This window comes from Lepidochelys kempii, chromosome 7 (assembly GCF_965140265.1).
Source record: "Lepidochelys kempii isolate rLepKem1 chromosome 7, rLepKem1.hap2, whole genome shotgun sequence".
Classification (NCBI taxonomy): Eukaryota; Metazoa; Chordata; order Testudines; family Cheloniidae; genus Lepidochelys; species Lepidochelys kempii.
In genome coordinates, this window is record NC_133262.1 from 100,055,665 (window position 1) to 100,199,843 (window position 144,179).

Here is a 144,179-nt window from a genome sequence, read left to right on the forward strand (position 1 = left end):
TTAAATAAGACTGGCCCCAAATCAGTCCCTGAGGAACTCCAGTAGTAATTCCCTGCAGCCTGACAGCTCACCTTTCAGTATGACCCATTGCAGTCTCCCCTTCAACCAGTTCCTTATCCACCTTTTAATTTTCATATTAATCCCCATTTTCTCTAATTCGACTAATAATTTCCCATGGGGAACTGTATCAAATATCTTCCTGAAATCCTTTGTCTAAAAAAATCAGTCATCTTCTCAATGATGGAGATCAGGTTGGTCTGGCACGATCTACCTTTTGTAAAACCATGTTGCATTTTATCTTAATTGCCACTTAGCTCTATGTCTTTAACCACTGTCTATTGTAAAATTTGTTCCAAGACCTTTCATAAAATTGAGGTCAAACTAACAGGCCTGTCATTTCCTGGATCACTTTTTTCCCTTTCTCAAAAATAGGAACTATATTAGTAATTTTCCAGTCATAGGGTATGACCTCTGAGTTCATATATTCATTGAAAATCCTTGCTATTGGATTTATAATTTCATATGCCAGTTTCTGTAATATTCTTGGATGGAGATTATCCTGCCCCCTGATTTAGTTCCACTATGATGTCTGAGTTTTACTTCCACCTCAGAGGTGATAATTTCAACCTCCATATCCTTGTTGCCATTAGCCACCCTGCCAATACCCCTAAGATTATCATTATCTTATTAAAAACTGAGACAAAGTATTTGTTTAGATGATAAGACATGCCTAGATTATCTTTAATCTACACCCCATCCTCCATGCTTAGTGATCCCACTTCTTCTTTCCTTGTTTTCTTTTTATTTATATGGTTGTAGAACCTTTTACTATTGATTTTAATTTTCTTTGCAAGGTCCAACGCTGCTTGGCTTTTGGCAGTTTTCACAATATCCCTACATTTTCTGACCTCCCAGAGGTACCTTTCCTTGCTGATCCATCCCATCTTCCATTCCTTGTAGGGTTTCTGCTTTCTCTTAATCACCTGTTTGAGGTGTTTGCTCATACAGCTTGGTCTGCAACCCTTCTCTACAATTTTTTTCCCTTGCTTGGGGTGCATCTTCCCCAGCCTAGCACAGCCTCCCTAGATACGTTCCAGCAAGAATCTGGCAGTATCATTTGCTCCTACATGAAGGAGAATCAGTGGTTTCGTTCCTGCTTCCATTAGAATCCTTCAGCTTCAGGTCCACATCTCATATCTTAGCTCCTGGCAAACAGCACACATTTTTGTTCTCTGGATCAGCTCTAGTGACAAGCCTGTCTGTTCTTAGTAGAGAATCATCAAACACTTACCGCTGCCTCTTCCTGGTGTTAGTGTGATTCTCCAGCCTTCCTCCTATTCTTTCTGGCTGCAGTCTTTCTTTCTTTTGTTCTCCCTTACAATGTTCTGTGAGTAATTCTGTATCCTTCTAGCATTCTAAATTTTGGGTATCTCCACTGACTCTTCCCCTCTTCTTATAAGACTAGTTGTTCTTCTCTTCTTCCTTGTCCTCCCACATTCAGTTACTGACAGTTGCACCCCTTTCTCATTTTCCAGCTCAGAAAACTGTTCCTGAACTCTGTTTCTCACTCACTAGCCAGTCTTTTCCTCTGTCTGGTTCTCACGGTCACATGATTCCGTGGGCCACTTTCCTCACCCATCAGTCTCCCCTCAGAGTTCTTCAGTCCAGCTTGCATCTGCGAGTATTGACTTTTCCCTTCAGCTTCCTCTTGCCTTCCCTCCATGGTAGTTTCCACCTGCATCTCCAAAACTTGGATCTTCTCTTCCATCAGCTCTATTAGGTGGCACTTCATACAAATGAATCTTTTTTCAGGTACCCACTCCAGGATAATGTACATCCTGAGTCTTCCATATCCATTGTCTCTACCATCTCCGACTCCCAAACTCACCCAGCACACACACAAACTCCCCTTACAAACTACCACTCACACACGCCTGTTTTCAACTCTGTGTGCTGGTTCCTGTGCCCCTGGCTGGCTGCTTAGCTGCCTTTTGTAGGCCCCCTAATCAGGGCTCTGCTTCTCTCACAGCATACTGCCCCCTACCAGCCTCTGCAAACTGAAAAAAAAAAAAAAACAAAACCACCTAAAAAGAAACACAAAAACCAGACAAACTTCACACTTCCCCTAAGGGGCTTGCCTCCTCCCTTCTCCTCAATAAAACTCCCACTCAAACGTCTCTATTTTCAGGTCTGTTTGCAGGCTCCTGTGCCACTGTGTCTGAATTGGGGATGATCAGAGCTCACAGAGTTCAAGGGTTTGCAAGCCTCTCAAGCTATATTTTAACATAACCCCAAACAGGATTGAGTTGACAAATTTTCCCCTCTACATTTTTTTCCGTCTTTGGAGAAGCCTATGCTCTTTCGTGAAAACTAGGTGGGCACAAGAGGTTGCCCTCTATATGGCGTATTTACAGTATGAATTATTTTTAGGAGTTTTCCGTCCTCATCTCTGCTTATTTTACACAGACTTTCTATATTTATCACACAACTTCATTTTTAGTTGACTTTTATTGACCATTTTTCCTCTGCTCCTTTTTTAAAAACAGTTTCTCATAAGTAGAAACTTTTAGGCAAAATATGCAGATTCAACAACACTGAAACATTTTGTGAATGCGTGTGGTTTCATTGACTTGTTTTTGTAAAAAACAAACAAACAAAACCAAAACAGACAAAAAATATAGATGTTTTGTTTCAACATTTTCTTTAACTAAATGCTTCATGTTTTCACTTTGAAATGACTTTGTTTAGAAGTTTCTTTCAGATTTTTTATCTTTTTTCAAATTTTTTTAAAATATGCTCAAAATTTAAATGAAACATTTCTTAGGTCCCAAAGCAATTTTTTTTTACTTTAATATTTGCCCAATTTTTTGAAAAAAATGATTTCAGTAGAACCCAAAGTATTTTTTTTTTAGAATTGCAAACAAACTAAAAAAATCTGTTACTTGTACAGCTCTGCTCCGAAGTATAACACCAAACTGTCTGCATTTGAATTGAATTTTTGAATCCAGAATTTTTGAGTGGGTTCATGATTAAGGAAAGCTTGTTAGCCTATCCTTAGCTATAACTGTGTTCTTGCTGTAGCTCCTGGGGGAAGCTGCAATGGTACCCTACACTGTATATTTGTATGGTGAAAAGTACGTGTCTGCTGCTGAAGCTGGCTCCATAGTCCAATCCTACTTCAGATTTACTCCCCTAAAAGTTAGTACTACAGATGGTGACTACAGATGCTTTTTCTGCCCACACAATTTGCCCTGCAAGGGAAAGACAGTCTAAAAGCTACTCTCCCACCCCCAAAGATGAGGACACTATAGTGAATCAGGGTAGGGACATGGAGGAGGGAAAAAATCACAGAATAAAAAATTGATCCAGTCTTCAAAATTCAGATCTAGATTTTGAACCTCCTCCCCACAATCTTTAAGTGTTTTATTTTAGCCCATTGTAGAGATGGGACCAGCTGCAAAGTTCAGCTCATGGTTTGAACCCTTCAGAGTTTGGTGGTGTGGGAGAAGATGTTAAATATGGTATGTTCATTCAGGCCCATCTTTACCCAATGTATTGAAACCCCAGTTTAGCAACGCCTGTGTTAACTTAATTACTATGAATAGTCCCACTGAAGGCCCAATGGAACAATTCATGTGCTTAAAGCCAGATATGTGCTTAAGTACCTGGCTAAATAGAACCCTAATAGAATGAAAACACGTTCTCCAGAAGCAATAGCCGTACATTAAAAAATGCCCTGAGGTAAATATAGTACTTCCAGCTGGGCCTGTTAGTTTGTCTTTGATCCAGGGAACATACAAGTACCACAATTTCAAGAACTGTTTTCCTCCCTCTGGTGAAATTTTGTTTCTGTTAGCCATCCCAGCCAATCTGTATTTCTATAGTTATCAGTCAGACTTACTAAAATCATTTTCTTTTCACTGATATTTGAAGTGTAACCACCTAAAAATATAGAAATTTGAGAACATTTTAAGATATATTTCTGGAAGCACAGGCCAATGGTGTTTGTTTTGTATAAACTGCTTGATTATTTTTCTGCTCATGAAGATTAAGGGCTAGAAGTCTTAGGGAACTTATGTCCTGTGTTTATCCACAGGGCAGATATCATACACATTCATCACATCACTCCATTTAACCCTGACTTGGAGGTAATTCACTGTGCATAATGACCAAGTCCTGGGGTCTACTGAGCAGATACTAAGTTTGCTCCATTGTGACAAACTATGTACAATAGTTTTCTGACAGACTACTACTGTGTCTTCTAGAGACTGAACAGGGCTGATTAAACTTGGTGAACTTAGCACATCTGAATGAACTCAGTGTGGTTTCTGTGATGCAATCATTTATATACTGTCATGCACCCCTTTTAAAACATTTTGTTAAAACTGATTTTGCTCACAGCTATATTGATTGAGTAAATTTGTTCAATCCTTACTGAGGCAGAGCTAAGTTAATCGGAGGATTAGACAATTGGATAATAAAAACATTCACAGTTATATCAGAGAGCAAAAAATACAGACATATAAGCCCTAATGCATTAGAGCAATAGACAACCACTAACTGATGGAGTTAAGAAGAAACTTCCCATATCAACAAACTGTAGCACTTTCCACTTGTCTGACCAGTAAGGCATTTCCTCTGTCCCTAAATGTTTTGAATTACCTAAAATGAAAATGCAGAACAATCATCATTAACTAGCTACCAGAAGGAGTGTAGCATTTGAAGGGAGGCCTAAGGTAGAAAGAAAAATAGAATAAAGCCATAAATAATGTTTTTTTCCTAAATTCTTTTTAAGAGAAGCTTGGCATTTGAAAAGGTGCAGAAAAACCTTTCAATAGCAAACTGCTTTTAACCTCAAGAACATTTCACTATATCAAGAGTTTCACTATTGCAGGGTTCAGCAATTGTCACAGAAATTTATATCCTAACTAGAAAGATGCAAGATGGAACAAAGAACAGATACATAAATTTAGCTTACATACATCTGACTGATTGCTGATAAAATTGCAAAACACACTCCTTTGAAATAAAAGTAGTCAGGGAAGAAGAGGGTGGGCAACATTAATCCTAAATGATGAATGCAGTGATATCACCTTTATAATAAAGTTACATTTTATTTCACTTTAAGAGACTTTGTATTGTCTGCCAATGGGCAAAATGAGAATTTAGGGGAAACTGCTGCTTTATGAAGAATGCTATGATTAATCTGCAACCAAATGTCAGGCTGTCTTGATGTGACATCCTAGCATTCCCAATCCCACATCCTTGCACAATTTCCCTTAGGATAAAGTCAGAAACACATTTATGTCATTCTCTTGTTTTCCCCCCCAGCTATTGAGGAACAAACAGCTCTGCCCATAATGGATTAACATTCGTTATATGTCTTCAGGAATGACAGTGAGTGAACTCCAGTAAACAATGAAGTCATAGAGATTTCTATATATAATACTAATTTGAATTGTGTATATGAAAATATAACACAGGAAGATGGAAATAGGTTATATAGAAAATGCATTTCTGAAAACTAGCTAAATGGTTTATGTAATGGGTCAGAAAATGTAGTTATAAGTGGAATAACTAAAAATACTAATAGTAAAAGTCCCATTTGTTTCAGATCTGCTTTTGGGGACTCAGGAGGTCCCCATAATCTCAGGGGAGAGAGTCTTGGACATGGATTAGGAGGATGGGATTGAGAAGGGAAGGGGGATAAAGACAGAGAGGGAATGAGGGGATAGAGTAAGTGAAAAGGAATGAGAGTGGGACAGACAACACTCAGATTTTAAACAAGCTCAGGCAGTCATTTGAACATATTAAAAAAAATATATAGAGAAGAAATACTGATATGGAGTCCAGTGGGGCTGGATTCCTGTATATCCATATAGCAACAGAACATGTAAGAGTATGCTGGAAAGCAGGCCCCAGCAGAAATGCATTTTTGCTATTACCACTCAAGGCTGTTTTGATGCATGATCCTGCAGTATTGCTGGGTGATGTGTTTTTTTGCTCCTACCTGTGTCTTCACAGTGAAGTAGGCACATTTAATGCATGCTCCTATATGGAACCTGTAAGTACTGAATTCTGATTAACTGTTTGTTTCTATATACATTTTGTAACAGTAGGACTTAGATAAATGTGTTCACGTATACATTTTTGCTTTGCTGGACATTTGGTGACTGGATAGAGACGTGTGTTTGATAGTGCTGGGGCTGAGGTTTACTGCATATTCCCATGTATTCTGTACATTAGCAAAGTTGAGCCCTGGGGATCATATCATTTTAATTTTATTTTCCTCTTACTTCTAGGAGAAGGGCAAGAATTGTTCAAACAGGTAACAAAAATTATTTGGACTTGAGTCAGTCAGTCAATTGAGAAGGGAAAACTTGAAACTCGAAAACATTTAATGGGTTTTGTTTTGTTTTTTTTTTTGTATTTTTATCCTTGCAAAATCTAAACATGACCATAAAGGTCTTTGCAAAACCAAAACACAGTTATATCAGACCATCTGGTTTCCTCCTCTTTCTACTTTTCCTTCATTACTCAGTCCTCCATGAGCATGCACATGATGTGCACACATCTATAAGAATTGCACATGCCTATTAGAATTTTAGCTGTGTGCTTTCAGCATATATTTAAAAATGGTTATTTCCCCACGTTGTGTTGTAATGTAAATATTTACATTTAGGCTAGTAGAAATGAAAGAGAAAACTTGAAGAGGGAAGGGAAAAAACCGAGAGAAGTTGCTAAGGCAACTTCAGAAAGACTGCCTTCAGAGCCAGCGCACATTGGAAAGAAACTGCAGGTGTTGTGAAAGATGCTACAGGCTAAGTAGAAGATAGGAGCATGCTACTGTACCTTTGTAAGATCCAGGATCCTGTAATTTATTCAAAATAATTTTTAAATTAAAAAAAGATTCTGTAGGAAACAAACAAATGTTTTCTTTCCTGCAGCTAGACTCTGTTCTTCTTTTATTAACTGTATTTTTTCTGATGGAAGCCTATTGAAAAAGTGACCTTTTCTTTCATTTGTATCTTTGCTGTATAATGCATCCAGTTACTGCTAACATGGATGAAAATAATGGTTTAAATTTAGTTTTCAGGAGCTATATGCAAAACCTCAATTTCTTGGGCCATGAGAATGCAGATCACTTACATATAAATTTATTTCTAATAATGGCCAACCAGATGAAGAAATATAGATCAAAAGGTTGAATCTTAAATATTTAAATTAATGAAGTTAATATGCAGCAGGGTGTAAATTACACCAGAGATTAAAATCCTTGCTAAAGCATCACATCACACAGAAAACTGATTTTTTAATTAACTATTTTTTTGGCTATAAAATATGCTAATTTAGGAGATTAATTCATTATCCAGAAGAAAATCATGCCAGATGTGAGTTTTCCCTGAATCACTTGCTACTGAAACCAAAAACTTAAGCCAGGCATGTGAGCAAAAGTGCAAATTACTTCCATTACACTTTGTTTAATATGAAATCTTGTAAAGGCTCATCATCCCTCTGTCAATAAAGGAGTAGATAATGATGTACTTTGCTGCTAGTTTGGCCATGCAAATATTGCAAATTCAGTAGTGAAGTAACTGCAGCCAGAGGTTATGGGTCTATTTCTGGAGAGGGTAGGTGGGGTTCTGTAGCCTGCAATGTGCAGGTGGTCATATTAAATGATCATGGTGGTGTCTTCTGACTTTAAAGTCTATGAGGATACATCGGGGCAGAATGAGTTCTAGGTGCTGATAGAATTTTGCAAAGGTCACCGTTGAAAGCCTTTGTGAAAGAAGCTGTGTATTAAGGAGGCATTTGAAGCCAATGTTTTCATCAGTAATAACTGGAAATCTCTCTACTCTGGTCATGTATCTTAACAAGAAAAAGTGTTTCCTTTCCTTTCACGTTCTAAACTAACATTCTAGAGGGGAGAGAAAATGAGAGAGAAAATAAATCAATAAGACCAGAACAATTATCCACCTTCAACTATATGATCACTCATTTTCCTGCTACACCTTTTAGGTGAGCTTGCCATCTTCACCAGTGAAGATGATTCTATTATCTGGTAGATGGCCATTCATAATAATATGGCCAATCAGCTCTATAATCCCTCTAAACAATCAGTGTGGGGTCCCTATGCAGATGTTAGTCTTTCTCACATGTAGTGGACTTCAAGCTCCATTCTCTTGGGGTCTCTCTCTGTTCCTGAGGACTGAGTGATCATTAAGGATTTTATTTCAGCACAGAAGAAACCAGGTGGTGTGTAATATGAAGAATCTGAGAACTAGTGTGTAACTGCAGCACTGGAATTAGCATCTTCTTAATTCCCCAAAGTCAGTAGGGTATGTATACTTAACAGACCACGAGGTGCTAGTAATTTCATCTAAACTTTAATTAACATCATTCCATTCTCATGCAAACATTAATATGATAATTCCTAGCCTATAAGCAGCTGGCAACTTTCCCCCAACTACTAGGATTCCCTAACTTTTCCCTAGCTAATAAAACTGGCAATACACAGCGAATGCTGAACTAAACCACGGGTAACACACACAAGTTTAATTTCCCCTTAGCCAGTCCATCATGTTGTCTACCTTCCTCTGGAAACTGTTTTATTTTAAAGATTTGTGCTGGGACCTTCTTTAAAAGTTACATATGAGCCAATCTTTCTCCCTAGATACAAATCGAGGAATTATTCCTTGCCTGGTTTATCAAACTGTGCTTATGCTGCTGTTGCTTACATCTCACCTGGGTCTACCTCTCTGCATTTTGGAACTTCAAAGAGTTACCACATTCCTTCAGTAATTTGTGATGGATTTGTAACTTGTCTGGAGTAATATCTTCAGCTCCTCCAACCCAGTCTTTTCCCATTCATGGCCAGTTCCCTCTCATACACTATTTTTTTTAAACAAAACTTTCCACATGCTTCTCATGTGTTCCAAGTTTAATTAACAAGGAAGGGAAGGGCTGTTGTCCTAGCACTCAACCAATTGGAATAGCCCTTCTTCAAGCACGCTGATGTCATGTGGGACTGTAAGCAAATTTTAGACACAGAGCGTTACAATTGCTATTGAAATAATCTCTTGGGATTTGACTTACTACAAGCAAATAGTTGCCTTTCTTCATACCATAGCTCATGTGCAGTTTACAGTAGTTATCAGTTGCCATACTGCTGAAGTAGATTCACAAGTGACCATTCATTCGCTAACAAGTGTAGGCCCTCCAGTACAAATTGCCAGAAGAGTAGTCACTTGACATTTCGAACGAGGAGTACTTGTGGCACCTTAGAGACGAACAAATTTATTTGGGCATAAGCTTTCGTGGGCTAAAACCCATTTCATCGGATGCATGCAGTGGAAAATACAGTAGGAAGATTATATATACACAGAGAACATGAAAAAACAGGTGTTGCCATACCAGCTATAAAGAGACTAATCAATTAAGGTGGGCTATTATCAGCAGGAGAAAAAAAACTTTGTCGTGATAATCTGGATGGCCCATTTCCAACAGTTGACAAGAAGGTGTGAGAACACTTCAACCTCCCTGGTCACTCAATTACAGACCTAAAAGTCACAATACTCCAACAAAAAATCTTCAAACACAGACTTCAATGAGAAACTGCAGAATTGGAATTAATTTGCAAACTGGACACCATTAAATCAGGCTTGAATAAAGACTGAGAGTGGATGGGTCATTACATAAAGTAAAAACTATTTCCCCCTGGCAGGTTTCAGAGTAGCAGCAAAAAGAAAAGGAGGACTTGTGGCACCTTAGAGACTAACAAATTTATCTGAGTAGCTCACGAAAGCTTATGCTCAAATAAATTTGTTAGTCTCTAAGGTGCCACAAGTTCTCATTCTTTTTGCTGATAAACACTAACACGGCTACCACTCTGACACTTGGTATTTGTACATCTACATGAGAAGCTTGGCAGTGGTTAACTGCAAACCATGCACGACCAGTATTGGAAGGCAAAGCAAAAATCGTGAGTTTTAAGAAAATGGAAGAGGAAGAAGTTGCTCGGCACATAGGATTTGAAAGGCTATCCTAAACATAGGATCTGGTCATGTAATCTGATCCATGTGAGTGGACCACCGAGCTCTTGTAGAACTCTGTGATTTCAGTGGGATTCTGCAGGTGTTGGGATTCACCCATGCAGATCAGATTGCAAATTCAGGCAGTGGCATGAAAAAGTTGAGCCTGGAAGGAGACACTAGAAAGAAAGGATTGGGCAGGATGGTAGTAGATATGGAGGGAAAAAAAAGGTAAGGTATGAACAACTCACCTGAAAATGAAAAGCTCAGTCTCCTTTGCAACAATCCAGTGTTCCTACATGGACACTGTATTTAAAAAAACCTAGCCTTATACTAAGTAAATGAAGGTATTATGCTTCCATTTAAATCAATTACTAGTAATTACATAAAACAAAATTTATAACCTTATTTTAATTACAGTATAGTTACAGTGTAGTTAATGTACTTGTATGATGAAGTGCATTCAAAATATAAATAGATTTGAAGTATGCCTGATATATTTGAAAATTACATTGTCAATTTCATCCTCATCTTCATTAGAGTTACACAAAAGATTAATTTAGTCCAATTATTATTAAAAAGGAGACATACTTCTACAAACAGTGCAAATAGAATATATTGGGTACAAATATAGTATATATTCACAGAACTGTGCATCCTACAAATGATTTGAAAGAATTACACCAAAATTAAATACATCAGAATCATTGCCTCAGATTTCATATCGAGGCACCGAGGATGACAGCTGGATTATTAGTAGCAAATCACGTAAACATGCCCAAATTATTTTAACTGCAATAGTTCACCATGTTGGGCTCTTTCTCTGAGCTCTTTTCCACTCCGTTCTCAAGAAATTAGCCTGAATCCAGACTCATACGGGGTGAGGGGAACATTATTGGTTTACAGCAATACTACACTGAGGTAATCAAGCTCAAACACAGTGGGGTGGGTTATAGGGGTTTACCACAGCTCCAAAGCATATAATAAATATTCTACAACAGACTAACACATGCATTACAGTTTACATTGTGTCATGCTTTGTAATTGGCTTGCATATTTTTGCAACATCGCTGTGCAGATCATGAACATCCACAGAGTATGCTAGTAAGCAAAACTGCATTTACAAGCTTCTCACACATTACTGTTCTTACTGTTGCTTTATCCACTAACCACGTATTATTTACAACTTGTGAATTTAGGATTGTTAACCTCTGTTTCCTTAGTTCTGTTTTCTTTCATTGTTCATGCAACAGTATATATCTTGAAATTGTTTTATAGGATTATGAAGAAAATTCTCTAAGAATTGTCAAAGTTTGACTCAGACTCACAATTTATCAGACCACTCTGTTTTATTAGCAAAGCTGCTCTGCTAATACATTTAGAAGTGAGCCCTTGAGTGGGGCTTGTGTCTTTTAATTTATACAGTTTTTTGGAGAACAAGTTACAGAGAAGTTACAGACAAAAGAAGAAAAAGATTTTAGTCACCACCCTTCGAGATCCCTGAGACCAGTCACATATCTTCAATTACCTGCCACCCTTAACAATCTCCTTTAACAGCTGCTAGTTAACTAATTGTCCTTCACACCTTCCATTCTTATGCTTGCTTTTTAGACGTGCTGGCTCTGTCTTAATTGCTTCTCCATTCAAAAGCTAACTGTCCCTACGTGTGCTCCCTCAGATACTTTGTAACATGTTTTCGCATGCCCTCTCATATACAATGTCTCCAGCATGTCCCCTTATACAATGTTATACTTCCACAGAAGTAATGTACAAACAAGCTAGATAAATGTCTGTATGAACACTGCACACAATAAATATGTAAAAAGAACATTATTATGGTTGCAAAGTCAAGCACACAAAAGTTAGGATATGCCAGAATTAAGGTTCCTTGTACAACCTTAATTTGTCCCCCTTTTTCATATACATTTCCTTTCCACAGGACCCCTGCCTCATTCAGTGTATGGATTGGATAGTGCTCACTTAATAAGCAAGTACTGAATATTTGGTATTGTTCAATGTGTGGCCCCAGGCCTTATTTACTGCAGACTATTCAAACCCTGCTGTAAAGACAATTATTAATTTCCTCATTGGTTTTTCTATAGTGCTCATCACAATAGTATCTGAGTGCTTCACAATCATTAAACAATTAATCTTCACAAACCCCTGTGAGATAAGGGGGTTTTGTATTATTATTTCTATTACAAATGGGTAACTGTAGCAAAGAGAGATTAAGTTCAAAAGTATCCACTAATTTTGGGAGCCTAATGGGAGATGCCTGATTTTTCAGCAGTGATTTTTCAACCTGGTATTATTCAGCACTTTACATATTGAAGCCCAGATCCCAGTAATACCAGTTGCAGGTTTGAGTGCTCAGCACTTCTGCAAATCAAGCCCCAGGATACCATGGCCAGCACCTAGTAAATGAGGAACACACAATTAGTGACCACCAGTGTGAAGTTTGGTTTAAATGATCTGACCACAAATTCTGTGGCAGAGGCAGGGATAGAATTCAACTGCTCCACATGAAGAACATTCAGCTGCTTTAGTCATGGGACCATCTTTTCTTTTCCTACAAACCCCTGCCTCATTCACTACACACCTTCCAAATGACCCCAGGCGGAGTTCCACTGCATGGTATCCACTGACTCCTTAGACACCTTTGAGGAGTGGTGGGCACTGTCAGGGGTTCTCTGCTTGGGGTCCCCTTTTGGATACCTGATTTTTAACCTTTGACCTTCCCTCCCATTCCTGTTTTCTTATTCCTTGTCCCAAGAAATCATTTGTTACCTGAGCTTAGTGGTTTCTCCCCATGGTGGAGGGGGCAGGCCTTTTGCTTTGGGCAGGCCTACACGTGCCATTTCCCAGCTACCACAATAGGTGCATACCTTCCAACTTCTGCAATAAATGAGGCAGGAATCCTAGAGACAATAGTCCTCTTTACTACACAACCCTGATTCATTGCCAGAGTAGCACATCTTGTACACTGTATCAGGCAGTGGTCCTGTGGAAACAACAGTATGTGATCATGTAATTAAAGACTGTAGCATAATAGATAAGCACAAGGGGTCTGAATTAAGGTTGCATCGACCATCTTAAATCTGGCATTTCCTAACTTTTAGCATGCTTACCTTTGAAACCTTAATAATGTTGCTTTAATGTAGCAATAGTGTGTAATTTCCTTGCTTTAAAAAAAAAAACCCTGAAAACTGAAATTCCATCATATTTATGACTGAGAGACCCCTTGATTCCAACTGGCGGAGGGCACAGTGGGTTATACATTGAACTCCTGGGTCATATATCAGTATAATAGTTCAAAGGATGGCACTTGAGATCTCTACCAAGAGCCAGTAGTGCACTGGTCATCATAATCATTGGGAAATGTATGTACAGATAGTGTTTAAGGATTTATATATTATACTGAAAATTATGCTCTTAAATGGAATTAAGGCAGGTCACCGGGAAGTGACATTTCTCAGAAATGTTCCCTTTTGGCAGGAGATAACTGACACCAGTCTCCCTCTCTGGCCCTATATGTATTGGGCCTCAGACTTTATGTCTATTTGCATGAGAGGAAATCTACAGGAAGATACAAACAGCAATTGTATGTCCTGTTTGTGAACAAAGACACCAGGATTGGACTGGTATATCTTGCAGCGCAAAGAAACACACTGTAATCCTTTACCTAGGAAGCAAACTGACATCATGCGCGTCTCTTGAAAGAAAGGTCACAGCTTCTGGGCTGTAAAGCGCTGTAGGGATTTTGGGTGAGCAATACTTCATTAGACATGAGAACACCTTGTTAATCAAGACTAGGTTCTAGAATGCATATATACATACCCATTTGTTTCCAACACTTCTGCACGCTATTACTTGAGTCTATGCTCAGGGGCAGAGGACGACTCGGAGACCAGAGATGCATGCAGCCAGGAGCTCTTTTCTACCCTGGAGGAGCCTAGCCAGCCACGGCAGTTGGATTTTGGTGAAGCACAAACAGGAGAGGAGGCCTCTGGTAAGTGGATCTGATCTGGGGAATTGCTGAAGCAAGTTGTTGGGGGCAGGAGGGTTGCAGAAAGCAGGCTTGACTCCCACCGCATGCCTAGTCTGAGTGGCGGAACAGGCTGTTGATTGACTCCCTCACTTCACAGGAATCTCCCTCAGAGATCTCCAGGAAACTCCTGTGGAGATACTAGGCAATCCACTGCTGCAGGTTCTTCGGCAGAGCTGCTTTGTTTCTTGCCCCATTAACGGTAACTTTCCCGTGCCACTGTGCCATCACGGGAGAGAAAGGAGGACCATTGCTGCACACAGGTGAGCTGCATAGTGGCCAGGGCGGAAGCCGCAGTCTTGGAGAAGATCCTCCCTTGCTCACCCTCAGCAGCGAGATATCTTCCATTCTGATCACATCCTGTGGAAAGTGTGGGGACAGGAATGATTATCAGCCCCCGACTACAATGCTGGCTCTCCCCAAGAGCCATGTGCCCAGTGGACAGCAGGGTCCAGGAAGAGTGATTTACCCTGCCCCTGTGACTATTCACCATTTTGGGGGTCTTGTGGCTCATGTGTGCTTGCCTGGGGTCAGCCAGTAAGTGACAGGTCTGTAAGTACTGGCTGTGTTTTAAAGCACTGAATCAGTGTTGTCTGTGTTGCAAACGATACCACTTCTGTAAAAAGTTGCATTTAAACTTCAGAGATGACCTTGGGACCCCAGCCTCCCTCTTTATTATTGGTAGCAGAATGGCTGCCCAGAATTAGAAAGCGGACAAGAAGAACTAAGGAGGACTTTCTGCAGGAAGTTATGATGCATTCCGCCGCCAAGAAACAGAAATTGAAGGAGTGGTGGGACAGCAGAAGAGGGACCAAAGGAGAAAGCATCACACCAGAAAGAAGCCACAGAGCAGCTTTTAAACATTATGGAGTACCAAGTGGACATGCTCCAGGCGATACTAGCTCTTCAAACCGAGCAGCTCCATGCCCACCCACCCCTGCAGCCGCTGGGGAAAAACTCTCTCATGCATCCCACAGACACTGCCGATACACTCTTATCAACCTCCTGACTCCAGTCTCTACCCACAGCATTTCACTCCTCCCTCCTCACCACTCAGCACTGTAGACTCCCACTACCCACTGCACTCAACACCCGTCCCTCTGCAGTTTACCCCTGCTGAAGTACGGTACCTGCTGCACTGTACTCCAGAGGAGAAGGTTGGATATGATCCCTGGAAATACACAAATCTGTAGCAGTCCCAGGAACGCTCCTCCTGGGACCTTCCCTTCCTCCATCCCCCTCCCTGCTGATGTATTTTTGTCGTTTGACTCTCTCCTCCGGTTGTTGTCTTTTAATAAAACAATTGTGTTGGTTTGAAAGCAATCTTTATTCTATTAAATGAAAGCAAAAAGAGCCCTGCAGAGCAACATACAATTATGTTAAACCCCCTTATTGCATCATGTGCACCATCACCTCTTAGCATTACAAGCACTGAAGTCCGAGCAACAAATATTAGTGACTTTCAGCTTCAAATTGCTGCCTCAATGATCAGGGATGCCTTATGGCCCTGTGCAGTGCCCCTCTAATAGCCCTGGTCTCTGGCTGTTCAAACTCAGCCTCCAGGCACTGAGCCTCTGCGGTCCAGCCCTGAGTGAAGCTTTCACCCTTCCCTCCACAAATATTATGGGGCATACAGCACACGGCTATAAGCATAGGAATATTGTCATTGGCCATGTCCAGCTTCCCATACAGGCATCACCAGCGGGCTTTTAAATGGCCAAAAGTACACTCAACAGTCATTCTGAACTTGCTCAGCCTGTTGTTGAACCGCTCCTTGCTGCTGTCAAGTTGCCCCATGTATGGCTTCATAAGCCATGGCATTAAGGGGTACGTGGGGTGTCTCAGGATCACAGTGGGCATTTTGACTTCCCCTACGGTGACCTTCTGGTCCAGGAAGAAAGTTTCTGCTTGCAGCTTCTTGAACAGGCCACTGTTCTGAAAGATGCTTGCGTCATGCACCTTTCCGAACCAGCCTGTGCTAATGTCTGTGAAACACCCATGGTGATCCACAAGTGCCTGGAGAACCATTGAGACATACCCATTGCTATTAGGGGCTAGGTGGTCTGGTGCCAGAACTGGAATGTGCATGCCATCTATTGCCCCTCCGCAGTTAGGGAAGTCCATTTGTGCAAAGCCATCTACAATGTCACGCACGTTGTCCAGAGTCACGGTCTTTCGGAGCAGGATGCGATTAATGGCCCTGCACACTTTCATCAACACGAGTCCAATGGTCAACTTTCCCACTCCGAACTGGTTAGCGACTGATTGGTAGCAGTATGGAGTAGCCAGCTTCCACAGTGCAATTGCCAAGCGAGTCTCCAATGACAGGCAGCTCTCATTCTCGTGTCCTTGTGCTGCAGGCCTGGGGTGACCTCATTACACAGTCCCATGAATGTGGCTTCCCTCATCCGAAAGTTCTGCAGCCACTGCTTGTCATTCCAGACGTGCATGACAATGTGATCCCACCACTCTGTGCTTGTTTCCTGAGCCCAAAAGAGGCATTCTGCTGTGGTCAGCACCTCCATGAATGCCACAAGCAATCTTGTGTCATAGCTAGTATGCGTGGCGAGATCAATGTCACACTCCTCTTGCCTTTGTAGTTTAAGGAACAACTCCACTGCTACTTGAGCAGCATACTCGTCAACAGTTCGGGATCCATTCCTGCAGTCCGAAGAGGCAGGGCACACAATGTACAAAACGTTGAAAGATGGTGCCAAATGCGGATGGAAGCATAGGGATTTCTGGGATGCAAAGCAATGCATCATGGGGCATTGGGACAGGACCCAGGATGCCACACAACCCCATCCGCCTTCCCACAAGTCTTAGCGGCAGAAGAGAAAGAGGTGCTCTGTGGGATAGCTGCCCAGAGTGTACCACTCCGAATACCACTGCTAGTGCCCCAAGTGTGAACACGCTATTGCGCAGGCAGCTGACAGTGTGAACACACAACAGCAGTTTCCCTTCAGAGCTCTCTGAGTGGTGCTGTAACTTTGTCTGTGTAGACGTGTCCTTAGTAATAGAAAGCAGGAGCAGGTTGTCTTCTCCATGTGGAGCAGCACTAGAGGGTAATGGGACACTCTACCAGTGGATTTCACAGATATTTACTGACAGCAGAGGAATCCTGAGACTCAGGACTCTTGGGTTCCATTGCAGATTCCAGAGGAGAGTATTCTCTGGTTTCACAGAATCTTTGGCCCATTCGCCACAAGCTTGACCCCTTCTGCTCTGTCCCCTCCAACCTGTCTCTGTCTCAGTTAGGGTGGCCAGATAGAAAGTGTAAAAAATCGGGAGGGGGGTGAGGGGTACTAGGTGTCTACATAAGAAAAAGCCCCAAATATCAGGACTGTCCCTATAAAATTGGAACATCTGGTCACCTTAGTCCGAGTCCAGTCTCTAACCAGCCTCTGGCTCCTCCTCCCAGTCCCATTCTCCTTGCCTACTAACTTCCAGTCTCTCATTCTCATGCTTCTCATCCTAATCCCCATCTCCTTGTCCAGTCAGTCCTAGTCTTCCTCTCCAGACTTGCTGTACAGGTGTCAATCTTTCCCCTGACCCCCAGTCTCAACTCCTCACACACAGTCCCACTTCCCAGTTCCTTGTGGGATCTGCCTCTCCCTCTCCCTCTACTGCCTCCCTAGCTGCTTGCCCCAGTGTCTTTTGGTCACCCACTCCCAGTTCTGACCCCACACTCCAGCTTCTTGTCAGAGCTGTCTCTCCTCTCCCACTGCCCCCAATCCCTGCTCTCTGTTACTAATTCCAGTCCCTTGCCAGCTCCTCGTCCAGTCTCAGCGTCCCCCATCCAGCTAGTTGGCTCCCAGCCACACCTCCCACATATGTTCTCTGCTCCCAAGCCCCAGTCTCCCCATTCATCCAGCCCCAACTATAATATATAACAAAATATATGTACTAGATAGCTGTAAAACTAAATGAACTTAAGATAGGACATACAGACAAGTAGTATTCAAGGAAATTCTTACCTTGCAGTAATGTAAGAATGTGAAATCACAATCAGATACAGGAAAATGTACCATCTCATTGCTAACAGAAAACTGATTAGATTCCGATCCAGGGATTTTTACACAGAGCATAAATCAATACATAGTCTATTCATTTTAAATTAACTGACACTAATCATTTGGCTCTACACCTGTCAAATCTAACCATCAGAAATTCAAACAAGCCACAATTGAGAGAATAAAAGAGAAAAGAGGGATATCTAGCCACAAACTGAACAATGGTGCATAAATCACCTGCCACCACCCTATCACCAAGCTATATTCAGTGAGAGTTTAATCTGCTGGTTTGTGTTATGCCTAGTTCTATGTCCACCTACGGAGTCTGCTGCAGACCAGCAATATATATTAACTACAAGGACACACCACTCATTTTTAGACCAACAGCAAGATGGACCACTCTCTATCTAAGCCAGTTCACGCTGCATCAGCAAGGATAATTTTAGTACTGTAGGCTGCATGGCCATCCCTCCCTGTCACTCTCCGAGTGAAGTCATGCCTCCTAGCTGATGCATACCTGCATAGGTGAGCTCAAAGGGGGAAAGTAGCTGCACCTAGTTCCCCGGCCCTGTGGCCTGGCAGAACAGTCCAACAGTCTCTGAGCCCCAAGCCCTCAGTCAGGGCAGAGCAGCACACAGTAGGTTCTGACCTGCAATCAGGACAGCGCAGTTACATAGTCTATGAGTGTCAGGCCCTCAGTCAGGGCAGGCAGCAAACAACTAGTAGGCACTGGCCTGTAATTAGGGTAGAACGGTTAAGCAGTCTTTAAGCCTCAGGTAATGGGGAACACCAGCAACGTTGAGAGGCACAGGTAAGGGGGAGCACCAGCAATGTCTAGGGGCTCAGATAATTGGGAGGGGGGTGCTTCCACCCCAGGGTATGGTGGCCAGGGGTAGGAGCACATGAGCCCACCTGACTCCACTGTGTCCCAACCCAGGGCCCTAACAGTGGTGAAGTGGTCCGCCACTGGGTCAGCGGGAATCCCCCTGCAACACACTGACCTCGTATCAGGCCAATGCTCAACCAGATGATTGTCTAGTTCCCCTGGGGTGCTTCCTACTTCCTCAGGGTTTGGTACCTCTATTCCATGGGGCTTGCCAGTCATCTCGGGGAACTGTAGCCAGTCCTCTGGCAGCATTCTCAGCAGCTCCTCGGGGTCTCGGTCAGCTGGCTGCCCTGGGAGTTCTGGCCAGTCCTCGGGAGGCAGCCCTGGCAGCTCCTCTGCAGGCTCCAGCAGCAGGTGGGATGTGTCTATCTCCCATGGCAGCTCCAGCTCAACTGAGCTGCAGGGCTCACCTTTTGTATTTCCACTTCCTGTTCCGTCCTTCCCCTTCTGGCGGGGCAGATGTGGCTTTCCTAGTTCTTCCCACCAGAGGGCGGGTTGTGATCCCTTCCTGTTGCTCTCTGAGGGAGGCCATGCCTCCTCGCTACAAGTGCCCAATATGCATATGTATTTGGCACTGTTCCTTTTTTACCTTGAGTGGCTTCCTAACATAACAGCATGTCTGCTCCCTCCCCTCCCTATGTTTCCTTAAGAAGAAATTAAGAGATTTGCATTCCTGATAGCAAAGTGTCATACTTCATTAATAACAATCAAGACCACTAATGCAAAATACCTCTCATTTGATTAGTCTTACCAGTTTCCGGAAGAAGTTCACAAAATGCACATGGGAACGTAAAGATCTGTAAAGTGTATGGGTCTGTCCACAGCAAGCATATGTGCTATTAAATAGAGAAGCTAAATGAGAAGGAAAGGAAAATTATGCACATATTTATGTTTTGGAAAGATTTTTAGTTCTCATATTTAACATAACAAGTGTTTATCAGTTTGCCATTCAAGCTTTATATCTGAGTTTGTCAATTACTGAAATATCACATGTTCACCCTCAAGAACAAACAAACACTTGATTCAAATCAACTTCTGATTTCTCCAGTCATTCTTCATAAGATGTCACCGAGTTTTTGATGTCACAGTCATGTCATGATGTCACAGTTTGTAAATGTAGGTATAATTTACAATAAATTACTGTACAGGTATAATGTACAATAAACTAATACAACAATATTCAGGTTATTCCCAGTCGCAAAGGACCAATCACTTACTCCAAGTCAATTACACTTTAGATCTTACACAAAAGACACTTGTAGCCAATCTTAGAATAAACTAACTAAAGATTTATTAACTATGAAAAAGAAATAAAAGTTGTTTATAAGGTTAAACCAGGTAAACATACACATGCAAATGAGTTATTGTATTTGGTTCCAAAAGGTGATAGAAGCTGCGGTAATATGCAACCTCTATATGTACTTTAGGGCTAAACGAAGCCTGGAAAAACCTTCTCCCCCTCCCCACCAGAGTCCAAGCAGCATAGAGGAAATCAGTTCCTTTTTAGGGGGTTTATTCCACTCCTGCCATGTGCTTTGAGCTGCAAGCTCAGCTGATGGGAGGAGTTCACTTGCATGACTTACCTTCATAGGCAGGAGGGCAGAACAGCAAAAGTCTTTTGTCCTGTTTTTGATGTTACACAGGGAAATTCCAGTTGCAACATCCCGCAATAGTCTATCTAGTATTAATGGACTTTCCTTTCCTTTTGGGAAGGGCATAACAACTTCTGTTGAAGATTAACCCCTCACAAATATTACTGGCTCTGTCCTGTCTGGTGATTTACACAGTCACAGAGTCCCACAATACAACTGCTCAAATATTACCTTACAATATGAGATGTTATAAGTGAGACTAATGCATGCAGCAACTCAAAGCTTTCAATAAAGTTTAAACACTAAACATATTCTTACATGGTAATATTTTAACAATACTAACACATAGGTGAGCCAGACCAATTCCAGCTATGCATTTGTCAGTGTTCAGCTGAGACATGGGGACCTTGTCATGAGCTGGCACCTGGTCTACCAGAGTCAACTTACTCACTGTTTCATTTTTGGATCTTGAAGTTGATGCTTCACAAGATGGAGATTTAAAGATTGTTTTAAAAGGAGGAAAAAAAGAATCATATGGAAAAATAAAAACCTCTGTTGAGAGCAAAACACATCAGCTGGGTTTCTACAGGAAGCATGAGTTTCATAAACTGATGAAGGCTGTGATGAAATATCTGCCAAAAGGCCAGCCACCTTTTGTTTTTAAATGTTGTTACTTAGAAAAGAAACAAAAATGAACAGAAGCTATGCATCACAATTTGAAATGGTGCTTCGGTGCATTTAACAGCAATTTATCTAACAAAGAAACTGGTCATAGGTATTTATCAGATAATTTGTTCAGTAGGTGAAGTTGATGTTTCATTGATCACTGTTGATGCTGTGATTTAATCACTATTCTAAAACGTGGTGTGTAAGGCTGAGTAGTTTTGTGTTTCCCTCTCACTACTGGCACAGTCAGTTTTATGTACATTATCTTTATCTTAGTTGCAGATTGAGCTGGTCACAATTTTTCTTTTTTAAAAAATGGAAAATTGATTTTGACGAAACAAAACTTTTATATAAAGTATCTGCACTGCTGTCAGGGTTCCCGCCTCACTCTGAACTCTAGGGTACAGATGTGGGTACCCACATGAAGACCCCCTAAGCTTATTTCTACCAGTTTAGGATAAAATCTTCCCCAAGGCACAAATCTCTATTTGTCCTTGGACTGAGGTATGCTGCCATCACCAAGTGATTTAACAAAGAACCAGGGGAAAGGACCATCTGGAGTTCCTCTTCCCCCAGCAATCACCCCAAGCCCTTATACCCCCTTTCCTGGGGAGGCTTGAGAATAATATCCTAACCAATTCATTACAAAATGATCAAAGACCCAACCCCTGGGTCTTGGAACAATGGAAAAATCAGTCAGGTTCTTAAAAGAAAGATTTTATTAAAAAAAAAAAAGAAAGGTAAAATCATTTCTGTAAAATCAGGATGGAAAATACTTTACAGGGTATTCAGGTTCAAAACACAGAGGATTCCCCTCTGGGCAAAACCTTAAAGTTACAGAAAACAGGAATAAACCTCCCTCTTAGCACAGGGAAAATTCAAGTTACAGAAAACAGGAATAAACCTCCCTCTTAGCACAGGGAAAATTCAAGTTACAGAAAACAGGAATAAACCTCCCTCTTAGAACAGGGAAAATTCACAAGCAAAACAAAAGATAAACTAATCTGCCTTGCCTGGCTTACCTATACTGGTTGCAATATTGGAGACTTGGATTAGAATGGGTTGGAGAAGATGGATTTCTGTCTGGCCCCTCTCAGTCCCAAGAGAGAATGGCCACAGAAACAAAGAACCCAAAACAAACACTCTCTTTCCCCCACCCCCTCCCCCTCGAGATTTGAAAGCATCTTTTGTCCCCATTGGTTCCTTTGGTCAGGTGCAACCAGGTTATTTGAGCTTCTTAACCCCTTACAGGTAAGGAAGAATTTTAGGCTACCCTTATGGTTATGACAACTGCATATGAAACTTTAAAGAAAGTTGCAGCAGAAACCTTTTAAATAAACAGTTTCCTATGAAAGTTGGGCAATACAAAAGACTTGTAAAGGGACAAATTATGCCTGAATATTTTTATCTATTGTGTAGTTCAGCATTTGATTTATATTATCTGTTCTAATAGCAAGAGAATAAATAGAGAATCCTGGTAGCTGGGGAAAGGTTGTCAGCTGCTTAAAGGCTAGGAATTATGGTATTAATATTTGTATGAGAATGCAATTATGTTAATTAAAATTTAGATGCAATTACTGGCACCTTGTGCTCTGTAAGTGTTCACACTCTACCAACTTAGTGTAATTTAGAAGATACTAAGTACCAAATGCTGCAGCTACAAACTGCTTCTCAAATTCTTCATAGGTCTTCTGCTGCTAAGTTCTGTCTGATGAGTATCTCCAGCCTGCCAACAACCCATACCCACTACGTCTTGAACCATATTTAGTGCTCAGTGGAGGCTGAGGGAGCATTTCAGGGGTCTGGTGAATCCAGAAAAAAGTGGATTCATAACATTCCTACCAGAACCATTAGTTAGCCTGGCCTGTAAGATCAGTCGTGAAAGTATTGCCTTCAGGTCTAGCTTTGTCTAGCTTTGGGGGGATATTCTTGCTAATCAGCAGGTAAATGAGTCCCAATAATGCCTATATTCAGGAGCAATAACTTTCCAGCACATCTGTAAAAGAAACCACCTCCTAGTAACTTTTTTTCATGTATGGTATCATACTTAAAGTAATTTCCATTCTCACAACTTCGACATTTAAGACTCAATGTAGCTTGGCATTTTCTTGCTTCAGTAAGCGACACGACCTGATTGTCTGTAGTATAATATGATTCCATGCAGACTCATCACCACATTGACTTTATCTCAACCTCACTACTAAAGAAATTGTTCACTTTTGCATATAAAACAAATCCAAAGGAGCATGCATAAATAACAATGTTTCCAGGATAAAGGAAGGAAAAGTCTATCCTAAAATAAAGCAAGCAGGCACTACTCATTTAAAGCACCTCACCATTGCAATTGAAAAGCAGGCTTAATAATGTGAATTACTGATAGTTTGTTAACCATCATTTTGTTAACCATCTCCTATATTGTTTCATAGTCTTATCATTTTTACGGGATTTCTTTACTTTGTTTTTTTTTAAAGCCTGTCCTGAAGCTATTCTATAACATGAATTATTTGTCTAACACATACACATGCCATTAAAATTCCTGTTTAAAATGTTAATGTAAATCTAGCTATGTTATTTGCTCAATATATAGCATTGGACCTCCATGGTATTACTGTACACATATGTATATAGCCAAATATTTTCATAAAAACTTCACCTGAAATGATTTGAATAGCACGGATGTGTAGTAATTTTCAGCAATGTGGTTTTATTTGGGATTATAAAAATGGCCCTTAGGTGGTATCAGAAACAGGACGGTCTTTAAAATAAGAATACATAGAAATGTTTATAGCCTGGTATATAAAATTATTAATTTTGGCTCCAGTTCACCATTTGCTTAAACATAAACATGTTTGAACACTCATTCAGGAAAGTACTGTAACATGCTTAAATTCAACTGACTTCAAAGGCACAACACTGAAAAAAAAAAAGGGGGGGGGGGAAGTAGAAAAAATTAAATGTCCCTCAATACAATCATATACTTTCCAAGGTTTGATTAAAGAGATTTTCTTGTATACAAGTATTTTATGCAGGGATTAATAGATAAATAATTCAGGCATTTTCTTACATACATGCTATAATTGCAGAATCCATTTTCCTCCTTCCTTTCCTCCTCCTACACTTCGGCAAGTGCTGACATGTCTCCATGTTGTATTATTATTATTACATGGCAAATCCTTATAATCTGACATGTTGGAATTGTGACGGGACCGATGCTGTATGCCATGGATAGTTCAGCAGATTACTGAATATAGTTCACCCTTGAGAACTATAGCCATCTGCCAAGTGTATCTGAATGACATTTGAGCAAATGAGATATGGAAATCACAGAGAAGATTATATATAAACCTTATAAAGATCTGATTTTGACAAACTATCTTTGTTTAGTATGGACATATTGCAGAAATATGTGCCAGAGATGTAATTTGTGTGACATCTGTCCCCGTACGAACATTCAGGAAATATAAGTGTCATTTTGACAAGTAGTTCCCTATAAAAAGGTGATATTTCTCCAATACGGAAAGGTACAGAAGAAATTTCAGAAACAGGATAAAGCAAAACATGGCCACCATTAATTTTCATGCTTGTTCACACTACTTTTTAAATCCCACCCTTCTCACAAACGAACAAGAGTAGCTAGTGGATAGATTATAATATTATAAAATAGCTAGATAGAATCTAGCATCTATTTATATCTGACTATTAATCTATTAGTTTTAATTCTTTAGTGAGATCCTTACCCCTGTTCCAGCCCCTTTACACCAAGTAGAAGGACTAGGGCAGCATGAAATGGCTCTAAAAGCCCTGCTCCAAGCTAGAGGAGGATTCCCCTGGCACAGGCACTGCAGAAAGCAGCCTCAGATTTACATTCTAGGTTGACTGCGGCAAGCCCTAGTGTGTGGGAGGTGGTGCGTTCAGGGCTGGGCAGGAGGGATATATCAGAGCAGGACTACATGATACAGTTCTGAAGACATTTTGAGTAGCAGGTGGGGCCATCGGGCAGTCCAAAGAGGCTGCCATAACTTAAACATATCCTCAGGGCTACCTAAATTACATCTGGAGCCTCTCCAGCCCCTGAAGCAACCAAGATAGAGCATGAAAAGGTGGCTTAACGACACCATACCATGTTTCCGTCTGGGCTGTGAGTTCTCCTTTGTCTCTTTGCTCATCTATCCTATAATTACAGGGTCTGATTGCAGCTCGTGTAGACATACCCAAGCTAGCTTTAATCTAGTTAGCTCAAGTACCAAGGCAATGAGACAGTGGCAGCATGTGCTTCTGCGTGGGCTGTAAAAGCCCACCTGAAACCCTGCACAGGCCAGCCTGCACTAACGCACGTGCTCCTGCAGATTCACTACTCCAATACCCCAGATGGCTACATTAAAACTAGGTTGATACTGCAGCATGTTGCAAAGTTCCTGGAGTGGAGACTGAAGAAGTGATCTCTTTTTTTTATTTAATCCCACATTAAAATTGGCCCACAATATAGTAGTCTTCAGAAGAAAGGTACAAACTGGATGAATCACAAGCCCTTGATGAGAAGTATCCCTTTATCAATATCAAGGTTTAATGGATTTTTTTTTTCAAGTTTGCCAGGGGTAGTGGGGAATAAATTGACCTAAAGCCTGGAATTCATGTTCATGCAGTGTACCTTGTCAGTTAAGACTTCCCATACTGCTATAGAAAGTATCAAGCTGGAATGGTAAATTGTATTGTCAGTTCTTCATGGGATAGAAGGAAAAAGACTGCATATACACTACACTGAAAGAGGAATGCTCAGTCAAGAAGGAAGCAGATGGCTAAAGCAATTTCTGAGTAAGTCAGATAGATCAAATGCCTGCCTGTGGATGTGAGATCAGATGGGATTCTTCTGCATACAGTACCAGTTCAATAAGTACTAGATTTTTCTATCCAATGGGGCTGAAGAAATATTTGCTTTCTACAGGAAAACCTAACCTAATCCAACAACCATCACGTTTTAAACATAATACGTAATTTATAGCACATCAGTTGACTTTACAAAGGGGTGCGTGGGTGGAGCAGTGTATAATATCACATCAAGTTATGTCAGACGTTAATATGACTTCTCCAGAATTAGAGATGCAGTGAATGTGAGGTGTCAGAAGACACTTTGTCAGCTGAAAATGTTCAACAAATTGTTATCCTTTGTTTGATTTCTCTCCCTGTTTTTCACAGAATAATGTATAACTTTATCATTTTAATTGTGTTTTTAAAGCAATCAACCATATAAAATAAATACATTGTCTAGTGAATGAATTACAGGATTGGAGTACAGTTTTAGTCCTGACTCTGACCAAAACTGACTGACTGACCATGGGGATGTCACTTATTCTCTGTTTTTTTCAGTTTCTGCAATAAGGGTATGGCTACCCCTGTGATCACATAATGTGATTGTATGTCATGTAGCCATACCTGAGCTAGCTTTATTCTATCTAGCGTGGCTACTGGTAGCAATGAAGTAGCACTGGCTCAAGCATGGACTACCTACCCAAGCAATTACTCAGGGTTCCAGGCAGGCTTGCACAGCTCGCACTGAAGCCCATCAATAATACCTCACAATTGTGTTGTAGACATACCCTACAAAAAGGACAGCAAATACTGTACTTAGCTACACAGCACAAATGCAGTGAAGAATGGATTAATTAGTTAATGTCTGTACACTGCTTTGAAGATGTGAAGTTCTATATCAGTGCAAAGCTTCTTATTACTATACATACATTTTGTTGACATTTTAATAGCTCCACAGTCTTATTAAAATTGTAGACAAATAATGCTGTAGATAACAACCCAGAACTAGTAAAGTTATTTTGGATGAGAGATTTTTATTATTTGTCCTTCTCTTAGCTGCTCTCAAGCACCAGTGGATAATGTATTTTTTGACTATCTATAGCTTTACTAGAGTGGTAAATGCAGAACTACTATCTATTCGATATGTTTCTATAGGTTTTTGTACTACGCTTATCACAGTAGTATCTGAGCACCTTCCAACAGTGGATTAAGTAACATGACTAACAGCTGTCACGTTTGTTCTCTCATCCTCTCCCCAGAGGAAGAAGTGTGTGTAGTAGAATGTTTTTATTGCTATGTTTATGTTAAAGAAGGCAAGACGTGGGATCTGGGTGACGTTTGTGATAGTATTTAGTTCCTGGGGGAGTTCATTCCACAGTCTTAGGCTGTCCCGCAAGAAAGCCATCTCCTGTACAGCAATATGCATATTAATCTACAACAATACATAGTAGATTTCAGGGTCAATTGACTCAAGAAGACTTCAGTATATAATTTAATTTTCCTTGGGAAGTACTAATTATTCAGAGTTCCAGGGAATTTAAAATAGAAGGTCAGTCTCAACGTGTTTATGAACAAAGAGTAGTTATTGTAAAAAAAATCCCTCTGGTATATTTTTATCTAAAAGACCTATGTCAGAGCTCTTTGGCTACCCATAAAATGTATAACTTTGACTGTCCCTTGCTTATGAGCCAGGAAGGTTTGAGTGTCACATGTCCACAGTGCCCCATGGCAAGATTTTTTCCTTACTGTCATCAGTCTGAGAAGCAGACTCCTACTCCACCAAAGCCTTGCTATTTTTAACAGAATAACAGCTTATTTAAATGTTGCTTACAACTCCTAAATATTGTCATGACATAAAATGCATACTGTAATTACTGAGATAACCAATTCTAACGGAATCTGAAAAGCATTCCTGTAGCTTTGTCAGGTCCAGAGCCAATCACCCAAGGTGCTGAACACCTCCTGTGAGGCAGGGAGCTATCTCAGCTCCAAAACTTGCTATGATTCATCCTGATTTTTGGCAAATTTCCCTTAAAAATGCCCTTCTTTTGCTAAGAGTATGATAGCTTGAAACAAGAGCAAGGATATGCAGTCCAATACATGGCCCAGCAAACAGCAGCTTTTGATTATCAGTCTCCCCCTTACTGTCTGACAAACACAACTAGTGAAAATGAGCGAAATCAAACTAAAAAAAAATATTTGGGGTTTTTTTTTTTTGCCTTTTACCACCCCATTTCCTGGCTGACTAGCACAGCAACAGTTTCACCCAGCATAGATAATTAATTCCCAATGAGTTGATGGCACTCATTATCTCACAAGAAGTGCTCAGCACTTTTCATGGTGCACTTACTACCATGTCTTCCCATATGATAAAGACAAACTTTCTCATCAAATTATTGGTAGTACACCTAGCAGAGGTGATCAGCTGGGACACTTCTTTGGTGCCTATAAGATCTCAAAAATATAAACATCTGAAAAATTGAAGGAAACCCAGACAATGTTCTGTACATTTTACAAACTTTTACTCCAGTGTTTTCTTATCCATATCTGTAATTATGCCTGAGCATAGCCTTAAATACTTGTCAAGTGCTCTATATTCTTGAATATAATCTGTATTCTGTAGTCATAGAGCAGATAAATGATACTGAAGAAAGTAAAATATTTTTTAAAAATACATTTAAATACATAAAACTTGCTTAGAAAAAGCCCAATAACCTTTCATATTTGAGTATCTAAATTGATTATTTTGGAGTTCTAGGCTGCTTATAGTTTGAGACAATTTGCTGGAATTTTTAAATGAATTTGTTTCAGGCATGTCCTATTTGTTTTTCCTTTAAATGCATATTTGAATCCTCATGCAAGGGGAATTTTAAGAGAGAGAGAGAGAGAGTGAAAAGTGCTTGTATACTCCTCCTAACAGAGTACAGAAATAACACCATCTAACTAACCACAGCTAACTAACCGCAGCTCAAAGAGTGAATTGGTACAGATAACTGTTTGAAATCAGTCCATAGTTTTAAAAAAGTGTTGAATAATTGCAAACAAAATAAATTTGAGGAAATTGCAAGACTGTTCACATTGCAACCAGAAAGAACACTAAATTAATCAGCTACTTTATTCTGCAAATTAACAACTCAGCTCTAGTAGTAGGACTGCAAACATTAATGTATCTAACATTATTTATTTAAAGTATTAGTAGCCCTGTTTTGTGAACAATTTATTCATTAAGCATTTACATCTGTATAATTAAGTAGGTAGTTATGAGTAAGTACCATATTTTAAAATGTTAATTATATTAACTTTATAATAATTACAACACATTCCTTCTGGTAACAGAAAAAAAACCCAGAAGATTAACTCTTATTCAAGAGTATCTGAATTAAAAGTATATCTTGGTATTCTTCACACAGATACTATGTACAAAAGCAGTTAATAGTCAGTGGTACAGTATATGAAATAGTACAGTAGTTTATTCTCATGAGATATACATTGATGCAATAATTTATTATAGAAATAAGCCCATTAAAGTACATACAGGGGAAAAGAGCCTACCTCAGACTTTCGTGTATAGTACTTCATCTGTGGCACCTAACCATGGATAAAAACGATCTTGAACTATTTTCTTATTCTGGTTGTGAATTATTCTGTAATTTCCTATTAGCCAGTTATGATGGGATGTGTTACTTACTGATATGTAGATTTTTATAAATGAACCCTTGGAATTTTCCCAGGCACATGTACATGAGATAATAAACGACACAGTTTTATGTTATTCAATATCAACTAAACTAGAAAATTGTCACTTTCAGAATCAGCAGTAAAATCCAAATATAATCGATTCTTGTGTTCTCCATACCATTTTCTCAACCCTTGTGTATCATCCTTTAGTGTAGAGAGACAAGGTGGGTGTGGCAATATCTTTTATTGAACCAACTTCTGTTGGTGAGAGAAACACGTTTTCTGCACACATCCTCTGCTGTACTAAGTGTAATTTAGATTACATGATCCATGGGACAATCCTCTGATTTTTAGTGGTTTCTAAATTATAGTATACAGGTAATATGCTGTATTAATTATATAAATAAACAAAAATCTGAAATATCATAAAAATTTGAGTAGGCTTTAACATCGGCCTTACAGACCAACAAAGTTGAACTATGTTGGTTTAACATATAAAATTTGGAAGAAGCTACTTCTAACATTGTAAGCATTTCACTGAAAACTCACTGCCCCAGTATAGAGACTGGGAGACCTTCACATTGTCAATGAAAGCTCATCCACTTATCTCCAATGCTATGAGTGGACATAGGGAGAAAGGTGGACTGTAAGATAGCTGGGATCGAAACGTGTATCATCACCTTCAATGGCCTTAGGAACAAGAAATCATTGGAGTATTTAGAGCATTCATATAATATGATCTTGAAGGTATGGTTAGAGCATTCTGTATCAACTGCAGCTTCTGAATAGTCTTCAAGTACAGTCTTGTGACGGAGCGGCGACTCATCAGTGCGGCGCCTCCTGCTGGGTGTCCAGGGAATTAGTTCTTTCCAGCCCCGTAGCATCCTCTGCCAGCTGATGTCTCGCGTGCCACTGGCCCCCCGTGTCCCTCCTGGACCCCAGTGCCCTTTACCCAGGGGTTCTGCCCACTGCAGCAACCCACAATCTGGGTCTCCCCACTCAGGGAACCCCCAACCCTTTATCCCCACCTTACCTCAGTGGCTACTGCCAGTCATCATCTAGCTCCCGCTCCCTGGGGCAGACTGCAGTTTGTAAATCACTCATCATGGGTTGGACCAGCTGCCTCTGCCCTTCTAGCCCCAGTACTCCTTTGCAGCCCCAGTACTCTTTTGCAGGCCTTTGACAAGGCCTGCAGCCTGGGGCTTTGCTAGGCTGGAGCTCCCGAACTCCCGCAGCCCTTCCCCAGCACTGCTTTACCCTAACAAGGCCTGCAGCCTGGGGCTTTGCTAGGCTGGAGCTCCCGAACTCCCGCGGCCCTTCCCCAGCACTGCTTTACCCTAACAAGGCCTACAGCCTGGGGTTTTGCTAGGCTGAACTTCCCAGCTCCCTCTGCCCTTCCCCAGCACTGCTTCACCCTAGGTACCTTCCTCAGCTTCCCAGGCAGCCTGGTCCTTCCCTCTCTAGAACCAGAGAGAGAGCAAAAAGAAAAGGAGTACTTGTGGCACCTTAGAGACTAACCAATTTATCTGAGCATAAGATGCCACAATATCACACATTTTTCTTTTTGCAAATACAGACTAACACGGCTGTTAGAGAGAGAGTGTGTCTCCTTCTGGCACACCATCCTCTTATAAGGGCCAGCTGGACCCTGACTGCACTGGCTACAGCTGTGGCTGCTTTCCCAATCAGCCCAGCTTTTCCCAGTCACAGCCCTCTCCTGGGCTGCTTTAACCCCTTCAGGGCCAGAGTGGGGTAGTCACCCTGCTACAAGTCTCCTGTAGAGTCAATTGTAGTAATCTACTCTAGAGCTGACAAGGGTGTGGTTAAATCAGAAGTCACATTGGTGTGGAATAATCATAATGTTCACACTAAGCCAGAGGTCTCCAAAATCTGTGGTGCACCCCCAAGTGGAGGAATGTTCAGGGGGGCATGGCTGGGGCCCGGGCCAGCCCCACAGCCGGGGCAGGGAAGGAGTGCCACCCAGCTCTGCTCCTAGTCCTGACCCCAACTGCTTACCATGGCTGTCGGCCCCGTGCCCGGGGATCCGCTCCCACCCCCAGTTATGGCCCCAGCCTAGGCCCCCTTACTCCTGTCCGCATCCCCCGCAGACAAGTGTAAGGGGTGCAGACAAGTATAAGGGGGGAGCACGAGATAAAAAGTTTGGGGACCATTGCACTAACCACAGATTTTAAAGTCTTCTGGACAGCACAAGTACCTGGGACAGCAGGAGCATCTGGGGATTCAGAAGTACCTAAAGACCAGATTCGTTACTGAAAAAATGTAGGCAAACTACTGCAGTCATTGGGGAAAATGTCAGCCTAGCCATACTTTTAAATGCTTCCTCCAGTGGATCAGATTCACCTTTATCTTTCCTGGATTGAGCTTTGTTCAACTTCTTCTCAACACAGTCCCAATCTTATTAGTCATTAGGGAAGTAAAGACACTACATTGCCTGGGTTTGCTTAAAAAAAAAAGATACCACATGCATGATGCTACTGCAGCCCCAAAATACCTCTTTAGCTCCCCCCAGCAGCTTCACAATGTATACATGAACATTAGGGATAACTGAGTCAAGCTTTACAGAACTCTGCACAAAAGTAACTTCATTCCAGATGTGCATTCAACCAAACATAGATTTAATTTTACTTTGAGATCCATCATTGTCAACAAAGCCTCACTGCCAACGGTATCAAAAGACTGCCAATAGTTCCTAAAAAATCAGTATAGATCTTTGTTCAGCACTAGACTTGTTGGAGCACGGTTATGTCCCTATTTTATCCAGGCTGAAAATCCAACTGGAAGAGATTAAGAAAATCTGAGGCCTCCAGATGTCGGAGTTGTCACACTATCACTTTCTCGATATTCTCTCTCAAAAAAGGGAAAATGAGAGATAACACAATGGTTAGCAACTATGTCATTGTCAAGAGATGGTTTCTTGACAAAGGGACTAATGATAATTTAAGAGTTATATTGGCATTCTGCCACTTTAGGGATAGCAAAAATGGACAAAAGGCCACCCTAGTTTAGCCCTTCCACCCTGACAGGAACTAAGGTGAGTTCTGACTTCAAAGTGAAGGAAAGCAGGAAAAGGCTGGACAGCGAATCATTTTGAAATACTTATGACTTTATTTTCAAATCTTTCATACATGTCAAAAATATCTGCTCTCTCCTTGTAAGAACCAAGAAAGATACCACATGGACAGTAGCAATTCTACTATTGGGGGATTACTCCACTCAAAGTGGAAAAAGAAATCAAAGGAAAATAAATTTACATCCATCCCAGTGTTTCCAGTTGTTCAGATGAAAAATGCATGCAGGGATATTTGAGTCCTTTCCCCAAAGCTATTCTAATAGGGACCGAAAAGCAGTACCAACGTCTAGGAAAGGGACCAGCACTTTTATGGAACCGTCCAGCAGCCACATGGGGAAAATTTCAAAAATGTTTAGATTTAATGAGTGTATGTCCCGTGATAAAAAGTTATGCCTGACGTGATGCAATCCCTGAAAATAAGGAAATGTACCTGAACTCAGATAAGAAGACTTTTTAAACCAACTATAAATACTCATATAGATGTCATTTCCAATCTGAATATTAGAGTGGGGTACTTGCGGTCAAAGGTATAAATCAACTGTATTGTCTCTAACAATGAAAATAGAAAACAGCTTGGTAGGTACCTGGGAGGCAAAGCTGAAATCTCTTAGGTTCTGTCAGATTCAATCTCACAATCCTCTGCGTATTACTGACAATGCTGCAGAATTATAGGGAGAGGTGGTGCTAGCCCACTGAGGGCCCTAAGAAGGAATATATCCCCTGCTCTCCCCGCAACACATACTAATAATTAATAAGGGGCCCCTGTGAGTTGCTTGGGGTCTAAGAAATTGCCTAGTCTGCTTATGCATATCACCAGCTCTGATTATAGGAGCCACTTTGAATTTATCTGGAAAAATAGATAGGTGCTTGTGTTCATGAACTTCCAATAAGCTTAATTGGTTGAATCCTAATTATCCACAATGACTTCAGCTCATATCTAATTAAGATACTGTAGCAGCATGAGTAATTATCACATTATTGCCAGGATATCTTTCAAAAGCTCAAATTAACAATTAGCACATTAGGGTTGGGATAATGAAAAATAATTATTTCAAATTTAAAATATAGCTGTCAGAAAGACTCACTCATTTAATGCCCAATAGTATTTTTCTTAAAAGAAAGGGACAACAAGTAATACTTCCACTACCTTTGACTTCTGTTCTCTGGATCCTAAGCAGAATATTCCTGCAAACAATGGGTCACTGTTCCTCAAGATCTTAATAAGAAATAGAGATAGGAGTCTGTTATCTGGCCACTGTTCTTGTTTGTTGTAGAGAATTTATAAGATTGTATCAATCTAGACCCCAGGAAAATGTGGCTCAGTTTAGGGACCCTGCATCTAAAACTTCTATGCTTCTTCTCTTTGTGTTGACAAGGTATCAAAGCAGTTGTGTGCAGACAAATGCTCTGCTCTGGAAGACTGCACATGCAGCATAAATGTTCAATAAAAATAGAAACCCAAAGATATGGTACAATGGGGAGTAATGTGAACTTTTAATATATTGAAAACAACCATGGTTTCCGTTTGCTTTATAAAAAATATGGGAAAATGCTATTACATTTGTGTCTCTATGAAGTGTTATTAACAGGCAGCCTATTCATACAATTTATTACCAAGTAAGCACAATTTTTAGAAGCCCTTCTGCAAAAAAATCTCCTTTCTCTAGAGCTGAGAAAGGAATCAGAGCCACTAACAAATGTGTCTTGCTACAGACATTTTGCATGTAGAAACATTTGTTTACATTAATTAGGAATCAAATAAAAAATAAGGAGTATATTTTTTTTATGGAAAGAGAGGCTGTTGACATAGTATTCGATAGAGCTATGCCTACTTATGTCAGCTAAGAATCTGGTTGAAAGATGTTACTGTACTATTCCATATACAGGGATAAAACCCAATACAGAATTATAAAACACTGCCTTAATGGTAACATTTCTATTGATTTGTATTCCTGTTCTGTTCTGATATATCCCAGTACAGTTCCTCTTATTTACTATAGCTATGCTCTGTGCTAATGGTTTCAAAGAAATTTTACACTATAGTCTCTAAATCCCTTTTCTTGTCAGTATACAACATGATGCTTCTATTCAATACTCCAGTCTGGTTCATTGCTTCCACACTTTTTATTTTACAGTTCTCTGCATAAAACTGCATTTCCATTTACTAACAGCATCACCTACATGATAGAACTAACTCTTTATCTTGGCCAATAATCTTTGGAGTAGAATCTTAGCAAATGGTTTTTGCTTTAAAAAAAATTCCTCAGTCCAGATAGTTCCATATTAGTGAAAAAGATCATCCTTTCACAAACTCACATTCCTTTCTTTAATCCAAATAAGCTGCTTTTGGAGTACACAAAGGTGATTTTAAACTAACCCCTGTATAAACATTTTACTATACTTTGTAGTTATTTTAATAGTGGTGTTATAGTGGCTACTTTCCCAATCTTCAGGAATCTGAGACTATCTTCAATTAAACTGGTAGCTGAGCATTCTTCTCATTTCCATAAGCAAATATGTTATTCAGATTTTAAGTTTTGTCTTTAAAGGTTATAGTATTTTTCATGATCTTTTTATCTTCATATGCTTGTTTAACACAGGTACACTATTAAACTCCCTGGTTTATGCAATATCTCTTCCTCTTCATGGAAAGAAAGAAATTATCTCAATACTTAGGCATATTTCTCTTTTTACATTTGAAAGTGTTCAGCAATTTGAAAGTAATTTTGTCACATCTTTAATGATCTTGAACTAATATATGGAAAAGATCACAGCTTGTTAGCAGGTTTATTTCACTGACCTGTTTCAAGCTTCGGTTGTGTAAATCAGAATTTTTGCAATACCGTCAGGAAAGACCTATGTTAGTCACTACATACTATAGAGACTGTAAACTCACAATTATATTACAAGAAACTAGATTCAAACCTTCTATCCTCTAGAGGGAAAACTTTTCCTCAACAACAGAGACATTCTCATCTGAAAGTAAGTAAATACATTCCACAAAATATAAACTGCAGCCAGAAATGCCTGCAATTTGAACACTAGATCTATGTTCAACAGGTATTTTTATAAAGTTAATAATCAATAAAAGTGTATATTGAAATAAAAACACCTTTGCAGATGATACTGTGACCAAATACTTGCTTCCCAATGAGTATTCTTCTCCTCTTCCCATCCCCTTTATTTCACAAGTTTTCACATTGAAGTCAAACACAGTATGGGCCAAATTTGTCTGTTTCTACAGTGGAGGTATACTAGGGATGCATTTGGTTCAGTATCACTAAGCACATTACTAACAAAGGAGTTACTTAATTATATAAATTCAAAGAATCAAGCAAGGCTCTGGTACATCATGATAATTTTGTTTATAATGAAACATAACAGTGCTCAAATTCAGGAACTTAAAATTGCCATTGAAGGAGGAAATTCTACAGTATAACAAAATCCAGCAAAATCCACAAAAAAGGAGTGAGGAAAATAACGTATTCTGATAATCAAAACTGACGGAACGAACATGTAAATTATTCAGTTGCCATTGCTATCATCCTAAAGGGCATTTTATACCATCTTAATGCCAAACCTTCCCATTTCGTTGTCTGCCTATCACTCTTTATTGATACTGAGCTCCACTATCTGGTTACATTTGATGGAAGAAGATTAATTGACATAATTGATCTTGTCATTCTACCAAATGCATATTCAGCTTTTGTCTTTGATATATAAACTGCATTCCTCCTCCGCTCAGCTCTCAGACACCTTCTTCATTACATTGAATATATCATGTAAAATAAGGTGACAAATGCATTTGCACCTAACATCTGTCTGGCATTTTCATCTTAACCTTTCATGTCCTCTCTTCTAAACCTCATTTCAGCCATCATTAGTCCTTACTGCTATCCTGAATTGCTTTTGTACTGCTTCCAAACTATCTATTTCTGCTCAGTTGAGTCCACCCTCTTTTTACTGTACAAACCCCGATTCTTCTACTAAAGGAAAAGGAACTTACCTTACAGTAGATTTATCCCAAAGTTTGGATTTTCTAACAAAATTATGGGTCCGATTCATCCTTGGTGTCAATGCTGAAGTCAATGGAGTTACATCACAGATGAATTTGGACTTTTACTTTTAGTCCATTCCCTTGAAGATTACGGAGGTTGAATAATAATATAATGAAACTTTTGTATTTCTGTAACACTTTGCATAGCTGGGTCTTAAAACACACTACAAAATTTGTCCTCACAATACTCATGAGTGTTAGGGAAATATTATATCCATTTCAGTCTACAGCCATGAATCTTTGTACAGTGAACTCATTACATCTTTCACTAAAACAGCAGCAGGGTAGCCAGCAATTAGACAGAAGGCTTATATGGAACCTCAAGGTCATGTAGGAAATGGTGGGGATGATAGAGTAGATTCCATCCTCGGCTCAGTTCTACCAATGCCCCAGAAGTGTACCTTTGGTGTTTGCTCTTGAATAGTTATTATACTTTAGTTCATTGGCAAGTCAAGCAACTTCTGAGTACCCTAACAGTGCGATCAGATCCTTTGGGATGGAAGATGATATATTACATATAAAATCCTTATTTTACAAATCAGGTGAGTGATTTTTGATACTCCTTACACTGAGTCAGTGACAGAGTTGGGACTAGACACCAGGAGAGCTGACTACACCCCACTTCTATCCACTAGATTAGGCAAAACTTCCTCTCAGAAGACACTTTGATTTCAGCCAGTTGTATGATAGAAAAAGATATAACAATAAATGTATAAATTTTTATCTGTAAGTATGGTTTGTTATAAAGTCTTAATAAACTTTTTTGCATTTTGAATCATTCAAGTTGTTCACTTAATTAAATAAGTTACTACAGTCGCTTCAGAAAATTTCCTTCTAATAGTCTGAAGTCATATCTGTTCCAAAATTAATTAAACAAACTGAAGTGTCATGGAATGGAGAAACTGGCATCCTAATTAATGGCATATTGAGTTTAAAATATATTATGTAATTTCCCACTTGGAAATCTATATCAAAATAATTTCAGTGTGTACAATATAATTTGCTGATATATTTGTCTATTTTTTCCTTTGTGTGCTGTATGTATATATTGTTTCTGTTGGTTCTTTTTGGACATATACAAAATAAAAAGTCAGGTACACAACAGTTGTCAGCTAACTGTACATTATAAAGAATGAAAAATATACAAAAAATAAAATCCTTATGAACTTTGATGATAAATTATTCAACTTCCATGCTGTCCCAGATACATCCACAAAAGTATAGCTGGCCAATGCCATTTGCATGCAGTGTGGCCATCTCAAACTTGTGGTGATAAAACAACTAAACCAAAGCCCATTGAAGACAGAACACAGTTGTGTTCACACTTTACAGTTTTGAATGGGGTGACTTGGAACCTTTGCTTCCTCAAAGCAATTTTCATCACAATGAAAATAAAAGCAGTGTATATTTCAGAATGGAACGCTATTAGTGTCAACAAAGGTTTATTCAATTATATGTATCTGCCATACCTGTCTATGAGCAAATATGCTGCAAGGTACAGCATAAAAGGATTAAGTCCAGCTTCATAGGAAACAATGGGCCAGATTCTTTCTGCTCCAGAGCTTTGCTCAGCACAGGGGAGTGTGGGGTGAGCATCTGGATCCCACATTCTAAAGGCCAGTCTAATGCAGTTTAGAGCTTCTGTTGTGCAGTTCTAATTTACGCCACTGGCATAGGGCCCTTAGTTGTTCTTCTCCATTCCCTCTTCTGCGAAGACGGATTTGCAAGTGCAATGCACCATACAAGCCCACTTTTGCACCAGCAGAAAGCTCCACTAAGAGGGAAATTTACTGCTGACAGTTTGCCACTACTTTCCGCCTCCTGATATACAATGCATATGAATCACTCACTGCAGCTCTGCCTACTGGAGAAAGTTCCTACATTTAAACACATTTTGGTCCTGCATACTCATAACTCATTTGCATTTTCATAATGGATTATATTACAAATATACCACATCCTTTGGTTAAGAAACTGGAGGAGTGAGCCTGTACAGAATATTCACATTATTTCAATGTATAATAATCACAACTGTGGTTTTGTCATGTTGAATTTAGGAGAAGGGCATGGGCCAGATTGACCCGTACATGAGAAAAATATATTGGGAAGAGGGCATTCCAGAAATTCTCCTGGCATTATCCCATTAAGGTTTACACAAGGATCTTCCCTCTGTGAGAAAAGGTCCATCCCTTAAATTTATGGATCTCCCAAGAGTGGCAGAACTCACAGCTCCCTGCACGTAGGCCCTCTATCTACTGGATATTTCTCAGCCCTTCTAGCTCTCCCCAGCCTTCAAAGTATCATGGCTACTGCAGAAGCCATGATATCACAAGCTCCCCAACCAGTAATCCAGATGCCCCCTGGAGGTGGTCAAAGGGACAAATAGTTCCTTCCCTGTAGGTTTCTGTCTTCACAAAGACAGCATCACTTGGATTGACTCTTCCCCACGTACTGATCCTGATCCTGTTTCCATGGATGGGCTTCTAAGCAGTCAGGGATGGATGGATGAACATTGGGAGGAGGTAGTTGTAGTCCCTCCTTCCCTCCCCCCGAGTCCTTTAGACCTGAGTCATGGAATCAGAAGAAATTATCTGGCCCCATGCTAGAAAAGGCACAAGTCAAGAAATTATGGCAAAAATCATGAAAATTCACAGATGTGAATTCACAGCTTCCTTATCAGAATCAGGCCCCTAAATTTAACCTTTTTTCTATACTGTTTGGGGTGGACTTCATGTTCTTTAAGGTATTTAACTACATCCCTATGCTCTCCATTTTTCCTTGTAGGATGAAACTTTTCATTTTATTTCTGTAAATGTTTTAAAGATGCTAATACTTTGCCTTCACCTGGTCCTGTATCATCCCAAATGGCAACAGTCATGGGCAGTTATCATTCTAATGGCAGCATAACAATATGTAGTTTGATACAAGAATGTACAGTATATGTGAAGACAATTCAAAATAGTGGTATCAGAACAGTCATAAGAGTAAGGGGACAAGGGTCATAAAATGGAGTTTTCCTACTGATGGCTAGAGAGACAATACCAGCCATTAGCTGGTAATGACCTGTTTGGATACAATATCTGACAGCATTAGAAGAACAGTTCCAAGAATAACACAATGAATTGTTTTACCACAGCATAATTTTCATTGTAACACACCATTCAAAGGCAGGTTATTTTTTAAACAGGTTTGCAAGTTGCAAACATGAATATATTTGATGCTTGCTACCAAAGGAGATCCACAGTATGTATCTGTAGAATAGGTTAGAAATGCAGGTCATGATTAAAATATATTATCAGATTAGATTCATGAGAGTCTCTGTTAAATATAAAAAGAAAAGGAGTACTTGTGGCACCTTAGCGACTAACCAATTTATTAGAGCATAAGCTTTCGTGAGCTACAGCTCACTTCATTGCAGCACAATAAAGTTATAGCTTCCTTTTTCCAAATAAATCATACGGAGTACCAGTCAGTGTGTATGAAAGTACATGTGAGCAAAACACTATAATGTTGAGTTAGTATAGACTAATATAAGTGCTTTAATTAAACAACAAGAATGCAGAGGAGAAACTACAAGGCAATAAACTTCTGTCACCCATGACCTCGGTTTTTTTATTGGTCTAGAGAAACCAGTAATAGTATATATTGTAGTGCTCTCTATATTTATTGATATAATGGGAGAAATCACTCATTTTAATCTAATTTAAATAAGAAATGTACTAGTTTTTCCACTCTTTCCCCTGCATAACAGAAGTCAATGCTGTTCTGAGATACTGCAGATTGATGAGGTTCAGCCAGTACAGATTTTTCATCTTGATAGTGTTTATTTGTCAGTTGCAGGGGAAAGTTGCATGAACTCTTAACCAGACAGTTGCTAATATAGCATTCTGTTTATGGCTGAAGAGGTTCACTTGTAGTACAAACAGGCAATATTATCCTTTTTCTGCTAGGAGCTCATAAATTCAAGACAAATATGAAGAATTGCAAAGTTGATGTTCTGCTTCTGAACAGTAGGGGGGCATTGCTATTTTCCTGTACAAAAGGACATTATTAAAAGTTGGTATGGACATTCGGTTGCGTAGGTATCAAAGATGTTCATTGTCCTCAATATTAATTCTGTCATTGATCTGTACCATTTAAACTTATTACCACTGTATTCATACCATATATTGTTCTGTTCTTGAAAATTATCTTTTTAACTAAATATTAAAATCTGATACAAAATTATTTGTTGCACCTTCGGTTTCAGATGCATACCTACTATTTCTCTTAAGAGACTATTCCACAAACTAAGCTCACGTTCAGAAAGTTTTCCCAAGTACTTTCCATAAATTTTCCCTTTCTTCATCCCATTAGAGTTATACCAATTCCACTCTCAGTTATTTCCTCTCATTTCATTGCCATCTTTACTCTATGAATATTTGTATACTTGTTGTAACACCACCTTCCCATAAGCAAACTAGGGAAACCTATCCTATGCAAACCTACTGTAAGGAACGAGTTGGAAAACCATAATCAGAGAATAGTTATCAATGGAGAAGGATATCAAGTGGGGTCCTGCAGGGATCTCTCCTGTGTCCTGTTCTAGTTAGTATCTTCATAAATGATTAGGATAATGGCACAGAGTGTAAATTTATAAAGTTTTTGGATGATTCCAAGATGGGAGGAGTTGCAAGCACATTGGAGGACAGTATTAGATATGAATATCTTAAAATGGAGAAGTGGTCTGAAATAAACAGGATGAAATTCAATAAGGAAAATGCAAAGTATTATAGTTAGAAAGCAATAATTAATTGCAGTAATACAAAATGGGAAATGACTGCATAGGAAAGAGTATTGCAGAAAAGTACCTGGGGGCTTTAGTGGATCCCCAACTAAATATGAGTCAACATTTTAATATGGCTGCAAAAAAAGCAAACATCATTCTGGGATTTATTAGCAGGAGTGTCGTAAGCAAGTCATTCTTCCACGCTACTCAGTGCTGATAAGGTCTCAACTGTAGTACTGGTAACACAGTTTCAGAAAGGCCTCAACTGGAGAAAGTCCAGAGGAGAGCAACAAAAATTATTAAAGATCTAGCAAACGTGACCTACAAGGACAGACTGAAAAAATGGGTTTGTTTAGTCTGGAGAAGAGAAGACTGTGGGGGAACGATTACAGTCTTCAAGTACGTAAAAAGTTGTTATAAAGTGGACAGCGATACAGTCTTCTCCTGATCCACCAAAGACAGGACAAGGTGTAATGGGCTTATATTGCAGAATGGGACGTTTTAAGTTGGATATTTGGAAAAACTGCCTAACTGTAAGGATAGTGAGCACCGGAATAAATTACCTAGGGAGATTGTGGAGATTTTTAAGAACATTTAGACAAATACCTTTCAGAAATGGTCTAGAATAGATAATACATAGTCCTGACTCAGTGCAGAGAACCTGCTGAGGTCACTTTCAGTCCATCGATTCAGTGATTCCATATAGCCCACCATGGTATCATTACGGATACTCCAGTTCCTATATAGCTGTATTCTAAAAGTATGGCTAAATTATCATGCCCTAAGCCCCTTTCAGTTACTACTTAGACATTTTTAATGTTTCCTCATAAATCACTTTCTCCAGTCCAATGATCTTTTTTGTTTCATTCCTCTGAACTTCCTCCAGTTTCTCAATATCTTTTTGATAATAGGATGCCTAGCACTGAACTCAATATTCCAGGAGCAGTTTCATCCGAGCATGCCTACACCATGATGTGATGTCTGTGCATATGCTTCCCAAAACTCCATTGACCTTTTCTGCAGCCATTTCACACTGCAAACTCATGGCTAATTTGCTGTCAACTATCGTGTCTCCTATATGTCTTTTTTGGCATATAGTTTTATGTTTTTATTGTCCAAGTTTTATCTCTCCCATTAAGTATCTGTGTTCTCTATTACTTTTTCCCCAGATCTATTATCTTGATTTTTCCCAAGTTTATGATAATTCTCTTATTTTCTTGCCCATGTTTCTAAATGTTCTTTCCTTTTATGTTATTTCTCTGTCCTCACTTGCTTTTGTAACTACTTCTGATTTAGTGTCATTTCATAATTTGCTAATTTAGTACTTGTGCTTTTTACTTGCTCTTCTGTATCATGAATAATAGAAGTTAAAAAAGACTAGGCTATACAAAAAAAGCTCCAGTATTTTCCTCCCAGCTTGATACGCACTGTAGTTTATCATTAATACCTGTTTACAGTCTCAGACAGTTTTCTATCCAACTGTTTTTTATCCAAGCAAATTAGAATTAATTGTTCAAGAAAGACTTCGTGAGACAGTATCAAAATCCAAGTACTGAGTACTACATCACCAGTGTTCCCTGTGTCAACTAATCCCTATGTCAACAAAAGCGATCAAGTTTGCCTTGCAAGGGTAGAAGTGGACAATTGGTACTCAACAGAAGAACAATGCTTGTCCCAGATAACATTCCATTTTATGTAACAGTCACAGCTCTCTAAGGAAAAGGAAGAATGTGCTACACCTGTTCGTGATATACTAAATTATTATATTATCAATTAATGTAGTTATCAACTGCTGAAATGCAGATCACAAATTATGATACCACATAACATTTAAATGAAAATTCCGGAAGGGTGGATGACTTGAGAGAGTTGTAGTTGAACTTAATATGGAAAATCAGGCTCTCAGAATTGTGAAGTACTGTACTATGAGGAAATTCTGTGGTTAGATTGTCTGATGAACATTCTAAGCAGTAATATCCCATAAGAACAGACAACTACTGATAAGGAAGTTCCAGACCAATGACCACTATGTTTAGAACCAGAGTACCTTGGAAGGACTTCTTGTATTTCAAGTAATCCAAAAGAATATTAAAAACTGGATTGGACAGGTGGAGGAATGGCCAGACAGTAGCAATCATCTCTTGGCTCCACACCATTCTAATTTTTAAATCAGTGATTAAATGCTGGTTCTCTAAAATAAACACACCAGAAAGGGAGATACGGAAGGAAAGAGGGCAAACCATCAAATTTGATCCAAATTAGACCATCAAAGATTTCTTCCTAGGGAAAGACACTTGTGCATTTACAAGCTTCCCAGGACTCAGAGGAGAACATGATTTAAATTCTATTCTGGAATGATGGAGCCACAAAATTCCATGGTAGCCTTGCTACTCAGAGATTAAGAGCTGCTGGAGTATAGCAGCTGAAATAGGGCACTTGAAGGAAGCAAGGTCTCCGATGAATTCCAAGATGAACAGGGACAGGCAAATTAACAGAACCAAACAAACGTTACTGACAGTGAAAAAGCATATCAGAAAAAACAAGATAACAGAATTTAATGAATGAGGCCCAAGTAGTCAGCATGCTTAGATTAGGGTAAAAAGTATTTCCAAGGACCAAGCCAGGGATGGCCTTAAAAACACATTCAACTGATGCCAAATTTAAGAAAGAAAGCCGTATCAATTATTTGATAAGAAAAAAGAAATGCTAGGTTAAAATTTGACAATCTAACACTATGGATATCAATTCACCAGTCAATAGACAGAAGTCTACCAGCATTGCTGTCAAGTCGGCAGGGCTCCACAACTGCGACACATTTCAAATCTCATAAAGGCCTTTTTTTTTTAACTTTACTTTGCAGGATCAATCCATTATAGAAGGCAAGCAGAGGAATACACTCATAGTACCTTGACACATATACAAAGAACATTCCTTAAATGAGTTGTCAAAAAAAAATTTTTAAAGGCTTTCTCCTCTATAATCTTGGCACATCATGATGACTATACAAACTGCAGTTTCTTAGCTGGAAACACAGTACTACCATTTAAGCAACAGACGAAAACATAAATCACATTCTATTGGATTATTAATGAGAACTATATATTTGAGAGCCAGGGTGTATAAAAGTGTGAGTTGATGGTCAAATGAGGAATCAATAAATTTGGCCCAGACTTACCCTTCCAATAATTGCCAGGTGAAGACAATGTTGATCAACTTCAGGTTTCAGTTGCTGATAAAACTCAAACAACAAACAACGTCTATTCATCTGTCAAAGATATGAAAGTACAAGCAATGACTCTTCACTATTAAGTAGTTTATTGTGTTTCACTTGTTTAGCACTAAGTAGTGTTGCAAAAAATGCTACTATGGAAATCAAAACTGACATTTTTCCTTCAGAGCAATAAATAAATAAATAAATCCATTTCCCCCTTATGTAGTTTTGTCTGATTTTATCCTAAGGAAAAATGCATTTTTAATCAGTAGATTATGAATATTTTGTGAAAACGTATATGTCCATCTGCCACTATCTCAGGATGACACTGAGATTTCATTTTTGTTTAAAAAAAGAGCACAATGATTCTGAGATAGTTTTCTTAAGAAAAATATGTTAATTTAGATTCAAATTAGCAACACTTCTCAGAATCTTGGCAAGTTACAATTGCCAAGATTCTGAGAACTTTTGGTAATTCATAAAACAAGGTCGGGTAGCTCAATTTTCTTTTTTTTTTTTTTAAATACACAGATATCTTTGTTTTGGAAACAAGATTGCTAGACACAAAAGTCTAAGAAACATAAGAACTTTTAAAGTTAAGCCTCTCAGCAGTGTATAGCTTCTAATCCTCTACCCTCTACCCACATTCCTCACCAATACCACAATCACTGTGCAGCACAGACCACTTTAAATGTGCTTCCATAGGACAATTCTGAATGCATCCCTTTACCGGCTTATTTTTTACCTATCACTAATAGTTTTGGATGCAAGCACCTTCATGCTTTCTCCCATGTTGGCCCTCACACTTGGGAGGAACTCCCCATAAAGATACAAAAAGCTACCTCCTTATCCTCCTTCACATCCCTCCATAAAATTGTCCTTTGCTATGATGCTTACAACAAACTTCATAACAGCCAGGCCACTGGTGCACCAAACCTGCTGCCTGTCCTGCTGACCAGTATTGTCCCATTGTGTTCCTGTCTGTCAGTCTGTATCGATTTCTTGTCGCTTTTTTTATACTTATATTGTTAACTCTCTGGGACAGGGACCATCTTTTTTGTGTCTGTTTATACATCACCTAGCACAACTGAGTCTTGGTGCATGACTAGGGCTGCTAGGCGCTACAGTAACACAAATAAATAACAATAATAATAAAGTACTGTAGTTGGTTTATGGGGAGAAGATAGTTTGCTAAAGGGTTGCGTGCTGACGGGCATTTAAAGACTGGCATCCCTTGGAGGGCAGAGTTAAGTGGTAAGAAAATGTAAGGACCTAGGAACTAGAACATGGGTCTGCAGAGCCTGGGGTGGTTGTTATTTTCACAGTGCCACTTGAGAGGCCATGCATAGGCACAGCCAGGGAGCATTATGGAGAGTAGGTGCTGCAGGAAGTACCACCAAAGAGACTCAGCGTGATAGTATCCTGAGGCCCTCTGCTTAGCCAAGTGCCCCCCTATTTAACCCCAGAAGTGGCCCCAGGAAGTCATCTGGGCAGCCACACCAACTTAAGCTGTTACAGTGTCAGACTTTGCCTCATCTTCTAGTCTCTGATTCCTCCCTCTTGATTCTAACCTGGTACTACCTCTGATCTCCAGTCTCCGATCCCAACCTAACTCTGACTTCTGTTTATAGGACCTGACCTCACGATTCCTTCAACTCCTACCTAACGACTCTTGTCCCTGGTGGGCAGACCTCAGCCCAGCCGTGACCATTAGGCCAGACCACCTACATCCTAGTCTCTTACAGTAAGAGCCTGATACACTGCCTCCTGAAGTCAATAGGAGTCTTCCCATTGACTTTAAGAGACTTTTGAATTATGCCCTCCTTGCTTTATGCTGATGGTTATTTTACTGCTCGGACAAATCAACATTAAAAATTTATGTTAAGCTGTACAAAGAATAAGTATATGAGTGTTATTCCTTTTCTGCACAGTACCGGGCATTGGACTATAAATCTAACATTTCCATTGAAAAAAGAGCTGAGAATGGAAGTTAATGAAACTCAGAACAAATACTAATTGCCAAAGAAGTGTGGAGCAAATGAGTTTCAAGGAGCTTCAAGAAAAGATTTACTGGCACACCTCCCACAAAAGAAAGCTCTAACAAGCCACTGATCACTTGCAGATGCATTTTGAACTCAAAACAATGATATTTTAGGCATATTTAGGCCTAGATTTTAGTTTGAAATTAGTTTGTATGGATAAAGCACATGGGGCAATCACATTATACTTCTTGTACCCCTGACTGACTGAGCCTGCCCAATGTCAGCTGAGGTGAAGCCATCTGCAGCTCTATGAGGTGAGAGAAACTTCATTTAATGTGAGTGATAAAGCTGGAAAAATCAGAACCCTTCTCCCCAATGAGAGAATATCCCTAGAGTCTGAGCTTGACTCTGCATCACCTCAATGCACATGGCTCCCCAAATGGGATGAAATTCTCACCCTATGGAAAGGGCCACCATAAATCTCACTTGAAGCTTAGTGATACATAGGTCATACAATGACTCTGTGTACAGGAGAGTATTTCACTTATGGAGTTCTTACAGAATCAGGTCCTTGTTGTGTGTTTGTGGCAGGCAATGACCTAGAATATCATGGCATTCTGTAATTCCCCCCATTACTATCAGTTCCACGGGATTACATGTGTGTATCTAAAAACAGAATTGAACCTTTATTGTTTAGTATATGTTTAATTGGGAACTTATTTCCTAAACTTTTGAAAGGTTGTTTTATGTCATCATGCTAGAAGGATAGCTACTGCTCTAGGGCACATGGGGTCATAAGTAAGGTTACGTTTTAGTCACGGGTATTTTTATTAAAGTGGACAGGTTACGGGCAGTAAACAAAAATTCATCTCCTGTGACTGTTCATGACTATATACCCCTAAATCTTGGGTGATCATGTGAGTGGCCCAGGGGTCGCCGTACGTGCTCTGGGGGGAGCAGCCCAACAACCATGGCTAATGGAAGCCGCCGGGGGGTGGCACCTATGGGCAGAGGCAGCATGCGGAGCCGCCTGGCCCCACCTTCGCCTAGGAGCTAAAGGAGGGACATGTCGCCACTTCAGGGGAGCCCCGCCTCCCTCCCTGACGTAAGCATCACCCAGACCCCTCACCCAATCCCCTGTCCCGAGCCCCCTCTCACACACAAACTCCTGTTGCTGTGGGGGGCGGCAGGGTGCAGTGGCCCATGACTGCCCAGCAGCAGCCCAGTGTGGCCGCTGCAGAAATCGTGGAGGTCCTGGAAAGTCACAGAATCCATTACCTCCGTGACAAAGTTGCAGTCTTTGTCAAACCCTGACTGACTGAGCATACTCTGAGAGGTGGAAGACACAAGAAGCATCTCTTGAAATGCACAAGTATGTGTTTTTAGGGTTTTTTCCAATCCTCCCAACTTTCAGTTGAACATAAGAACAGCCAAACTGGATCAGACCAATGGTCCAATTAACCCAGTATCTTGTCTTCCAACAGTGGCCAATGCCAGGTGATTCAGAAGGAATGAACAGAACAGGTAATCATCAAGTGATCCATCCCCTGTTGCTTCCTGCTTCTGATGTACTCAACAAAAATTGCTGTTACATTGAGTCTTTGGCTAGCTGTTCTTCAGATTCTTTTTTGCCCTTCCAACTTACATTTTTACCTTCACTTGCCAGAGTTTATGCTCCTTTCTATTTGTGTCAATAGGATTTAACTTCCACTTTTTACAGAATGCCTTTGTGCCTCTAACTCAGGGGTTGGCAAACTTTTTGGCCCAAGGGCCACATCTGGGTGGGGAATTGCTGCAGGGCCGGGGCAGAGGGTTGGGGGGTGGGGGCGGATTGCAGGGTGGGGGGGGTGGTATGCAGGAAGGGGCTCAGGGCAAGATGTTGGGACAGAGGAGGGGTGCGGGGTGTATGAGGGGGCTCAGGGAAGGGGGTTAGGGTGCAGGAGTGGTGTGGAATGAAGGAGGGGGATCAGGTCAGGGGGTTGAGGTGCAGGAGGAGGCTCAGGGCAGGGGGTTGGGGTGCAGGATGAGGCAGGGGGCTCAGGGCAGGGAGTTGGGGTGCGGAGTGCAGGAGGGGTTTGGGCTCCGGGGTGGCAGCGGCGTGCAACGGGGCCAGGGCAGGCTGCCTGCCTGCCCTGGTCCTGGCCCACGCCACTCTGGGAAGTGGCTGGCACCACGTCCCTGTGATCCTTGGGGGTGGGAGTGGGGCGCAAAGGGTTCCACATGTTTCCCTCGCCTGTGGGTACCTCCCCCGAAGCTCTCATTGGCCACGGTACCCCGTTCCTGGCCAATGGGAGCTTTGGCGGAGGTACCCACAAACAAGAGCAGCGTGCGGAGCTCTCTGCCCCCACACCCCCAGGGGCTGCAGGGACGTGGTGTGGCCGCTTCCCAGAGCAGCACAGAGCCCACGGCGGTGGCAATCCCGCTGGCCAGATCCAAGCTCCAAGGGGCCGGATCCGGACCAGGGACTATAGTTTGCCCACCCCTGGTCTAACTGCTTCTTTTACTTTGTTGTTTAGCCATGGTGACACTTTTTTTGGTCCTCTTACTATGTGTTTTAATTTGGGGTATATGTTTAAATTGAGCCTCTATTATGGTGTCTTTAAAAAGTTTCCATGCATCTTACAGGGATTTTCACGTTTGGTACTGTACCTTTTAATTTCTGTTTAAATAACTTCCTCATTTTTGTGTAATTCCCCTTTCTGAAATTAAATGCTACCGTGGTGGGCTGGTTTTGTGTTTGCCTCCCCCCAGGGATGTTAAATTTTATTATGTTATGGTCACTATTACCAAGCGGTTCAGCTATATCTCACTTAAAGTCATCCCGGTTAATGTTGTTTCATTGTTACATTGCTGATCAATTAGGAAACATGCTCATTTAAAGTTGCGCAATGCTCCCTTATAGTGTCGTTTGGCAGCTGCCTGCTTTGTCCACTGCTTGCAGTAAGAGCAGCCCATTGGAGTTAGCTGGTGGGGGCTTGGAACCAGGGTGGACCGGCAGTCCCCCTATCAGCTCCCCGCTCCCCTATGTTCCCTGTGCGCAGCTGCCCAGCAGGCTATCAACTGCCAGCAATTCAGCTGTCCCGCCCCCCCACTGCCATGTGCTGCTCCTGCCCTCTGCCTTGGAGCTGCTCCCGGGAGCCTCCTGGTTGCTGTGCGGGGGGGGAGGAAAAGGGGGGCTAATGTTAGGGTGTCCCCCTCCCCCCTGCTCCTGCCCCCCGCTTACCCCTTCTCCATATAGAGCAGGGTGGGGACATGGCAGGGCTCAGGAGGCAGCTGCTGTCTCAACTTCCTGATATACTTAAAAAGCAATGTACTTAAGAGTGGTGTCAGCGTACTTAAAGGGGCAATGCGCATCACTCTCTCCCACAGACAGAACGTGTGTCTCTGTCTGCCATACCATCTCCCCTCCCTCCATTCATGCTGCCATGTAGAGTGTGAGGCTACATGTCTCAACAAAGTGTTAACCCTTAAGGGCTCAGCCGAATGCTAGTTCATCATTTAGCAGTAAGGCATTCCCTGGGAAATTATCCCACCCTCTGATTCCACAACCTCAACCAAGCTTCACAATCATCATTGCTGTGTACAGTATTACATTGTTTGTTTAAAACGTATATTGTTTGTGTGTGTGTGTGTGTGTATTATATATATACACACACAAACACACACACACGCACACACACAGAGTATACGTTTTAAACAAACAATTTAATATAATATAGCTTTTTGTCTGGTGAACTGCCCCCCCACCCCCCAATTTACATTAATTCTTATGGGGAAATTGGATTTGCTTAACATCATTTCACTTAAAGTTGCATTTTTCAGGAACATAACTACAACGTTAAGTGAGGAGTTACTGTATTCACCTTTTGGACCAGATCCTGTGCTCTATTTAGGACTGAATCAAGAATCAATTTGCCTTATTTCTTAAGTACCAATCAAATTCTGTGTAATTTAATCATAGAATCATAGAATATCAGGGTTGGAAGGGACCCCAGAAGGACCTGCTCGAAGCAGGACCAATTCCCAGTTAAATCATCCCAGCCAGGGCTTTGTCAAGCCTGACCTTAAAAACCTCTAAGGAAGGAGATTCTACCACCTCCCTAGGTAACGCATTCCAGTGTTTCACCACCCTCTTAGTGAAAAAGTTTTTCCTAATATCCAATCTAAACCTCCCCCACTATATTTCCATATAGTTACTTAAATAAGTGTGTGTGAAATAAATACATCAACAGACATTATGAAATAGTGAGCATGGCAATGAGCTGGGAATCAGAAAAATTCTGGCTTTGTTTCTCTTTCTGGCTCTGTTAATCTATTATGTGACCTTGGACAAATCTCTTCAAAGGTCTTTGCTTTCACTTTCCCTGACACCTTTATCTTGTGTATTTAGACTGTAAACTCTCCAAGGCAGAGACTGTCTCTTAATATTTACGTATACAGTGTGCAAAGTACAATGGTGCCCCAAGCTTTGTTGGGACCTCTAAGGTCCAAGGAAACAAATAAATATATATCAGACCATGGAAAAAGAGAGTGAGTATCTGGTTGGACAAGGATCTGACTGTGTATACCTATAATTCTATGCAAGTCAGAATAATCTTTACATTTGAAACCTAAGAGACACGTTTCAAAGTTTTCATTTACTGTAAGTACAGCTCCTATATTTACATAATTGGATTGGCTTAATTGGTTTAATGCTGCAGCTTTTTTATGGTTTATTTATTAAAACACAAAGTCCTGTGTGTATTAAACCCCAGAATAGTATCAATACCTGTGTATTCTATTGAATTACATAGAATTTTTTCCAGGCTAATAATGAGTAGCAGCAGTGCAATTTTTATTACATACTAAAGTTTATATTTTAAATTTTAAACAACTGAAAATTGAATTGAATTTTGCATTTAGTAAAGATACAAATCCCATAACTGCTAGATTAAGCCTACTGAGTGTTGACTGTATTGCTTTAACGAACCAACAGACAGTTATTGGTGAAAGTCATTTTACGTTCAGTGCTCCCTTGTTACAAAGGGCTGTGTTATAAAAGACTCCAATATTTTTATCATCTTTTCTCTTATCTAGATGTCAAGTCTATTGAAATTCTCTATAGCCACACATTTTATGATATGTTATTTAATATGGCACACAGCTGCTAAATAAAATAACTTAATGAGATGACAGGCTACAGCATCCTGTTTTTCCCTCAGTTAGTACCGTGGAGTCTGAATTTAACATTTTCCATTTTAATTAGGGTGGGGGAAATCAGTATTTTGGTCTCTTAGAAAATTTCAGAATTATAATGAATTTAGTTCTTATGAAAAGTGTTGGATTGTCAGACACTGATGGGACAGATCATCCACAGAACAAAACACAACTCACACTGCTGCAGTGCAATACTCCTTCCACTGTACATCAACTTTGAGCAGGAGGAATCATGGACTAAGGACAAATCTAAGGGCTTGTTTACCTTGGAAAAACTGGTCCCCTCGAGTGTGCCTCAACATTCACACTAAAGTTTTCCATCTGGTGCTCAGTCATTCAGACTCACAGCTTGGATTAGACTTTCTCAAAGTAAAGCTAACTATCAAGTAAACAGAGACACCCTGGTTAGTTTGCATGGGGAAGCTTGTGCTACTAATGCTCGTTGTGTACCTGCTCTGTACTTTTGTCTCTAGGCTGTCAATCCTACACATACCAATCCAAACAAATACCAAATTTACCCCCAAAGAACTGCCTTGAATGAAAAACATTTCCTTCTAGCTGGAGTGAAGTTTTCAAAGTCATAATCTGTGGGCATGGTCCAAATTCTCAGACACTGTAAATCAGTGAATCTCCATTGTCGTCTATGGAATTATTATGCTGATTTACACCAGCTGAGAATTGGTCTAACAATCTAATATAGTGTTTCCAAAACAGCAACAGGTTACAGAATAAGAATTTAATCCAAATGGCTTTTGCATCATCAGCTCCAGCATTAAAGATACTTGATAGTTAGCTGGAGAAGTGGCAGTGGGGCTCCAGGGACGATTTAAAAGGCCCAGGGTTCAGGCCGCTGCTACTGCCCTGCGCCCTTTAAATGGCTGCCAGAGCCCCCGGCTGCCACTGTTACCCCGGCGGGGGGAGGCGGGAAGGGGGAAGGAGGCACTTACCGGTACAGTGTGGGCCAGGGCTGGCTCTGAACCTCCCCCCCCCGCAGCCCCACCCCTGCCAGGGACCAGAGCCAGCCCCAGCCCAGCCCCGTACCGGTAAGTCCCTAGACTTACTTTCACCCCTGACTTTTCCTCATAGGTCAGGTTCTCTAAATCTTTTCTTTTATCATTCTTTGATCTCCTCTGGACTCTCTCCAATCTGTCCACATCTTTCCTAAAGTCCAGAACTGAACACAGTGCTCCAACTGAGGCCTCACCAGTGCCAAGTAGAGTGGGATAATTACCTCCTCTGTCTTACATATGACTTTCCTGTTAATATACCCCAGAAAGATATTAGCCTTTTAAAAACTGCATCACACTGTTGATTCATATTTAGTTTGTGACCCACTAAAATACCCCAGATCCTTTTCAGCAGGACTCTAATTTGTCAAAGTCATTTTGATGTTGATGTGTCAGCTAGAAAATAATTCAGATTATGCTGTCACAGCTCTATTGGCTCTCAAGAGCTAATAGGGTAAAATGTAGGGGAAAAGTTGTTTTAGTCAATAAAGTAAGTCCAGATGACTAAGAATGCACACAGGACTAAATAAGAATATATACCATTTTTCATAGTCACTTTTATAACCATAGCCACACTTTAAAGGAACACATATGTCCTTTTCACATGGTCTGATCCAGGGAAGCAGGAAGCAGTCACCTGAGTGCTGGAGAAATGAGAACACAACAGCTGATTACTGCATCGGTAAGTGCCTGTGAAACCCTGCTATATTGGTCCACAACAAAAATCACCATCTTTCTAACTCTTGGAGGGGGTTCTGTGTGCAATTATTTCCTAGCAGTTATCACCTGTTATCAGTGCACATTTGTCAGGTTTTAACAACTTTCTGAAACAATGTTGGGCATGATTTGTCCTTGATTATCCTCTGCAGATAAACAACATTCAGCACTCGCTCTCATTGCTAATGCCTGTTGTCAGCAACAGATAGGGGAGACGTGGGTCAGCGTTCACATTGCACGCCCCATCAGAACCTGGCCAGGGAAACTAATGATCCAACCAGCGGACCAAATTCGGTGATTATTCCTGATCACATGCCACCTGAGGCATGTTGCTCATATGCTAAAAAGAAGCAACAGATACTTTTCCAAGGGCTTGTCTACACTGAGAAATTACATTGTGTCAGGACAATTTAATTACCACAATGTTAAACATGATTTAACACTCAATGTAGATAAGGCACGTTGTGTTTAATCTCAAATCACAGATGCTCCACCCTAAGGTGAACCACAGCCAGCTGACACGGTGTTAAACATGGCATACTTTTGTCTATAAACACATTTACCAGCATCTTAGTTAAGGATGTAGACATCCTTAAGGCTCTAATGTGAATAAGGCCAGCTAGTCCTTTAGAAAGCATTTGCATGGAGGGTGATATTCTATCATGCATCTCTAAGAGGTGTGGCAGAAAATTTACATCCCAGATGGAGGGACAGCGAAGGTAGATTTAAGCACAACTGAGACAAATTAGAGGAGCTGTCCAAATTATGGCTGTCTCCATGGGCTGCCCTACGGGCCACAGCACTGCCTACAATCTCCACAGCTCTGCATGCCACAGCCCCAGCCCAGAAATGCCCTATGCAGCTCAGTCCTGCCACCAGGACCCACTCCATAGTAGGACTTGTGAGGGGGTACTTGGAAGGCAGCCTTACAACTGTGTCTGCAGTTCCTGCCCAGGAGTATCCTCCCCACAGCTGAATACAGGGCTTTTCGAACCCCCCCACCGCACCTCCTTATACCACCTTGGCCATTTTGCCTAGTGGAAAGGGGACAGAGTGGAGATGAGGACATCACCTACACTATATATCTCCTAAGCCCACCTTTTCATTTTCATAGAATATCAGGGTTGGAAGGGACCTCAGGAGGTCATCTAGTCCAACCCCCTGCTCAAAGCAGGACCAATCCCCAACTAAATCATCCCAGCCAGGGCTTTGTCAAGCCTGACCTTAAAAACTTCTAAGGAAGGAGATTCCACCACCTCCCTAGGTAATGCATTCCAGTGTTTCACCACCCTCCTAGTGAAAAAGTTTTTCCTAATATCCAACCTAAACCTCCCCCACTGCAACTTGAGACCATTACTCCTTGTTCTGTCATCAGCTACCACTGAGAACAGTCTAGATCCATCCTCTTTGGAACCCCCTTTCAGGTAATTGAAAGCAGCTATCAAATCCACCCTCATTCTTCTCTTCCGCAGATTAAACAATCCCAGTTCCCTCAGCCTCTCCTCATAAGTCATGTGTTCCAGTCCCCTAATCATTTTTGTTGCCCTCCGCTGGACTCTTTCCAATTTTTCCACACCCTTCTTGTAGTGTGGGGCCCAAAACTGGACACAGTACTCCAAATGAGGCCTCACCAATGTCGAATCGAGGGGAACGATCACGTCCCTCGATCTGCTGGCAATGCCCCTACATATACATCCATTGCCATTTTACTTTCAAATAAGCATCCTCCATTCCTTCTGTTCTTAGTGCTAGCCCAATATCATGCTTTTGCATGCACTGATTGGAAGCATCAATGAAACTCCACTTCATTGTCTGCCTTTGAAGAGTAGGGCTCATATTTTCTAACAATTCTTTAATTTTATTCTGCTCTGTATTGAGTATGGACTTTATCATGTCAGTTAACTAGTCACAATTCCCCACCACTACCACCATTCAAGCACTGAGTAACATCAGCCATCACTTACACTTGAAATAATAAAAGGCCTGTGTGATTTAGAAATGTTCACAAAAAGTCACAACAATAGAGATACAACCATATTAACACATCCATATGACACCAAATTTTAGTGGATGTTTCCCCATTTCGTTGCTGATGTAAATCTATTTTTTCCATCCAGTCTGTGTATGAATATTCTTTCAAGCATTCTGAATAAACTGGAGATATGTTAGAATTCCGTATTGTTTATATTAAATGCTTTGTTATCAATAGACACATCAATACCCATGCCTTGATATTTGCTGATTTAATTGATCTAATTCCTGCTTATTGCATTTTTTGCCTATTTTTGAAAAATGCTTTAAAAAGCAAAGTACTTAATAAAATACATGATTCCTCCTGCCTGCTGTTCTTACAGACATTGATTCGACAAACTATACACAAATGACAAACAATCTGTTCAAGTATCTTTTTAAAAAAAATAATAATAATAAAGAGGCATTCACACAACTGTATTGAGACAGAATTTTCAGTTGCTTGATAATGTATTTCAAAGTCAGACATTTATGCATTGAAATACAATGAGCTTGGGGCAAAATACTATTATAGTATTATATAAAATTATGGAATATATAAAATATGGTTAAGTTAATATCTTTTTATTCTGGAAAAAACACCAAGCATGTTACAAACAGAGAATTCACTCCTACCTTCATCAAAATGCAGCCCATTCTGTGGAAAAATGTGTCAATTGTTCATAATGCACAGTAGTGAAGGAAGTAAAGAAAAATACATAAGCAACTGAAATTTCAAAGGCAATTATATAAATGCAATTACACAAATTAGAGTTTGTTTCCAGAACTCCAAGGCTAACATTCTAATCTTGTGGAAAGTTCACTATGATCTTTTATGAACACATTGGGCTTTATTTTTACCATTTCATAAGCACCTAACACTGAACTGGGTTATTAGTTCATCACTGACTCTTGCGGAAGAGAAAGAAATGTACTGAATTACCAACACCACTTTCTATAATGCTATGATTTTTCTTAATTGACCAGTCCTGACTCTGTTTACCTTGTGAAGTCTAATGAAATAGATCACAGTCTGAAGAACTGTATGCCAGGCTTTTGATTCTCTTATACCTAAATAGCACAATAAATCCACTAAAACAAGAAAGAAAAAAAGTTATCACTTATTATTCATGATGCTTTGGTTACCAGTATGCTAACATGTTCATTAGGCTGCTGTCATTGTACTATAATTGAAGTTCTTTCAGTAAAGGTAGATAAAGCAATTTTTCTGAATCAAATAATATCAGACTGTCATCTGTGGCACACAACTTTACATGCTTGAAAAGGCAGTTTTATTTATTGCATGCACTTTGGCATACAAATTTATTTGTAAATATAGGTAAGACTATCACTGATCATTTAAACTGAAGTACTGAGATTTTTGCATTTTTAAGGGGTATTTTGTTTTGTTTTTTTAAATAAAAGGATTTCCATGATGGCAGATAAAAACAGCAATATAGAAAACTAAATTTGCCTACAAGACGTGTCATCTTGTATTATATGATTGTGGTTCAGAGTAGTAGTCATTCCACATTGAGGTCTTTTTAGAAATCAGACCATTAGTTTATAATAATTATCCCTCATATTCATACGCCTGCAGTAGCAGAAACAGTATAGGAGTTATTTAAACTGACATTGCCAGGTGGTTGAGGTCTAAGATTTGACTTGCTTCAAAATTATAAATTAGAAAGTGGCAAGAAATTTCCCTAGGATTCTAAATATATTTTTTCCAGTGTACAGGTCAGCCACCGAGAAATTAAAAACATTGAGCTAGATCCTCAACTGGTCTTAATTGCATAGCTCCTCCAAATTCAATGACACTAAGCTGATTTACACCAGCTGAGAATCTGGCTCACTATTATTTATGAAGAATAACAAAATTGTATGTACTCCCTTCAATGGCCCAGCAATAATAGCACATAGGGTGAAGTTCTGGCCCCACTGAGGTCATTGACCATTGCCATTGACTTCAATGAGGCAATTTGTGAGAAATTTGTGAGGCAATTTGTGAGAAAACACAAAATTATTCATATTTTCCATAAATTTGGTGTGAAAGATAGAAAGAAAAGAAAAAGACAGAATTCAGCAGAAGTACAATTTTTCACCTATTTCAAAATGAAATCCCATGTGTGGCAATCACATTATAGACACTGGGGCCTTAAACGAACTACTTAGTTATTTATTTACTTGTATGCAATTACTGTCCCCTAGGCATATTACACAGCTTAAAACAACAAAAGCATTATTCAGAAACAAAGCTTTTACAAAAGTCTACCACACTGAGAAAACATCTTCATCCTTGTCATCCTTGCCTCCCTTATGGCTCCCCTGTAAACAGATTATTCTTGTAGAGTGTTCTGAAGGTCATAAACTACAGGTTCTGACCAAACAAGGTGTGTATGTGCATGTGTGGGAGGAGACGGGAGAGCGCTGTGTGATCAGCATCAGCCCAGCTTCAGGAGCTTTTTCCACACCTGGGCTGATAATTGTGAAAGATAATTGGACTCAAACAATGTGATTTCAGATGTGATGTGAGCTATACATGAATATTCCTATAAGCCATTGTTTCTATTGGGGAAAGAGGTCCAAGAATAGAGAGGGAGTTGTTGAAGGAGCAAGAATTGGCGGACAGAAGTTTGGGCTCAGGATTTGAAGTGATGTAGGAGTGAAACAGTAAAGCTTTTGGCTTGCTGAAAATGCACATTTGCATTTCTAAGCACTCTCCATCTATGGAGATTTCAGCAGTCATTTTGTTCTCAGAGACAGCGCATACTGTCAGAGAATACAGCCACTGGTGCTTGTACATAGAACATGCTTTGTTCTTCCTGAATGTCTGCTTTCTTTCTGTGTTGTGACAAAGCTCTGTCCTTGCCTCCGTGGGTCACACGTTTTCTGGCAGATTTCGCTAGCCTCAGAGGCTCACTGTGACCCTCCACGTAACCCTTCTTTCTCTAGAGACAAGGGTCACAGTGTACTGAGCCATTTTCATCATAAGCCAGTAAGGGAGGTGAGGAGAAGTTATCCTTCCTTGCACAGTCTCTGTTGTCTCCCAGTCTCAGTGATTAATCAGGGGGCAAAGGTCAGGGGGGAGCCCAGGCCCACCATCTACTCCAGGCTCCAGCCCAGAGACCCTAATAGTATCAGCTATGGTAGCTGACCTTTTAGAAACATGACATGTACAGTTCCCTGGGCTAATTCCTCCACAGCAGCCCTCACTTCCTCAAGTTCCACTTCACCCTTACCTCAGGGCCTCCTTCCTTGTGCCTGATATGGTGTGTACTGCTCAGTCTCTCCAACAGCACAACTTCCTAACACAGCTCCTGACATGCACACCCACCTGACTGACTGGGTGGCTTTTAACTAGTTTCAGCCAGCCCCTGATTGGCTTCAGGTGTCCCAATCAACCTAGCATTCTCCCTGCCTTCTGGAAAGTTCTTAATTGGCCCCAGGTGTCTTAATTGACCTGGAGCAGCTTCCATTTCACTTAACCTGGTACCAGGGATTTGTTTAGCCTGGAGCTAATATATCTACCTCCCACTACTTTTCTATAGCCATCTGGCCTTGCCCTGTCACAGTGTGGAGAACATCACAAACATAAACCGCAGGACACAAAATGCCAAGAGGGCATTATCATTTTTTAAAATATGTAACAACATGCTAGGCAAAACCATCTATGAAGATTTCCAGTTCTCATAGTCGAGCCATAAATAGAATAAGCATCCTTGTATTTTGAGATACCAACTTATGAAATTGAAAGTCTATATCTGCAGGGTGTGCCAGGGAACATGGGTTTGAGAGAGTGTAGATTCTGGTAGAGCAAGCTGATCCAGAACAGTGAAAGTGGCAGTTATCAAAGGGTTTGGGGATGGGAAAGTCAGAAAAGGAGTGAATGAGAGAGCAAAGAAAACTGCAGAGTCAAGTGTGATGACAATACTTGAGAGAGTAATGAGCCAAGATAAGTTGAGGTGTGTAAGGTGATGGAGAGAGTGTCAAAAAGAACCATTTTAATATGAGTTAAGAAATAATGGACTGAAAGAAGAGATCTTCTTATACCTTATCACTTTCTTACTTCTATTGGCATAGTCCCCAAATATTGAAAAAGAGACAGTGAGCCATGATACTAACATGGATGTGCAGAGAGAACCTGGTTATATTAAGAAAGCAGCAAAAACTGGGGTAAGATTATCACCTCCATTCTGTCTCTTTTATATTATATTATGTTAAAGGCTGGACAGCATATCTGACAGCAGGGGAGGATTACCCTGGCACAGGCAATGCAAAAGACAGCTGTAAGGCTGTGATCTAAGGACTCCCTCTCAAGCCCTGCATAGGGTGCATTCCAGGGGCAGAGCTATAGGTGGGAAGGAGCATGTAGTGCTGCAGAGATCCTGGGCAGCATTGCAGACAATAAGGCAGTCCCAGGAGGCTGCCATAACTTAGGCATCAAGGCTATATCTGTTACATTGAGGGCTTCTCCAGCTCCCACAGCATCACAGTATTGGATGGGTGAAAACACTGATTAAATCCATTATGGTTTCCTCTCCTCCTGGGCTTCCCAGTGCATCTTGTCAGGAAATATATCAGCCATGTAGCAAACGGACACTGGAGCAAGTAAGCCCAGAATTTTCAGGAGGGTTTCAGCACCCATAGGTTGGACAACATTTTTCAGGAGAACTCAGTATGCTGGGTGATGAGTGCCTTTGAAAATCTGGCCTGTTTTTAAAATGGGAGCTGCTAGGTCAGGGGTGGGCAAACTTTTTGGTCAGAGGGCCACATTGGGGTTCCAAAACTGTATGGAGGGCCGGGTAGGGAAGGTTGTGCCTCCCCAAACCCTAACCCTATCCACCTCCTCCCACTTCCAACCCCCTTACTGCCCCCCTCAGAACCCCTGACCGATCCAACTCCTTCCCCGCACTCCTTGTCCCTTGACTGCCCCCTTCTGGGACCCGCTGCCCCAACCGCCCCCCCCCCGGAACCCCACTCCTTATCTAACCCCCCCTCAAAAGTCCCTTTTGAAATGTGGCCCTGCAAACATGGGCAGAGGACTCAGGAAGAGCAGGGGCAGTCCCGCAGCCGGAGAGAAGTGACCGTTTCCCCTTCAAAGCGCCGCTTCTCTCCGGCCAGCTGAGTGGCTGCCTGGTGCTCCTCCTGAGTCCTCCACCTGCACTCCCGCCACCCGCACCACCTGCCTGCTCTCCCCTGCCCCCGCAGTGCAGCCCCCTCCCACGCTGGTGGTGTGGCGCGCTGAGGCTGCAGGGGAGGGGGAACGGCAGGGGAGGAGCTGGGGACCGCCTCCCTGGCTGGGAGCTCAGGGGCCGGGTAGGAGAGTCCCGTGGGCCGGATGTGGCCCACGGGCCGTAGTTTGCCCACCTTTGTGCTAGGGGCTGAGAACTTTTAAAAATCTGTCCCATAGTTAGACAGAAGCCTAAACTGCAGTTGAGCTCTCCTGAAACTCTAGCCTCATCTCCTCTATCAGTGATGGTGGAAATGTTCCTTTGAAAGCCTTGATTTCTATTTTGAATTTGGAGACAGATGTTCACAGAATATTAACCAGAGCTAAACAAAAACTTGCCCAGCTTCCTCTGACATTAAGAAATTAATATAACTATTTTATACAAATATATCTGTCCAAAGCTTCCTTTCTTTCGTATAAAGATTTGTTTTTACATTTAGGTATTTTAATATAGATTTTTAATTTTCTTAGTGTGTTTTATAGAGATATTTATAATGTTCATAGGCATTAAAATACCTCATATTTTAATGTAGAAATAAATCAATGTATTCTATTACATCTGCTTCACAGGAAATCAAAACTTTCTGCCAAATACATGAATGAACTGTGTGACTTCCTCTCTTCTAATTGCCATTGTATATTTTGTGTGACTTTACCACCATTAATATTGGTGTATTAGAAATCACTAAGTCAAAATTTATTTTGAGTCAACTTGAAACATTTCCCACCCCCCAGTTGTTGGAACTACCAGTGAACTGAAATAACAGTTATTCACACAGCTCTAATCATAATTCTTTCAAAAGTTAATATTAAGCTCTTATATAATGCTTTGCATCAATAGGTTTTCAAGGTGCATTACAAAGGAGGTCAGTATCATTATCCACATTTTACAGATGGGGAAATTGAGGCACAGAGGGGAAGTGACTTGCCCCAGGTCACCCACAGGCCACATGTAGAATTCAGGTGCCCTGGGCCCCCATCCAATGTTCTATCCATTAGGCAACACTGCCTCCCTTTAAAATAAACTAATCAGTTTAGCTATTTTAGCAGAATGGCAATAGAACACTGCCTGATGTCCTTCAGGTGTTCACATGAAATAGCATAGATAATTGTTAACCATATTCCACCTTTTTCTCATTAACCTAAAACTAATTATCTGAAGTATTTATAGGTCCTTCTTAGTTCCATTAAGATACAGAGCCTTTTGTGAAATGCATTGATCTGTTTGTGCCCCAAACCATCAATCTGGATAAGAAAGGCACAATGTTTTAAGTATGCATGAGTTTGGTGGACCATCACCATTTTGATTTATATGACGGTTGTAGCATTGAACCCAAAAATAAGTGTCTTGGAATTTTTTAAAATTTCATCGTAATCAAGCAAAGTGCTAATATTTTGTGTCATTATCTTTTATGGTGCCATCATAATCTGACATAACATTAAATACATGTTGATGCAAAGCTTAAACAGAGCGAACTATAGTTTTTAAGTCAGTTAGTTACAGTACTTTGCTTTCAATTTACATTGTGGCTTTTCGACCACAAACTGATTACTGCAGCAAATAAGACCATATAATTGGAATAAGTGTCTGTCTTGTTGATGGCTTGGCAAACTACAGTGCACCAACTGTACAAATTAAACATAGGTACTTTGGCAAATCACTTTATAGCAGCTGTTCTGTTGGATTTTATGAAGCCTCAATATCCATATCCATTAAAAACATTCCTACTTATTTCTGCTCTAATTAAGGCACTAACATTCATATTTGCATTTCACAGAAAACAATGTAAAACTGTGAGGAAAATGGTAAGCAGTTCACTAACAACCTCAAATCCCATTGATTCTCTTTGCAAAGAAGGGGTTGTCCCTTGCATTTTTTAAGCTTACAGAACTCCAGTATACGTCTAAACTTGCCCTAAAATCAATTCATAAAAACAAGCAAAAAGCCGCTGTGCAAATACACAGAGATTTTTTCAGCAATGATTGGTGGGTAATAAATACCTAATATCGCTGGCTCAGAAAGGGTAGTGTTTTGATCTATTGGGCATACAGGACATTTAAAAATTGCTTGAGTATTTTCCTGAGATGCCCAAATAAGGTGGGCAGCCTTATCTTTTGGTTAAATAGCCATGTCCAACCTTCTTCTACAGTCTTCCTGTAAAAGATTTAAACAGCATATGCATAAACAGAAAAATTCTGAATATTTACTAACCTAACCGCATACTCATTTTCATCAGAGAGATTTTTCGTCTGAACATTCGTAGTAACCTCATGACAGACCATACAATGGACTGAAAAAATAAATCTGTAATTAGAGAGTGTTTTCATCAATAGAAATTTTCCACAGAAATATTAAATTGTCTCTTAAGGGAAAAAAAAGTTACAGCAAAAAGTAATCTGTGCTTCAGAAATTTTCATAGAAGTTTTTGTGTGAGGCTCAGCGTTGGCCTAACTGCTCCCTTTGAAGTTAATGGTATAGTTTCTGTTGATTTCAATAGGACCAGAGAGTTGGGCACTTGTGTGCCAACACATGCTTTTATTTTTTTACCTATATATATTATATAGGTATGGATATGGAAATTAAATACAAAATACATGCTGAAATAATATTTGGCACAGATCCTCACTCCATGCCTCAATAAGGGCATAAGGCAGAAAACATAAGGCTACCTTTACCATGGGTTGCAGCATGAAAGGATCTACAGAGCTGTTACTTCCCCCAACCATGCAGGTGGATGGCACAGGGGAAGGTCTAAGGCTCCACCACCCTAAGCCGTTGTTGGGCTGGTGCACTGGTTGAGACATATACTGCCCCTGATATAAGCCTGCTGCAAGGTACTGCAGTAGGGACACAAGGATTGAGACTCTACAAGTTTGCAGATTGCATCAGACTGCTGGATAACGGCCTGTAACTGTTCCCTTACCATGATGCCAAATCTTCTACCTTCTTCAGCTCCAGGAAATCAGAAGTCATTTCATTTTTGCAAAATGGAAAAGGAAATGATCTGTATGTTGTCATATTGAGAGGGAACTTGTTCTTGCTCTTTACTTTCTCGGGTGGCAATTTGCCATTTTGGGGGATTACACTGTGAATTGTTTTTAACCATCTTGTTTTAAAGCACTCAGGGGCCATCAGATATTAGTGCATTAAAATGTACTATTGGTTGTATCATTTCCAACATGCAGAAATGAGTCATTCAATTGGTTGTGTAATTTTTCACTGCAGCCTTTGGCTACCAGTGTTCATCACAAAAATAAGAAATCTGTATCATATTAGGAATATACACATTTTAATAATGCACTTGTAGATTACATTTATAAATACCTATGGTTTTCTTTAATCAACAAAACAACACGGTATGGCCATGGGCCAAATGAGTGCATCTGCCAAGGTAGCTTTAATAAAGCTGCTTCTGGTTTGTGTAGGTAACACTGATTTCCGGTATAACAGTAGCCAACTGTACAGACTTGCAATCCAATAAACTGTGCAGCCAAACATCAAGTCCTATAGAGAAAAAAGTGCTGGTACAGTTTGATGGCAATTTTCCTGTTAACTCCCAATTTCTCTGGAGAGTCAGACCTGTATCTTTCCTACTACCAGCAAAATTCATTTTCTTTGATCTAATTATAATCCTTCAATAGCTTCTAATTTGTAGTTCCACTGATCGTAACCCAAACAGTCCACTTTCAATTTTCCACAGTATTTTATTATTAGAAGCTATCACATTTCCATCCATCTCAAATTCACCTTCTAAATTTGCTTTTTAACATCAAGAAAAAGAGCATTTTGTCCTTTAAAGAGATAAAAAAACCTGGATTATATTAGTTTGATCATGTCTTTGCAAATACTTGTACCATCTCTGGGTATAGCTATGGTAACATTTGCAGATTTGGATACAGAGGTCCAAAAACTTGGCTGAACGCAGCCTTCTCTGAGCACAACAGACAAGGGGGCGGCAGGACAAATGAGTCAATTGCAACTCTTTGATTATCCAGCCAGCCCTACTCTGGCTACAAAGTCAAGCACTCAAAAGTCTGGAAATGCCAAAACTAAAATTACCTGTGCAACCTTATTTCTTCCCTTTGTTCTGTATGATAACATTGCCCTTGTGTGCCAGAGCCACGGATGTAGAACCCAGTTCTCCTGTGTCATAGCCCAGTGCCTAAAACACAAGATAATATTTTTTCACTTCTTGGAAGCCTCTACCTTGCCATTTGTGATCTGTCCTGTGCATAGAGTGAGGCTGCTGTAGAACAAGTAGTATGTGACCAAATAACTAAAGATTGTATTAATGTATGTACACAAATGGGAAAAATTAAGGCTGCCTGGGCAAAGTAATTTTGTATTTAAAAATAAACCAAAATAGATCCTGTTTTGTTTGTCCAATTTTAAACACACACAATGAGACTAGTATATAAAACAAAAACTGAATTCCTAGCTTTAGAAAGATTACAGACATGGGGCATAATCCAGCCCGTTTAAGTTAATGAGAGTTTTGCCACTGATTTCAGCAGAAGCAAGAATGGGTCCATAATTATAATTACTCTACATTATGTCTTATTAATCAGATATCAAGAGCCTTAGTGGGTCACAGCTAAGGATGTCAAATTCAGGACAGACTGTTGAGAAATAGGGCAGACTCACACCAAACGGTTTTTTCTATCATTAGATTATACCAAACCAGCAACAAAAGTATATTTCTGTATTACTACACTGGTTAATAAGAAGTCAAAAATGCAGTCTCATTAGGCATTCCAGACCTAGTTTCACCACCCAGACACTGGACTATATGATGAGTGGTTAGTGAAAACCAGTTTCATCAGATACAGGGTCCTTTCAATCCCAAGAGATCAGCCACTTTGCCAGGTCAATATATAAATCAGATCTTACCCAATAATCACACTGATGCCAATCCTTTAGTAACTAAAACTAAGGTTTAATAATGGACGAAAAGAAGAACAGAGTTAATAATGGTTAATAGATCATATACATACAAATAATTGCAAAGTCCTTATCTCAGGTTTGTAACAGAGATGGAATAGACTGCTGGCTTGTAAAAGTCTGTCTGGTAACTTCCAAAAGATTTGAAGGTCCTCAGTCCATAGTTCAAAATGCTCCTTTTAGTTGTAAATTCAGAGTCCAGAGAATCAGGGCAGGAAAGAGGCAAAATGGAGGTATCTTAGAGGTTTTTTATATCCTCTGCCATATGCCTGGAAATTTACTGTCTCAAACAGAGCTCACAGTCCAGGTGCCTGGAAAATTACTGGCGCAAGATGGAGTCAAGGGTCATGTAAGCATATCACATGTCCTTACATGGTTTGATGACTCACAGGGACAACCACTGCTCATATTCTTGCTGAGGCGTCCACAGGAAGGCTTACTGGGCTGGATGAGTTTCTTCTATGGCCCATTGTTAGAGTGAGGTGTCCTTAATGGGCCATCAACACATAGCTGTCTAGCCCTGATGTAAATCTTATCTGGTGGGTGTTACCCTGCCATACAACACATGTGTAAGATACAAGTCCATGGCCAATATTCATAACTTTAGATACAAAGATGATAATCTTACTTAGCAAATCTTAACTTTTCCATCGACACCTTTCATGACATACTTTGTACAAGATTTGTGTAATTGTATAACAGTGGAACATTAATGATATAAACGGTCATATCTAATCATACAGCATCACACCAGAAAAATAGCATATAGAGGTGGGCCTGAACCAAACCAACCCCAGAGAACCGTGAACCTTGGGGGTGTGGAGATCCTAACAGACCTACTGGACATTCCACAGAGACTTAGATTTTCAAAACTGCTTGAGGGATTTGAATATGCAATCTCTGTTAACTTTAAGGAGAACCAGTCATCCATATCCTTCGGCAGCTATGAAAATCTCACCTTCGGTGTCTTTGTGCCTTTCATTGTGTTCCAATGCAAACTTGAATGTAATACATTATATTGCTACACAGTTTACTGCGGCTCAGCCATTTCGCCTGGTACACAGCTTCGTACGCACTGAATAAATTACTTAATCACCCTGGTTATTAACAGAATAAATCAATTTCCTAATCTACATTTCCAAGTCTTAAAGCAGTTTTGTGTAGACTCAGAATAATGTAACAGACCTCCATCCATCCCAGTTTCCCATCTGCCTTTTATAGAACTGAACCCACGTAAGCAGTGGTAGGTACTTGTAGCCAGTGCAATAACATAGTCTTTACACTGAGGGGAAGCACTACAGGCACTTCAGCTCTCTGAACTTCTTAGGTATCTAACATATGGTGGGTTCACCCAAGAACAACTTACAAGCAGTAAAAAGAAAAGGAGGACTTGTGGCACCTTAGAGACTAACCCATTTATTTGAGCATAACCCCAAACAGGTTGTGACTTCTATACTTAGATTTCACCAACCACGAATCAAGTGTAAACTCCTCAAGCACTGTAACAGCCTAACTTTGGTCTGTCTTGACACCTAGCCAAGCTTGCCTGTGTGATACATGATCCCTAACACCAAAAATCACAACAAGATTCAGGTTACTCCCAGTCCCAAAGGACCAGTCACTTACCCCAGGTCAATTGCACTTTAGATCTTACACCAAAGACAACACTAGAATAAACTAATTAAAGATTTATTAACTAAGAGAAAGAAATAAGAGTTATTTACAAGGTTAATCCAGGTAAACATTCACACACAAATGAGTTGCAGTCTTAGGTCCCAAAAGGTGAAAGAAGCTGCTGTAATATGCAAGCTCTATATGTCTTTCAGGGCTAACCAAGGCTAAGCACTCGGGATTCATTGATTATGCTTAGAAATCTTTGCCCCTCAGAATCCAAGCAGTAGAAAGATCCAGGTTCTTCTTGTCAGGGATTGTTATCCCCTTCCTCCCAGAATTCAAGGTGATGGGATGAGTTCCCATGCAGGGCTCTTCTTCATGGAGGGTGGAGAGGAATGCAATAAACAAAGTCTTTGTTATTTGATGTTTCAAATGGCTTATTTGGTTTCAATGGGCTTTCTTGATGGGCAGGACCTAATAATACCTTCTGTAAGAAGCCAGCATTTTAATGCTTCTTTCCTGTTAGGGGAACAACAGTTACAGAGGATTACAATGCAAACACTCAATATAACCTTATAACATGGGGGTACAGATGTTATAAGTGAGATTACTACATGCAGCATCCTACAATTCTAAACACTAAACACATCCTTATAAACTTAACATCTATTTTAACAGTGCTAACACACAGGTGAGCCATGCTGGTTTCCAGCTATATACTGGTCAGTGCTCAGTTGAGGCCTAGGTCTGCCAGCATCGCAATAGCCTCCTAGGGTAACATGGATGACCTCTTTTAGTCTAAACCTGTTTGAATGTCTGTGGGTCTCCAGAGGAAACACATTTTAATCATAAAAACTCTTCCCAGGAGGGATTCTCCAGTCTCAAGGACCTATCTATCTGGATAGGCAACCCCCCCCCCCCCCGCTCCCCCCCCCACACACACTCCCTATCACCATCACCCTCCTGCTTCTCTAGATGGAAACTGCTGCTGTGTCAACCTGATCTCCTTCCTAAAGGCTGGAACACCAAGCCACTGCCCACTTGTGGTAAGATATCAGGCCCACTCACCCCCACTGTTGACTAGAACTCAAGTCTAATCTGAGTCTCTCAGTGACATTTCGACAGCTTGAGCCTTTGGGCTGCCAGCCTCAGTTCTCTCCACACAGGTTCAGGAAGGTTACAATACCTTAAGTACTTATTAAAATGAGATACCTCCTTTTTAAATCCAGGCTTTCACCACTGAATGCCATATAGTGCAAGCACCAAATGTCACATGGGGGAGGGGGAATCCCTTTCTCTCTAGGGGCATCTGATTCCAAGCCTCTCCTCCCCCCACTGATATGAGCTGCAGGAGAAACAGCAGAACACCTAGCACATGCAAGGGTGCAAGGTTAGATATAAAATAGCTGTCTCTCTTTAAGCAAACAAGATAGCAACCACAGCAAGTCAGCCTTTTCCCTGCTCACAGGTCTCTGAGCACGCTCATTTTCTACATTAATCAATCTCTTTAACAAACAGATGCAGCTTGTCTACTCTACAAGCGGTGTTTATATGACAGAGCTGTCCACTAAATGTTTCATGAGTACAACCAAGTAAGCAAAGTATAGAGGTGTGTGCTTATTTATTTCAATTATCATTTCCATTTTAAAAGCATTATGGAACTCTTTTTGAGGAGATAGTTATCTCCCAATGGGGACAAAACAATATAGTCCTCCTCAGCATGCTTTACAAGTGACGTCTTTCCAAATTATTTAGGGTATGTCTAAGCTGCAATCAGAGGTGTGACTGTAGCTGGTGTAGATATACCCCAGCTAGCTTCGCTATAGGTACTCGAATAACAGTAGTAGTGAAACTGCAGTAGCACAGCCAAAGTACCCAGGGTCCCAGACAGGGTTGTACGTCCTGTGCTCCTACAGCTTCACTGCTATTGTTACTGGAGCTAGCTAGATCAAATGTGGCAGTCATACCTCTTACTGCAGGGTTGGCATACTCCTAGAAAGGAATATTCAGAAAAACCTTAGGAAAATGTCAGATAAAAATATATTGGGATAGTCTCTACTGCATATCTTGGTCCCTTTATGCCACTTGGTGCAAAAGAAACCAGAAAGCAAGTCAGCTTAGAATTCTCTTGGGAGGGAGGAGCTTGTAGTGAGTGCAGAAGCAGTGTACATGGCTCCTATCCCAGTTGCTCCCTTCTCCTGTGTAAGGGGTAGTGAGAAGCAGATAGGGGAAAAGCTGGATCACCACTGCACTGGAGCAATCCCATGGTGGTGTATGATCATAGCCAGCAGGTGTAAATTAGAGCCTGCCAGCACAGATCTGCCATGAGAACTGGGAGCCATAAATGGCTCCCCAAAAGCAACTGCCTCACTACAAGAGAGAATCAGGACCAGTATGTTTTATCTTATGTGAGAATATTAGTTAATGTTGTACATTAGTTGGAGCATATAGATCAAAGCACTATATGCACTTTATGTAATACTATGTTCATGTCACATTCAACTTTAGATTGCCACAATCTGAAAAATAATTTAAATCATGCTACTGGAAATAAAATACTACAATCTAATGGTTCATTTCCCCACTCCTCCCATAGAATAAATTAGGTCCTGAATATTTTCTTTCAATATGCTTATAGAACTGAAAATGTGCAATTACTGTAATCAAGCCAAAATTTATGTTTGTTAATTATACTCTCTCAGCAACGTATAAGTGTAGGACATTCCCCCTCAGAATTCTCTAATGTTAATTCCTTCCAAGACATTTCACTCACATGTAACAATACCACAGCTCAAACTGTTCAATAAAATCTCCAGATTTTATGTAGAATGAATGCTGAAATTATCCCTTGCTCTTGATAATTATGCCTTATGAACTGATAATTATGTCTTGTGATGTTATGTTCTACATTCATTAAAAATATATATAAATTTGACAGCAATCATTTCACAGTACTAAAACATACCTTCCAACCAATGTTTTCAATGGCCACTACTTTGGGGTGCTTCAGTTTTAGAGTAGACTATACCTTAAACATTTCAAATTGAGCATCTAAATCAGTGAAGCATGTCATCATGGGTTTTATATTGTATGATATGCTACAGTGTTTCTACTAAGGGCTTCCCCAATCCCCTACTGCTGCATGAGTTTCATCTCATAGAGTTCTCCACTTACTTTTTCACTGAGGGTTGATTTCCACCATCTCCATAAGAAGCTCCACCTCCTCAGCCTGTGAAACTACTGAGAACTACACAAATCTCAGGGTGCCCAATGGAGGCAAGAGACATCCACAAAAGGGACATCCCTTTTAGCTTCCCTCTGTCACCCATTTCAGCAGTTCCCACTTGCCTCCGGATGGAAAGATTGCTGAAGAACTTGTGCTTGCAGATCTCCCTGCCCTGATCATAAATGATCTTACAGACTCCTCAGCTGCAGGAAGTGAAACTTCCCCTAGTGTGGAGAAGAACACAGTGTACATTGATAGAGCATCAGCCAGTATTTACTTCCGCGACTTTTACCTGTGGAGCTGAGGCAGTAAAGAGTATGAAGGGACCAGCCAACTCCAAAATAACCTCATAGCTACAGTTGTCAAGGCTTTCTCCAGCTCCTCCGAGCCAGAGCCAGTGGAAGCGCTTCTGCTGGGTGAAAAGGAAAAGAGGAAGATGTTGCAGATGTAAAACTGGTTTCTCTTGTAGATACTGGTTCCCTCCATGTGTAGAAGCAGAAGGGAGCATGGGCTCATTCTCTGCTCTTGAGGACAGGAACTGTGTCCTACAATATCTGTAGATCACCTAACACAAAGGAGCCCTGATCCTGACTGAGATCGCTAGATCCTACTGCAATAATAGAAACAATTATAGTTTTAATATATTTGTTTATGACTTAATATTTGGCAATTCTCCCTGTCAGAGGCAGACTACAAATGGTTAACAAAAATGAACTAACAGGGAAAGGTCAGATGGAGTACAGCTATCAGATACCCAAGACCTATATTGTTAGGCTACAACTCAGTTTAAATTTATGGTACCACATTCTCATTTATCTTTAGCTAACATGAAAGTGCATAGCACTGGTTATGATGTTAGTCCAGAATATCAAAAGATCAAAAGCTATAAGAAGATGTGGGTGATGTTTTTGATTGGACTAACAAGAAATAAAACAGACTAGTTTTCAATAATCACACTCTCTCTGGGCCATGGAAAACAGACTGAAATGTATCTGAATTACATAATCTCCCTTTAATCTAATGGGCATTACATTTAAATATGAGACATGAATTAACACCTCCCCACGATGGCTCTAATCCTGCCACTGAGTTGATGCAGGGAATCCTTATACAAATCCAGCCGCAACCTGAGGCCTCTCTCTACCTCTCCCAACCTGAATTTACTCTGCTCTATTTTCTGATTTCTGGTGACCAGGATTCCAGCTAACTCAGCTGTGCTAACCCAGGCATTGGGATAGATACCAAAGGCTCCACCCATTCACTATATCTGTCCAACCACCCACTCCTTGCCCACCTGCAGTGGTTATCTGCACCTGCAGTGTCTTAAGGGCAGAGCACAATCCTGCCCACAGCAGTTACATGACTTTTTATATTTCTGAACTCTGAGTAAGCCTTTCATGGCCAGGATCTCTTTTTCCTGCATTTGTACATTGCCCCAGTCTAGACTGTGCCTTTGAGTGTTATAAATATTTAAGAATAATGAGGCAATTAAAACTGTTTGGATTGCAAATGTTAGCTACTTACACTAATATGTACACCTTTAAGGGTAGAAATACTGTTTTCTATACAAACTGTAGCACGTGAAAGGACCAATTTTAAAAATGCTATCTCCAAAGGACCTCAATTAAAGCTGCTCATTTCTTTTTCATCGTGCTTTAATAAAATTCCAAAGAAACAGAATAAAGCTGGCATTGTTTTCTATTCTTCAGATTGCCTATATTTATATCACTAATGCAATCACAATAACTCTGACATAAAAACACCCATTTTTCCAATAACCAAAATATAAATTCTCAAATTACTCTATGGATCAACTCATGTTGGACCTCATTCATACAACTAAGCTCCACTTGTACCAATGACTTCATTGTTTCCATAGTAACAAATATACTTTGAAAGGGAAAAATGCATAGAGCAATGTAAAAACAGGACAAAACCTGATCAGAAAAAGAGGCACATACAAAACATATTTATGATGAATACTTGACTATTGTCATTTGGCTTGGAAAGACCTGCATAGCTCATGCATAAGAATGTGTTCATCCTGAAAACAGTAGTAAAATTTTTATAGCATCACTCCCCCATCTCTTCTTCCCACCTTTCCTCCCTCTAATATCTATCTATGGTGTTTCTAATGCACTCAGCAGTATAGCATCTACGCATCATATTAGGTTAAGGTGGCAAAATTCATGGGAACTCAATTCCTATTATTAATGAGATCTAAAACAAATCATTTTATTTACAGTGATGACAGAATTTGAAATGTCCATCAGATAAATCACACAATTGAACAATCAGTGGAGCCAATGGATGATCAATGTGCTAAAGGAGAACTCATAAGAACAGCCATACTGGGTCCGATCAAAGGTCCATCTAGCCCAGTATCCTGTCTTCCGACAGTGGCCAATGCCATGTGCCCAAGAGGGAATGAACGGAACAGGTAATCACCAAGTGATCCATCCCCTGTCGCCCATTCCCAGCTTCTGGCAAACAGAGGCTAGGGACACCATTCCTGTCCATCCTAGCTAACATCCATTGATGGACCTACCCTCCATGAACTTATCTAGTTCTTTTTTGAACCCTGTTATAGTCTTGGCCTTCACAACATTCTCTGGCAAGGAGTTCCACAGGTTGACTGTGTGTTGTATGAAAAAATACTTCCTTTTGTTTTTAACCTACTGCATATTAATTTCATTTGGTGACCCCTAGTTCTTGTGTTATGAGAAGTAAATAACGCTTCCTTATTTACTTTCTCCACACCAGTCATGATTTTATAGACCTCTATCATATCCCCCCTTAGTTGTCTCCTTTCCAAGCTGAAAAGTTCAAGTCTTATTAATCTCTGCTCATATGGCAATGTTACATAGCCCTAATAATTTTTGTTGCCCTTTTCTGAACCTTTTCCAATTCCAATATATCTTTTTTGAGATGAGACGACCACATCTGCACGCAGTATTCAAGATGTGGGCGTAGCATGGATTTATATAGAGGCAATATGATATTGTCTGTCTTATTATCTATCCCTTTCTTAATGATTCCCAACATTCTGTTCACTTTTTTTTACTGCCGCTACACATTGAGTGGATGTTTTCAGAAAAATATCCACAATGACTCCAAGATCTCTTTCTTGACTGGTAACAGCCAATTCAGACCCCATCATTTTATATGTATAGTTGAGATTATGCTTTCCAATGTGCATTACTTTGCATTTATCAACATTGAATTTCATCTGCCATTTTGTTGTCCAGTCACCCAGTTTTGAAAGATCCTTTTGTAGCTCTTCACAGTCGGCCTGGGATTTACCTATCTTGAGCAATTTTGTATCATCTGCAAATTTTGCCACCTCACTGTTTACCTCTTTTCCAGATCATTTATGAATATACTGAATAGGACTGGGCCCAGTAGAGACCCCTGGGGGACACCACTATTTACCTCTCTCTATTCTATTCCTACCCTTTGTTTCCTATCTTTTAACCAGTTACCATTCCATGAGAGGACCTTCCCTCTTATCCCATGACAGCTTACTTTGCTTAAGAGCCTTTGGTGAGGGACCTTGTCAAAGGTTTTCTGAAAATCTAAGTACACTATATCCACCGGATCCCCCTTGTCCACATGCTTATTGACCCCCTCAAAGAATTCTAGTAGATTGGTGAGGCATGATTTCCTTTTACAAAAACCATGTTGACTGTTCCCCAACAAATTATATTCATCTGTGTGCCTGACAATTTTGTTCTTTACTATAGTTTCAACCAGTTTTCCCGGTACTGAAGTCAGGCTTACTGGCCTGTAATTGCTGGGATCACCTCTGGAGCATTTTTTAAAAATTGGTGTCACATTAGCTATCCTCCAGCCATTTGGTACAGAAGCTGATTTAAATGATAGGTTACAGACGAGTTCGTAGTTCTGCAATTTCACACTTCAGAAATCTTGAGTGAACACCATCTGGGTCTTGTGACTTATTACTGTTTAGTTTATCAATTTGTTCCAAAACTTCCTCTAACACCTCAATCTGGGACAGTTCCTCAGATTTGTCACTTAAAAAGAATGGCTCAGGTTTGGGAATCTCCCTCACATCCTCAACTTTGAAGACCGATGCAAAGAATTCATTTAGTTTCTCCGCAATGGTCTTATCCTCCTTGAGGTCTCCTTTAGCATCTCAATCATCCAGTGACCCCCACTGTTTTTTTAGCAGGTTCCTGCTTCTCATGTACTTAAAAAAAATTGCTATTACTTTTTGAGTCTTTAGCAAGCTGTTCTTCAAATTCTTTTTTGGCCTTCCTAATTATATTTTTACATTTCATTTACCAGAATATATGCTCCTTTCTATTTTCCTCACTAGGATTTAACTTCCACTTTTTAAAGGATGCCTTTTTGCCTCTCACTGCTTCTTTTACTTTGTTGTTTAGCCACGGTGGCACTTTTTGGTTCTCTTACTGTTTTTTAATTTGGGGTATACATTAAAGTTGAGCTTCTATTATGGTGTCTTTAAAACATTTCCATGCAGCTTGCACGTATTTCGCTTTTGACAGTGTTCCTTTTAATTTCTGTTTAACTAACTTCCTCATTTTTGTGTAGTTACTCTTTCTGAAATTAAATGCTATAGTGTTGGGCTGCTGTGGTGTCTTCCCCACCACAGGGATGTTTAAATTAATTATACTATGGTCACTATTACCAAGTGGTCCAGCTATACCTCTTGGACCAGATCCTGTGCTCCACTTCAGACTAAATCAAGAATTGCCTCTTGTCTTGTGAGTTCCAGGACTAGCTGCCCCAAGAAGCACTCATTTAAGGTGTCAAGAAACTTTATCTCTGCATCCTGTCTTGATATGTTCCCAGTCAATATGGGTATAGCTGAAATCCTCCATTATGATTGAGTTTATTTTTTAACCTCTCTAATCTCCCTGAGCATTTCACAATCTCTATCACCATCCTGGTCAGGTGCTCAGTAATATATCCCTACTGCTATATTCTTATTATTAGAGCATGGAATTACTATCCATCAAGATTCTATGGTACTGTTTGGTTCATTTAAGATTTTTACTTCATTTGATTCTATGCTTTCTTTCACATATAGTGCCACTCCCCGACCAGCACGACCTATTCTGTCCTTCTGATATATTTCGTACCCTGGTATTACTCTTCCATTGATTAGCCTCATTCCACCAAGTTTCTGTGATGCCTATTTCATTAATCTCCACAATCTAGTTCACCCATCTTATTATTTAGACTTCTAGCATTGGTATATAAGCACTTTAAAAACTTGACACGTTTTAGCTGTCTACTATTACATGATGTAATTGAATGGGACTTTTTTTCATTTGACTGTTTCTCATCAGAATCCTACCTGTATTTTATCATATTCCATCCTCTCCTTACTAGGACATAGAGAATCTCCATTAATAGATCCTCCCCTGAGGGATGTCGCTGTCCAAACCACGTGCTCCTCCGCACCTGCCAGCTTTCCCCCAGCCCTTAGCTTAAAAACTGCTCTACGGCCTTTTTAATTTTAAGTACCAGCAATCTGGTTCCATTTTGGTTTAGGTGGAGCCCATCCTTCCTGTATAAGCTCCCCGTTTCCCAAAAGTTTCCCTCATTCCTAATAAATCTAAACTCCTTCCTCCCTACACCATCGTCTCATCCACGCATTGAGACTCTGCAGTTCTGCCTGTCTGACTCGCCCTGCACGTGGAACTGGAAGCATTTCATAGAAAACTACCATGGGAGTCTTGGACTTCGATCTCTTAACTAGCATCCTAAATTTGGCCTCCAGGACCTCCCTCCTATCCTTCCCTATATCATTGGTACCTACATGTACCACGACCACTGACTCCTCCCCAGCACTACACATAAGACTATCTAGATGTCTCGAGAGATCCGCAACCTTCTCACCAGGCAGGCAAGTCACTATGTGGTTCTCCCGGTCATCGCAAACCCAGCTACCTATATTTCTAATGATTGAATCCCCCATAACTATTATCTGTCTCTTCCTAATAACTGGAGAGAATAATTCAAAGATGACAAGGCCGTGCAGAGAAGCTACATGAATCCTTTGCATTGGTCTTCACTGCAGAGGATGTATAGGCGATCTCCACACCCAAGCCATACTTTTTAGATGACAGATCTGAGGAACTGTCCCTGATTGAGGGGTCAATAAGGGAGGTTTTGGAATCAATTGATAAATTTAACAGTACGAAGTCTCCAGGACCAAATGACATTCACCCAAGAGTTCTGAAGGAACTCAAATATGAAATTGCAAAACTATCAACTTTGGTATGTAATCTATCCCTTAAATCAGCCTCTGTAACTCAGATAAATCAGATAACTGGAAGATAGCTAATGTAATGCCTTTTAAAAAAAAAAGGCTCCAGAGGCAATCCTGGCAATTACAGGATGGTAATTCTAACTTCAATACCAGCCAAACTGGTTGAAACTATAAAGGAAGGGGCAACTGATTCTTCCTTCCCCTCCTCTTCCCCCTGAGGCCCTACCCCCTGGCCAAGCCAGAAGCCAGTGCCAGGCCAGGAAGCCCAGGCCACTCCACTTGCTCGGGGGTGGGGAGGCGAGAGCAGCCCTTGGCCCATTTCTCCACCTCCTGGTCCCCTACCCAAGCCAGGTGGAGGGTCTTCAGCTTTCCACAACTGCCCGCTGGCTCTTACCCTGACCTGGCTCTGGCACCTGGCCTGGTGGCCGAAGAGCCGTAGCCAGGCCACGTTGTAATCTCCTCACATTAGGAGAATGTTGTAGGTTACACAATAAAGTTTAAGTTAAGATACTTCATGTGAATTTATGTAATAGATATAATTTATGAAAAAAGCACTATTCACATGCTTCAAATTAAACACATGCATAGGTACTTTCATGATTGGGGCTTAAATATAGTAGATCTTATTGTATTTCAATTCCATTTATTACTTATAAAATACCTATGCACATAATATTATGTAGTTTATTTATCATTTATGAACACTGGAAAAAAAACTATATCATGAATTTAATTCTCACCCTTAAAAGTCAGGAAAATCAGATATAACATTCTCGAAGCATCCTTACTTCTGTTCCCTTTTCTTATTGGGATAGGAGTCAGGGGAGTTGAAATCCACACCTCTCAATCTCTAACACTACCCAGAAAAAGCAGCAAGAGAAAGCTTGTAGGAGAGTGATTAATTTAACAAAAGTTGTTTTAACTCATGTCTCGAAGCTAGAGGTGTCCCTGTGTCATCATTAACACTGTCTTCTTAATGAGAAGCTAGTTTGTTCTTTTTACCTGCAGCTTTATCCTTTTAGCTGCAATATCGTGTCCTCCATGATCACAGTGCATTCTTAATGGCATCTATTAAAAGGTGTAATTATAATTTACAGCTGTTTGTTATCAGCGACAATGAAGCAAGATAGTAACCTAAATAAATTCAGGTTAAAACCAGCCTCAGAAAAGAAAAAAAACGCACCTGCATTTTCAATTAACAAAAAAATTAATGTGTGATAAGGAGCCAAGCAAATGAGGTTTTAACTTTTTCTTGATATGAAGATCTCTTGTGTTATACTTAGATTGTAATCCCCTCAGGATATCTTTTTACTGTGTGTTTGTACAGCACCTAGTATTTTGGTCAATGATTGTGTCCTAATCTAGTGTGCAACCTTAGAGCTGTGGTTGGATGAAAACTAGAGGCTGAGCAGACATTGCCAGTTCCCACTAGAGGTAAAACAGTAGCTAGGATTTATAAAATATATAGGACAATATCTTTGAAAACACAGCTTTTCATCTTAAAATAGAACCTTGCAGTGAATTTAAAGAAGAGCTGACATGAAAAACTTTCACAGACATTCCCTGAATTGTATTAAATAAATCCCATTAACATATATGGAAGTTTGGAAATGGGATTAATTGTAATTTTCCTAAGAGCTGGTTTTCACCAGAATGAATTAGACACACATTTAGGGATTATTTTGCATTTTTATTTCATGACTGGCCTATTTTGTTGATAGTTCAAGAGGCATAGAGACTAGAACAAAACCTTTCCTGCTTTCTCCAAAGCTTCTGAAAAGATGACATTATGGGCCAGATCTTCAGCTGCTGTTAAAACAGCCTAGTTCCACTAAAGCCAATGGAACTATGCTGATTTATACCAGCTGTGGAAATCTGGCTTTTTATATTTTGGAGGTTTTATTACTATTATTGGTATTACTATGATGATTAGTTTTCAGAAATTGACGGCAGTTCTCAATGAGCTGGTCCTCCAAGATGCTTAGCTCCTCTGACTTTCATCATTGTTCAGTAAAGACAAATCCTTACACAAATTGACATTTGACTGCAATAGGAGTTGAAGGTTCAACAACTCTCCCACATAGAAGTAAGGGAAGTAATTCCCTTATTTCTACATGTGCCTCTTCAACACTGATGTGATCAGTCCTGAGGAAGTAAAAGCAGTACAGAATCCCTCCCCACCAATTCCTGGATTGGAATCTACAGAATAGCTCTGGAGAACAGGGAGCTCCTGAGAATGCCGCTTTCTGTCCTTCAAGAACCCTTCACAGATTCTCGCCATTCATGCTCCATAGAGATATCTTCACATACCAGCTGTAGGATAGAATGAACCAGAGTCAGAGCAAAAAGAAAAACATAGCTTGTGAGTTAGTTTGAAGGGTCATATACAAGATCAATGTGCTCTCCATTTACATCCTGACAGCACCGAGTACCATGCAGACATCCTTCCTCACCGGAGCTAGGCCTTATGACCCATAAAGTATTCTGGCTGTCAGACAGCTGAGGAGAACCCTGTCTCTTCCCACATCCCTCCTTTCGCCACTCCTCCCCCCACCACATACACACAGCTCAGACATTAGAGAGGGCACTGCCTCCCAGCTATCACTGCTAAATAGTAATATAACCACCCAGATGGGTTCCACCTTCTCTGTCCAGGGCATATCTGGACAACTGCACAGAAGCTATGTAGCTGCTCATGGGAGGATCAGGGTTCCATTTCTCTTCTAATACCACATGGACAAGGTAAACTGAGGTTCTGAAGGCAACATGGTTCAGGGATTTGTCCCAGAGTAAAGAAAAACCATAAAGATTCAGCTAACTTTGTCTCTAAATTTGTTCTGCTGTATATTAACGTTAGTCTCCTGTTAGTTCTAATTCTTACTTTAGCAGTATCTTTATTCATAAGAGTATCTCTGAATTTATTTTATGTGATAAACAGTGCTGTCATATTCATTCCTTGTTTTAAGCTCATGCATGACTGTGGGAACTGTTTCTGAGGATGTTATCTCAAAAGGCAAATTGTTCATGGATCCAGCTGGAAATACAATTACCAAGGCTTTAGCAAAACTTTACTTTCTGCTAGGGTTAACACATAGCAATGCTGTATTCATGGATTTAAAAGAAGATTCTGCATGACTCACATGTCCAAAAGGCAGGCACAGAATCCATTTTAACTGAGACCCAATATTTAGGAGGTTTTAAGGGAGGCTAAGGGGTGATTTCCTCTTCCCGCAAACATATTTATGCTTTTTAATTGCCAAATAAATTATATCCATGTTCTATATACACAAAAACACGCAGATACATATAAGTGATATATGTTACGCAGCAGGTAGAAGCTCCTCCATGGATTTTAAAAAATGTTACAACTACACACTAAGCCCTGATCATTCTATAATATTCCTTGCACTTGTACATCAAAATAATGGACTAGGAATAAGGAACATAGTCAAATTAATTACTATTAGCACACTTCATTAACTAGACGTAGCACTCTGAACCAGTTTGCATAGAAGACAGAATTCTGATTTCCAACACATTAGGTGAAAAATGTGTATTATGTTGTGAAGTCTAACTGATTCTCTCTAGTTGGCTAGACAAAATATCTTCCATTATCTGAATCACCTTGCAGGTTTCCAAAGCACCATTTAAAATAGTATGCACTGGCATTTATTTCACCATTCTGCAGAGGAAATAAGATGAACTTAGTGATGGGCAAACTTAAAGAAGGTTCAGACAGAGGGCAAATACAAAAAAACCCTGTTCCTATTCACTCACATTAAAAGAAACAGAGAAAGAAAAATAAATTTGCTTCACCTGTCCTCGTGTTTCTTTTATATTTTGCATTCTCTGAATACTATAGTTAGAATTTGCTGAGAGGAATGTGAATGGAATCAGCAAATTTTATAAGCACATTTCAGAATATTCATGGGAAGTGAATTTTGAACTTTGAAACACAAGTATTAATACTGGAAAACTGACCAGGGAACAAACACTCCAATTTCTTTCTAAATCAAATCATGTCCATTAGTTAAGCACGTCCAGCGTTCTATTAAAATCATACTTAATGCTTATACAGCACTTGTCTTCCATAGATCTCAAAGCAATGTACAAAGGAAGGTATCATCCCCATTTTATAGGTGCAGAAACAGAGAGGTTAAGTCACTTACCCAAGGTCTCGCAGCATGTCAATGGCAGTGCCTAGCCTACTGCTCTATTTAGTGGATCATGCTGCTCTTTCCATGGGCTTGTCTATATGAACAATTAGTGCATTGCAAGCTGGGATGTAAATCTACCTCATAGTACCCTGCTACACAGTAAATGTCTATGTGGTCCCTGCTGCCACACACTAAATGTTATGTAGTATACGTTGATCTACCCTGTTTTGAAACAGGAGTAGATCAATGCACACAAACAAATTTTTAGTATATGGCAGCAGGGTCCATGGCCACTAAGTGCGCACCAGGCTAGTGTGAGGTAGGTTTACATCCCAGCTTGCCACACTCTTACTATTCATACAACAAGCCCTGTGGTGCAGCCCAAATTATATCCAACCCAAATTCTGTCATGTTCCCCATCCTGTCCTTCTGCTAGCACAATCAGCTCTCCCTATCTGATCTTCACAATACAGTTCTAGTGACTTCCAGTCACCAGTACTTTCTATATTTTCTTCACACTTCAGCCCCTCTATTTTCACCTCTATCGCTCACAACCAGCTCCATTCTTCTCCCAGAGCCACAGTAAACTGCCTTCTACTTTGCAGATATTTTCTGACAGTCTCTGCTGGACATTGACTGCCTAATATCTTAAAATCTTTTCCTCTCTAAGGCTCAACTAGTGATGCATAAAATTTGAAGAAAGTAACCAGCACAGGCAATCATAAGAGCAAAAAACCCTTTGTATACAATGCATACAGGTTATCAGCAAAGGTAAACACTGTGTTTGGGACAAAGTCTTAAATCACAAAGGAGGTTTACCTAACCAAAATTAATCCACACCTTCAAAAATGTCTGGCTTTGTTCAGGACTGTTCACAATTTCTCCATAGCAGTTTGACCATCCCTAATTCCTATAGGCTGTAGCTTTAAATTGTTGCATTGTATCAAGTTTCAGGACATGTGACAACTGAGTAGGACTTGACCAGGCTTTGGAAAAAATGAAGCTACAAATTGTTGCAGAGGGGAGAGAATTGGTGCAAACATCTTCCATGCATATCAGAGATTTTTGTTTAGCAGTCCTTCCCCCCTACATAAACTTTCCCAATGGCATAACTGGGAAATGAGATTCTCAAAATGATTTTAGTACGAAATTCCTGCTTGTGGATGAAGCACTACTGAACTTCTGTTTTATCATATTTATGTCTGATATTATAACCCAAAGTAAAATTCTCCAAATGGGACACACTGTCTCAGTCGTTTCCCGCTATCTTTTTCTGTCTGAGCCCTATTCTGTTGGACACTCCTTAAAGCTGTGTTCTTCTCTGAAAAGTAACTCTAAAGCTGGCACAATAGGGCTCCATATTTATTGTGTTTCACTGATTCGTTACCAGATTTGTTCAGGTTTCAAGTTTAAAAAAAATGTCAGTTCTAAATGCCAGTCCTGGTAGACTCAGCCTTAGATCATAAAGCCCAACTGGGTTCTTTATTTTCTATGTATCACCACCAGCAAAAGGCTACATTATACCTTCAGTTACACCTATGCAATCCCACTGAAAGACAAGATGGCTACATACCTGTGTTTCAGAAAGCGGAATTTGGCCCACACTTTCTTTAGTAATAGTGAGGATGTATGAGAAGGAAAGAACCCCAGCTGGACACTCAGACTGGAGGCTAGATCCCTCCCATTGGCCAAGTTCTGCTTGACACAGGGAAGTAGATTACAGCTCCCTGATCCAAGCCTGTGCTAGCCCAGCCATGAATTAAAGAGCCTAGATGCTATTCTAATTTATGCAGCTGGCTTAGGGTTTCAAAGGGAACATACAGCTTTGGAGGATCAGTGTACAAGAGCTACAATCTATCACACCTCTCTCACCCAGCACAACTCTTATTATCTGTACTGCAGTAGCACCTATGAGCCCCACTCATCATGGACCAGGACCCCTTTGTGCTAGGTGTAATATACAGAACAAAAAGATTTAAGTGGTCTTACGCAGGTATGGATGTGTCTTGGAGTAGAGGACAGCTCAAACAAGCTGAGAGTTACCCTCTATCAGAAGAACTATCCATTGGCCATTTGCAGGCAGAATCTAGCCCCTTTGTGCCTGCTAAGCAATACATCATGGGGCCAGATCATAACTGAGAATCTGACACTGAGGTCGCAATGCTGGCACTTGGTATAAAAAAAAATTCAAGATGCTTTTAACTGAAAATCAATCACATCTGATATGGATTCCTCAGGACACAAACATGGAACCTAAACTGTCATTTTTAGAGAGCACAACAGTACTTTAAGATGCACTTGAAAGCAGTGACAGCTCCAGCCATTCAATTCTCTTTCATGATGTAAGTGGGTCTCATTCTGGTAGCAATGCTTGTCAATTCACAGGTTTCAGAGTAGCAGCCGTGTTAGTCTGTATCGGCAAAAAGAAAAGGAGTACTTGTGGCACCTTAGAAACTCACAAATTTATTAGAGCGTAAGATTTCGTGAGCTACAGCTCACTGCCTCTGATGAAGTGAGCTGTAGCTCACGAAAGCTTATGCTCTAATAAATTTGTTAGTCTCTAAGGTGCCACAAGTACTACTTTTCTTTTATCAATTCATAGTAGCTGCAAATATTTTTAAAATCTGCTTGTGCTCCAGAAGCTATATATTTGAACTTCTGATCCCACAGCATGCACTAACTGCTTGTTCTATTTAACAGAAACTGAAACAATATAGTAAAAAATTATTAAAATTTATCATAATTCTTTCATTTGTATTCTATATGTATAATTACTTCTACTAATAATTTCAGACTCTTAGTTCAACTTATCTTATTTAGCTACAGAAAAGAAAAATGGTTTTACATGCAAAATAGTTTAAAATAATCAATTTTTTCCCACGTGAAACAAAGTATGATTGAGATGAGAAATTTGCTGTAGTCTTGGTGCCATGGCTCTGCGCATTATCAATGTAAACAAAAAATCACACTCTCTTTTATATTCTACAAGGCAGTTCCTGAACTAAATTAAGTATAGTGGGAATTCTGGGATCATACCAGGTGTGGGAGGGCGCATAGCTGGAGCACACTGTGCTCCAGAGATCCTGGATCAAAGGAACACAAGTTAGACCAACCCAAACCAGCCCCCAGAATTAAGGAGTGTGGGGATCAGCAAGGTAGCAGAAAGCTATCTTTATCCCCTCCTCTCTCCTTCTCTGGAGTGTCTACCAGAACTCAGGAGCATCTGAGGATCTAAATCCTGGATTCTTGAGAGTGGAGGGGGAACACATTCAACTCTAAGATCTCTATAATGTTCATTCATTTCATAGCAAAGCTTTGCTAGAGTCAATGGTATTTGTTGCTATTATAATCAAGAGTAAGATTAGCTAGATGTCTGTCAATAATCCCCTTCATCAAGAAGGCAGTGATTAGAGGTGCACTTTCCAACTATTATACAGGGATTTAGCATTAAGACACCAAGAGGATTTGTACAGCTAAATCCCCATTCACTAAAGTGAAACTTTTCCCCTTTGTTTTTAGTGTTAGCCCAACTCATTTCAGCTTGATTATAGTCTTAGAAGTACAGGCAAATACACAACAGCACACCTCATGATTTATGTGCATTGTATAGCCTCCATTGTTGGTGGTGCCACGAGTAATGTCTCTCAGTCTGCAATTAAGACCACTTTGTTTCTGTTGAGACCTGGAATTTAACTCATTTTTTAATCATATGCTGCATTCTTTTTGGAATGTTAGTGAAGTTGAGAGTGTTGGTGAATGTGTACTGACACATACTGTGAGCAATTTTAGCTCTCCCCTAAAACTATTTAATGTTGCACGTGGAACTTTTTAATTAATTCTTGTGACTGGACTGTCTAATTGCTATATTCTGTTTAACAACTTTTTGCCCACAGACCATTTCAAAAAGGTTAGTTATTGACCTCCTCCCTGATTTATTTGCTTTGAATTGAATAGACATGATGTTTTTTTTTTATCCTGGCAAATATAAGCAATTAAATCAAATTAATTCAGTGTGATTTACTGAAGAAGTGGCTTGTTTCATGTACTGACATCGACAGTGACAACACTTGTACACTGCAGCAAGTCATGCTGGAAATAGCCCTCCTCTGAGATCACAATCCAAGAATCACTCTACATAGCAGAAAGCTGAGTTTCAAATTTTAGAGTGTTTTAGAAAATCCCTTTTAATGCTCTGACTCCGTTTCAACCTGCATAACCATCTCCCATGCAGCACTGATGAGCAAAGCGAGAGTGACATACTGTCCTTTGGAATTTCCAGGCTAAGGCTCTTGTGGATGATGTCATAATTAGACACTGTGGGTAGTATATTTTATTCTATTGGGATTTTGGGGGGTGGGTGGGAGGGAAGGGATTGTTCTCAATTCATGCTTAATTCTCCTTGTATTAAAGGAAGCTGGTGGTATTAAACAGTAGCAATGTCATTCACACTGCTAGACTTAAAGGGGAGCTGCACCCCATATTCCTTTTCCCCATAATCTTTACCTTTTTTTACAAATAGCACCTTAGGATACTAAAACTGAAACTATTTCATTTACTTTTCACTATTTATATTTCTTTATTCTGGCTAAAATTTACCTTGGAGTGAAGTATCCACACAAGGTTCTTCATGTCACCTCATTTCTGCTGTGGGGATGAGCAGGGAGAGCTGTAAGCAGAGCAGTCATGCAAGGGGACCTCTATCTCTGAACTGGCGTAGAGGGGCTGCAGCTTCTACTCCAACTTTCTGAACCTATTCCCACAGAGAAGAGAGGCTGTAATGTCATCCTGCCCCTGCATTTTACCCCTGTCCCACAAACAACTGCATAATTTACCTGCATAAATCCCAGTTACTCAGGCTTAATGCAGGCGAAGATAATTTCTCTCTACTAACATTTTTTCGCAGCTTGGATAGTCTGTTTCATTCATGTATATGTATGCAGTGTCTCCCCTTCATTTATAGTCGCTTTCTAGTCAGTTTCACCTTCAGGCTCCCAGGCACTAGCTCAATACTGAATGTTCTTAGATTCTAAGTCCAGAAGGGACCATTGTGATCATCTAGTCTGACCTGTGCATAACACAGGCACAGAACTTCCCCAAACAATTCCTCAAGCAGAGCTTGTAGAAAAACATCCAATCTTGATTTTAAAATGGTCAATGATGGTGAATCCACCATGACCGTTTGTAAGTTGTTCCAATAGTTAATTACTCTGACTGTTAAAAAGCTACACCTTATTTCCAGTCTGAATATGTCTAGCTTCAACTTCCAGTCATTGGATCATGTTATACCTTTCTCTGCAAGATTGAAGAGACCATTCTTAAATATTTCCCCATGTAGAAACTTATAGATTGTAATCAAGTGATCCCTTATCCTCCTTTCTGGTAAGCTAAATAGATTGTGCTCTTTGAGTCTAGCATTATAAGGCAGGTTTTCTTAATACTCTAATAATTTTTGTGGCTCTTATCTGACTCTTCTCCAATTTATCAACAACCTTCTTAAATTGTGATCACCGGAAGTGGACAAAGTATTCCAGAAGTGATCACACCAGTGCCAAATACAGAGGAAAAATAACCTCTCCACTCATACTTGAGATCCCCCATTATATATCTAAGGATTGCATTATCCCCTTTAGCCACAGTGTCACACTGAGCACTAAAGTTCAGCTGATTATCCACCATTACTCCCCAAATCTTCTTCAGGATAGAATCCTCTTTGCTGTAATATAACCTACATTCTTTGTTCCTAGATGTATGAATTTACATTTAGCCATAGTAAAACACATATCGTTTATTTCTACCCGGCTTACCAAAAGATCCAGATCACTCTGTGAGTGACCTGTCCTCTTTATCATTTACCACTACCCCAAGTTTTGTGTCATCTGAAAACTTTATCAGTGGTGATTAAGTTTTCCTCCAGTTCATTAATAAAAATGCTACTATTTGGACTTCAAACACTGATGGGGAATATTTACTTATTTAAATAAAAACCCATATGCAATTTCTTCTTTAAACTCATATTTCTAGAGGTGTTAAGCTCTGTAAAAGTTGTTTTGGGTTTTTTGTTTGTTTGTTTTTGTTTTGTTTTTTTACACAGATTAAAAAACAAACCACTTTAGGCTAAATTCAATTGAACAGTGTCTATTTATGGTTATACCAGCATTCTCATTATTGATCCCAATTTTATTTTGTGTGTGACAAGAATCTAAGACTGTAATAAAAAATGCCCTCGAGATTAAAACTTGGCAGTCTGATGCTTTGTCTAGGAACAATTTTATTTTTAAAAAAGTTTGAAAGAACCTGCATTCCTTGCACATCCCAAACTTCCACTGAAATGTTTGGGATTTTTTTTTCTTGTTACTGTTTGAGTTCTTATGAGTTGCAGGAATAACTGCAATCCTGCAACAAAAACCACTACCACCCAGAAAAGTCAGTTAATGGTATGAGGCTCTTTAAGATCTTTCACTTTAAAAAAAAAAAGGGGGTTTATTTTTAAAGATGCAAATTGACAGGTGGTGAGTCTGTGATATGGTCTAATAAACTGCTCCACCTATTCAGCGGCAACTTTTCACAAAATTTGCCTGATTATTTTAATGATGATAAATTACTGAGCCTGCACTAACCAAAATCACCATTATATAATATTAAATCATTCTACAGTCATTACATATTTTATCATATAATTACATTTTAAAACTGTATTTTCTACTTTTGAATAATTCACAAATGAAGGAAATTTACTTGAAGAAAACAGATTCCACACAATAACATTGTGACAGAAAGAAATGAAAATAAGGAAACACACATTCAAGACTGACCTGCAATACTGAAGGCATCTCCTTAATGTACTCAGTTGTGCCCATGCATTGTCCTACCCAAGAATCCTTGGGCTTTTATTACTTTGCTTAACAATTCACAGTATATTCAGTGTGCTTTCTGCTTAGTGAAATTGCTATTGTGCAACAGACTTCAGCTGTTTTGACGCCAGAGAAATAATAATAAAAACCCCATTTATCAGAGTTTTGTTTTCAGCTAGTATATCACCGTGTTTGCTAGCAGTGAACTGGTAGCTAAATTGGTAGCCAAATTGGCAATCAATGAGCCTTGCTTTTATGTTAATCAGTCCCCTTTTCTTTCTTGGGGCAGACTGTTTGATACAAAAGACTCTCAAACTTATTTATCAGACAAAAGCAGTTCATTCAGCCAAGAGCCTACCATGCCGACATCCCAATTTATGCTGGCTCTCTACAGTGGTTCCAGCTACTGTATTTTGAGTTCACCAGTCCAGAAAGAGGGAACTGGGTCAGGAAGTACTTTAGTTCCTTAAGGGAGGGAAGAGTAAGCGATTCAGAGAATGTGCTCTTCAAGCAGAAGACACTATCCTGCCTCAGTTTCTCAATTGAATTTTAAGGGGGAACAGCATGAGCAAATTATGCTTGATGGGTTTGTAAAACAAGCAGGGGATTTTGCATAAAATATACTAGTCCTTTTAAAAATGACATAATTTTCTATATTCTAGTTGAAAGGACTCGTAGCACTGTCAAGAAGATTATGCTTCCCTATTGTATTCCTCTGAGGATTTTTTTAAAAAAACTATAGTTACAGTACCTGAGAGTTGTACATTTTCTGAAGAAAAAGTTAGATATTCCTGATCTAGGAATTCTCGAGGGATTAAATTAATTTTCTGTTCTCTCATTGTGCTGTGATATCTGTGCAGCACACTGGGAAATCCACAGGAGGCACCCACTGTGCTCTGCAAAATGAAAAAGAAAATAATTGTATCATGCGAGTGAACTACTATCATAAACAAATTGTAACAATTTAATATGTTTATTGAAAGCTAAATTTTCAGCATTTTCAGCAGGCTCTTGTGCCCTTTGGGATCTATTGTATAGTTCAAACTAGCTAGCTGTCCCCTCCAGCAATAAAATGTTAATAGACTGAAGCTTTTGGATTGCATTACTATGTGAGTGATGCAATTTAATTTTATAAGATGCCATCAATAATACATAAAAGGTATTGTATAACACAATGTGATGACTTTAATTCCTAAAGCAAGTCTGAGGAAACACTAACAAATACAGTACTGTGTAGGTGATGACAGCCTTTATATATTCATGTCCTTATGCTAAGAAATGGCCAAATAGGCAAGCATACAAAAAAAAATTCAGCCACATTAATGAAAGCATAATTCCAAAAGGTTTTTTCCCCCAACTGAAGCTAGAGCATCTTCTGTCTTCTTGACCTCTAATTAACTGTGCAGGAAATTGGTTGTAAAAGTGTTAATTTCAACAGGTTTAAAATCTGCATTACGACAGATTCTAATAGATTAATACCTTGCTAAACAGGATTTATTTTGATCCTGGCAATGCAGGCACTGAACTTATCTTCCCTCATGATGATGTAATATCAATCTGTCACTACAGACAGTCATGAGGATAAAGTTATACAGATTTTAAGAACTTTTCACCACAAAGGGGATCTGGTTCTTAATGACAGAGACAAGACAACAACAGGGACATACAGTAACTAGTAGTCTGATGTCATATCCTGAAATATCAACATACCTTTTTCCTGAAAATATAGGCCCCTGATTTACCAAGGACAGGTTTAATTTTTTTTTAACTCAGCTGGGTGAGGTGATTGGTCAAACCATTCCCCTGACATTCCCTGTGGCTGGAGTCCTCTCTAATGATGGGGTTTAGAAGTGCTATAGCTCACCACAGTTTTGAGGGGCAAGAGTGAGTGGGTCACAGGATGCAATGAATGACAGGATTGGGAGAGGAGGACTTTTCATATCCAACACACATTAGATGCACCCCTTGTTCATGTCCATTTCTGTGCACAAGGAAAATACATTGAGGGATTTCATTCATGAGCTGCTTCAGAGCAGCAGCTGTGTTAGCCTGTATTTGCAAAAAGAAAAGGAGTACTTGTGGCACTTAGAGACTGACCAATTTATTTGAGCATAAGCTTTCGTGAGCTACAGCTCACTTCATCTGAGCTGTTTCCCATTGGGTGGGGCCTATCTAGGATCCTAGTCCTAGTTACCCCCTTTTATGGCCACATGGCAAGGGGGTAACTATTGGAAGTTTGACTATTGATTGAGCCATGTTCGAGGTTTCTTGTTCAATTTGATAATAAGATAATAAGACACTTAAGCCATAAATCATGTGTGGAATCCTTATCTGCCAGCTCTGAATAGCAGCACAAGTTTGAACTCTGCAAATACAGTTGTTAGAGTTCATGTTGTTACTGAATGTGATGTGTAAAATGTTTGTGTTAGATGATGCATATATCAAAAGACATCAATGCTACAAAAATATGTAGTTATTACTAAATGTTATATCACCAAAAGATTAGTTCAATAAACTAAGGCCAGCTCTAGAAAATTTGCCAGTATAGTAATGTCAATCCTGGGTGTGGTTAGAGGGGCATAAAAGTACTTTTGCTAGTATTGCTTATTTTGCCTGGCAACCCTTCTCTCGTGCATACCTGATGAAATACATAATCTACAGAAACAGACATTTTGGTAAGGTTTAAAAAGAAACTTGGGCCAAATTCTCAACCGGTATAAGTCTGGATAGCTCCACAGAAAGCAAAGGAAACTTGCAGACTTACAACAGCTGGAGATCTGGTTTGTATTGTGCATGTTGAGTGCTTTACTCAAAAATAAAAACTGAAATTCACACCTACATATCTTTTTAAGCCAACATACACAGATAAAGTAGGTAGTGTATGATGTACAGAGATACAACAATGATTGGGCACTACATAGTTGGCACAAGGGAAACTTCACATTTTTAGCTGCATACAAAAAGTTTACTAACCGGTATAGTTTATTATTCTAGTTCTTAACATGCATAGCACTTATTGTCAGCTTAGAAAATATTTATAAGGAAAATGAGGTGTGAAATATTCTGCAGAAAGTAGGTCCAAAAATAAAATCACTCTTCATAAGAATATTCTCTGAACCATTCTTATGAGAAGACCAGGCTTTTCAAATTTGCAGCTGATGTGCTAGGTTGTGACATCTGAAATCAGTTTTTAACATGACATGAGAGATCCAATCTGACAGGCTGAATCAGCTGAAGAGGCAGCAACTGAAGTCTTAAAAAACATGCTTTTTCTGAGCACTGCAGCTTTGAGAAAAGCACCATTTAAAAAAAATAATAAAGTTGCACACCCAGTACCTGCTACCACACTCTTAGCTGAATTTCATAGTCCATATAGGTCACACAAACATGGCATGTTTTAGGGGTACCTATATACTTGCAATGTAAATACATTTTCTTTATTACTTGACTATTTCATAGTGTATATTCCTATTTCAAATCCTAGACGCCATATACAAATAGTATCAATTTTCTTATGGGGAATATTTTAAAATGAATCTTCTATCTGTGAAAAGTGACAAATTAACGACCTTGTAGACTGAAATGTAAGCCCGGCTCCCACTTCACCCTGCCTCCTATTGTTAATTAGTATGATTAATTTCGTAGCACCTACAAGTGTGTTAGGTACATCATAGAAGGGACATTTCTGCCCTAAAGAGCTTACAGTCTAAACAATGAATGTGACAGAAAAGAGCAACATAACAGATAGCAGAGAAGGTCAGGAAGGACTCAGATTAAAGATATTTGATCAGATGACCTCTCAGTATAGATAGATGTGGGCCAAATTTAGAGCTGATGAGTAAGGCTGTGTAAATTAGTTGCCATCAAACTTATACTCCGTTAAATTCCCTTATGCCTACTTACATCCATTCTCCTTGTATATGAGGGAGTCTAAGATGCTGTAATTTACATGTCAATGAGTCAGAAGAAGGTACAAGTTAAAACAAAGTGGCAAATACTTAAACTTACTCCTAATTAAACAACCTTCTGGCTCCTCATTGCACCACTGTACATTGATTGTATAGAAATAGATCAAAGGAAGTCTGAGTGTAAGACTGAATGTAATAATGTCTAATTTACAGTATTTTATCCATCAGATCTGAATTTAGGCCATATGAGATATGAGTCAAGATTTTATTTTCAATTTAACATACACAGACACACATTCACATGTCTCAGCTTTGGCCTGAAAAAGACCTATTTCCAGTTATTGCACTTCATGTTCCAAGTCCAAGCATTCCTTGGCCCCTCTGAAGTGTAAAAACTAAAAAAGTTCACTAAATCTCAACACGCTGTATCATCTCTATTAACATGTAATTGAACAAATTAAAAGAAAGGATTTTTGTCTGTGTTTCTCTCTTCTTTCTTGATTCACTTCTTAACCTAAGCTGGAGTCCAGCAGATGGTAGTTGCTATAATACGCTGATGATGATAAAAAATGTATTCTAGAAAGAAGCAGAAGAACAAAGGGCACATTGCCCATTGTTAAGAAATGTTGAAAATGGCCAAGAATGAAGAAAAAGTGGTGAGTTAGACTCAATGCGGGCCAAATCCAGTTCACCCCAATGGCCCTCCCATAACAAATCATGGCACATCCAAGCTACCTACCCTGCCAAGAGTCTCTTTCTCCAGAATCTCAAGGAGGGTTCAATATAGTCCGGCACTGGATTATTTTGGATCTAAATGTTGTGGATCCTTATGCACCCTCTCAATACCAGGGCCTATTACCATGAAATGATGGATCCATTGATGGAAAGGAAATGAGAGAGGTGATTACATTTGCATCACAAATCCCATATTCAGTAAATTCATTTGGATAAACACTGTTTTCAGCAATATCATCAGACTCAACTATGAAGTTCTGTGCTGCAAGTTGATTTCTTGGCTTGATAAAGGGAAAAAATGCCTCCAATTAATTCTCTGCTGCAATTCAAGGTGATGAAGGCAGAGGACAGAAAGTGATAGAATGGGCAACAGCCTACTTATTAAGGGCCTCATCCAAAGCCCAAAACATTGAAATTAATGGGACCTCCATGGGTTCAGTTAGATCAAGCTCTAAAATGAGTTTGCCAAACAAGTCTGGCATCCCACCAGCCTCCTTCACCAACTTACTGTGATTTTAAATATGACTTTAAAATTGGATGGCTTTATGAAGAAGCATGTGCAGAGATTTCAAACTCTTTCCTCATATGTTTTCTTGCTCACATATTTTTGATATTTCTCCCACCTCAAAAACTAGATTAATAGAAAGAAAAGGAGTACTAGTGGCACCTTAGAGACTAACCAATTTATTTGAGCATAAGCTTTCATGAGCTAAAGCTCACTTCATCGGATGCATTCAGTGGACTGTCCATTGAATGCATTCGATGAAGTGAGCTGTAGCTCACGAAAGCTTATGCTCAAATAAATAGGTTAGTCTCTAAGGTGCCACTAGTACTCCTTTTCTTTTTGCAAATACAGACTAACACGGCTGCTACTCTGAAACCTATATTAATAGAGGATATTTGGAGCATGATTTTTGTTAATGATCGACTCACAGACCTGACATCATATTCATCAGCTGTTGTGCCACGGCCATCATATTATTAGCATAAGTACAAAAAATTAATAAGTAATTAACCCTTGGGCTATCACAGATGCCTATAGGCATCAACCCACCACATTCACGTATAAGGTGGGAAATATAGCAGTTGTCTAAGATTGCATAATCTGCCTTTGAAGATTTCCATTTAGACTGAAGAAGTTCCAACCAGACAAGGGAAAAGTGCTTTCTGGAATATGAGAAGATATGAAAGGAGAGCATATTCTAGTTCCATTATCCTTCATCATCATTTGCCCTTCTTAAACAATATATTCTAAATTAGGGGCATATTGTCATTTCACAAACAGTCAATACAGTGATCTGAAGGGAAAAGTTGCAGACTGCATGCAAAACAGCATGTATCCAGAGTCCAAACAGCAAGGAAGTAAAAAAACAGCTTGAAAAACGATTACTTGTTTTCAGAGCAGTGGGAAAGTTCTCTGCCCACCAAGAGCAACAGACCTATGTTGTCATTAGTTTATAATTACATATATGTGTGATTGCTTCCTCAATTATTAACTCTCAGTATCAATGCTGTTTTAGAAGATTTTCATTTTTTATTTTAAGATGTCCAGAAACATTAATAGGTAGGGATTTATTACTCCATTCTAGCATTTATAAGGAGTCAATAATCTGCTATTTGAATGATTTACAGAAGTAATATGAAGTAAACCAGCAGATACTCTGGGCCAGATATAGGCCTTCTGTGCCACTTCAGTGGCTGTGAAGCTCTCTTAACCTGCCAATTAAAGATTCCCCCTCATATAGAGAAAAATCCCTATGTGGTATAGAACAGCTGTACACCACTCCAGCTCACAAGCACCTGATCTGGGTACGTGGGGAGTTGTGGTGTGGCCAGGGGACGAGATGCAGGGACCCTCTGTACTGCAATGATCCCTACCTGTCATTACCACTGGCTTGGGGCCAGTACCAGTTGGTGCAGGTTAGAGCAGCCTTTAGTCTGCTCTAACTTGCACCAGTGGAAGAACTGACATCTGGTCAACCCCACAATTGGAAGTGGACTTATAATGGTGGCAAAAAGCCATTTTTGTATCCCACTTGTGTCCAACACCAGTCAGAGTTTAGATGGGACCCAGTTTCTATTCTAAACCCCCTTTGCAGTAGTTAATCACTTTCCCAAATATTTTACTCTTTAGCTGAATTTTCTCATGCTTCAGCTTAGCCCCAAAAAGGGTATAGAAATGCTCAATACTATCACATATCCACGTTTTCCTTTGAAATCTAGAATTTTCCAACCTCTGATTGGGAAACTGGATGAACCTTAATTAGGGGAGACTGTGGATTCATCCCTTCCTGCTTTTGGCATCAGAAAGAGTGCCTCAAACACAACTGGTCATCTCCGTGAAGTAGAATAAAAGCTCTTTATGGTGTATAACTGTTGGTTTTCAGACCTGCTCAAGGCTATCTGAAAATTTAGAGGGGGACTGGGATTTTCTTTAAGGACAACCTTTAAGTTTCCACCACAATCTGATAAGATGAACAAGGGATAAGATCCTAAGCTGGTGTGAACTGTCTATGCTCCATTTCAATGGAATTCTGACAATTTACACCAGCTGAGAGTCTGCCCCAACATGTCTATGGGTCAGAAATAACATGCAATCACAATTCCATTTGAAGTCAGTGGAAACTATGGGAGCTAAGCAGCTCTGACAATCAGACTATGGGACAGATTTTCAGCTGGTGCAAATTGGCACAACTCTATTGACTTCAATATGTTGATTTACAATAGATGAGCATCTGGCCCACTGTTTGCAGCTAGCAAACAGTTTTACTGTCCCACCAGGCCCTCCATGGATCTATCCAAGGTAGTGTAGCTTTACCCCCAAAGAGAGTTTGGAATCCATGTGATCCATACTGGGAGAAGGATCATTGCAGAGCCTCCAATACTTGGGATATATACTGGGGTACTCAGCAGCCACATGCTCCTGTTTTGTAGTCATGTTCAAACTTTTCTGAGCCAGATCCTGAGATCTTCAGTGGAGTTGAACAACAAGGAGTCAGGTGGCACCTTAAAGACTAACAGATTTATTTGGGCATAAGCTTTCATGGGTAAAAGAAGCTTATGCCCAAATAAATCTGTTAGCCTTTAAGGTGCCACAGGAATCCTTGTTGTTTTTGAGTAGCAGCCGTATTAGTCTGTATCCGCGAAAAGAAAAGGAGGACTTGTGGCACCTTAGAGACTAACAAATTTATTTGAGCATAAGATTTCGTGAGCTACAGCTCACTTTATTGGATGCATTCGGCGGAAATACAGTGGGGAGATTTATATACACAGAGAACATGAAACAATGGGTGTTACCATACACACTGTAACTAGAGTGATCAGGTAAGGTGAGCTATTACCAGCAGGAGAGCGGGGGGGGGTGGGGAACCTTTTGTAGTGAAAATCAAGGTGGGCCATTTCCAGCAGTTGACAAGAACGTCTGTGGAACAGCAGGTGGGGGGGGGAAATAAACATGGGGAAATAGTTTTACTTTGTATAATGACCCATCCACTCCCAGTCTTTATTCAAGCCTAAGTTAACTGTATCCAGTTTTCAAATTAATTCCAATTCAGCAGTCTCTCATTGGAGTCTGTTTCTGAAGTTTTTTTGTTGAAGAATTGCCCCTTTTAGGTCTGTAATCGAGGGACCAAAGAGATTGAAGTGTTCTCCGACTGGTTTTTGAATGTTATAATTCTTGACGTCTGATTTGTGTCCATTTATTCTTTTACGTAGAGACTGTCCAGTTTGGCCAATGTACATGGCAGAGGAGCATTGCTGGCACATGATGGCATATATCACATTGGTAGATGTGCAGGTGAATGAGCCTCTGATAGTGTGGCTGATGTGATTAGGCCCTATTATGGTGTCCCCTGAATAGATATGTGGACACAGTTGGCAACGGGCTTTGTTGCAAGGATTGGTTCCTGGGTTAGTGGTTCTGTTGCGTGGTATGTGGTTGCTGGTGAGTATTCGCTTCAGGTTGGGGGGCTGTCTGTAAGCAAGGACTGGCCTGTCTCCCAAGTTCTGTGAGAGTGATGGGTCATCCTTCAGGATAGGTTGTAGATCCTTGATGATGCATTGGAGAGGGTTTAGTTGAGGGTTGAAGGTGATGGCTAGTGGCATTCTGTTATTTTCTTTGTTGGATACAATTAATTTAGGCTTGAATAAAGACTGGGAGTGGATGGGTCATTACACAGAGTAAAACTATTTCCCATGTTATTCCCCCCCGCGTTCTTGTCACCTGCTGGAAATGGCCCACCTTGATTATCACTACAAAAGGTCCCCCCCCCCTCGCCCCCTGCTCTCCTGCTGGTAATAGCTCACCTTGCCTGATCACTCTCATTACAGTGTGTATGGTAACACCCATTGTTTCATGTTCTCTGTGTATATAAATCTCCCCACTGTATTTTCCACTGAATGCATCCCATGAAGTGAGCTGTAGCTCACGAAAGCTTATGCTCAAATAAATTTGTTAGTCTCTAAGGTGCCACAAGTCCTCCTTTTCTTCTTGTTGTTTTTGTGTATACAGACTAACATGGCTACCCCCGATACTTGATCAGTGGAGTTGGTGTGGCTTCACTGAAGTCTATGTCAAATGAGTAGGCAATCTAATATGTACTGCATCAACTGTGCTCAAACTTTCTTGAATGAAGCATAAACCAAGTCACTATGCCATTTCTACCACTGAAGGAATTCAAAATGGATGTACCAAGTGCAAGTTAAAACTAAACTGAACTGATAAAAACAACTCACGGTTTTAAGCCCAGTTAACAGTACTCTGATTTTGTTGTTATACTTCATAGTGCAATTGCCAAAATGTAAAAGAAAATATTACTTCTAGATGAGAAACTTACTACTAGTTCAGACAGGGAGAGACCAATTCATTTTTTTTAAATAGTTGGAAAATTGGGTATTTTTGAAAATGTGCTTTGTGGATATAAAATAGTTTCTCCCTGCAGATCTGTAATTTCTGAGGAAATCTCTATGAGTCTTGTAAAACATGCTGTATGAATAATTTGTAAAACAATTATCAGCCGAAGTAAATATGTGGCCTGACAATTTGAAATATGTGCTCAGAAAGATGAGGGAATAATTGCATTGAGACAAATTCATCTCCAGGATGTGACTCTATTAAGTTCAATGGAATCACACCAGGGATGAGTTTGGCACACTGGGGCATGTATAGTGTAGAGAGGCTTTGCAAATTTCCCCAGGCAGCTCTGACAATGCATGTCAATTCTAAGCCAGAGCACACCCCTTATTGTAGTCCTGGGGCTTCCTTGAGCACAGGCAGGCCATTTTACCAAATTATGTGGTGATTTTGTGATGCTAATAAAAGGCTAAGATGTGATCATAATTCACTTGAGATCTACAACAGTATTTGATGCCAGGTCCTTGGAGGCAAAAGACAATTGAACTATGCCTGTGCATTTTCTAACCCTCAGAAGAGGCATAATAAATTATCACTTCACACAAGGCCAGAGGAAAGGAAGGCATACCAGGGGCATTCATCAGTGTGCATTTGAGGAACTTCTCTACTGTGGTTCTAAAAAGGCTGTAATTTTTTGAATGAACATCAAAAGAAAAATTAGTGTGGTATCAAAGATTTCTTGGGATTCTAAATGTGTGTGTGTTTAATGTGTGTGTAACCACAGTGCTGCATAATTAAAAAATTAAAATTAATAATCTATTGGGGAGATTGTCTAGGACCAGTGCTTGGGAAACTTTTCTGGTTCAAGAACAAAAACAAAAAAACCCGACTACACTAATACTTTTAGCACCCCTGTTGAAAATGTCAGAAGACACACTTGTAGCTGAGGCTTGATTTGACATGAGTAATTAACACATGGAGGGAGGCCTCATTTCTTGGAAGACAGAATTATGGAGTTAAACAGATCATTAAATAAAGATAAGTAAATAGGTTGGTAGGCTAAACATGTGTAGCTGTAGTTGTGTCCACCCAGGATATTAGAGAGACAAGGTGAGTGAGGTAATATCTTCTATTGGACCAACTTCTGTTTGTGAGAAAGAAGCTTTTGAGCCACACAGAGCTCTTCTTCATGTCTGGGAAAGGTATTCTGAGCACCACAGTAAAATGCAAGATGGAAGTGACTGTTTAGTGTAAGTAATTAGCACATACAACAATGGAAGATATTGAATTTAGTCATCTGGAATGGAAACTCCACAACATGAAGAAAAAGGAAGCAAAATTTAACAGCAACATCTACTTCGTGAACAAATGCAAGAAACAAAACATCATCCCCAGTGGTCTCACCATCTATAACCTTCTGACATCTACCTTGAATGGTCCCTTGGAATATGTGTTAACTACTTATGCTACAAAATCTGCTCCATCTTGCATTTTGCTGTTATGCTGGAAGTACCTTTCCCAGACCTGTAAAGCAGCTGTGTGTGGCTCGGAAGCTTGTCTCTCTCACCAACAGAAGGTGGTCCAATAAAATATATTCCCTCATTCACCTTGTCTCTCTAGTAGGCTAAAAAGACAGAATGTCTGAGCCAGCTAAAAGAAGAGGGAGAATACTTAAGGAACCACTTACTAACAATAGACAAAATAAGTTAGGAACATAGAGCTGAGGTCAAGCATGGACAATGCATGGATGAGCATGCTGCATGGGGACTGTTTCCTGCAAAGTACCCAAACCAATCCAAAGATGTGTGATGCAATGTATAGTAAATGAAATGTAATGTGTAAGTTTATATAAAGGAAGAGGTTTTCTGTTTAACTTTGGGTGTGTGGTACGTCCTATACCTACCCCCTGTGCTTGAGTCTGATCAACTCAACATAGCTTTGCAGTCTGCTAAATAAAGGAACCAAAGTGACAAACTCTGGAGTCAAACTGTGTTTTTTGGATCCCAGAGAACTGGATGAAGTGTTCTCCCAGAACTGGGCAAGCTATTCCGGATAAGCTGAGTGAAAAAGATCTCAGAGAGAATCCCAACACAACTAAGGACAGAATGAGGATGTAGACTGAATACAGAGACCCTGGAATTCATAAATACCTTTCCTAATTTTTTTTCTTTAAATAGCCCCACACCTTTCCTATACACATTCTCCAAAATGAGTCCATTAAGTGATGGGTCAGGTTGACAGTGGCTGTTCATCAATATAGAGAGTATTTTAACACAGGAAACGTTAACACACCAAATTCTAAAGCTCTTCAAATTAAATAAAGTAAATGACTTTTCAAAAACTAGCAGCTTATATTATGGGAAATTCTACTCCCCTCTACCCTACTGTGGGCTCTGGGTGGGGATGAGGGGTTGGGGAGAGAGGCTGGGTCAGGGGTAGGTAGGATGAGACCTACAGAGAACAGCACCATGGGCACACCACATGCCACTCCATGGGGAGGTGAGGGGGAGGGAGACAGGGTGGAGAAGTGCAAGGACAGAGCCAGTGAATACATACCTATCCAGTTTTTTGGCCACTGAGGGCAACAAGAGAGGAGGCTTCTGCAACCCTGAGCTGCAGCAGCTGCTGTGGAGTGACACTGCTGACACACCACAGCCTATGAGGAGAGTATTTCTCTCCTTGCTTCAGCCCCTTCAAAATATCAGAGCACAGCCCAGTTACCTGGGTGTTAACTGGGATATGGATTTGGGTGTGATAAAGATAGTTCACATCAAAATATAAGAAGAATTTTGCCATGCAAACATTTGTATTTGTTTACACAGTTTAACTAAAAGTATCCCACAAACCATTTAACTTCTATTTATATGCAGATAGTTCTGTTGCATACATGAATGACTTCACAATTACTTCAACAGTGAACTAATATGCTTTCTGCATAGATACTAATCATCTTTTGTCTCTGTTTCTTTCATTGTTTTACTCTCTCCCCCATCTCAGAGCTCAAACTTTAAAAAAAAAAATATACAATGTCTGGATTATCCCCATAGAGCCCAGGAGCAGAACGGAAAACTCAGATCCAAGTTGATCTCCTTGGAAAAGAAAGGCATGAAATGAGGGGGGGAAGCAGTCTGTGGTTTCATCTAATCCCTTTCATCATTAAATTGAGGCTCTTCCAGATTTTGGATACAGCACCATCTATTTGACATCATCCCCAGGGAAACATAGATCTCCAAGTGGATATCAGATTGAAACTTAATGGTGCTTAAAGCACCATTATTAAATTTCCGGGGTCTCCTCCATACCTGCTGCTATGAAACCACAAAGGGGCTCAGTGTAAGAACCTGCAGGACTAGAACTTGGGGCATTCCAGTCCACTGATGCTTCTGCGAAGCTAGGCTTTTCAGGAAGTACTGCCCAGGAGGGCCTGAGTGGCAGCCCCTCACAGCCCCACTGATTGGCTGATGCTAATATTAAAACCAGCAAGCCATCATGGAGCATTGTCTGAGCAACAATACAGACTGCCAGCCTGCTTCCACTCCAGACCCTGGTTGCTGTAGACTCCAGACTCAGGGTTCTGACCCTGGTTTGTACTGGACTTTGCTATTTGCTTGTTGTCTGTAACTTAGCACCTGACTCCAGGTTCCTGATATCCTGACCCAGCTCAACCCTGCCTGCAACTTGGTGCCTGACCCTGACTTCCTGGCTAGCTCACTCCCAACCCCATTACTTGTCTCCTGACTGCAATTTAGCAGCTGGCACTCAAGCAGCCCATGGCCTGGCCCTGACATATTGCACATTGTTCCTGAAGGAACCATACTACCAGTGGTTACAAAAGCCCAGGGGAGAAGCACATAGCCCAGACTTCCATTCAGATACCCCTACCTGTGCAGCTTCTCCTTTCCAGTGAGACCCCAAGGTCTGTAAGACTGGGAGAGGTCAAGCACTGATGTCTCTGAAGACATCTCTAATCACAGGGGAATAAATGTTTAGAAACTTAGCAGGGCCAACCATGGAGTTTTCTGAGGCCTGTGACACTTCTCTTGGTTTTCTCAACAATAGAATAGGCCAGAAACTTTATTAGAAAAGTCACTTTTGTGAATGCTTTTGAGCTTTTTTGTAGGCTAATGACTAGTTTCAGAAGCCATCCTATTGATGGTAATTGGCATAAATGAAACAAGTAGATTGCTCATGACTTGTTCATTTTAATATATACTGATTACAGTGTTTCCTTCCAGGCACTTAATATTGGAAAAAGCCCAAGATTTCCTGTGAGTCACTGTAAGTAGTTAAGTATCACAGGTTCCGGTAAAAGAGTCCAAAGGTACAGCCCAATTTTCAAACTTTAACTCTTAACTAAACTTCAAGTAAAAAATATAACTTTAGTTGCTTAACTTTAGGCAACCAAGTCTGAAAATGGAGCTCTTTAAAATACTGATCCAATTCTGATTTCTGGTATGGCCATTTTGTGGTTAGCTTTCTACAGAAAAGAGACTGTAAAATTCATGTCTGTCTAGTCGGAAATTTATCAGGTGCAGGAAGAATCCTTAAGTACCACAGAATCAATGTAGCAATTTCATGGCACCCTTTCTCACAGTTTATAATGTAAGAGCAATGTCTAAGGAAAGGGGGCAGGGGTTCAGAACTGTGCTGTGCTCCAGCTTTTGCCTGAGGCTGCTCTAGACAGCAAAGAGATTTGAATTGAACCCCCACACACACACACGGCTCCTGAGGAACAAGAAAATTTGAGAACTGGAATTTAGTGGTTTGTCGCCTCCGAAAAGGCACAAATTTAGAGTGAAAACTTCAATTTTCAAAATTTTGAATCTTGAAATTATTTCCAAGATCAAAATATGAACATTTCCAAAAATATTTCAGGACTACAAAAATAGCTTGGAATGGAAGTAGAGTAAATTTGCTGTGAGAAGTCACTTATCACTATTTTCAGTTTTTTCCTGGTCCTTTGTATCACTGAGTATTTTGGAAAATCAGCTCTGGTGTTGAACTTGCAAACCTTTTAGGCAGTTGGTAAGATTTCAGAATATAGCAGTCCATCAATAACTGAAGTCAGAAGTGTTGGGCACCAAATCTTCAGCATCAATTTACACATTAATTACACATATCTGTATTTTGTCTCACAATGTAGCGCATTTTACTCGTGATTAGGAAATACGGTATCAATATCAGGTTTCAGAGTTAGGGTGATTAATTTGATTTCCCTAAATTCATGTGAATGATTTTATAGTTATTGTTACTCGAGGCTTGAACTTTATGGCTCATTTCGAATAGTCAAGTGATTAAGTGTCCACAGTATCCTGCTAAACTACAAAGTCTATATATGTCAATATTCACTAGTGTTTTGGCACCTAAAATGTAGAGGTTTCAGGGCTTAGTCTCAAATGAGTACATTATTTCCTATTAACAGTGATAATAAAGGTTATACACATGCATTGAGAAGATATCAGATGTAATATTCTTGGCAGCTATGTAGGGTGGATTTGAAATAAGAGATGGTTGGTTTGTCTTTTTAAAAGGATGTTTACAGTAATACATTAAAAACATGAAAAATCAAAAGTTGCATTTATTTCAGGTCCTACACATTAACATTTGTACATACATCTGCTAGTGGAACTCTTAATCATATGCTTAATTTTAAGCATGTGAGCAATCCCATTGATTTAAGCACCTACTAGATACTAACCCTCTTTGTAAAGCACTTTGAGATCTACAGATGAAAAATGCTAATATAAGAGCTAGTTATTAATATATACCTTGCTGAATTGGGTCCTTAAAGTATATTCATAATTTTGTCTCTGTAAGATTTAGGACTAAAACTTATTGCACTGTTATGGGAATTATTTAGCACTGGAATTATCATATCTCATTTCATTAGAATATCAACAATATTCCCTAAGAATGTGCAACTTAAAGCCATGTTACTTATTTAAAAGAATGGTCACTATCATTACATTGTACATGGAGCAGAGTGCAGAACAGCAACTGCACTAGCCTGGTAAGAGGCAGAGTTCACAAAATTCAAAATGCAACCATTCACTTCTCCTCTATTGAAAACCAAAGGATTTTTCTCACCATTCAGTGCCTTGAATTTTGGTGGTGTAAACAGAGGAAATTAACACCAGAGCTCTTCCTGTAATGTAATTGACAGGCCCTTCAGGAGGGAAAGAATTAGATTTAACAAACCTTTGTGCAACATTGAACAAAAATCCAGGTTTCACCATAAAAGGCTCATCAGTGGAAAAACACAAATTGCTCAGGAAAATTTCCATTATTATAACTCTTCCATTTCCATTACAAACTTAGGGAGGGATTCTGTTCTCCTACTCACCAGTGTGAAATAGTGTTTGAGAGAGGGCAGAAGGGTAGAACTTTCATACATAAAAGGGAATAGTCATATTGATTAGAATATTTTGTTGTCTGAATTAGATTGTAAACTCCTTGGAACAAGGACTGTACTACTAATGTTTGACCACCACCAAAAACACTGTCAGATAAATATTACTTATGTCAAAAAACTTGTTCCAATCCAAACTTCTTCCAGCAGATACTGGAGTTCTGCAACTCCCAGATTGATTTTCCTTTCATATTTCAATTCTACTTGGTAAACAGTTGCTTTTAGGCATGTTAAAATGAGTTATAATCTTGATGTCATGGTGATATGTAGTGGCTAGATCTGAGGACAAGAAGTCCTAATTACTGGTGTCTATTTCCAAACTCTTCCAGATAGCGACGACATTTAATAACATTGGTGAATCAGTTGGAGATGCTCAGATCAAAGCTGTTACATTGCGCAAATCAGTATTATAATATTAGTCCTATATGGACTGTTTTCCCTTATTTTTGTAGATTCAGTATGCTGTATTTCAAGAATAATATGATCAATCAATAAATGTTGAAAGAAGAACAGGAGTACTTGTGGCACCTTAGAGACTAACAAATGCCACAAGTATTCCTGTTCTTTTTGCAGATATAGACTAACACGGCTGCTACTATGAAACCTGTCAATAAATGTTGATTATTATATGGGTGTCGTGAGAAGGCTCTAGATCAATTACTATGTGTACCACCAAAAGCTAACTTATTAATAATCTGCAGGGACAGATTTTTTTTTAAATGAACATTAACTATAATCACGAGTTAAAATTAAAAAAGTAGAATGAGCCTCTTAAATCAAATTAAATGTCACTAACGAAAACCAGATTTTTAAAAAAAAATAGCCCTTCAAGCTTCTTGAACCCAGAGTTTGGAACAGGGTCTCAAACTCAAATGACCACGAGGGCCACATGAGGACTAGTACATTGGTCTGAGGGCCACAACACTGACCCCCCCACACCGGCACTGCCCCGGCCCCGCCCCCACTCCACCCCTTCCATGCCCAACCTCTTCCCTGAAATCCCCTGCCCAACTCCACCCCCTCCCTGCCCCAGGGGGTGCAGGAGGGGTGTGGGATGCGGCAGGGGGCTCAGGGCAGGTGGTCAGAGTGCAGGGTGCAGCAGGGGGCCAGGGTGCAGGAGAGGTGTGGGGTGCAGCAGGGGGTCAGGGTGCAGGAGGGGTGCGGCAGGAGGCTCAGGGCAGGGGGTCCGGGTGCAGGAGGGGTGTGGGGTGCAGCAGGGGGTTGGGGTGCAGGAGATGTTTGGGGGGTGGGCTCCGGCTTGGCATGCACCGGAGGAAGGGCAGGCTCCCTGCCTGCCCTCCCTGCCCCCACACTGCTCCGGAAAACGGCCGGAACCTGGGAAGGGGCAGGGGGGCACAGGGGTCTGTGTGTTGCCCTGGCCGCGCCTCCAGGCACCACCCCCCGCAGCTCCCATTGGTTGGGAACGGGGAACTGCGGCCAATGGGAGCTTTGGGGGAGGTACCTGGAGGCGCGGCCACGGCAACACACAGACCCCTGTGCCCACCCTCCCCCAGCTCCCGGCAGCTTCCCAGAGCAGCACGGGGGAAGGGCGGGCGGGCAGGCAGGCGGGCAGGGTGCCTGCCTTGCCCCCAATGCGTGCCGTGCTGGGCCGGAGCCACTCTAGGTAAATGCTGTGGGGGCCGCAGGGAGCTGGTGGGCCGCAGAAAATAACCTTTTGAACATTTAGAAAAAATCTGTTCTATTCCATCATTATCAGTACATCATTAAGGAGTGCAGCTCAATAGACAGCAGAGTTTTATGTCTATATCAACCCTTCAAAGCTATTAGATAAAATGTGTTATTTCCATAAGTACTCTGTTTTAGTATTCTATTTTTTTGTACAAAAATACAGGAGTATTTTTTCCTGTAAAATCAATGAGAGATTTCTCTTCCATATATGATCTATTCCTAACAGTGTAGGAGGAAAAACACTGTAAAAACAATACAAAATATGGCTGATAAGGAGAGAGAATTACAGTACCATAGTAAATGGCCCAAAAGTTCTAAATTGCTATTAAAAAACACTGAAAATCTATTACTTTTTTAGCTGGATTACAAAAGCAAAAGTGTTTTTAATAAGGAAATTTAACCGACCAAATTTAAATAAGAGGTTCCTCTGATTATAAATGCAGTGAATCATTTATGATGCTGCAGTACTCTTTGTATTGTAATTAAATGTAGTTAACAGACAGAACACAGTGAGCCAGAGATTCATTATAGCATTTCAGATTTTGTTCTGAACTTTACCACTAAACATATGACTATTGTCTTTGAAAAGTACACACAAGTGATTTTTTCAGTTGGAAGTGGTGATATTAGAAGATATGAGAGGTTTTTGTGTTGGGTAATAAAAGAAATTAGTGATCATTTTTGTTTACTGTTCTCTTTCATTTTGGAACTAATTATAGGTGCATAAAATTTAGCTTAAAGTTAATACAGTTGACATGAAGATACTTACAGTGACTGTCAGATTCACAACAGCAGACAATAGACAAAAATAGAAAACTGATGGCCAAGATCACGCCTTCTAGATGCAATGATGGAGAGCCCCCTCTGCATGCTGAAGGGATTTCCTCAGCCACCTCCACAGCACCTTCTTCCTTCCATGTCCTGTCTGGGGTCCATGTGGGCCTGAGTGGGACAGTAGGAGGGAGGAATAATCCATTGCCTGCCCCCATGGCACTCAAATTGATTATAAGCACTAGAAATCTCTCTTCTATGGACCCCCACTTCCAGGGTACTGGGGACATCTACAGAAAGGGTGATGATCAGGCCAATTGGCTCCCTGGGGGCCACACTGCCAGAGAGACAAAAGGGTGTTTGTGGGGGACGGGTGTCAAAGTTGGTCCAAAAGCACAAGGCTCCCTTCATCTGGTCCTAATCTCCTGCAGATATCAGAGGATCTGTGGAGTTGTGTGCCCCAAACCCCACCTGATGAGAGGGGGATCTCCTCATGGGAACTTTACAAAGATGTCCACTCTCTAAATCCCCTCCCCTCTCCCACTTGTTTTTCCAGAGGCCTACAAATTTATAAGAAGTAAGTTTTAAAACATGTATCTGCATCTCAGAGGTGGCAGGGAATTAAACTATTTCTTTAGCCAGTCCACAAAAGGCAATATATTGGCAAAATGGACCCCCACCCTATCTATTCTCACTCCCTGTTCCCAAAGAGCCATGAGAACTGCAAAGCTATTTAAATCTTCAAGACTTTTTTTCATTTTTCCTATTTATACTGTGAGCAAGGACATTTTTGCCTGCAATTACAGATAGTTGTCATTATTAAAGACAAAGTAAAAAAAGTGTACTGTAGCTTGAAAGTGCTAAATACTGTATTATGATCAGTTGCAGAGCTCCCTGAAACAACATTGTAAGGATGTTGTATAAATGCATGTTATTAGTAATGACTAGCAATTAAGAATGTACAAGTGCCATCATCAAAGAGGAATCTCTTTTTAATAAAAATAGTTTGCATTAGGGTTCATAAGTGATCCCCTTAGTGAAGCAAGGAAACTTTAGTCAAGCAGAGAAGTCAGGAAGTTGCCACACTTGGTTCAGCAGAGCTCCTAAAATCATGTGATATTTTTCATGTGTCAAAGTGGGCTTTCCAACTCAAAGCCAGAGCAACGAGCAAAAAGAAACATAAGCCCAATTTGGGGAAAGCAGCATCTGCCAATGTTGGAAAGGGGAACACACAATTATCCAAGGAGACACTGGAGAGAAGCAGCTTTGGCTGTTGGCCTGTTTGTTTGAGCTTGATTTGTGCTGCCAAACCCACTTCTAGTCAAAATCCCTATCTGTAGGAATGGCACATTTGAAAATAAAACAAAACTGGACAGGGGAACTATGTATTAATCCTGTGTCTGCACCTAAAAGAAATAACTAATTACTCAGATCCAGAATTCACTAATTGCTTGGCACTGCAGTAGTATTTTTCCTTGATAGCCATGTAAGTGATTAGCAAGGCAGAGCAAGTGCTGCTCCATGAATACTGTTGATTAAAAACCTTTGTTCAATTTATAAAATGAAGCTCTTCGCTCTGGGGGTGTCATCTGAAATATGTGCAACTGATTATTACTGTTAAGATGCAGTTTGTTCTCTTTCTGCAGTACATGCCATCTGTAGTAATTAATCATATAGTAATCTATACATCTACTTAGAAGTGTTTGTGAACTAGCAGTAATTGTTTTAATAAATTCCAGCATGGAAAATAATTTGCTGCAGTAAGCCACCCACAGTGGTATTAAAAAAACAAGTAACCCAATTAGAGGAGCATATTTTATCAACTAAAATAAGTTAAACAACAAGGACTATTTGTCTGCATTTATTCTTTAAATTTCTATATACAAGAATGTATGTTAAAGAGGCAAATGTATTCAGACAGATATTCTAAATGAGGTTGTCAGGGTTCCCTCCCCACTCTGAACTCTAGGGTACAGATGTAGGGACCCGCATGAAAGACCCCCTAAGTTTATTTCTACCAGCTTAGGTTAAAACTTCCCCAAGGCACAAATTCTTTGCCCTTGGACGGTACGCTGCCACCACCAAGTGATTTAACAAAGAATCAGTGAAAGGACCACTTAGAGTTCCTGTTCCCCCAAAATATCCCCCCAAGCCCTTACCCGCCCTTTCCTGGGGAGGCTTGAGAATAATATCCTAACCAATTGGTTACAAAGTGATTACAGACCCAAACCCCTGGGTCTTAGGACAATAAAGAAATCAGTCAAGTTCTTAAAAGAAGGATTTTATTTAAAAAAAAAAAAAAGGTAAAAATCACCCCAGTAAAACCAGGATGGAAAATAACTATACAGGGTAACAAAAGATTCAAAAAACACAGCAGAACTTCCTCTACGCTTAGTTTCAAAGTTACAAAAAACAGGAATAAACCTCCCTCCAGCAAAGAAAAATTCACAAGCAAAACAAAAGATAATCTAATACGCCTTGCCTGGCTTTTACTTACAGTTTTTGTAATATGAGAGACTTTCGGATGGTTTATAGGAGAAGGAGTTTTCTGACCTGATGCTTCTCTGCTTCCCAAGAGAACACACAAAACAAAGCCTGCCCCCCAAGATTTGAAAGTATCTTCTTTCCCCATTGTCCTTTTGGTCAGGTGCCAACCAGGTTATTTGAGCTTCTTAACCCCTTAGGAGAAATTCTAGGCTACCCTTAGCTGTATGGTTATGACAGAGCTTTTCACTGCAAGAAGGAGGGCACAAGAGACATAACAGGCAGGCAGGAGAAAAGGTGAGAGGGAATAACAGAAAGCAGCAGGAGCTGCAGGGAGAGAGAGGAGGAGGAGCCTCTTATGTACCCCTCCAGTACCCCCAGGAGCCTGGTCTGATTAACACCAGCTTCTCAGGGATCTTCCTGTTTCCTGCTGCTTCCCTGAACCCACTTGAGGAGAACAGGCAGTCAACTGAAGTAGTAGGAGCCAGTTAGGCCCTTAAGACGCTGATGTCTTCCCTCACTCAGGCCCCGCTACCAGCCTGCTTATTTGTTCCTGAACTTCAACTGAGTGTTGAGAGCCACTATAGCTGGCACAGAACAGCAGTCATGAGTGAAAGAAGAAAACGCCTCTCTAGAGCAGCATTCAGAAAAAGAAAGCAAGCAAAGGAAGCTTTTCTATCTAAGCAGGAAGGAGCTCTCCTGAGATACATAGACACAAATGTTCATGGTGAACCTTCTGGCCCCATTGAGGATGTGAGTGGTGAGGAGATGCCTGATCTTCCAGTTAGTCAGAGTGCAGGTGACTTGGCAGCTACTGCAGCATCTATATCTCCATCTCAAATGGATGTAACCATGCACTTCCTGAACAAAAGTGTAGATCAGATAAACTTGTGGTGGAGGCACAAGAAACAGCTGCTGCTGAGTTTAGTTCCTTAAGTTTAGATGATCCAGGACTGTGGACCCACTTGAGCAGTAGCCTGAGGGACTTCCTTGTACTGCATGGGCCACAGCAAGTGAAAAACTTCACGTTCCCCAAAGACAATAAAATAGAAGTTTCCATCCAACACATTAATGGTGTGAAATCCCCAATGGTGACAAAGTGGAGAGGCCATGGCTTATGCACTCAAAAACCCAGAATGCTGCATACTGTTTTTGTTGCAAACTCTTCCAGTCTAATATTCCAGCCACATTGGGTTCTACAGGAACAAAGGATTGGAAAAATCTGGCTAGAAATGTGCCATGCCATGAGAAGGCAGCAAATCACCAGAGAGCATTCCACAAGTGGATAGAGCTTGAGATGAGAGGCCACCATAGATGATCAGCATCAAAAGGACATTACATCAGACTGTCTTTACTGGCAAAATGTTCTGAAAAGGCTAATTGCCATTGTGAGAATGCTTGCTATCCAAAACCTAGCACTGCATGGCACTTCAGATCAGCTGTGTGTGCCAAACAATGGAAACGTCCTTAAAACTGTGGAGCTGATGGCTCAGTTTGATGCTGTACTCCAGGAGCATCTAAGAAGAGTCACCACCCAAGAAATGTACACACACCACTACCTTGGAAAAACAATTCAAAAATGAGATCATACAGTTACTGGCAACAAAAGTCAAACAGAAGATTGTGGCAGATCTGAAGTCAGCAAGATATTACTCTATTATTCTGGACTGCATACCTGATATCAGCCATACAGAACAAGTGACTTTAATGGTATGTTTTGTAACAACAACAGAACCTAGTGAAAATGTCCCTGCAATGGTGACTGTCAGAGAGCATTTTCTAGAATTTATTGACATTGATGATACTACAGGAGCTGGTATGACAAATGTGCTTCTTAAAAAGCTGGAAGATACAGGAATTGCGATAGCCGACATGAGAGGAAAGAACAGAGGAATGTAGACACGGATCCGAGAGTTAAACCCTCAAGCTTTTTTTGTCCCATGCAGTTCTCATTCATTGAACTTGGTGGTCTGTGATGCAGCATCAGCTTCTAGTGAGGCTGCTGAATTTTTTAATGTAATTCAAAGCATCTATGTGTTTCTCTGCATCAACTCATCGATGGCAAATTTTGAAGCAACATCTGGGAACATCCTCTCTGACACTGAAACCACTGAGTGCCACATGATGGGAAAGTCGAGTGGAGGCGATAAAGCCTATCAAACACCAAATTGGGAAGATAGATGATGCCATAGTTTCCATTATGGAGGATAATGCTATGACAGGAACTGTTCATGGGAGAACCATAGCAGAGGGAAACGGAATCACCAGAAACATACATAACTTCAAATTTCTGTGTGGCTTAGTGTTGTGGCATGACATACTGTTTTAAATAAATGTTGTGAGCAAGACACTCCAAGGTGTTGACCTTGATATATCTGGAGCAATGGAACAACTGGACAAAGCAAAGTCATATCCACAGTCTTACTGGTCAGATGAGGGATTTCAGAATGTTCTGAAGAGTGCACAGAAGTTGGCAGAGGAACTTACACTGAAACTATTTCCAACCCATTCAAGAATACAAGAGTCACCGAAGAAGAAGATATTTTGTTACGAGGCATGGGATAATCCCATAAGAGACCCCAAACAACAATTCAAAGTTGAATTCTTTAACCAGGTGCTAGATTGTGCAAAACAGTCAGTTGAAGAATGTTTCATGCAGCTCAAGGAACACGGCAGTATATTTGGGATGTTGTATGATATTCCAAAACTCCTCACTATACCTGAAGAAGACCTACACCAGCAATGCAGGGCACTAGAGACAGTGTTGACACATGATGACATGCGTGATATTGATAGGTGATGAACTGAAAGCCCTTTCAAGATACATTTCAGCAGGATCAACTCAAAAGGCTGTTCTGGAATATATGTGCACAAACAAGATGACCACCCTCTTTCCAAATGCTTTTGTTGCTCTGCGCATACTTCTAACATTTCCTGTAACCGTTGCCAGTGGAGAACACAGCTTCTCCAAGCTGAAGTTAATAAAAACACATCTACGCTCCACAATGACACAGGAGAGGCTGGTCAGCCTTGCAACCATCTCAGTAGAGCCCGAGCTGGCCCAGACTGTGGACTTTCAGCAGGAAGCAGTTCAAATCTTTGTAACCAAGAAGGCACGGAAAGCTCCACTTTGATTATTCAAACAGATAAAAATGCCAGTGTTTACTATGCAGACAAGAAAAGTTAATTTTCAAATGCCTGAACAGCAAATGTAAGTGTTACTTAACATTTTTGAACAAGGCATTTTAAGTTGTTAGTTCTCCTTTATTGGGGTAGGTAGCAGAGCAGTACCATGAGAGGAGTAGAACAGGGAGAAGGCAGAATTGAGACCTTTCAAAATTTTGGTACAAGTAAGGGGCCTCGGGGGCGTCATTTGAGCTCCCCATCTCAGGTGCCAAAATGTTGTGGGCCGGCCCTGTTCTTGGTGGGTGAGCACAAGCAAGCAAAGTCCCTGAATGATGACATAGGCATGAGCTCTGTAGACGAGAGAGTACATATTTATTACTAGAAGAGGATACAAAGGCAGCCTACTGACTCCAAAAATAGTTTTGCTTTGCTTCAGGGTAGGAAAGACACCCAACTCACCCTTAACTTCCTGAGATCAGGTTCCTTCCCCTCTGGAAGAAGCCACACCCCTCAGGGATTGTCTGTGGATGTGCACAGCACAGTAACTATTATAATGCATAATACAAATAGTTCACCTTTATATAGCTAAAAATGTACAAGATGATAGTCTTACATCTCTCACTCAAGAAAATTAATACTTTTGTGGCTGACCAATAACTGGTATGTCTTGAGCATGTGCAAGCCCCCAGTTTATTGCCCCACAAAGCCAGTAGGAGCAGTACTAATTTTATCTCAGTTGGAAGTCACAATCTGACATGAAAATTAGAAAGTCATCTGTTGTCCACTGGCCTCTCAAACCACTGACAGCATGGTCTGGCTTACCCAGCATGGACCTCTCTCTTTCTAGAATCAACATATGGCTTTCTGGTGGTATCTTTTTATTTCTACTAACTGGAACCAGAAATCTAGAAGCATTGCCTGGAGCATGATTCACTGAACCCTGAACTGCAGTTTTATGTAAGCTTCTCACAGGACTGAGCTGCAGATGCTCAGCACCTCTAACTATCAGGCCACTTTTATTTAAGTACCTAAATAGGAATTAAAGAAGTCCAAGTATTTCAAGCACAGCAGCCTAAAGTTAGGCCCCTAAATACATATTTGGTCTCCCAAACAAAAGAGATCTGATTTTCAAAGATGCTCAGCATACACTACTCCCTATTCACTTCTGTTCTGGGAGATGAACATCCGTGAAAAAATCAGGTCCCTTTTATCTAGATGGCTAAACAGAGATTTGGGGGCTTAACTTTAGGCATGCAAGTTTGAACAGTGAGGCCTGACAGCTGAGGATATGCTTATTTTTTGAGAACTGCCATAAAAAATTGTTATTTCAGAAAAAGACACCATAGCATCAGCTAATTAGCTTCTGATACTGAAACATTATTCCCAGAATCGCTGCATACTCAAAGATATCCTTCCTGAATCACACCAATATGCGTAACGGCAGCATCTCCAGACACTTCAATTACTAAAGCAAAAAAGGAGTTTGTGTTTGGGCTTAGCTACACTTACATTTTATAACGTTCTAACTTGCTGGCTCAGGGGTGAGAAAAATCACCCCCCTGAGCGCAGCAAGTCAGAGCACTAGAGTAAACAGGCTCCGAGCACTGGGAGCTGGGCTCCCAGCAAATCCCCTCGTGGAGGTGGATTCCCAGGAGCACTGGGAGAGCTCTCTCCCAGCGCTCACACGTGACCACACTCGCACTTCAAAGCGCTGCCGCTGGAGCACTCCCACAACAGTGCTTTGAAGTTTCCAGTGTAGCCATGCCCTTTGACTATGTTGCAAAACTTTTCCAAGTATTTGACGCTCAAAGGCACTGAGTTAGTTAGAAAGCTGAGCCACAGAAAACTAGATTACACTAAAGATTTATCACCTACCAAACATAGACAATTCCTCCAAAAATGGGGATACCTGGTGACTAATAAGAACGTAAGAACGGCCATATTGGGTCAGACCAAAGATCCATCTAGCCCAGTATCCTGTCTGCCAGGTGCCCCAGAGGGAATGAACAGAATCGTTAATTATCAAGTGATCCATTCCCTGTTGCCCATTCCCCGCTTCTGGCAATGGGGAGCATAGTTGTTAAACCTCCCATTCTACATCCTACAATAAATTGTGTTGTAATTGTTACAGTAATGTTATGCTGGAAAGTATTAATGGTTGCCATCAATCACACACCTGGTTAAAGCTGTTGGGTGTACTAGTCACCCGTTGTTTGGGCTACATGGCTGGAGCAATTAAATGCCCCTTTCTGCAATGATAATTGAAAAAATGGAAGCCACCACCTTAGGCATAAGCCATTATGGCAAAGCCTGATCAGAAGCTATGCCACGTGGGCAAAGGAGTTTCCCTGAGGACTGATTGCAAACACAGCGAATAGGGCACGGTTTGTCTGTGGTTTTCAGAAGCAGAAAACCAGAGAAGCAGGGGTGAGCATGACTCAGGGAGAAACCAAGAGACAAGGCTTCTTTTGGATACAGTACTCACTGGAAAGACAGACTTGGACTTCTGTTGGGAAACACGACATTGTGTACATTTTTTGTAAGTGAACAAGACTGCACCTAAGAAATATCTGTAACATTAATTTCTCTTCCTAACAGAAACAACTCAGCAAGTCCCTGAATACTGGCTAACTGATTGGGCCAAACGGTCAACAATAAATACAGTTACATATAATGTACTAAAACAATTATAATGATACTGTCTGTGTGGAAGGAAGGTTAACCATAGTTCTTGTTAAGCAAACCATTAGCTTTGATTTCTTGGTCTTGCTATATAGTTAACATTTAGTGTTTATTAACAAAGTGAGTTAATTATGAAGGGGAGGGGAAAAAAGCATCAAACCTGTCTCATTTTCAACAATCTTAGACCAAATCCTGCAAAGATGTAGTTACATGCTTAATTTCATACACATGGGATCTCATAGATTACCCTGGGCTCCAAGTTTGTTCCCCAATTTGGGTTTACAATACATGGTGAGCTATAATTCATAGATTCCAATGCCAGAAGGGATCTCTGTAATCATCGAGTATGACCATAGAACTTCATCAGAATAATTCCAAGAGTATTCATTTTAGAAAAACATCCAATCTTGATTTTAAAATGGTCAGCTATGTAGAATCCATCATGACTCTTGGTAAGTTTTTCCAATGGTTACCTATTCTCATAGTTTAAAATGTATGCCTTATTTCCAGTCCAAAATCAATATTAATGGTCTAATGAGCTCCTCAGCCAACTCTTTAAAAACTCTTGGATGCAAGTTATCTGGACTTGCTGATTTAAAAAAATGTATTAAAAATTTTTAGCTGTTGTTTAACATCCTCCAGAGATACTAGTTGAATGGAAAATTTTATCATTTGATGTAACTACATCATCTCTTTTTTACCCAAATACAGAACACTTCTGTCATTTCTGTATTATTATTATTATTGATAATTCTACCATTTCCATCTAGTAATGGACTGATACCATTGTTAGGATTCTTTTTGTGTTCCTAATTTACTTAAAGAGCTCCTTCTTATTGTCCTTAACTGCTGGCCACAGATTTCTCCTTGTGTCCCTTTCCATCTCTTATCAGTTTGCTACAATTCTTAGCTTCTCTTTATGTTCATTACTACCAAGTTCCCCTTTCTTCCTTTTGTAATATATTATTTTTACAGCTGCCTTCACTTCCCTTCTAAACCAGGTTAGATTTTGTAACCAATATGACTTTGTCATTTGTGTGATTGACATTGTTTAAGAATGCTTCTTTGGATGTCTCAAAAACTGCAAATTATCACATGCATTCTTCTGGTAAATTCTTTCTCCCAGCTGATTTGGCTCATAATTGTTTTCAGCTTTGTGAAACTGGCCCTTTTAGAGCACCAATTATATTATATATATATCACTGGTCTGGACTTCATTCTGTTTGCACATTATAGTGATCAAGTCATGATCACTCATACCTAAGTTATCATTAATTTTTAGGTCTGTAATCAATTCATATTTATCTGTCAAGATGAGGTCCAATATAGAATTCCTCCATGTTGGACGAAACACTTTTAGAGTTAGGAAAATTGTCATCTATAATATTTAGAAATAAGATGCCCACTGTTTAAAATAGGAGAGTAAACCTTTCTTTACTTAATTCTTAGTATTTTTTTCTGCTGCCCATCACCATAGTTAGGACTCTACCAAATTAACAGTCCATTTTGGTCTATTTCACAGTCAGGATTTTTTAAATTGTAAATTTCATGATTTCAGCTCTTTGAATCTGAAATTTCACAGTGTTGTAATTGTAAGGGTCCTGATCCATACAGGAGTTGTGGAGGGGTCGCAAGGTTATTGTAGGGGGGGTTGCAGTATTGCTACCCTTACTTCTGTGCTGCTGCTGGTGGGGTGCTGCCTTTCGAGCTGGGCACCTGGCTGACACCCACCGCTCTCTGGCTGCCCAGCTCTAAAGTCAGCACAGAAGTAAGGGTGGCAATACCACGACCCTCCTAAAATAACCTTGTAACCTCTCTGCATCTCCCTTTTGGGTCATGACCCCCAATCTGAGAAAAGCTGGTCTTCCCTGTGAAATCTGTATAATATAGATAACACACAAAAGACCAGATTTCACGGTCCTTGACGCATTTTTCATAACTGTGAATTTGGAAGGGCCATAACCATAGTTTGAGTCCCTTCTGCATGAAACCAGTTGCAATGGTGAAGTCCCTATTGGACTTCATGGAACCTTTAGCTCTCCTCCCTTTTCAGGGTAAAAATTCTGCTTGGGTAATATTTTGTTGTTTACTTTTTTTGGTTAGTTGATTTATGTAATAGCTTTGTTAGGGGTTTTGGTTTTTTTCCCAGGAAGGAGGGCCGTATTTGGATCAATGGAGTCTCAAAGTTGGGAGTGCCTTCTTGCTACAATGGAAAGGCTTTATCGAAAGTGGAAAGTTTTGCAGTGCTTCCTGAAGATGATCACTCTACATTTGCCAAATGTAGTCTGGAAATTCCTTCCATATATGGATCCCCTCGACCTGGACAGTGCATGGATCGTTGTGACCAGGTCTGGAGATGTAATTTACTATATTTTAAAAAATATAATAGATAATAGTCTCAGCAAAAATATTGTTTCATAAATTTCTCAATATTTTGGGGGGAAATTCCTTCAAAATGGGATTGTGTCATATATTCATTATTTTGTTGGTTGCTCTCTTAAGCTCTGATCCTACAAAGACTTATGTGTATGCTTAACTTTACATACATGAATCCCCCCAAAGAATGCATATTAATACAACAAAAACCTGATTGGTTACCAAAAAAAATATCCACACATAATTTTCCAGACTTTTGAAGTGAACCAGATTCTGCCATCTTTGAGTAGCACCATACTATGTAAGCAGTCTCACTGAAGTCCTCTTTAAGCCAGCTTCCCTCATTCCATCTAACATCTGCATCTCCCTTCCCCAGCAAGCCCTGATGCTTGCATACAAAGAAAGGTGTGTATTATATTTACAGTTGGGCAACTAATTTATAGCATAGTCAATGGGACTACTTGCATACTGTAAACCTTCCATTGACATAGCAGTAGAATAAAGGCAACTTCTGAGCACTTTTGAATTTTTTTTGAAGGTCCTATTCATGAGTAATGGAATAAAATTCATGCTCTCAAATAACAATTTAAAAAAACACCCTACCTTTCTATCTAATGGCATATGTACCCTGCAATTAAAATAGCTCAGAGGCTGTTTAATTGCTCTAGGACCCTCTGAGATGGGAGGGTCCCAGAATTCAGGCTGCAGCCCAAGACCAATGTCTACACCACAATTAAATAGCTTCTTAGTCCAAGTCAGCTGGCATGGGCCAGCTGCAGGTGTCTAATTGCAATGTAGATATACCCACAGTGAACAATCAACGCAAAATAAATTAATCATTGTTTTTAGGTTTCGGAGTAAAATTTTTCATATTGCTCTAAGAGCAGTTTAAAGAGCTTGTGTGCCTTTTTCATTGTTGTCCTACATTGTTAAAATGGTTCTGGTTTATTATCTCCACACCCCCCCTTATTCCCACACCCATATTCCTTTGTTCCATATTGAGCTTGGTATCACTGCTCAATATTTTTTCCCACTGTAAAATATAATCCACATCATCAGCAAATTTTTCAGCTTCTAAAACAATGCCTTATTCAAGGTCACTGATTTCCACATTACAATAGTGATACTGATATTTGATTTATGTGCCACCTTGCTTCCCCATTCTGAAATTTTTCCTTTTAATGAAAAGCCCTTTTCCTTGTTTCTAAACATATTATTATGATATTTACTATTTACATTATGGTAGTGCCTTGAAGGAAGGGCCCCATTAAGCTAGTCACTATACAAACATATAATCAACAAACAATCCCTGTCCCAAACAGTTTACAATCTACGGATGAAATTCTGGTCCCACTAAAGTCAATGAGAAAATTCCCATCCATTTAAATGGATCGAGGATTACACCCTAAGTGTAAACTTATTTCAGTATTCTTCCAATACAGCATGTCAAACTGTAGGTCAGAATTTCCTTTGTTTTTCGTACCTTCAGGCATATTTTAAACATGATTTTTGCTTTTTTTAGTTGTAATAATGAAATAATTTTTTTCTCTTTGAATTATAACAGCCTCCATAAAACTGGAATTAGAATGGTCGTGTTGTCATAGGGCAAATATTTAGCTGTGTTGTCTCCACAGACCTGCATTAATACTTAACACCAAGAAATCCTTTATTACCTGTGCTGCCTCTAAGACCTGAGTTGCATCCATACATTGGATATTTTGCCTGCATACATTTGTTAAGTGCAAATGTTGGCTCACAATTGCTCATGCCTCATTTTAAAAGTCTGGCCATAAATGACGACCAGCTCTTAGCATTATCCTAATTAAGATTAATTTTTTTCTTAACACAAACATCTGAGCCAGATCCTGAGTGGGTGTAAATAGACCCAGTGATAGAGCTACGCCAATTCACGTCAGCTCCATCATCTGACCCTCTGTATTTTTGTATTTGAAGGTATTCTATGACAGTATATGCTATTCACTTGGTACTAATGTTAATGGGCCCAAAACTGTAGCAAATGGGATCATTGCCTGAATAAAAGAACTGGCTTTTCACTCTGGCACAAGGTCCCCACTGGCTTATCCCACAAGCAGTCTGCATTGCCTTCAAATTACTAATAAGATTTTGTTAGAGTGCTGTTTACTCCCTTGCTGATGCAGTGGCTGCTCCTTCATGGAAGTTCCACAGCTCCCTACTTGAAGACATTCTCCCTCAAAAGCAGTTGTGCACCACTTTATGACCATCCATACCTTCCCCGCAACTAAAGGCTGAGCCGTTGATTTTGTTCTACCTCAGGGGAGGCACTGATATGCTCCCTACTCCTTCCAAAGACCTGGGGTAAGTCTGGCCCTACATTTAAAGAATTATCATCCCATACCTGGCAACTCTCAAATACATGACCCCCATACAGGGCAACTTGGCCCCTTTGTGAATGTATGTTGTGGGCATTAGAGACACAAGGTGGGTGATGTAATATATTTTAAATCTGTGTTGGAGAGAGAAACAAAAGTTTTCATCTTACACATTGCTCTTCTTCAGGGCATGTATAACAATATATTTGTGCGTTTAACAGCCAATCCAAGATCTCTCTGAGCTGGGAAAATAATAATATGCTGCCCACTCATGAGGAGCCAATTGCCACATTTCAGCCTATAGTGAATTTTTATGGCCAAGTTTTAAGAAACAATGATTGGGGATTTATAATAGAATTGCCAAGACTCCCTTAATATAAATGTTGAGATATTATACATAAACAGCATATTATTCTTCCTAAGAAGAGAATATTCAGCATAGTTATCGGTAATGTTGCACATAACATACTTTAAAAGCTCATATATATATTAGGAGCATTTACATAGTTTCTTCAGGACAACCCCCCTACAAATGAGACAAATAAATTACATGGATTCCATATGCAGGATCTAAACTAAATTCTTTTGATTAATAAGCCATTAATGGCAATGGTAATGAGTATGCCACTACGCATACTATAAAATATGTAAAGCATGGATGATTCTCAATAGATCTTGGGAAGTGCCTCATTTAACCTTCACAGCTTATGAAAAACTGTTTGAACATCTTAGGTTTAGACACAAAAACTACTGATTGTTTACAGCACTGTATGACCTTTTATGACAAGCAGGAAAATTTATGAGATATTAGGTTATAATTCAGTCATTCCATATGCTCTAAATTATGTTGGTTTTCAAATTCTGACATTGTTTCTACACATTTATTTTAATTTTGGGACTCATCTAAGATGAACTAATCTGTGAAGAAGCTATGTATAAAAACCTAATTCAAACTGAAATGTTCCTTATAAAATCCCAAGTGCAGATAAACTGCTGGATCCAGGCTAATCTTATCTTGAAAATGAAAAGAAATTATTTTAATCAAAGAACATCTAAATAAATGAACTTGAGGGCAAGAGGTTTTGTATACTATGAACTACGTTTTTTCTTCAGGGAATTGATTAATTCATTATTATTTCTATTACAGGAGCCTCAGTCATGGACTCTGGGCCCATTGTCCGAGGCATTGTACAAACACAGAACAAAAAGACAGTCCCTGCCCCAAAGAGCTAGTGATGAGACTGTAAGCTAAAAATACAAAATACTTCCAATCATGAAAATCCGTTCATCAATATCCAGTAAGGCAGATGTTCACTACATTGGACCTTAGCGAAGTGCTCTTATTGAAGCTATTAGGAGTTGAGGGCAGTCTGTATCCCACGAAATCTCACCCAATGCTTGCAAGAATTGAAATGTAACCTGATGCTTAATTTTACAGCAATCCAACCTCGTGGGAGCTCATTCATCTATCTCCTAATTATATCTTTACTGTTCACTTTAATTCAAGCTCTTTTATCATCAGCACTGACAGACTGTAGTGATGGTAAATTACAGTATGTTTCGCTGAACCCCATAATTACAAATGATAATGAATGACTGTGGAAATGGCTCTTTGTAACATAAACATCAAATAAAAATATGGAAAACGGGTAAGTAGTAGCAGAGAAATATCTTACTGTAGCTTCTGTAGAACCCTCATGCAGTATCTATTGAATTGTAACCCAATAGTTATTTGCTACCAACCTATATGGTCACTGGAAACTGTGTCAATTCTTTGAATGACCTTGGATATACACTATGATATACAGTCACATAATAGCAGAAGACTTTATGGACACTATGTATGCAAAGCATTTTAAATCAGTTATCCATGTTTTATTTCAGATACTTCCATACAGGCAGCAGGGTAGGATGAGGGGTTTCCCCACAACTTCAAGTGATGGAAGAGCCACCTGTGATGCCCACAATGCCTTGTTCTCTAGCTGGTTGGTAGCAGCTCCTGCAGAAGACAAGGCCCTGCCAGCCTTCCCCTACTGCTACAGCGCACCAATTGTCAATTTCAAAGCAGATGGACAGCAGAAGAGATAGGGGTCAACTGGGGAGCCTCTACCCCCCTGGAGTTTCTCACTCCCAAAAAGAATGCAATAGATAGTAGGGGGTGATTTCAAGGTCCATGGGCTCCCAGTCCCCCACCTTTGGCCCGATCCCCATCCCCATCCCCACCACCCCCACCCCCACCCGCACACTGTCCATCCCTGGCAATTTCCTGACAATTAAATTCACCAATTTTTTTGAACTGGGAATATAGGGGCTCTCTACATTCTTTGCTCTGACATTGCTGGTCCTACTGTCATTCTCCTCCTTTTCTATCACTGAAATGCCTCTGCTACCTAACCTCTGTCTCCCTGCCCTCCATGCTTTTCATGTTCTTCTCTTCTTCCTCCCCAATCTCCACTTCCTACTAATCCCTTCCCCCTCCCCAACCCATTCTTTTGATATTACAATCTCACCCCATCCAGAGCATTCCTCTCCCACATCTTAACCCAAATGTCTCCCTATCCCCTAAATTAAAAAAATACCTATTATTGCAAGTTTTAATAAAATAAAGAAATATATCTAACCAACCACTTGATCTTGTTGCCATTCATAAACATGTGGTCTTTTTCCCCAGCCACGCTTTGTTATGTTTTTGTATTCTATTACTGTGTCACATCTCTTTTTCAAATGTAAATCCTTCAGGGCTATGCCCAAGTGTTCTCTATATTCTGTAATATGTCTACCATATTTCAGGTGTTATATGCATGGTTCCGGTTAACAATATTCAAGAAAGGTAGAAATATATCAGTTTGAAAGACATCACCTTTCCATATAATCAGGGATATAGATAGAAATGGTAAACAGTAAAACTATTTTAAATGAAGCCACTGTAAGTCAAACTAATAAAAATTACATATTAATTCTACATATGTGAAAGTCACAGAGACATGTGAAATGTACATTTAAGTGAAGGAAACTCAGCCAGTCATCCTAGGTTCTCCTTATTTTTGTGAACCAAAGACATGAGGCAGAGATTTCACTCTGTTTGGCAAAGCTCTAGTTTTCCTTACATGCTTCTGGTCACACCATATCCTTTTATTGAGACCAAGGAATGGCACCAAACTCTGTAGACGTGGTGAGTCATACACAGTGGTACACTAACAACGGTTGGAGCAGAGATCTGACGAGCCAATAGCCTGTGACATTTACTGGTGAACAGAATGTATATTTCTTCATCTTCTTTCAGATGAGATACATAATATTATAAATACAAGCTGTGTTGTAACAGAAATTAAAGATCATGGTATGCTATAAAATAGTAGTGGTTTTGGTCTATAAAAAAGCTATTACTTGAAGGGACTGTATATATTCAGTTTAACAGTAAGTTGTCCGCAAAAAGAACAGGTACTTGTGGCACCTTAGAGACTACCAAATTTATTAGAGCATAAGCTTTACTTGTTAAGTTGTCCCTATTTAGGTATCATAAATCCTGATTCTCCTACTGCATAATGTAGAGCTGATTTATAAGAAGGTTATCAGTATCAGTTCTGATGCTAATTAAAGTAGTCTGTCCAAATAATTGGATCATTAGATAACAATCTCTTTTCCTTCCCCACCAACACAGAGGTACAATGAGATATTCTAATATAGTTCAAGATGATGCAATTTGTTACATTTAACATTCAAATGACAAATTAGGTGAAAATAACATAATTTCTCTGGATTAAACATGTAATCTCTTAACCCATGAGATATATGCATGTCCAATCATTCAGACAGCAAGGTGGTTTAATCTAGGGCTGTTTTAGGTATTTGAAGAAATAATCCATAAATGCCATTCTCAAATAAATTCTGTGGATTGTAGTCACACACTCTCACACACACACTCACTACCACCATTTACTGGAGTTAGAAACAATATGCAAAAATACTGTGGTAGAGGTGCCCTTCTACTGCAAAAGTTGGAAAGCAAATCAGACCAAAAAGGTGGACATTTATGCAGAATGGTTGTCATCATTCACGGGGTTTCACTGAGTTTTGGGAAGCTGATACATGGTTGAAAAGACTAGCCAGTGGTTACTGACACTGGGATTTAACATCGACTTGCTGGCTGGCTAGAGGTTTCCTGACTGTAGATGTCAATCTTATATGATCCATGTTGCTGGACTCCTACCTTTTGGTGGCATTGTGTAGCCAGAAGCCGCAACATGGCAGCAGCCATTGCCAGCAAATATGCCAGAAGCAAGCAAGTCAACTTTTCCTTCAGTTTTTGAACATGGTGGTTCCTGACTGGTTCCTCCTACTTGGAACTTCTCGATTAATCAAAATGGGGCACCTCTTTTTCTGATGTCCTTCATCTCACCAAATAGGGTCTGATTTATTTATGGCAGTGAAGCCCATTCCAGTAACTTTGGGCTAAGAAAGTCCATGAATACACCCAGTCAATCAGCAATAGCTCAGTGAATAATCGTTTTTTTTAGTCCTGGGCCAGACTGAAAAATCTTGGGAGGGTTGGGGGAGAAAAGGATTCATCTTGAACTGAAACTGAATGCTTTTGTTTTTACTCAAAAAAACAAAAAAACCATTTGGGGTCAATTCAAGACATTTTCAAAATGAAACTGACATTTCTGAAACCAAATTAGGGGGGTTGCTAAAATTAGTTGCTGAATTCAAAATGAATTTGCAGAGTTCTGGTGGCCCTCCCAAAGAATATATTTTTGGTAAATTTACTATTCGCCCCCCAAAAAATTGCTTAGCTATAGCCAGCAGGTCCATACATACGTTACATTTCACATCATGGGTCAGTCCACAGGCATTATTCTCAACCATCCTAAAAAGTCCTGACTCAAGAATAATTTTAAAGTGCAAATCTATCAAAAAGATGAAACTGAAATCATAGGAATACATCAGTCACACATTCACTGAGCCCTGTTCAGCAAGGCACAGTTCCTGATTTCAGACAGATGTTTATAGCTCAACTTTGAACAACATTTCTTACACAAGAATCTTGGAGAAAGAGCAGCTTTCAACTCTCTCAGATTAAAAATCTTTTTTCTCCTAAAAAAAAATCACAATTTTTATGCACAACTTCCTTTGTTGTAAAAAATAAATAAATATCTGAACCAACTGGAGATGATCCAACACTAAGACTTTGTAAACTTCCATTCCTGAGAAATGTTGGGGACTTCTGAAGGCACAGGCTTTCCTTCCTCAAACTATAAAGCTTACTGAGTTTCACTGTTATTTTTAAAGGATGTCATGTTTATTATAATTGTAGGTGCACAACAGAGAGGTCAACTTGCCAGATACTTAAGGTACCACGTCATTCATCTCCATCCTACATAACTACTGTCCAATTGCTGCCTTGTACTTGCATGAGGAACATAATCGTATCAGGTTATATTGAGGCCTGTTTGCCAGATGAATGCAAGGAAAAGTTATTTGCAAACATCTCAATGAATTGGAAAACAAAGACCAAATCCCAATGCAGCTGCTTTCTGCTCACCCAACCTTAATTTTGCCTCCTTGTTTTGTTCTTTAATGGAAATATCATTATGCTGTTGGATGTATATGACCCACTGGTCTCTGTGCGTTATATATTTCCATCTACCTGGTCTACAAAGCATGTGGGTCTGTTCTATCTCTCATCTAGACTAGAGACAACTCAAGTGGAGGGGCCTCTTGTTTTTAGCTTTGGAAGTCCCCAGTTAAATCCCTGATAGAGGACAAAGATGGTGGCCATCACATGTACACTGTTGAATTTGTATAACAATTTTAGGTGCAACTTTCAAAGCAATCAACATAGGTCTAACTCTGTTTTCATTGACTTCAGTGGAAAGAGTTAGGCCAACACTGAGCGGTATTGAAAATTCAACCGAGTGAAGGATTACAGTCAGAGTACAAATTAGCCTTGTCGGGGTTCTATAACTTCTCATGGTGTGATAACAATATAAGCACGATTGATCTATTTAGTGTTATGCAATTTGATGATTTAGATGGTGTTGTGGATTAATGGAAGGGTACAACTTTGTATTTTTAGCTGTATTATGTAGCATGTAATGATGCTGGTAGCTGGTAATTTTTTAATACCTAGTGTGAAGCATCTCCCTTGAAAAGGGAACACAGTTTTAAATAATAAATTGCTAAGACTATTTTCCTTTGAATATATTTTTTGCAAATTTTAGGTGACGGGGAAATGGAAGGCAATGTGAACCATGTGGGATGAAAGTGATTTGTGGAGGAATACATACCAATAGGGATCTGGCTGGATACTAAACTATTCATTTCCAAAAACCTAATGAATTCCCTTATGCGCAAACAGACTTCCTTGCAGTTACTTATACCTGCTCTAACAATGTCTAAAGACACCTAACGTTGGTTAACTTACACACTGAGGAGCCAGAAACCAAGCGACAGAAGGTGTAAATGAAAGCAATTTACACTTTCCCTGACTCCTTGCTATGTATTGTAGTGTCAATAGGAGTACTCGCTATGTAAGTGAGCGTTTACAGGGTCACTGTCTTTAGACCTTTCTTTAGACCATTCAACAAAGGGTATCAGCCTCAGGATTTGTTTTTTTCATGCCTCCAATTTTCATTGTTTATAAATATTAGTCCGTTAAGTATAACGGAATTAGAAAGTATCATTTTGCATTAATTGTTATATGTATATGGGCATGAATGCACATGTATACCTTTTCAATATTTGCAAAATAGTATCCATTCTTTCTTAGTTTGGGAATAATGTAAAATTTCTCATCCTCTTTTTTTTTTAAATAAAGTTCATGCAGTTAAAGTTATTTTATCCTCCATAAAGTATACAGATTATCCTAGCCCTATTGACAAACCTATGTCTAAGCTTCCCTCCCCAATTCTGCTCATCATACAGCTAATATATTGTGTATTTACTTTTGTTGAAGAGATTCTTTTGGTGATTTTGCTTCTTCTGAGCCATAGTTAAGAAAGAATACACTCTCATCTGAGAAATCAAGGCAGAAAAAAAACTGTAATTTCTATGGCATTAATTATATCACCGGTCACTAAGGCCCAGATTTTTCAAGCTATTGAGGCATTGCTCTACTCAACATTGCAAAGCCCAAGTGATTTAGAGACAGTCAAGCTCCATTTTCAAGTGACTTTGAGCATGCCTATGATGACGTCTGTTGGCACGCAGAAAGCCAGTGTGTAAAATCTACAATACTCTAGCTGTTTCAAACAGCAGTATGTCAAAGCACACTAGTGACCTCTTAGTCCTCAGTAGCAAGGCCCACATGGACAGGTAGTGTGCAGCAAGGTAGAGCACTGTAGATTTACTTCCTGGCTTACTGCATGCTAACAGACCATGTAGACAAGCCTTTAGGCAATTAGGAGTCTAAGTCCCTTTGCCTTGCAATGAAAAGAACTGCAGGCATTGTTGGGGAGTGACTCATACATCTTTAAGATTTACAACCACACACAGACAAAAATCTCATTGACTACACACCTTTAGTTTTAAATGTTATTTGCAGAAGTAATGCACATAAAGTACCCTCATATAAAATCAGGTATTTTAGGCCAGAAGGGACCATTGTGATCATCTAGTACGACCTTCTGCATAACACAGGGCCAGGGGAATTAATTACTGCTTCAAGTCCAAACAGCTGTGGTTAAAAAATATCCAGTTTTGATTTTAAAATTCCTGTGATGGACAATCCACTGCAATCAATGGTGAGCTGTGTCAATGGTTAGTCACCCTCACTGTTAAAAATATGCACCTTATTTCATCTTGCTTCAATTTACATAATCTCAGGGACGGTGGTAGCGTCATAATAAGGAGAGGAGCTTGAGGTTTTGGGATAATGGAGGTGGCAAGCTCACACACCTTATACATTTTGGACTCACATGTTCAGAATATGATGTGTGTGCATAATTTGCACATACAATCACCACAATTAGCCACACAAGTTACCAATCAGATGCCACTGTCAGATGTGTGTACAATCACGTATTTTGTGTATTGATGCCTAGTCTGTAGCGAGAGGATGTAGCAATAAGACTAGTGATCACCTGTGATTCATATGAAGAAGCTAACAAAGGTGCATTATGAGACAAAATGGCTTACTGATAATCTGTGAAATACCCACTTTATGTGGACATAAAAATCAATGTTTTGCAACTATCAATTTTCATCAATTGCTCTTTGATCTGTTTACTTTTGGGTTGTAAAGCAGAAATAAAAACCAAAATGGGATATTGAGAGAGACTCAGAAAAGAGCTTTTTATCAAAGCAACCAAGATCAAAAGTAATTCACAACAGCAATACTCTAAAAAGTTTTTAAATCAATGGTGCAATGCTGCTTCAGCATTATACTTCGAGGAGTATTCTGCAGAACACACAATTCCCATAACATTAACATTAAGAATAGAATATTATATGGCTATCACCACATACAGGCATAGCAAAGTGTTGATTCATGATTTGGATTGTCCTTCACAATTTTTGCATTCTGTTTTAATATACTTTATTAGTAATATCTATACAGGCGCTAACTGGGATTTTCAATACAGTGCAGGGTTTTTAGTAATTTAAGTTTTAATGTCTGTCTATAACCCATATATGGCTTTGAAAAATCTCAACTTACTTTTTTTTTCTTCTTAGCACTATGAGTATTTTCAGAAACTCCATTTCCTCTGAATATATGTAATGTGCAGAGAAGGTACATTAAAAAAAGGAGAGAAAAAAATTCAACCCTCATATAAGCATGTGAAAACTCACTGGAATCAATGGGGTGTACTAGGATTTGAATGTGGCTTAGGAAGTGGCTCACTGTTAACTGGACATGAGCCCAAAACAAAACCCCTGATAAGTTCAGTTCCAGATCTGGCTATTGCTGCTTGGGCCACTCTCCAATACTTGTTAACATACATCTGCTGTTCTATACATTAATAAATAATGAGAAAGTAAAAGGGGACAGGGTAGATAAGAAAGGGAATAAAGACCTACTCGAAATCCTATTGAAGGCAATGCAAAAACTCCCACTGATTTAAATGGAAGATAGATTGAGCAAATGACCAAGGGTCGTGGTGGATTCGCCATTGTTGTCAATTTGTAAATCAAGATTGGATTTTTTTCTAAAAGTTGTGCTCTAGGACTTGTTTTGGGGAAGTTTTATGGTTTGTGTCAGACAGGAGGTCAGACTAGGTGTCACAATGGTCTCTTCCAACCTTGGAATCTATGAATATAGGTAAGCATAGGGAAAGAAAGAAGGAAGGAGAGACCTTGAAAAGAAAAAAGGAAATGAGAATGGGAAAATAAACAGTTGAGGAGACAGAAATGTAGTAAAAGGACAAAGAGATAAGGAGAAGAGGGTACTATTTCTCAGACTGTCCCAGGCAGGATGCATAGGGTCACATTTTGAGGTTTATCTTCACAGCCATTGAGTCATAAGAGCGGGAAACGGTTTCTTATTTTAATGAAAGCTTGCATTTTACAGTACCTGACTCTGCCTGGGGATAACATAAATATGTCAAGCAGCCTGGGAGTCTGATACCTTGCTATTGGTTGTACTTGTACAACGAATGCCCTCTGGTTGATTGATGGACACAACCTCTTTCTCCTTTCGTGCTGTCCATAAACCATCAAATACTCATTTTGCCAGTAGAATCGATACCATCACCTTTTTACTGAAGGCTCCTTTATTGTTCCATGTACACATTGTTCACATTGTGCAGTGCACTAAAGCAAACATTGAAAAACACTAATTAAACTTAGAGAGATGGGTTAATATGCTCTGTGCTAAGGACAGAGACCTGCTTAATGGAACCACTAGTCCCTGCTTACTGCATAAGACAAAAGAGATAATAGTGTGCAGACTCTGCTTGTGTTACTGGCCTTGTGTTGCACAGAAAACAGGAAGCATGTAAACTAATGCCAGGCATAGAACATCAAAAAGAAAAATATTACATTAGCACTTAACATTCATAAAAATATGCTGCTGATTTTCCCTTTCTAGTATTCCAAAAAGTATGATTTACTCTGCACTTATTTCATCAACAAAAAATTCAATAGGATTAAACATCTTTTTACTCTTTGATATATCTTTCAAAATGTCATAAAATGAAATATTCAGATTTTAAAATGTAGGGCCATATTTTGATACTCATGCTCAAGATTATTAGATTTCAATGGGACTGTCTGTGGCGTAACATACTATTAAAAGTAACCAAAGATACCAGAATCCAGCCCTTCAATACCATGACAGGGCTATCTGCCTTATGGGCTCTGTTCTACCACACTTACATTGAGTAGCACCTGACTCTGCAAATAGTCTAACTGAAATCAATAGGACTGCACATGGAGTGGGGACATACTCAATATCAGTAATGGTGTGGAAATAGGGTCTACATGAATGATGTAAAGGAAGCATCAATATGCAGCAAAAAAAAATAGAAAATATCATTACTAATGAAAGGAGTCAGAGAAAGAGCTGAATCTCAGAATGCCTATGGACCACTCCTCTCTCTCTGCTAAGTCCATCATTGAGCTACAGCACATCCCACCAAGCCACTTGCAGTTGATCTTCCCTAGATTAAGTTAACTTGCCCTAGATTAGAACAATCACAACCAGGCCATAGTACAGTGCAATTTCATGGCCAAATTGATTGTATTTTTTAGTAACATGTCTACAACTTTCTGAATAAATAAGGAATAATGTACCCACTAGATTTTGTCCTGTGCCAGAGCTCTGCTTAGCACTAGATGGAAGAACATCAAGGATCCTGTTTGGATTCCCCGATTCTGACGGACAGCAGGACCTTGCTGCAGCTCCATGACTAATGTAAATGTACGGTCCTTAATAGACCCTATGCCTGTGATGGATTGGTGCAGCACAACAGAAGCCACACTCAAATTAGAAGGTGGAGGCAGAGACTCAGAACCTAGCTGCAGCACTGATGTGGCAGCAGAGAGCTCCCCTACATCAGGGGAATTATCTATTGGACATCTGTTTAGAGATTATGGCCCATTTGAACCAATTTAATGGCACAAAGTTGTTATAAACTGGCTAGAGAACAAGTTTGATTACCTGGGCTGCATCTCCCTGCCAAGGGTAAAATGGATTTATTTGGGGTTTGGACCCCATTTGGGAGCTAGGCATCTGAGTGTTGGAGACAGGGACACTTCTTAAGCTGGTTTCAGTTAAGCCTGCAGCTTTTGTGGGATGTTGTTCGGACCTGGGTCTGTGTTTGTAGCAGGCTAGCATGTCTGGCTCAAATCAGGCAGGGCACTGAAGTCCCAAGCTTCCAGGGAAAACGGGCTCAGAGGTAGGCTTGGCAAATCAGTTGGCAGTTCCCAAGGGGTTTTCTGTGATCCAACCCATCACAGCAGAGTTCCCAATCTAGTCCTAAGAGGCACACCAGCTTTGAAAGGAAAATGAGTGTGCCCCCCTTTTGTTAAATAAAAGACAGACAGTCCCAATAAAGTCTTAATCATTCCCTCAAGTAAGATGAGTATATTTGGTCTTCTTTCATGACATGATATGATTTTAAAAGGCAAAGATATTTATGCTGCTTCAGGACATAGCAGTGTGGACCCTCTACGCCTACCCAAAGTCACAGGGAAATAAGTAGGATTTAACATAGATGCAGGAGTCTTCACTAGCAGATTATTATACAGGGAACTACAAATGTAAACAACATGTGAACAATTTTTGGTTTATCTAAAAATATTAAAATTTCATCTTTATCTTCCCTTCATGCTGATGAACAGAAATTTCAAAAATATATTTACCTTAATCCACATCTGCAGATGCAGTGTTTTACTTAAATATAGTTATCCATATTTAAATCACCAGGACCAGCACAGAAAACTTATTTCATTTTTCAGCAGTTTCTGTGTGTTTCACTACATTAAATAGACTTTTTCTGTTCAATGTGACATTATATTTATATGTGAAATGAAGCATGAAAGTAATAGCTATAACAGAATTTCTTAAGGGCAAAAGTTTGAGGGATACTTTTAAAATGAATTGATTCAATAATTTTAAATATTTTGGAATGCTAGAACAAGTGTTTAAAAACTAGAAAGTGTTAAAGAGAAATTTGAAATGCCTGCTATGTAAAATCAAGAAAATAATAGATGTTTTCTAGTTTCTTGCATCCTTTGAAAGAACAGAGAAATATAAACAAAAATATTATCCCAAGAATATTGTTAACATTTTCATATGACAGAAATAAAAAATAATTTTCAATATAGTTCAGGGAAATATATTGTGATTTGATCTTCAGATTAAGGACAATCAGAAAACATGGAAAAATACCTATAACTGGTTGCTAGTACAAGTATGAGAGAATACTTTTAAAAAAAAAACCATGTAATCTTGTGTGTGCATCTTTGATAGAGGTCCAATACTCAGAAGTAGGCACAATGAAGAGAGGAACAGAGTAAACATCTGGATCCCAACTAAAGTACATAACACTAGACATCTAAGTAATGCTACATATGTGCTATGTCTTGTGGGATTGGGATTACATGGTCCAGTCCAATCCTACATACGCTTTCTCCTGTGACCAATCCTTACATCACACAAATAGTCCTATTGGATTCAATGGACTTGCACCAATGAGGTCAATACAAGTCAATTTGTTTCTAGTTATCTTCTAAACATCTGTTGCAAACCCCATCATGATGTGTCCTTGAAAACTGTATCTCTGCATGGGACTGAAAATGAGGTCCCTGAAAGCATGAAAAATAATACTTGCCAGCATAAGACCTTGCAAGAGCTCCTTTGTGAAGAGCAGCAGAGTAATAAAGATAATTCATAGAGTCAAGACTCATTGCACTAACCCTCTGCAAGATGAATCTGTTATTAGTTACACTCATGATTGACATAGGAGCTGAAAGAATAAGTTTTGGGTAACCCAGAATATGTTTGGACTCTGAGCTCCCCCAGAAAATACATAATCATTAGCTTGTGACTGTCTTACTCTCTCAGGCAACAGCTAAGTTAATTAATCTCCAACTTCCCCACTTTCGACGTGTAAGTCAAAAGCATACTGCCCCTAAAGGAAGGTAAAAATAAAATTGTACATCAGGTACAATTTTATCTATGTTAGATGACTGGTAAGAACTATTACCACTGTTTCTAGGCACCTCCTAAATCAAACAAAAAGAAAACTATTGTTGATCACAACCAAAAGATTAAATGAATAATTCCCCAGAAATCAAAATATCCTCATGTTAAGATCTTAGAAAGTGGGAAATCTTCATGTCATCCTATAAATTGAAATTGTCTTTTTGCCATCTGTGAGAATGAGTTCCTATGGTCAAAAAAAGATTTTCCCTCTCATACACTAACTGAAATGAACTTTTAAAATGGAAACAATTCAATGGTGCAGAGTGACTGCACACAAATAACCTTGCAGACTGACTATGAATAAATATACAATTTATGCTACATAAGGGGGAAATTTCCAATTCCTAAAGGAAATCTAAAAGCTTCCTGATTTTCTTTAATGATAATGATCTTAAATTTATCTAGCCCTTCTCATACAGATGGCTCACAAAGCACTGCTTGAACTTTACTGATTGCACAAGCACATCTAGGGATCACTGCTCCCAGCTATGAAGTTACAGCCATCTCTGTTGTAAAATGCAGCAACAGTTTAATAGCATGCAAGAATACTACACATCCCTTTAGGAGAGGAAGGGACTACATTGTGCAACTGAAAACTACAAGGCTAACTTAGATAAGCAGAATGTAATTACATGAGTTCCGGAGACTGGGAGTTGCACCATACTTTGGAGAAAATGCTTTAATGAATGTCAGTGGTCTGATTTTTAGTTTTTTGTCTCATTTGATAGATTGAGCCTCCAGGAATATACTGTCCCCTTAGCACAATCCTTGGAAATTGAATGACGACGACTCAGCCCACGGAGCCAGGACATTGGGAATGAGTGCTGCCACCTGAATCACTACCAGCTCTTACTGCAGCACTTTGGGCTTTCCATAGAAGTCTTCTATCCAGTGGACCAACACTTGTGAAATCTGATGCAATTACAGTTAAACATAGCATGGCCCATACAGTTAAGATGGAGGTCCATATTTTTCTCTTCATATTATATTTTGTAAGCACATAAGTACACTTATATATGAAGCTCTTGCATAATCCAAATACATTCATCCCACAAAAATGGTAATTTATGTCATTTTAATACTGATTTTAGAAGTGTGTGCAATGGTCCATGAAGAAGTTGTATCTTCAGAACATCATAACTTCTGTCAGAAATAGGTTATGTGTTTTCCATTTATTCTAATTATCATTAGCAGAAAAATGTGAAATGAAAACAATGGAGATTTTTTTTAAAATGTGAATACCTATTATAACAGTGTAAATGTCCCTTTGTATAAAATCCTATATTAACCTAAGATGTTGGTACCATCAAATACTCGCTTTCTAAAAATCTTTAAAAAAAACAACCTAATATTCCCAATCTTTGTATCTGAAATGTAAAGCATAACAATTGTTTTATTTAAAGAAAAGACTGTCTAAGAAGATGTGTGTGTGTTTGGAATTTTGGTTGGTTGATTGGTTGGGTTTTCCTTTTTTGAGGTAAAGAGGAGGAAGTCTTTGAGACAAAGAGGGAAGAAGGGATCAGCAGTTCAATCCAACTCTAACTATATTATTAGGTGAGAACAGAAACCTAAACTCAGAAATGCACATGTTGTCATACTGATTATAACTTGGTATTTGCTGTTTTTTGCCTTTACTCAAAAACTCTCACTGTTGCTAATTGAGGAGATCCCACTTATTCTGACACTTCATCTTTCTGTGCTATCTTTTAGACCTTCTTGTTGTTGCATTTTTAGTGATTGATGTAGGCTTGGTCCCAAATATAATGCAATATGTACTGCATTATATTATAGCTACCAATCATCTTGACTTTCACTAAGTTTTTCATATATGCTCATAAGCAATTACTGTGATTGTTTCTTTCTGATTCTGAGGTCACATTGTTAAGCATTATATTAATTTTATGGCAAAGAATAAGGTAAACTTTTTTTTTTACTGTCACATGCATTTATGTGTCCTTTTGCTACCTTCCAATTTATTGTCTATATGCCTTGTATATACTCCAATGTGGGATGTTATCACAAGCATGAATTACACACTTCATAATGACTACAGCATATAGTTTTCATCCCTAATGACCTATTTATTTAATCTATAAGACTATGAATGCCAACTTTTTTTCATCTTATATGTCATTGTTTCCATAATGATCCTTACATAATTTACTGTTAAGTGAGTCAAACTATTCAATTGAAAGAAGAATAAAAATCTGCAGATGTGGATTAAAATATGGTTACATAACTTTCATGTGACAGTACCCTTATTATACAGGTTTTCAGGTGAGACCACTGATTTATGCATTGTCTTACTCCTTCTACTAAGAAATCATGTTGCATTGTTTATATCTGAAGGGTGTTTGGGTCAAGGAAAAGTGAATTTTTTAAAAGAGAACAAGAATTAGAATTAATTATGTTTTAGGGATTTAAAAAAAAAACAGGCACACAGAATATTGCAGGAACATGTAAATCTTTAAAATATGCTAAAATATAATACAAGTAGTAGATTCAGGGCCCAAATCTCCCAGGCCTACATGTGTGCAATTTCCATTGAAATCAGGCCTTTAGTTTTGCACCACTGTAATTAATAAATAAGAAATACTACTTACCGCTACTGCATTGAGAGATTTACCAACAAAATTGTTTGACTGGGTAAAGGAAAACTATTCAAGCAACATATCTGACAACAAATAATAACTGTATTAGCATTTGCTAGTATTTGGAAAAAAAAATGGAGCTTTCTTTTTTTAAAAAAAAATTTATTGCAGTATATATTCATGACATGAAACTCTTCAGGGATACAGCTAATCCTAACATCTAAAAAAGGCTACAACAATGGATTCTTAAATAACACTATCAGCTACTGTGTTTGACCTTAGCAAGGAGATCAAAGTGGCATCTTAAGGAATACTTTATCCTAACATTAGAAAGATGACCTCAGCAGGCAATTTTATGAACATTTCCAATGCACATGGAAGCCAAGACAATGCAACTATTTCAAAGATTGCCTAACACAAAATCTTGTAATGATGACAGTACCATACTGCTAAAAATCCAACCCAGTGCCCTTATAGGCACTAGTACTGCTAGATCCCATAAAAACAAAAATAGTTCAACAAGTAGAGGGTAAGAGAGAAAGCTAATAATTAATTAGTAGAGCTTGGGGCAATTATGTAATGGCATCAGTGGAAAACTAAGCCAGAGACATGACAAAACTAAGCAGATATCTGAACAGAATGACAGAGTGCAGGGCCAAACTTGACAATAACAACATTTCATTCTCTAGGGAAATTACACCTTTCAATTAAATTGCCCATTACTACTTTGAAGGAGGAGTGCCGCAGCTGATTTTACAATGCTGGAGAGATAATTTCTTTCTTTCCTCTAAGTTCTAAGGATAGATTCTGGCCCATCTAATGCCATTTGGGGCCAATGGCACAAAGGTGCCTTTAAAGATGCCATAAATTGGAACTTGAGGATTCCAAAAGCATGAAAGAATCCTCACCTTGTATAGCTGGATCTATGCAATCCTCTCCTGCCTCCCGACACAAGAGGCATATTGAGCTTTTTGTGTTCTTCTGTTCCTTGATGCTATTATAAGTTTCAAGTATGTTACTATAGATACTGTCATTTAAGCAGAAGTCCCTGTGGTTGTTTAACTACTTTACTATATTTAGTGCTTACACATAAGGCACCACCAAATTCACGGTCCATTTTGGTCAATGTCATGGTCATAGGATTTTAAAAACTGTAAATAGCTGAAGTCATGAAATTTAAGTCTGAAATTTCATGATATTGTAATTTTAGGGATCCTGACACAAAAAAGAGTTGTGGGGGGGAGGGGTTGCAAGGTTATTGTAGGGGGGACTGCAGTTCTGCTACTCTTACTTCTGCACTGCTGCTGGCTGCTGTGCTGCCTTCAGGGCTGGGCAGCTGAAGAGAGGAGGCTGTTGGCCGGGAGCCCAGCTCTGAAGGCAGAGCCATCACCAGCAGCAGCACAAAAGTAAGGATGGCATCGTGTGGTATTGCCCCCCTTACCTCTGTGCTGCTGCCTGCAGAGCTGGGCCCTCAGTCAGCAGCCACCTTTCTGGCCGCCCAGCTCTGAAGGCAGCAGTGCAGAAGGAAGGGTGGCATGGTATGGTATTGCCACCCTTACTTCTGCGCTGCTGCTGGTAGGGCACCGCCTTCAGAGCTGGGCGTTCGACAACAGCTGCTGCTCTCCGGCTGCCCAGCTCTGAAGGCAGCTTGGAAGTAAGGGTGGCAATATCATGACCCCCCCTAAAATAAACTTGTGACCCTCTGCAACTTCCTTTTGGGTCCGGACCCTCAATTTGAGAGACACTGGTCTCCCCCATGAAATCTGTATAGTATAGGGTAAAAGTACCCAGAAGACCAGATTTCACGGTCCATGACATATTTTTCATGGCTGTGAATTTGGTAGGGCCTTACTTATATAAAAGGACACTTTCACTTTCTCATTAACACACTACTGACAAATATGAAATGTTGGGAAGGAGTATGGCACCAAAGTGGGTTTATGTTAAATTGTGTAGGATGGAAACATCTTAAGAATTTTAAAAAAAACAGAGCCTCTTTAAAAAAATAAATAAATCTCTTTCCCTTCCTCTCCCCTTTATTCCCCCCTCCATCCCATTTTTCAAGGGAGTTTTCCCTGCAGGAAAAGAAATCCCCTGCAAGATAACAGGATTTTTAAAGATGTTGATCTATAGCTCAGCAAAGTGTGCTACTTTCCAAAGCAGGTACTGCTGTGGCTATGAATGAGGGAGACAATTAATATACATCTATATACCACAAATCTAAAATTCTGGTTGGCTGATAATCTAATGCCTTCCCTAGAAATAGTTCTTAGGAAAAAAAGTTAGGGGATTGAGGCAAAACCATGGGGCCAAATTCTACTTTACTTACACTAGTGCATAAGTGTAGGTAAGAAGAATTAGGTCCAGATTGTCCAGCTGAGAGGAATCTACCCACGCTGAATGAAGATCTTTGGTTGTAAACCTCATACAAAGAAGCCACTTCAGTAGCTGATGGCAGCAGCAGTACCCATAGATTCCAACCACTTCCTGGTAAGATTGATGTATGGGTCCAGTTTAACACCTAAGCACAGAATGGTTATTTTGGTGGTCGCTGTAGTAACTATCAGATACTTTCAGTGCCTTTCATCACAATAGTGTTTCAAAATTATAAATGGGAAAAACCCTCACTTCCTTATTTTCCTACTACTTCTGTCTCTGTCCCAGCCTTGCTCTACCCTTTCCCCCTGTTTGTAAACCAGTAACACTCCCCTTCTCATACCTTACCAGAAGGAAGTTAAAGATTGTTTACATTTTGGCCAGCCAGCCTGAGGGCTATTTGTCTCCACCCAAAGAGATTCCAGGAAATGTATCTATATTCTAGTTTCTATTGGATTTAATCTCTTTCTTAAACAGAGTTTCACAGTTTGGAATTGAAACTGTTGGAAATTTTGATGTACATTGGGATCATCCTCAGGGAACATGGACTATGGTAGTGTGAGGAAAGTAGCAGAAATATCAAGAGAACAGGAAAGTTTGGGAGACCAGCCCAGACTACTTCCTTCATACAGGGCTTTGACTGAAACTCTGAAGGTCAAGATGCTTTGAAGATACTTTCCTTCCTTGGCACTGAGAGACAGCAAAGAAAGAACTTGCCACCAGCCTTTTCAAAACATCTGAATTTTAAGGACTTGTCTTTTAAACAAGCATATATCAGGGAAAAATGCTCTAAAATTCAAAGCAATTAGGGCATATTGCAATGAATATTTATTTCATACTTTAATTAGTGTGATCCTCAATCTTTAATTCTACTCCAGGAACTTCTTTTGAACTTCTTTTGATGATGAAATAAACAAAGATCTGTTTTTACTTGACAGCATTGCTCAGTTTTGGCTGTACTTTCACAAGCTGTAATATTACTAAAAAAAAAAAAAAAACAGTCAAAGGAAAAAGGCAAGGAGAGAGAAAGGAGCCTGGAAGGAAGAAGTGGGGGACATGGGGGTCACAGGAAAGAAGAATAGTGCAGAGGGGAAGGGAGAGAGAGACCTGAATAATGTAGGCTGTTGTAAAATATAGCATCTATTATTAATTCATATCTGTGCTGATTTATTTATTAGGGAACATATTATAGTGCTTCAGGAATCAAAGATTCATCCTCTATATTAAAATCATATGGATTCTTTTGCCTTCAGATGCAAGTAGTGATCCAAGAATACTTTTATTTACAATCACTTGTATGGTGGTATTTCATTACCACAGTATCAGAGCACCAACATAACAAAATCAATTGTAACTGAGGACAGCCTAAAACTGATTGCTAAACTTTAGGTATTTCCAAGCCTGGCATTTTTCTAAGAGTCACAGGTAGAGCTGTGAATTCTCTGAAACTTGAAGACTTTGCACCATTATTTGACTTTAGCAACTCAATAAGAGACTAGGGGTCTATTTCAGGAGTGCGTGGGTGAGGTTCTGTGGCCGGCAATATGCAGGAGGTCAGAACAGATCATCATGATGGTCCCGTCTGACCTTTAAGTCTGTGCATCTATGAGCTGGTTAGAAAATGGATTTTATTCCCAAACAGAAAATTACAGCCTTTCAGTGAAAAATCAAAACTTGAAATATTTCAGCCAAAAAATCAAAGTATTTCAATTTGGAAATGCCCAAATGCACCTATTTTCCTCTATAGGCTGGGCTCCCTGGCCAAACTACATCCCCCATGATGCACCACATTCTTCTCTCTTGGTGAGCCATGCAGCACATCACAGGAGATAAGTCTGGCTGGGAAATCCAGCCAATAGAATCATAAAATTATAGGGCTGGAAAGACCCTCAAGAGGTCATCTAGTCCATGCCCCCGCATGAGGCAGAACCAAGTATACTTAGACCATTCCTGACAGGCATTTGTCCAACCTGTTCTTAAAACCATCCCTTCATGGGAATTCCATATCCTCCCTTGAAAGCCTACTTCAGTGGTTAACAGTCCTTATTGTTTAAAGTTTTCCCTAGTATCTAACCTAAATATCCCTTGCTGAAGATTAAGCCCCTTATTTCTTGTCCTACCATCAATTGTTTTCCATGCCCACTGATCACACTTCATTTATAACAGCCCTTAACGTATTTGAAAAATTATCAGGTCCCCACCTCAGTCTTCTTTTCTCAAAACTAAAACACACCTATTTTTTTTAATCCTAGCTTATAAATCAGGTTTTATAAAACGTGTATCATTTTTGTTGCTCTCCTTTGGATTATCTCCCGTTTGCCCACATCTTTCCAAAAGTATGGCACCAAGAACTAGACACAGTACTGCAGCTGAGGCTTCCTGCTGAACAGAGAGGACAGTTACTTCCCATGTCTTACCTATAAGACTCCTGTTAATGCACCCCAGAATGAAATTAGCCTTTTTGCAACTGCATCACATGATTGGCTCATATTCAATTTGTGATACATGAGAACCCGCAGGTCCTTTTCAGCAGTACAGCCACCTAGCCAGTTATTCCCCACTTTGGAGCTGTGCAGCTGATTTTTCCTTCCTAAGCAAAGTACCTTGCACTTGCCTTTATTCAATTTCATCTTGTTGATTTCAGACCAATTCTCTAATTTGTCAAGGTCATTTTGAATTCTAATTCTGTCCTCCAACCCCTGCTTGCAACCCCTCCGAGTTTGGTGTCAACTGCAAATTTTATAAGCTTACTTTCCATTACCCAGGGCATTAATTAAAATATTGAATACTACCAAACCCAGGACAGACCCCTGCTGAACCCCACTACTTACGTACTCCCTCACAATTTGACAGTGAACCATTGATACTTTCTCTGAAGAATACAGCCTTTGAACCAGTTGTGCACTCACCTTATAATTTCATCTAGACATTTCCCTAGTTTGCTTATGAAACAGTCATGTTAAAAGCATTATTAAAATCAATATTATGTCTACAGCTTGTTCCCATCCACTAGGCAGTAACCCTGTCAAAGTTTGGCTGGTCTGGCATGATTTGTTCTTGACAAATCTATGTTAGCTATTATTTATTACCCTTTTATCCTCTAGATGCTTACAAATGGATTGTTTAAATCATTTGTTCTAGTATATTTCCAGTTATTAAAGTTAGATGGACTGGTCTATAATTCCTGTAGGTTTTTGACCTTTGTTGGTAGGTCTGCAGTGGCTCAACCCTCCAGACAAGACACATTCTAAAATGGATGAACCCGCAATCAGCAGGGGTGGGGCACAGAACTCCTCCAGCTGCCAGGGTAGAGCGAGCTCCACCGGTCCTGGGGCAGCAGTGGGGGGGGGGGAATTTTTATTTCTGTGCATGTCCCTGCTTTTAGGCAAATCCATTGACAATTTTGTAAAAGCTGTTTATTCTTTCCATGATGTATTTGGCCTCGAGATCTCTCTTTATCCCCTTTTTGGTGTAGTTAAGTCACATGTTCAAAATGCAGCTTTCTATATGCAGCTACATAGACATGAGCAACTGAAAAAATATATTGGAGCAGCTTGTCTGCCCGCACTACACTTCCTTTCAACTATCTTGGAAGAGACTGACTAGCTGTGTAGTCAGCTGAAGTGTGGAAACTCCTGATAGAGATACAGTCAATAAAGCTTGATCCTATAACATCTCTGTCCCGGTGTGGGCAAGAGGGATAGGGAATGGGTGTGGCTGGAATGCAATATGTGCTGGGAATCCTGAGGTGGTGCATGATTTTTTAAAGACCCTTGCAAGCTGGTGCACATTACAGCAGCAAAACCCATGACAAGGCAGAGAATCAGAGAACCATAGCCAGCTCTCTGATAAGCTCCCCGCTCTCTATTGCACCCAGAAGCTTAAAGCGGCTAGAATCTGTCCTGGCCCCCTTATGAAACAAAGAAGAGTTCACAAAGGGGAAATCTGTTGTGTATGTGGGAAGACAGGAAACAAGCTACCTTCTTTTGCTAATGTTACAAGGGCTTAATCCTTCTCTCCAGGAAGTCAATGGCAAAGCTCCCATTGACTTTAATGGTGCAAGATCAGGGCCTAATTTGTTAAATTAGTGTAGAAAGAAGGTGTGAGAAAGATTAGCAGCCTTTTCCACTCACTGCCCCTGTTAAATTATGTCTTCCACATTAGGTTCTTTTGATAATAATGCACTCAACCAAGATTGGTCAGGTTTGGCGAGCAAAGGTCAGAGTTAATTCCCTGTCGTCCCTTTATGTACTTATATAGCAAAATGACAGGTTTCAGAGTAACAGCCGTGTTAGTCTGTATTCGCAAAAAGAAAAGGAGTACTTGTGGCACCTTAGAGACTAACCAATTTATTTGAGCATGAGCTTTCGTGAGCTACAGCTCACTTCATCGAGACAGCAGTCATGTGCAACTATTCTCAAATATTATTTTGAGTTTCACAGGCAAATATCAGATAATAAATGTTAGACTTCAGCCTTTATTTAATAGTGTGACTATTTCTTTAATTTTTAAAGAACAGGCAAAGTGCTGCATAATTGCACATGGAATTCAAATTGCATAGAACTCACTTTTAATGCTTTTAAAAGAAACAGTGTCCAATTAAGTAACCTAAGTGCTGGTTGTTAAATGACAATTGAAGCATTCAAAAGCTGGGAGGTTTGTTAAGGAATAAAAATACCTTTTTTTTTTTTTTTTTTTTTTTTTTAAGGAAGGAAAAATGTCAAAAAAACAGAAGGAATAATACTGCTTTTCCAGCCCACTGCAAGACAGTAATACGCCATTTTGGGATTGCCAAAATAATCCCAAACAATTAAGTTGACAGGTTTGACAACAGTCATTGATGTGTGATGACTGAATGCAAAGTAACTGGGGGGGAGAGGGGGAGGAGGAGAGAAGCAAGGTAATTTTTTCTTATACAAATGAGAAATTATTTTACAACATGTGGTAAAATCAAAGAAGTAGGTATCACTCTGAAAAGTCAGAAATGGGAAGTAACTGTGACTGGGGGAAGAGATGATGCAATACTTACCTGTTCTTTAGTACAACACTATCACAGGATTTATATATTTCTAAAATCACACATAGTGCTTCTCAGCGCCCTCAATAAACAACAATTGAACTTTTCTGTAGTGAAGTTCATCTTAAAGCTATTGAAGGATACTGCCACAAGTGGTACAGGGTAGAGTTTGCTAAGCACAAAGTCAGTGTGTCTAAAAGCCTTCTTGGAGGAACTGTAAACAGGAGAATTAATTGGAATAAGGTATGACTAGGAAATATATTGCACCAACACAATGAGACAGTGACTCTGACAAAATATTTCTATAACTGATTCCACATTCACTTTCTGGGAATGATATGCAAGTAGGCAAGAATTACCAGAACCACAATGACTAGATGCTATTATTTTGTGTTGAAGTAACTCCTGTGGAAAAAAAAAAAAAACCTGAACAATTTCTTTGGTTAAGTATTCTTGCTAATTAATAGCTCCAGAATAATGGCACTTTTTACCATAGCTACACTAAATTCTAATGGGTTTGCATTAAAAACCTGAAAGATTCTGGTTGTTTTACAAAATCATATTCAGTTTACTTTTAATAAGTCATTCATATTTTAGATATTCCTGAAAAATATTTCAAGGAAAATCTACTGAATTAAAAGAGTCTCTATATTTCTGCCACTTCTATTTACTTGGTATCGATTGGAATAAATAGACTGTGATGGGGTATACTTCCCACACTAGGCAAACCAAATCAGCCACTAATACCACAGGGAACTCAGAAGAAATACAGCCAAGGTTGCATTCAGAAGAGGAAAATCTGAAGGGGATAGGTGAAAAGAAAGGGACAAACCCAAGGAAAGGGATAGCATGTGGCTCCATTACCATAGTATCTGAGCTCATCACAATATCTAATCTATTTCTCCTCACAGCGCCTCACTGATGTAGAGCAGTGCTGTTATCCCCATTGTACAGATGGGGCACTGAGGTAGAGAGACTAAAGGCCATATTTTCAAAGGCATTTAGGCACCTAGTGAGATTTTCAAAAGCGCTTAGAAGGTTAGGTGCTTTGTAAACATCACTAGATGCCTAACTGCCTCTTTGGGTGCCTAAAAACCTTTGACACTCTGTCCTTAAGGCTCTCGCCTGAGGTCATACAGGAAGTCCATGTGGGGGGAGTAGAGCCCAAGTCTCTGAAGGCTCTGTCTACTCTCTGCTGCATGCTGGGGGGAAAAGAGGAGTCTGATAGGTGGGATCAAAACCAAGAAAGCCAATTGTCTGAGACTCCAGCAAATGGTCCCAGGCAATTGGGAAGGATGTCATGATTGACAGCATGAAAAGCAGCACAGAGATTAGGAAGGATGAAGAAAGAGAGACTGAGAGTCAGTGGGAGGAGATCATTTAACCCACAAGGGTGGCAGGTTCTGCCCCATGCCATGTTATAGAGCAATGGCTGCTGTGCAATTTTACATTTTAACTGAAAACAGTTATTTTTTGTTCTAAGTTTGAGAAAAAGAAGGAACGAGAAAGTGCTGTATGAGTATCAGATGTGTTTATGCCACGCATTCTTAATGTTTCAGCTGAATTCAGGCCAATTCCAGAACAAAGAACAGAAATTGCATCCACAGAGTCCATAAAGTCAATT